The sequence below is a fragment of the Callospermophilus lateralis genome, unplaced genomic scaffold (genome assembly GCF_048772815.1).
Source record: "Callospermophilus lateralis isolate mCalLat2 unplaced genomic scaffold, mCalLat2.hap1 Scaffold_143, whole genome shotgun sequence".
NCBI classification, from domain to species: Eukaryota; Metazoa; Chordata; class Mammalia; order Rodentia; family Sciuridae; genus Callospermophilus; species Callospermophilus lateralis.
Window position 1 is genome coordinate 1,798,503 of NW_027512573.1, and position 144,179 is coordinate 1,942,681.

Sequence of the window (144,179 nt, forward strand, 5' to 3'; positions counted from 1 at the left end):
CAATATAATCTGCACATTTTATGTTTTCATGACATATCACATTTTTTTTAATTTTTAAAATATTTCTAGGCTATGTGGTTCACCTGGAAATATTTTTTCTAATTTACATTAAAATTGTGAATATTTATGGGGTTCCCTGTGACATTTCAGTATAAATGTATATTGTGTAATTTTCAAATCATGGTGAACTTTACTATCTCCTTAAGCATTTATCTTGGTGTGTGTCTATGTTATGAAAACATTAAAATACCTTATTTCTTGATTTTTATCAAACATATAATATGTTCTCATTATCTATGACCATCCTACAAAAATTGTAGGAAATTTCAAAAAAAAATCTGTGAATTGGTACCCTGCACAGTTCTAACCTGGGCTGTTTTTTTTCAAGGATCAACAGTAAAAGGAGGCTCACCAGCAATAAAGCCAGAAAAAGCCCTTGGGCCAAGTTTGTGCAAGCTAACCATGTTGCTCATCAGCACTAGATACTGTGGATCCTAGGAAATATCTCAGAAAATAGAGGCAATCCTGTATAGACCAAGAAATGAGTCAGCAGAACAGTTGTGTCTGGCAAACTCCTACTACAGTGGGGAAATCAGCTGCTCACACAGAGACTGGTCTCTTCCAAGCAAAGGGTTTGTGTATAATACACAAAACAACTTGGAGTGAGAAACTCACCATATTCCATTTCATAAATAGTAACTACATTCACCAAAGCATCCAAACAAGTATACAAAAATTAAAACAAATCTTTGCAAGACTTCTTATTCCTTCCACAAAACAAAAGCAGATTGTGATTATTATATAGGAACTAAAGGTATTAGAATTAATAAAAAAAAGATTTGAATAGATATTTGTTCTAGCACCATTTAAAAGCTGTCTTTATCAAAGAGTCCTTGTTTAAATGAAAATAATTACTTCTCATTTTAAAATAACAAACTCTTAAAACTTTAAGTGATATTTTTATAAAGCTTTTATGTTTCTTTTACAACACTGGTTTACTAACTATGATAAATGTCACAAAACGGCTTTTGACTTTCTACATTGAGACAAATACAATATTTTGTAGTAAATACATGATTTAAAAAGTAAAACAGAAATACCACATTTGGCAAGGCCTCAGCTTTGAGGGTAGGTCACGTTCTAGTCAGATTGCAGATGCAAAAAGAAAAAAAATTCTGATTTTTTTAATGTGGAAATGTTGAAGTTAGTTTCTCTATGATGAGATGTGAAAATATCAATAATGAGTTGAGTTAAAATATTAAGTCCTGAAATCAAAGTTCTTCACTACTTCTAAAATTCAAGTTCTCAATAAACTGTTTAATGGGTTTGCATTATTTTATAAGTATATAGGAATATATTCTATATAGAAAATTTAAAATACCCATCAAAACAAAAAAGTGAATAAAAGTCTTTGCTAATCATGTCACCCAGTGATAACCAATACAATTATTATGTATGTATGTATGCAGTTATCTTCTACTTCTATTATTGATGTTTTACATGTTTTGTTTTGGTTGTTTTCCAAGTTACATTTCGACATCATATTTAATAACTTGTATTTTGATTACATTAATGGCTTTCATTAAATTTTAATATGTATTATAAACACATCATTATTCATAAATCTGCTCTCCTTAGCAATAAGAATCTTAGAGTATTAAAATGATCAATCCTTTCAGCTTACATATTGTGATTGTATAAATTTATATTCATAGTTAACATTTACCTAGACTAGTTCTCATTGGCCAGTTTCATTGCTCATCACTCTATCTCAATTTGAGACAATCTTTCTTATTAATAAAGAAGATACTTTTAAAGTTTATTTGATAGAGATGAGTTAATAGATAACTTTTCTTACTCTTATCCGGAAATGTCCACAGTCATCTTTGTTCCTATAAAGTGTGTTATCAGCATTTACAATCAAAAGTGATCTTCTTTTTCAGCCTTTTGAGGATGTTGGCATGCTGTTTTCTGTCTTCTGTTCTTTAGAAATAACCAGAAGTCTAATTGTCACTTACTGTGGACTATGTTCATTTAGCTGGTCCACTCCTTTCATGTTGAGCCATTACTAGGTCCTATGCCACTTCTTTTCTCTGAATTACCCAGACGGATTTTTATTTGGAGTTGGAGCCTTGTTTTAGTCAGCTTTCTAGTCCCTGTGAACAAAAGACCTGATAATCACAACATAGAGAAGGAAAAATTTACTTGGGGCTCACAGTTTCAGAGATCTCAGTCCATGGTCAGTTGACTCCATAGCTCTGGACCCAAAGTGAGGCAGAACATCATGGTGGGAGGACATGGAGGAGGAAAGCAGCTCAGGACATGATCACCAGGAAGCAGGGACAAAATATAAACCCCGAAGGCACACCCCTAGTGGCCTCTCTCCTCCAGGCACTCCATGACTGCCTTGAGTTACTGTCCAGTTAGTTCTCATCAGTGGATTAATTAATTAATGATTACAGGGCTCTCATCATTTAATTATTTCATCTTCATACTTTCTTGCATTATCTCACACATCAGCTTTTGAGGAATCCCTGATATCTAAACCATAGCAAGATAAAAAGCAGCAGAAGTCCAATTTTCATTTCCTCAAGGAATAGTTCTGGAGTCTGGTAGAGTGACAGAAAACACCAGTGATCTGGAAGGAGCCAGGAGAATCTCAAGTTCAAGGGCAACCTCAGCAACCTAGAGAGACCCTGTCTCAAATAAAAATGCAACAGGACTGAAGAGGTAGCTCAGTGGTGAAGTTCCTCTGGGTCCCATCCTCAATACCAAAAGCAAAGGAAAGAATGAAAAGATACAAGTTTCTTGAGACATTGCCACTTGGTCATTTCAAGATTGAAGCAAAAGGAGGAGTCTCCTAAGGTGCTCTTGTATAGCATCATTTCCTGCAACAGGAAGTCCACTTACGAAGGTATATCCAGGTGCTCCCTTAGTCCAATTTTTATGTATTACATGCTTGGACTCCTACTCTTTCCCCTTGCAGTTCATATCTACTGCTTAACCAAGGGCCAGTAATGTTAGTGGCCTTGCTAGTTCTCCCTCCTAACTCCACCTCCACACAGACACCCCAGATTCTGATAGACAAAATAAAATAACAAGACTCACAGGAGAAGTCATAATCATAGCCTTACTTTGGCTTTGTGAGGTTATATGAAACCATCACTTAACCCTAAAATACCTTGAAGAATGTTTACTGTTGAATATAATGATCTTTATATGGTATTTATGATGTCCTTTTTTTTCCACAAGAAAATAATTTAATTTGCCCTGAGAAAATCAAATCAGGAAAAGAGAAAGAAAAACTTGTGTGAGTCATGTGAGGACACAGTACTTAAGCCAATCCAATTTTTTTCTTTTCTTCTTTTTTGGTCAGATGTCTTTGATTTTTAAGTGTTTTCATGGGCCAGTTTGCTGGAAAGGATAAGGAATGAGGCAAGTTGTGCATCATATCTCCCTGCTCATTTCTGCAAAAAATACTGACTTGACCAGATTCAATATGTCCCGATTGTTTGAATTTTACATAATCCACTGCTCCAAACCATTTAATATGTCCTCTCAGGTGGCTTTTGTTACATGATAAGTGAATCTGAGTGTAACAGTCCTAGTTAACACCTGCTTATAGCTTGCAGAGGTCCCTGGTACATGTCCAGTATAATTCACTTGTGAACTTTAGACAGAGTCTTGTACTTGAGAACTTTTACTGAGAGCGATTTCTGAGTGATTTTTCCCCCCATTGCTGTTAGATATAGATTCTTACCAAAAAGTGTCTTGTCTCTGCTGATTGGTGCAAGGCTTAGAAGCCCAACCTCTTCATTTCATGAAAACCTTATATATCTCTGGAGATCTGAATGAGGTGTTGTCCCAGCATTCTTTTTCCTTGAACTCTCCCTTACTTATGCATATTTATACATCTAGTTGACTCAGATTATTCTTCCTCTGAATTTTGAGGAATTTTCCTTAAACCAGGGCCTGTTTTAACAGAGATCTTTACTGTCCAGTTATTTAGGGGCTATTCGTCTGGTGATGCATCAAGGATATTGGGAAAAGTAATTTGTCTCTAAGTGAGGAGAAAGGGTTTGTTTATATAGCAACTTATTTTTTACCTTTTGAGAATGCCCTAGGTTTCAGTAACCTGCATGATTCTCTGAAATTTCTGACTCTGCTCAGTTTTAGACTCTAGCTGGATATATGGTCCAGACTCCGTCTTCCTGGTGACTGTGTTCTTGACTTCTTTGCCCTTCCCACTTTGAGAAGGCAGCTTTCATGGTACATCTATGTATTTCCCTTTGTTGCTCATAATGGCTAGTAAGCTCCAGTTTCATTTCAACAGGATGGTGATTTAAAAGAGTCAGATAGCAAAATGCAAATGGATATTGGCTCCCATTAAATGAGAAGACAAATCACTCTGGTTTGATTTTGAAATTGGAATGAGAGAACTCCTATGCTGGGAGGGTCTGTGATAGCATACAGCACTTCCTTGGCCTAGTACACTTCTTTATCTTCTCAGGGACAGCTAAAGCAACCAGCAAACCACTTAGTATGGTCGTGCCGTGAGTGCCGTTAACCTCTAGGAACCAACAAGATGAAGCACCGGGCATGTAGGAGATAATGGATAGAAGGCCTGATGCATAATTATTTACTCCTCACAAGCCAATTCCATCCTCATATTCACAGAGTTGGGGATTACAAAATGCTCATAATCAAGCCGTCAATATTAAACCTGGTATTATATTGAAAACAACAGACTTTCTCCTTCCATGTTAGAAAATTTCTAAAGACACTGTCCAAATAGGAAAAACACCATGCCATTAATGGGAAAAAGAAACCACTTATTTCTCCCTTTACTTGTTTTCTAGATATAATGAAGTATTTTCTGTGTAGCCAGTGAAAGACTGTTAGATCATGTTATTACACAGAAATTCTTAATCTATATTCTTTCACTAAACCATTATCTTTGCTTGGGCTCAATATAAGTTTAACCTTCACTTTCTTTCAAGTTATATCAGTAAATTTATTACTAAAATAATAAAGCATTCCACTTAATTATGTCTCTGAACCTACTTGAAATACAGCTCCATAAATGGTATGCATTTCTTGAATCCGGCAGAGAAAAAAGATCAACTCTAAAAAAAAAAAAAAAAAAAAACAGTTTTGCTGTCCAAACATGCTTATTGTTTAACACTGGTGGCAATTTTATGAGACTAATGTGATGCAATATTCTAGGCCTCTTGCAGCTTAATGAATTGACTGAAAACAAAAACCCAACACCAGATCTTTACTACTCCAGGTGCCCCGAAAGTATTTCAAGGCCAGATGTTTGTAAGTAATGTGATTTTGCAGTTATTATCTCTGGGTCTGGGGAGGAGGTAAATTCAGTTTAGTTCATTTTTGTTTTAACGTTCTTTTACTTTTCACTCTTCTCCACAGTTCAATATAGTTCACGCTTCTTAAGAAGTGGTAAAATAATATGTCATTAACTTAGAGTCTGGTCTTCTGCAGACTTTCTTTTTATATATTTGCCTTTGTTGTCTCAACTCAGAAGGTATTAAATTTAAAGACATATACTCTATTGGACAGTAAATAAGACAGACAAGTGGGAGAGCCCATTTAAACATCCATACTGTCAGGCCATTTCCCCACAAAGAAATAGTCAAGGGAGAAAGCAAGACATTTGTTGGGCATAACTAATTTGATTTTCACATGCAAAGTTGGGAGTCTGAGGTAGTTTTGCACTTTATTCTTCATGAGCAATGCATCATTCGTATCCTTTTATTTAACGTTTTTGTTCCTTATGATTCATTCCCAATTATTCTCTTATACACCAAATAGAATTTTGACTTCAGAATGCTTGGTGATTCCATTTCAAACATTATTTATCTTTTTATTGTGTGTCTACATTTCAGTACAGAATATTATTTAAAATGTAACATTTATTGAATTTGGGGGTATTTCAATGAAAAACTCCATAACGTGTACATATGCAAACAAAGTATTTTAATTAAAATTATTGGGGAATTTTTCAAAAGTATCTAAGAAATCCTAAAAATAAAGGCTTCATTTTTCAAATATTATTTAAACTTCTTTAGAGCCACAATTATACTAGAAGAGGCTGCTGACATTGGGTGTGGCTGCTTTACTTTGGCTTCTGCATCCGAAAGTGAACACGTGTGTATACAGAGATAGGAGAATTTTTCTCCTATCTGATGATCTCAGAGGACCAGAGGCAAGGCCTGCCCCTGCATTAAATGGGAAATCTGAGGCATGTGTGGTTTAGATAATGAATTTGGATTCCTGACTAACATTATCACTATGCTTCAATGATTTGATCTCCTTGATGTAGCCAACAAGGTGAATTTTGCTAGTTTCTGTAGTAAGCATATAAAAGGAAGCTATGTTCCCCCTCGTTTGAGTATCTTGAATATGAACTAGAAAACCATCATTAAACTTCTTGTAATGTTATCAGAATAATATGTCCCCTCCATATTCTTCATATAATTTACCCCTAAATTATGTCTTGCTTTTAAAAATTGTTTTGTTGGTTTAAATGATTAAAGTATCAGAGATGACTTAGGTCTTACAAGCAATTTTATTCTAAGAATTTTTTAGGTGCTCTGTATGAAACAGTTTTACTGAAATAAACCTTTAATAATAAGGAAATTTGTGCTCAACTCATGTTCTTCATAAATAATTTAGTTCCAAGGGTATAGAGATTTTTCTGATGTTATAGCTGTTCTGTGAAATAAAAATCTAAATATATTTATTAAACTACCACAGAAGAAAGTTGGAGGGAGTTTTATGACTACATATTGAAGGATTTCAACTATTCACATAAGGAAAAAAAACAAAGGAAGGAATCATTGATGTAGTAGCATATATTAATTCCATAAAAAATGTCAGATGATCATACCTTCAGGAGAGAGAAAAATATATAATATTTAAGTCATTTCCAAAATGTTAACGTCTTCATCATTTCACATGTGCTTTTTGCTTGAGAAACAAAATTGTTTCCTTATACTCAATGATGCATAAGCATTATGTCCTTAAATAGAAAGAAGCTTTGGCTTTGCTCTGATGTCCAGGGATAGTATCATTAAAGGATGTTTGGTTTTTGCTGAAGGATCTGAATAATGATTCTTTTAAGTTAGAATCAAGTGGAAGAATTCACAGCACAGAAGTGACCTTTGTATCAGCTGAGGCAATTGGTCCGAGCAGTGATGAGCATTCTCTAAACTCTTCATTTCTACTCATCACCCATCCTCGCTGCAGTAGCGTCATGAACAGGGTCAAGTATGAAATTGCACAGAGGCCTCTGAACGCTGGTACTTCTGCTCGCCCCTCTTCTCAGGATGCTCTTGGGAGAGCCCTTCTGCACTGACTCCTCATTCCCAAGCTAGGAAAGTTTCTCATCATGAGGCCCAGAAATGTCACTGTCCTCAATGCAGACCAGGATTTAGACATCCCAATTCTATGAAGTTTGCTCTCTGTCTGTTCGTCTGACACTTTGAGAGGGCTCATTTTTATCTATCCTAGCCTAGGACGCTCATGCACTTACCTCTAAACAAGGGGAAAAGCTCTTTTCCATTAAAAAAGCATATTTCTCTTTGAAGTTCAGCTCTAGTCAAACCATGCATATTTCAAAAAGCACATCAAAGCATCAGCTAGTATTGATATGCAACTGATAGCTTGATATTGAAGAGCCACTATGGATTAAAAATTCCAGATAACAAAGTGTGGACTTAATTACATGTGTACTTAAGCATTACAAATACATAAGGCATACATATGTATTTTTCCATATAACCTTTCTAATTGACAATAAATGTGAATAAATAGTGTAAGAATTTCTGACTACCTTCTCCCTGCAATGTCCTTTTAGCTCATCAGCTTCACTAATATGACTGACCATGTTATTATGCTAAACAGCAGTGTGTGTTGTTCCACAACTCAGCTTTAGACTTACACCCCTATGTAGCCAAGCAATTTGTTACCAGTAGGATGAATAAAGATCAAGACAATCAGAAAAACTAATTGATCAACTAAAACAAAGAGCTTGATGCTTTGTTTGTAGGACTAGACTTACACTACACAGTTTTTCTTTCAAACACACATTAGTGGATCATTCACTTCTTGCTATTGGCTTCAGTGGTAATGTACTTTTACAGTTACCATTTTAATTTTTAATGATTTTTGTCTCTTTATCTTTCTTTTGATGTGTGAATGTTTAAAGCTTTCAAGGCTCTATCCTGTGATATCAGCATATATATAGAGAGAGATATAGATATAGATATAGATATATAATATCTAATAATTATTATGTAATATAATACTACATACATATATATAATTTTATATATTATATATAATATATATATATATTATATATAATTTGTTATATGTATGTAACTTTCTCCTAAGTGTTAGCCATTCCCAAGGCTGTAATGGAATCTACATTTCAAGAAATTTCAAACCTGATCTGTAGGCTAGTTTTATCATTTGAACTTCAGACTCAGCTATTTAACTTTTTATTTGACATAACCACTTCAGTATCCAACAAAAACAGAAGGAAAATAAAGGAATTATATACACACAAATTCAAATTTACATATTTATCTTTAGGGGTTTCTCTCAAGTTTTTGGTCAACTGAATAAATAGAACCAGATTGTAACCAGTTGATTAATTTAGACAGTTCTCTCTCTTTGATCACCTCAATATTCCTCCACCAAGTTCTGTCAAACCAGCTCTACAGTTTGGCTCCTGTCTCATTTTCTACCACCACTAACTTGGTGCGAACCACCATCTCACTGGGAATATAGGAACACCCTTTTGCCTCCCTACTGCTACTCTTGCTTTCTTTCAATCCATTATCTACTGAACAGTGTTTTCAAAGATTCACACCTTCTCAATGTGCAATTCTTCCACAATTACTTAGAATAAGGACCTTCTGAGACCCCTGTTTGACCTGACCTCTGCTCACTGCTCTTCCCTTCTTCATAGTCTGCTGCTGTTTACTCCATTTCCATTCCTCACTTCCACCAAGAGCTTCCTTACCTCCAGCACTTTTCCTTACTCCCAAGCATGAGCCTGCACTGCGTTTCCAGATGCCCTTCACCTGAAAGCCTGAAACTACTCAACTCTCTCTCTAAGCTTAAAAATCACTTTGCAAAAGAGCATTTTTCAGATCAGCGTCTGTAAAGATGGATCTCCATGTTATTTAAAAAATAATTTTTCTTATCTATCTTTCTCTTTATCACTTTTATGCCTAAAAACTATCTATGTACTCTCTTATTAAAACTTCAACACCTAATCTTTTCCTCTCCTTTTAGCTGAATAGAGAGGGAAGACCTTTGTTCCCTAAAGACTTACACCCACTCATTGAGGAAGATAGCTTCCTGAGAGGGAAAGAAACCAGACTGGAAGACATTTTAAATAGTATGTATTATTCATAGGGGAACAAGGCAGAATCAATTCTTTTCAAGATTAACCACTGAAGAGCTTGAGCTTAATTGGAAGATTATAATCAAGTGACTAGGAGCCCTGCACCAGAGAAATGTTCTAGTCTAGCACATTGCAAAAGGAATGGCCTGGTATGATTTGAATCTCCAGACATACTATTTTTAGCTTCAAGAACCAAAATCTTTTATATTACCTTATTATGAAATCATTTTTGTTAAATAATATATGAAATGAAACAGAAAATAAATATATACTTTGAAAATCAAGAAAAGGAACAAAATTAGCACAAAATAGAAGAGGAAAAATATGAGTGGAATTAAGGGAAGTGAAAATATAAATTAAGCAATAGTAAAATTAGAACACTGGAATAAAATAATAAAATAAAAAAAGCATTCACAGAAGTGTCCAAGCAAAATTACAAACAGGAACAGAGCAGGGAAATTTAATCAAAAGTTTTATTTTTAATACTATTAAACAGAGCTAATCTTAATACAGAGTTCCTCAGCCTATGCACCATTAGCATGTTGACGTGAACAGTTCCTTAGTCTGGGGTGGCAAGGGTCAGGGTGCTCTCTATTGTAGGACATTTAGAGGCATCCCTGGGCTTTGTCTATTAGATGCCAGTATTGATTTTGCCTCCAAATGTTGCCAAGTGTCCTTCACAGAGAGGAATGTCACTCCTCACTTCACCCTCAGGTTGAGAACACATGACTTCATGTAAAGGGAAGAGGACTTGTCAAAAAAAAAAGTTTCATTTTTAAGTCATAGATAAGCACTGAAATTTTGAAATAGCTGCTAAATCAGTATCACTCTCTCTCTCTCTTTTTTTTTTTTTTTTTTTTTTTGCTCAGGAAAATGGAAATCTCTCCAGCATCTAATTGATTAATTATATCATGCAAATACTTTCAAGAAAACAAGGACAAAATAGGAAAAGTGAACTCAGAACCAGGGAGTAGAAGACTACATAAATGCAGATATAAAGGTCAAGCATAATTGTTAGAGTGCAGTTTCAAATTTTCCTCTGATCAATTTGGCAGCCAAAGTGGGAAGCCAGGTGACTACTTGCATAATTCTTTACCAACAGGTGAAGAGAGCCAGCAGTTCAAGGGCAGCAGAGGTTACTCTGCTCTTTGCTGCTACAGACAGCACAGACTTTGTAAGAAGACCAGGAAGGATGTGGAGGACAGAACCCACAGCACTTTTATGGCAAGAACACTTGTGATTTTGACAGAGTTGTTTTGATGTAGTGTTGGTCAATAAAAGTTCAGGGAACAATATTAAAACTCAGTCTCGTGAAGGCAGCTCTGTGGTCAATGAAGGTACTGAAGTCCAACCTGATCTAGGCCCCCAGCTCAGTGGCTGGCTGCGTAACCCAGATTTTTATAACTATCAATAATTTTAGAAAGTATTATTTCTTTCTCTCTGGCTTTTTATGAGAGCTCAAAATCAATTATTTTGAGATACTTGTGAGTGAAGGTTTACTACATAGATAAGATGCATAATTGAAAGGTTATCATTTTCTTCTTTGCTACCTGAATAGACAAGTCTTGACCTCCTGAACAAAAAGTCCTTTGCTGCCATCTGTGCCTATTATCTATCTGCCTGGACTTAGCCAAGGAAGTTGGATTTTTAATGAGTAGGAAAGGCGGGAAAAAAAGAAAAAAAAAAAAAAATATATATATATATATATATATATATATATATATATATATATATATATATATATATAATTGAGTAAACTTAACATTAAATTGAGACATGATTAATTCCCTTAGCCCCACATTACTCAAAGGAGCCTAGTATCGACAGACAACTTTTTACTGGCCCCCATTGCTATTCAATCTGAGACTTGATACCCAGGTGTGGGTTAAAAGATGATGAAAGTGAAGTGGGGGAAAACAACAACAACAACAACAAAAACTTCTTCTTGTCTCTTTCAGTAGAAATGTGAAGGAGAGAAGGAGGAAGAGTATGAGGGAAATGAAGAATTCTGCAGAAGCAGAAAAGTGCATCAGGTAAGAGGAAAAATCAGCAAAGTATTATTTGTGGCCACCCTGGATAGGAACAATGTCAATGTTAAGGTCTGGGTTTAGCTGGGCAAAGAGAAATTTTGAGGTGGAGTGTCTAGGACCTCTGAAGTGTCCCTGAGTAAATAGCTTCTGCACCACTCTGGCGAGATGAGTTTCCTCAGAGAAAAGTGGAGAACATAGTCATAATCAGCTGGGTCTAGATGAAGCCAATTCCACCTGCATAGGATAGCAAGGATCTAAATAAAGGAGCAAAGAACAAATAGCATGTTCTGTCCTCAAAGAGCACACAGACATGCAGCTAGCAGTGGGTAGGGGTCTTCATGGTGCATACTAGTGACATAGGAGGCATTGCACTGGAATCCTGGACTCTCTTCAACATGTTGGCTATTTGCATATCTGCTCTGTCCATTTTTTAAACTGGTGTCACAATCTCTGAGAATTTCTTACTTTTGTCTTGTAGATAATTTCAAACAAAAGAAAGTGTTGTGAAATACACCAGTTAAGATAGTGGAGAATTTTTTATTTCTATTACCTTTCTTTCAACCTTAAGAATTTGCAGCACCATTGTCTTTCTGATTTCATCAATATTTTACCTCAGGGGAAAGGCAACTTGACTTCTTCATGTCATCACTTAATTTCAGGTTGAAGATTATGCAAAAAATCTGAGACTATTCCTCCCAGAAAAGCACAGAGTGTATTTGTGCAGCGTGTCCACTTATGAAAAAGACCTCTGTCTCCACAATGCAGAAGTGTCCCATATCTGTAATGCAGGCATTAAAATACAAAGAAGATGTCACTGAATTCTGACTAAAAAAATTTAAATTCAAAAGTAATTTAAAATTAATTCTCTGAGATGATTGGCATATTTCTAACTATAGTCCCTAAAATTATTTTATGTGTATAACTTTCACCAATGTAATGAAAAAAGAGCTAATAAAATGTGGAAATACTCATTGTAACACATGACCCTGTAGTCAATCAATGAAATTTTATACTTTCATACATTTCTTTAAAAGTGCACTCACCAGTCTTAAAAACTGATTGTGCTACAAAATACGGGAGAATGACATATTTTTCTCACATATCAAAATAAAATATACATAAAGAACAATGCCCAAATCAAAATTCACAGATTGATAAAGCCATTAAATGAATATGTGCACAAATAGAGGAGCTAATGTACAGTGAACACAACCATGTAACTTATGGAGGAAAAAAAAACATCACCAAGATCACAGATGACCTCCTGTGTCCCTTTCCATACTGCCCCAAACATTATCCTTATTTCTGACATCCTCATTTCTGAAATTGACTCTTCAAACATTATGTAAATACACACTTGCAGGGGATTATGCTTTCTTGACTCTCTTCTTCTAATCAACAGTGTTAATATATTTTTTATATCCATTTTTGCTTTTGTTTACAAAAGCCTCTCATTGATTTCCATGATTGCATGGTATTCTGATATTTAAATATATCACAATATTTGATTTATTTGATTTTTGGTTTTTTTTTTTGGTGGATATTTGAGGACATTTCAATTTTGGGCAGTTTCTGACAATATTCATGGTGGATTTACCCAAATATTTACCCTTAAATATGATCTTACTTCATCTATGTGGAGCATGTCAGACAGTTTTGTTTGTTTGTTTGTTTATATGTCAGTACCTTACAACTGTTAGGTAGAGTCTGCTAGTGAAACAGTCTCAATTTTTGTTTGTTTGCAAAGGCCTTTATTTTATGCTATTAGTTAAATGCCTTGAATACTAACTGAAAATATAAAATGCCTTATTTTCCAACATTTTCTTTTCTTCCACAAGTATTATTCCTTGCATAGTTTTTATCAACAGGAGCAAAGAGCCAGCATCTCAAGGACAGCACATGTTCCCACCCCCTCTTTTCTGCTACAGAAACCACAGACTTTATAAGAAGACCACAAATGACACTGAGGATAGCACCCACAACACTCTTATGGCAAGAGTACTGTGATTGTATAGATTATTTTATTTTTATTCTGTATTTCTTCTGTTCTTTTGTGTTCATTCTCCTGGAATGGACTTCCTTCCTTCCTTCCTTCCTTCCTTCCTTCCTTCCTTCCTTCCTTCCTTCCTTCCTTCCTTCATTCCTTCTTTCTATTATTTTCAAGTCTGTTGCTAAATATTTAGACAATCATTTTCAAGTTTGAAAATTTCTAATTTTGTTTCATTTTGTGCATTCTTTGGCTCGATTTTCTCTTTGTTACTATTCTTGGATTAAAATTAAGCATATGTAGAACTTTCCGATGTGTCTCATATATTTCTTTCAATTTTCTCCTACATTTTTACACCATTTACATCTTTAAATTTCATCTTGAATTTGCATCTTTCAATTTAATTCTGAATATTTTCTTCTAAATTTCCCTTTAACTTGCTAATTTTCTCCTCAGCTACATCTAAACTGAGTTTTAAATTTTGTTATTGCATTTTTCTTAGTTCAAACATTTCCATATAAATTTTCCTTCTTAGTTCACTAATAAAAATTCTCCATTTCATTTTTATTTCATTTTGCATATTAATTAGAAATATAAATATGTGTATAAAATTCAATATCTAAATTGCCATCCATTTGCTTTTACTACTTTGTCCCATCTTGTTTTTATCTGAAGTTTGTCATAATACATGTCTGCATATATTCAGTTCATCAAGCAGTACATTTAAAAAATTATGAAACTGTTTAAAAATTATGTATTGTCATTTCACCCAAATATACTTACTTATTCAAATATATGGCATGTAGAATAGGGGCAATGCTTCTGGCTCTATCAGGAACTGAGTCAACTGGACAGTGAGCACCATCCTTTGTCAAGGGCTGTTTTGTATTTCACCTGCACAAAGGATGTAATTCTCTGGGATCTCTCCAAAAAGCTGGGGTATGTATCACAACTTTTTTCTTATGATAAGCTTTGAACTCTGTTTTGTTTTTGCTCCAATCTTTATGATTCCTCTGAAAACTGTGCTCAGGTTCTGAAACTTTCACAAACTTCCTCTGCTTTCAGAATTGTAATTGCCTTCAACCGGAAAATTTCAGAACAGAAAACACTGTTCACTTTATGGGCTTTATTAATCTTCTACAAATTGCCTTTACAAATGCTGACTTACTTATTACTAGCACTTTAGTGTGGAGCTATATATATGTGTATGTGAAGATATATCTCCAAACACTTTCTAACATCTTTAGTTGTTCTCAATGGAAGTGCCTGAGGTCATTGTCAATCTGGATATCCAGAAACAAAAGGTGGAACACAGTTTCCTTGAGATTTTAGCTATGGAAGACAAGATAAACATGTGCTTAATTGACATCTCGCTTCAAGCACAGGAAAAGCAAATATTTCAAGACTCAAAATGCCAAAATTATTATTATTTTGTTCCTAAACATGGCAGATATTTAATAAGAATACTCTACTCTTCTAATGATTTTATTTTTGTTTTTCTTATTTCTTTATTTTTTTGTCTAGTTCTAAACTTTCTGTTCCATTTTTTACTTATAACTCAAGACCTACATATCCAAAATAAATTGTTAATTTTTAAATGCAATAGTCCTTAGAATATAACCTATATATCTTTGCATTTGACAAAAGTTTTAATAAATTGATATTTTGTTCCTGCTATGCTCATATGTTGTGCCCCAAATGGACTCTGAACCAATTTTTCCTTATTTCTTTTAATATTCTTCACAGTAGAGCACAGAATTTATTATATATTATTAACACAACATATAAGTTTATAAGTAATTTTTTTTTATTTTTCCACTCCCAATTTATTCCTATAATACAAGACCAAAGTACATGCTCAATCAAAATGTTTTTCTCCAGTGATTTTCTACCTAGAATACTTTCCCATAATCAACCTAGGAATAACATTCACATGAATTTTTTACTCCCTTCAAATTTTTAGTTCATTTAAATTCTTATATCACTAACCCCTTTAATAAAAAGATAGTCAGTGGATTTTCTCCTGTGTCTACAGGTCAGAATGCATGCCTAATGATGAGAAAACATGATTTATAAGTAAGAAATCTAGAAATTGATTGAAACTAACTTTTACCAACAAAGACACCTTATTATCATAACAAACATAATAATGTGAAGTTTCTAAAATTCCTTCCCAAAATCTGATCACATTCCATAGGAATGAAAGCTAGTATTTATTATTTAATGTGTACTAATCACTATTCTTTTTAAATATATTTAATGTATTTATTTCTCTTAGCAATGGTTCAGACCATTACTACCTCAATTTCATAAATGAAGTAGTTGTAGTGCAGACAGTTTGATTTGTTCAGTTCACACAATTAGGAAGTGTAGAAGCCTAGATTTAGACTTAAGCAATTTGGCTCTAGAAATCACTGTCATGATCTATGACAGAGGACCCACTCTCTACTATCTTACTACGTAGTGAACCTTCGTCTATTAGCCAGGGTCCTAGTAATATAGATTAAAGGCAATTCCCAGACTGAACACTCTGAGTTGTCCTGTGGTGTGCTTTGTGCTCTTGCTTAGAGCCCTCACAGGATTAAATGTAGAAGTTAACAACAGATGGATTATCACATTAGTCCTAAAACCCAGGGCATCTTGAACACCAACAACCTCCATGTCATTTTAGAGCACCATACATAATCAATCCATGTGATATTGCTCTTTCCCAACCTCTTCATCTTTATTTTCATGTACATTATTGATTTCAGGGAAATTTTAACAGACTTGCATGTACCCCTGCAGTCATAGCAAGAGCCAATCACAGTCCTTTCCAGGGTGCTCAACATTAACTCAGTTGTATTCTACTTTCCCTAATTGCTCATCTCATTTTCTATTTTATTTCTCTTTTCTCCTCATGCCCAAACTCAAGATATGATATTTTTTCTTTTGTCTCCTCAGTTTTATTGGTGCATTTTGATTGCACAGAAAGGTTGGATATATTGTTACATGTTCTTATATGCACACAATATAATAATAAAATTTGGTGAATATCTTTTCCATTATTTCTTCTTTCCCTCTCTACCTCCTTTTTTCTGGTTCCTTTCTCTTCTTTACTGATTTCTTTTTCATTTTCATGAGAAGCCTCCCACCTTTCTTTCCTTTTTCTAGAAGACTATAAAGTTGTAATTTTAATATTTCATTTTAATAATAATGAAACAACTCAGCAAGTTGTCTTTGTTCCATTTTCATAACCTAAAACCAAAAACAGAATGAATAAATGATTAGAAATCGAGTTTTATATGTGGTCCATGAACTAGATCCAAGCTAAACAACTCACACATAGTTGTTGTGTCCATTTACATATATACAGACTATTTAAGAATATAGACCCTACAGTGACATCACTATATTCATTTGCCCTGTATGCTATAGGTTCCCTTGTAAAATAAGGTTAATCTTTTCTTAATCTTTTCAGAGAGAGTTAATGCATGAAAAATACTGGATCCTGTGTCTGACATGTAGAAAGAAGAGAATATGTTAGTTATTCTTACTATTCATGGAACACCTTCTTTATATTGTGGTGCCAGTGTTGAAAAAGCTTATACTTAAGGGATTAGTGTTAGGTACAGTAACTTCGTTAAGGGATAGAATAATTCAATGTTCACAATTTACAATACTTACTTAAAATATAATTTTGAAAGGACTATGTGTATTTTATACTATGAAAAATTATGTAATGCTAATTTTATGTCTACTTCACTTTATGTTCATATATATTTACTATTTATCTAAACATCTATTTGTCTTAGGATTCCTATAGTTAGTGAATAAGGATTTTACCTCTTTATTTTGAAAGAACCCAGGATAAAATTAGTCAGATAGCTAAAGGTAATAAGCTTAAATGTAGAGAACTTGTCCACCATGTGTGAGAGACTAGGGGGCCATGGTTTACCTTCTCTTTCTAACTCACTATGTGTACATTTTCCCTTTCCCCAACAAAGCCTCTTTCCTTATCTGTGTCTTGTGATGTTCCTAAACCAGAACACAGCTACACAGGTAATCTAGTTCCACATTCCAAAGGCAGAATTGTACTTCCTCTCATTCCCAGGGTTTTCCATAGGGCAAGAGAGAGAGTCAAGTGGTCAGTGGGGGTTCTCAGACTGTTTGAATGACAGCTCACTTGGGTCTGCTATGGATGGCAGCCATGTTTGCAGTTTCCCTGCTGGAGTTGGGGAGTGATCATCCCCACTGTGTAAGCTGAGTTCACACCCAGTGCCACTGTCCAGAGGGAAGGGAAGACTCTTGTCCTATCACAATCATGGCATGGCCAGCTCATTGTCCAGAAAATTCAGAGAATGCTTTTAGGATTGTTATCCAACAGTTGTGCTCACTAAGTGACAAATGTGATGTTTGGGAGCCTCTAAACATCCATCTAAGCTCTCCAAATGTTTTAAGTATGTTTCTTTATAGAACTAAATTTATCAACCTAAGGGGACAGTGAATCACTTAAGGTCTTATTTGAGGGTAATGAAATTAAAACTAGTCATCGTGAACTAGTTCTTAAGGAGTTTAAGAAAAATAACATGACTGACCGGGTGCAGTGAAACATACCTCTTATTCAAGCCACTGGGCAGGGTGAGGCAGGAAAAGCACAGGCTCAAGGCCAAGCCTCAGCAACTTAAAGAGACCCTGTTTCAAAATAAAAATAAAGGGTTGTAAATGTAGTTCAATGGTAGAGCACCCTTGGTTTCCATCCCCAGTATATCCCCCCAAATCATGACCATATAATGACAATAATAATGAAACATAGGTGTTATATATGATATATGAGGTGTTCTTCAAAAGCTCACATGTGAGAAAATGCAATAAAGTTCAGAGATAAAATGCTTGGGTTAGTGGAACTTCAACTTAATCAGTGTGTGAATCTCCTGACAGGGATTAACTGGGTGGCAACTGTGGACAGGTAAGGTGTGGCCAAAGGAGCTGTATCACTGGGGGTGCTTTGTTTTTTACATTTTGTCCCTGGTCTTCAGAGTTCTCTCTGATTCTTGGTCCCATGTCCTGGGCTGCTTTCCTCTGCCACACCTTTCCACCATGATGCTCTGACTGACCTCTGACACACAGCAATGTAGTCTGCATCTGTGGACTGAGACCATAAAACCAGGAGTGACAAATAAACTTTCCCTCCTCTATAATTGCTTTTACCAGGTCTTTTTATTGCAGCAACAACAACAAAAATGACTAAAACAATAGGAGAATACACATCATAAAAAGAAATGCTCAAGTACACTTTTACAGTACAGGAAAAAAAAAAATCCATGATACAAAATTTACGATTTTCAGCATTTTAAGTGTAAAGTTCATGAAATGAAATACATTTGCATTGCTGTGTAATCCCCACACTGTCTCCAGGATTAAAACTGACACATGTATCCATTAAACAATACATCTCTATTCCTCTTCTTCTAGCTTCTGACCACCATGGACAATCAGCCTCCTGTCATGGTGAATCTGATTTCTCTAGGTATCTAATGTAAGTAGAATCACACAGTATCTGTCCTTTGGCTTACTTCACATAATGTAAGGTCCTTCCATTTTGAAGTCTATGTCAGAATTTCATCCATTTTCAAGTCTGAATGATGGTCTGTGTATATCCACAACCACTGGGTTGTGTTATAATAAAAAATTTGTTTATCCCATCAGCACCAAGAATACATGGAGGCTCCTCTCTCCAGAGGTTGTACCTAAGGGTACTATAAATATGGCTGTGCAGGTGTCTGTTGAGTCCCTGCTCTCTTTTCCATCAATTATATATCCAGAAGGTCAATTGCTGGCTCATATGGCAATTCTATGCTACAAAATATTTATAAGTCAATTTGTACCAAATGATGCTTTATAAAATATTTTTAATGTCTCGGAGATTAGGTTAACATCACCTTAAAAATTTATATCAGGAACTGAAGACTTTTGTTCTTTAACTTGAAGCTGAGCAAAAGAACAAATTAATAATTTCTCTTCTCTTTCCTTTAATAGGGAATTCAGTGTTCCTCAGTTTTAACTGTGGAAAGCCTGCTAAATCTGTGGAATCTGAAGTTGAAATCAGGCTTTACCAAGGATTAGCTTCACAAGACCTTAGGCCATATGCTCCTAGGGAAAGTGAGTGTTCAGGGAAGAATACAGCTCAACACTTAAGGGATTTCAGTTATTCGGCTTTTCCTAGATTGTCGTTTCACTTCTTTTATATCCAGTGGAAGAAGCTGTCCACTCTACTTGGTTTTGTTCTCTGCCAATGGAAACTCTGTTTTCTCTTGCCTGTTGGTAAAAAGCAAATCCACACATATTCACAGTAGTGGCAATTTTGGTACATAGTACTATATACAATTTGAATATTTTCTATTTGATTTTGTTGACACTTTATATTTGAAATTGCTATTATTTTGAATAAGAGAAGCCTTAAAAGTCATGAAAAGACAATTTTCAAGGGAAATTCACTGGAAACCAGCATCAACATCATTATCTCTATCACCAACCTCATCCTCCACCTCTGATATCATTTATAGATGATCTGTTAACATACATTTTTTTTAAATCTTGAAAGAACTGACATCTTGACAGTTACTAGTTTAATGAATGAGTTATTTGACACTTAACCTCAGAGGTATTACAGATTTGTCTAACAAAGTTTTTGGCATCAAATTTAAATTTTCTTACTACCTTCATGTCATCTTTCTTCTGACTAAAAGGAAAATGAATAAAGAATTGCAGGTATTTAAGTAGAACAGTATTTAATGAGGTGATACGTGAAGGAGGTCATTTTTCTGAAACAGTGGGTGCCTTTGTCCTAATCCCATGCCCAAGATGCAATTTTGGCATACTCTAAAGTAGGGTTCATTTTTCTCATTTTTATCACTGCTTTATCTATCTTATAAAATGATCATTAACATTCAGATAATAAATGTGAAAGGTTTTTTGAGATTTGTAAAATGTAATAAAATATATAATTTGATTCATTTGAGCACTCTGTTGTTAAAAACACAGAACAACAGAGGCCATTCTATCAAAGGAACCAACCACAATGTTTAGAATAGAACCACATTTTTATTTTTCTGTGTAAATATCTTACCAAGAATATGGATAAATGAAAGATATTCTAGGCAATCCAAATGTAACCAAAGCAATTACTTTTAAAAATTTATCTAGGTACAAACAGAAATAAGAACTCATTTGCCTAGAAAAAATATTTCTAAGACTCAGAAAAGAAATATATATATTAGTAATAAAAGTGGTTATGTATTTTGAAAAAGTAAAACCTTGTATGAAATATAATGGATTTTATGAATGGTGGCATCTGGTTGTGGAAACAGACTTATTTTCCTTTTGGAGAAGCCCTAGATAAATGCAATGTGATAAATACAGACCTCAGCTGCATTTGGGGAGTTGTTAAAATTTCCATTTAGCATCAGTAAAAGGGGAGATCATGAGAATCTGTTTGGCATCAAAGAATATCTGTATATATTGTGATTCTACTTTGGAGATCAATTGTATGTGCTAATAATACATAAAACCATTTTTACCTGCTTTTTCAGTAGAAGAACTGAAACATGCGACTTATTGTGGTATGAGTATATAATGTGAAAAGTAACAATTAAATATTACAAAATCCACTGGACAACTTGTGAGGAAAGATCCCTGGCTGAAGATAACGGGAGCTCCTAGGTCTTTTTTTCATTTTTCTCATTGCTATCTTCACTGGCCTCACAACCTCCTATAAATCTTGAGCTTGACCTTCCAAATTTTTCATCTAGTAATCTTATTCAACATCTTTTAAGCAGAATGCAATGAGAAACGCATTCCAGGATTTAAAAAGAATCATAAGGATGAAAATAACAGGATTAAAATACATTACACTATCACTGTGGTCATTCTCTAAGGAAACCTGTGTATGTATTTTGTGTACGTGGGCATGTGTGTGTTTGTGTGTGAATGTCTATGCTTTTCCCAAGATGTGCTTGGCAGAAACAGTAAAGCAGAAAATAAGTGAGGATTGTCTATTTAAAAGTCCTGTGTGAGACTTCTTGAAGATGGCATTTGGTGAGCAGGATGAGGCCATAGCAAGAAAGGCTTTGGGTGACGGGCTGAGGAATGAGGGTATCATCTTTTAAGTCATCTGGATCATAGGATATTGCACAGGACCTGTGTGGCCTTGTTGATCTGAATCCCTCATTACATTGTCAGCTGTCTCTTATGAGAAGATTCCACTGAGATTATGAATGTTGCGCTTAGAGGGAATAGAGGCCTCAAACAGAGGCCTTGGTAAGAAATTATTGGGAGAATATAACTAGGAAGCACTATTTGTTATCCCTTTGGGGAAGAAAAGGCTGATCGCACTTTAGGGACCTCCTGACTCCCAGAATGCATTGTGATACCTGACATTTATTTCAACACTGAGGCCCAAGAAAAAAATATAATATTAAAAAAACAAATTTTAAAAAATAAACTACTCAGAAACAAAGACAGTGGCATTGCTTTCTTTCTTTCTCCATCTTTAAATTATTCCCCAAGATTTAAAATTTTAAAATCCCTACTAGCCTGCAATAAAGCCCAAATTGTGACTATAAAACTAAAAATATTCACAAAGTGCCCAGTTGAAAAGTCAGGCACTGAACTTCAGCATTTACATTTACTCTGTGAGATGTTCTGCAACTTAAATTTTATCTGGAGAGTTTCAATTTTTATTTCCTAGAATTCATTAAATTAAATGCTAGCATTTCTCAGGGTCATAGGAATGTGAAAAGCATGGTTCAATAGATTTAAAAAGTTAAGACAAACTTATTAGAATTTTTATATCTGAGACACTTTCCTCCTTGACAGAAGTTAAAAGGATAAGTTTCTTTCTCTCCAAATTTATATATTTTTAAAAAACAGATATATGTAATTTTGCATATTTATTGCATACCACATGACAATTTGAAGTATAAAGCAGTTAAATCTGGCCAGTCAGCAAGTGTTTTTCAGACCTATTTAGCAGCTATGTGAATTTAGCTTACAAACCTATTCCCTCATTGAAAAAAAAAAAAAAAAAAAAAAACAAAAACAGGGTATCTGTAAATGAGAGCCGAAGACATTTATAACTCCATAATTTTATTCTATAATTCAAAGGTATCTGCCAGTTATCAACATCCAACATTTTCACAGCATTCTATTTGGGCTGCATTTAGTTGTTTTAAATTTCTAAATTCTGCTCTTTTCATAAAGACAGTTCTTAAATACCTGCTTAGGTCAGAGCAGCTCTAGTGCTCTGTTTAGTCACTCATAATTCATCACACTCATCTGGATGTGCATTTAAGCTTTTCATGCTTAAACCCAAGTGTAGAATGTGGTATTTAACTTCTACATCCAAGTCTAGATTGTGCTTCCAACATCAGCCTCAAAATACAAGATAATATTTCCCTAGAACTGATAAAACGACAGCAAAAAAGTGCTAAAGTCTATGTGAATATGTGAGTTTCTGTGTGTGTGCACACACTTGCACACACTCACACTTTGCCATGTAATGACTCAGTTGGTTTCATAAGCAGTAGTCTGAGTGCAGATGGCAGTTGATGGGGAGTCTCTGATACTTGACGATGAATCAGAGCCTACATTTACCTCAGTACCAATGTTGAGGTCCCTGAATAATAAGTGTTTCCTAATTAGAGTCTCCTTTATTAAGCTGCTGGTTGTTTCCAACACAGGGAAATTATATGAAAGAATCACTGCCATTGGATGTCAGGAGGTCACATGTTTTTGTTTTGTTGGTCAGATGAGCTATTTTCATCTCTCAGAGCATTGAGATTTCCAGCATAGTGGTTGAGGGAAAATAAAGAGTGTTATTCATTTAGTCTTCCAAAGAAACAGAAAAGGATGTGGTTCTTAACTACTTAGAATTCTTGGAAGCCAAGAAGAACATAAAAATGATAACTCCACTAGAGTCCCATGAGGAAAGACTTCCAGGTTTGTCTAAAGGAATCAATAACTTAAAATAAATGGTGCATTTTATTAATCTGATTTCTTCAATATTCTCTTTGAATCTAATCCTATGTTTTTATCTGCTGCATTTCTCAAAACTTAATCTTCCTGTGTTAATCTGATTGTTTTAATAAAATAAACAACAAACTAGAAGAATTATTTCACAAAAGGAGTTTGAAATCGACAATGAGTTATCATCCAATGGCCTCCTCCCTATACTAAAAGCAAAGAGTTTGCTTAACTGTAAAGCAGGTGCAAGTTTCTTTGTTATGACACTTTATTTAACAAATTTTTATTAACATTTTATGAAATTATTAATGTTTTCTGGGCCATTTAATCTATCTACTGTACATCTAAGGACAGGCTAGATAAAATGGCAGAACTTACTTTCTTCTGAAATGAGATGGTCTCTTTCTCTGCAAACCATCCACTCTTTCTTCAAGGTACTCTGAAAGGCCTCTTCATAATGACCATGTGTCCATGAACATATATACCAAAGGAGCAAACAGAATAGGCTTAGGAAAAGGGAGATTCCTGGGAATATAGTTCAATGTGTATAACTGAGGCTCATCAAAGAAATACTAACTAATGGATTTAAGTAAAAGAAAAGAATCTTGGGCAATGGGCTCACTATTAGCCAGGGAGAAATATATTCACAATTAGGAAGTCTGTAATCACCTGCCTGTATTGATTGACAGAAATTATTTAATTACTTGAGAATAAAATGCATGTTGTAATATATTCCTTGGAGAGTAATAACATTATTCTTTTTGTTCTTTTAAACACTTGAGGAAAACTTATATTGCATAACTGTTAAATTTTTCAGAAAAATTAAATCTTTTTATGTAATTCACATTTGTTTTTGGATTAACTGATTACTTATTTAATATCACCTGGAACTCAAGTGCTGGTTAGAAATCCCAACAGAAAAATCTGGCAAGAAAAAGTTTCCAGTATTTGGATTTCTCTTTTTATGTAGGCTGATGAGGGTGACTTGGCACCTCATTAAGCAAATCAGTGCAAATTGATATACTTCAGCAAGTTAAAGAGGCGTATGAGGGCACAGTGGACAGTCTGGAATAAAGATATTCCTTCTGGCAGAAATGGCAACGTGAAAGCCCAGGAGTCCAACCCAACCTTGGCACAATGGCAACATTTCCTGGGAAGTCAAGGAAAGAAGGCAATGCTATGAGAACTTCCCAAGGAGGAAACAAGCAAGGTGCTGGTAGGAACGTTTGAGGTATGTGTTTGCTATCTTTTCACACAAGGTCCAACCAATTCTAAAGCCAAAAAAGGAAGTTAATGGAGAAACTAGACTAACTTGAAGACTACCATGTGCCACTGGTTAGTTAACAAAAAGTAAGAAATGGCAAAACGGGAGGAAAAAAAAAACACAGGAATGAATTCAGAGCAGAAACAGAATCTCTAATTTTCCAAAACATTATTAGTTGTTTCATAATGAAAGTTATCCATTCAGAGTTGATATTACTAACTGACCACTAAATACATGTGTAAAGTTACACACACACACACACACACACACACACACACACACACACACATGGCTGAGATAGGACTTGGTTTGTCATTTTTTGTTTAATTTTTTCCACCAGATCTTGATCCTTCACCAACTACTACAACATAGAAAATTAGTTAGAAAATCCTCTCTCTTTCTCTTACAATCTATTGGCATTAGTTTGTTCTGAATTCTGCAACAATCTCCACTATCAGTTTTAGAACATTCCCATCTTCTGAGAAACTCTCTAAGCAATAGTAGTCATTCCCCATCCAGAAAATTATCTCTGAACTTAGTTTAAATGCTGCTGAATCCTTGCTCTTTATCTTCCCTATTCCTAGACTCTGAGGTCTACAGTAGCATTTACTACAAAATGATTCAGAGGATCTTATTAAAGTTATAAACTTCCACCTCACTCCACTCCTCCAAGCCACACATCCTCATAGTATACACCACCATTTTAATTTTACATTTCAGGCCCTTAGGTATTGTGGCAAGAGCATCTGCTCAGAAATCTGATTGCCTAGATTTAAATTCCAAACCCACCACTCAACAGCTTAGTTAATTAAATTCTCTAACAATGAGTTTCAAACTAAAGGATGTAAATGCAAACAATACCTATCTGGTATATATCATGTCTGAGGCCTAAATCATGTCGTCAATGAAAACAGCAGTGTTTGCCTAAAGTTAATGAAAATATTTATGGTAAATTACTAATTATTTCGCCAGATTACCATCAACAAAATATATTAGTCCGCTTCTCTCATATGTTGCTTTTTTAAAAAAAAGTATAAGAGTAGCACATTTTAGAAGGGAAATAGGCAAAGCACAGAGTGTCTACAGTATTATTCCATAGAACTGTAACACTCAGCCAAAACAACTTCTTCCTTATAGGACATTTGACCAAGATTAGATCATCCTAATTTCTGCCTTACTGTTAAATGTCATAGTCTCCCGTTTATTTCAGCACTTTATAGCTAGGACTGTAATATTTCTAGCAACTATCAAAATGACTTCAAAGCATGTTTGCACAAGAATTCATTTTAATAAATATTTCTCAAATAGTATCCAATTTGTAAAAGTAGTATGATGATAAAATATTAGCATAAATAATCACAGATAATTTCTGTGATATGCATATTAAGAAATAAATATTACATATATGAGTCATAAAAACAAATTTCATTTTCATGATATAGAAACAAACCACAAATTATTGTAGAATAGAAATATTTCTGACAAACAGACAAAACCATCTGCTTCCCAGAAAAGGGAAAGGTTTGACATGGTTTTGATCAGAAGTATCATTAATGAAAGATTAATAAGCTGAAAGATTAATAACATCTCAAAGTGAAGAATTCCCTTTTATCTCCTTTTGCCTTCTTATCCTTTAATGTAGGTGTCAATGAGTATTGAAATGGACAAAAAGCCAGAAAAGGCATAAGAGAAAGGGGTGCATGAGTCTTGGTCCTTAAATATTCTGACTTGGTCTCCATGACCTTCCCCATTTGAATTCATCAAAAAATATTTAATCTGCAACAGAAATTTTCCATGGTTATTTCTGTGCAGAAAGTAAATATTCATAAAGTAAGAAATGTATTGCTTAGGCATTTTATGAGATGACCTGGGAAAAGTCAGAATTCTTCTGCATCATGATTTGTAGGAAAAGAAAACTGTTATCTTCAGAAACTTAACCACTCAGTAACAAAACCCATTTCTATTCTTTTTCTCTAACTACTTCCCACCTCCCTTCAGTTTTTAGAAGAAGCAGGTCCTCATCAGGAACTAAGGAGAGTTCTTTTTTTTCAATTCTCCCTAGTCTCCATGTTGATCAAATTTCTTAAGTTGAATGCCTGCTTAGGTTCTGGAAATCTGCCACATTTGCTCACAAGAAGCCTCCGCCCTGCTGGGTGAGCAGCCCTCAGAGACATTTGTAAGTTGGTGATGGCACCAACAAATTAAAGAACACGGTGATCATGATGGGTGTGACATGGTTTAATAGCAATTGTTTTTAACTCCTCTTTAAACAGAAAACCACTGTTAACATAAAACTGAACATTTCTGTTTCTTAGTATGGTCTTGTTGGATTATGGATCTTACTTCTCTGAGGTTGGTGTCTTGGTAGCCATGCATGGTCAAAGTCAAGGTCTCAGGGCTGCTTCTGATCTTCTTGACCCTGGGGTCCAGTCTTCCCTGGAGCATCATGTTTGTAGTCTTAAATTTGCCAGCCTGAGTTGTGAAAGAGCACTGTGAGACCCATTCTGCTCCTGATCTGAGTGCATTGACTTCTTGTCTCCCAGACTCCTGTTATAAGATCATTTTAACTCTTGCTGATAACCTAGGTCGTCATCTGCACAAAGGTGCAAGACACCTTTATTTGACCTCCTTGTGACCCAAAGATAAATTTTATATCTTCCAAGCCTCTAAGGTATTTTAATTGCATTATAGGCAATTGGGATTATTAGTCTTCTCGGTAATACTGTTGATTTCAGAGCAGCCCATTTTGTGCCATAATTTCTCAGTGGCTTTATCCTTTCTTCAGTGGGTGCCGACGACTTTGAATTCACTTGCTGTTTAACTAATGACTAGTTTTACCACGTTTAAATTAAGAGCACAGAGTGACTGATGTTGTGTCTTGCATTTATTTTAGTAGAATCACTTTTGGAGCACTTGCACCAGTTCTTATTTTGACTTTGCTTTTTCAGGTAGAGAAATGTTGGGAATAGGGACAATATAATGCAAAATCAAAGTTCGAGTGTGTTGCATCTGGGTTTGAGTGAATTCCTCTGATCTGTGACCTTGGGTAAGTATATACCTCACTGGATCTCAGTCTCTCTGCTTGTGAAATGGAGATAAATGAAGCTAATTCAAAAGGAAGCATTTGTGAGGATTACATGAGGAAAAAGGTGTGCTGTGCCTAAATAGTGGCTAATACCTGAAATGGGCACTGATAGTAGCAACTTTTATTTTAAATTTATTTTTTAATTAGGTATATAGGACAGCAGAGTGCATTTTGATTCATTGTACATAACTGCAGCACAATTTTTCATTTTTCTGATAGTACACAGTGTAGCATTGTACCATATGTGCAGTCATATATGAACCTAGGGTAATAATGTCAATCTCATTCTACCATCTTTCCTGCCCCCATATCTGCTCCCGACTCCTCCCTCCCCTTTCCCCATCAAAGTTCCTCCATTTTTCCCATGCTTCCACCACCAATATGGATCAGCATCCACTTATCAGAGAGAACATTTGGCCTTTAGTTTGGGGGGATTGGCTTGCTTTACTTAGCATGATATTCACCAACTCCATCCATTTACCTGCAAAATCCATAATTTTATTCTCTTTTAATGCTGAGTAATATTCCATTGTGTATATGTACCACAGTTTCTTTATCTATTCATGTATTGAAGGGCATCTAGGTTGTTTCCACAACCTGTATGTGAATTTTGCTGCTATAAACATTGATGTGACTGCATTATTATAGTATGCTGATTTTAAGTCCTTTGAGTATAGATGGATGAATAGGGTAGCTAGGTCAAATGGTGGTTCCATTCCAAGTTTTCTAAGCAATCTTCATAGTGCTTTCCAGATTGGTTGCACCAATTTTCAGTCCTACCAGCAATGTATGCAAATACTAGCCTAGGAAAGTTATGACCAATTAATTTGACTGTCTCTCCTATTCACCTCCCCCTCCCTTCCCCTCATTTTCCTTTGCTAGTCCAATCTTTTTCTATTATTCCCCTCTCCAATTTCCCTTGTTTTGGGTTAGCATCCACACATCAGAGAGAACATTTGGCCTAAGGTTTTTTGGGACTGGCTTATTTAGCATGATATTCTCCAGTTCCAACCATTACAGGCAAATACCATAATTTATTTCTTCTTTAGGGCTGATAGTCTTTTTTGTATACACACCACATTTTCTTTATCCATTCATCTGTTGAAGGACACCTAGTTGTTTCCATAGCTTGGCTATTGTGATTTGAGCTGTTATAAACATGGATGTGGCTGTTTCATTGTAAATATAACTGGTTTTCAGTCCTTTGGGTGTATGCCAAGGACTGGGACAACTAGGTCAAATGTTGCTTGCATTCCAAGTTTTCTAGGGAATCTCCATACTGCTTTCCATAGTGATTGCACCAACTTGCACTCCTACCAGCAATGTATGAGAGGATCTTTCTCCCTCTTCAACATTTATTGTTAGTTGTATTCTTTATAAATGCCATTCTGACTGGAGTGAGAGGGAATCTCAGTGTACTTTTAATTTGCATTTCTCTAATTGCTAGAGATATTGAATAGTTTTTTTCATGTAGTTTTTGACCATTCATACTTCTTCTTCTGTGAAGTGTGTGTTCTGTTCCTTTGTCCATTTATTGACTGGGTTATTCAATTTTCTGAGTTAAGTTTTTTGAGTTCTTTGTATATTCTGAATTTAATGCCTGAGGTTCTGGTGGCGAAGGTTTTCTCCCAATCTGTAGGATCTCTGTCCATGTTCTTGATTGTTTCCAGAAGGCATTCTTGTTGGCAGGGGAGGACCTAGCATGGGATATCAAAGCCCAAGCAGGATGAAGAAAGTATCTACACAGATAATAGACATGGTATAGATTTCAGAAACCAAGCTGGATAAGGGAGCTTTCCACATGGTGGCAAACCCCAGAAGGGGAGACTGATCCTTATGTGTTTAGGACTTCTATCCATAGGAATAACCTTGTTGGGGCTGTGGGAGGTCAGGCAGGCCAGGGTGGCCACAGATAAACTTTAAGAATCTTATCTGTGTCCTGGACTAGAATGTCCAGATGAATCCTATCTTGTAGGACACTGACTCTTTTTTTCATGTATGTTGCAAATTTAAGGTGTGGCTTAGCACAGGGTGTCAGGCCCTCAGCAAGGTGAGGAGAATGTCCATTTGGTGGGGTGTTGTTGGCTGGGCCCATGTGGGAATACTCAATTAGAGTGAGGATGTCTCTGGTTTAGGGAACAAGGGATTAGCTAGGGAGTAAGGGATATATCAGGAAGAAAAGAGTGTCTTAGGGAAGGATGGCACAAAAAAATAAGAAATTGGTAGCATCCAGAGTAAAATCAGTTAACAAAAAAGTGAAAAGTTAAAGATAATAAACACAAGTTTCTTTCTGTCACTGATTTGTGAAAGAAATGTGGAAATTGAGAAAATTAAAATAAACCTAAGGCATTGAATTAGAATTAGGCATATTACTGTGAATTTAGTGTTTCCAGTATATTTTGATATAAAAATAAATATAGAATAGAATGGAAAACAAATATAGAGTTGAGAGAGAGGGAAAGAAATGGAAGGAAGAAGATAGATATAAGAGAAAATAAAAGAGGTGGGGGTTATTAAAAGAAGGGATATCGTTTGGGGAGATGTGAATGATCCCACATGAAAGATTTAGTTTTTAGGCTGTTTTCATTTTGGCCTTTGGGAAAAGGAAAATCAGACTTGGCACTCAATTTAAGTTCATCCTCTTCTCCATGAGATTCCGTTTAATCCCAACTGGTAAGTATAGTCATATTTACTTTCCAGAGTGGGTTGTTCAGGTGGTGTGCGTAGTAAAGGGAAAGATAAGTGAAGAATAAAAGGTGGTCTCCTCTTTTATTAAGGCTTTCAGGAGATCTCAAGGTGACCAGAAGCAAAATGACTGAAAGTTCATGATGATGCTGATTGTGAGCAGCAGGGAAAGCAGAGAGCACAGAGGACACCTTCAGACTATTCATTCCCCACCATGCTAAAGGAAGGTGGCTCTGAACATGGGGAGGCTGTCATCTGAGATTTGTGTCAATGATCACCTTAGAATGTGGCACAAAAAAGCTGCCTGATCAGTCAAACCTGATGACATGAAGGCAATACGAGCAAGTGCTGCTCAGGTTGGTTGGCTAATACATTACACTTGCATGTGGCCACCCTCATGTTTCAATTTTGCTGGTGAATTTATAGAATGAATTTCTTAGGACAGACTTCTCTAATTGCTTGTTTCCTCTTTTTTCTTTTTTTCATATTTGAGTTCCTAGTTTTGTTACATTTGTTTATCTATTTTGACTATATTTTAATGGTATGATTCTTTTTCTGGTTGTCCAGAAGATTGGATCCCTGTGGCCCAGTGGTTTCACATGATTTGACTCTTAGGGGTATGTGTCTATTTATTACTTGGGCTCTCCTCTAGTTAGGGTGTAGAATAATTTGCTCTCAAGATGGAATCTCACTTGTAGTATGTTTTAAGGAAAATACCACATGGGAATTTTGAAAAAAGCCGAAGGTTTCCTCTCAAGATGGCTTTGGGAACAAATTATGCTGAAGTGAGTGTGCAAAATGAAGTCCTCCAGCACCAACTCAAATTCTCCTGCAGATAAAAATCATTTTCCAGTGGTCAAAGGATGAAGAGACAGTTAATAAGCAGGGCAGAGGTAATGTCAGTTTCTCTTTCTCTGAAGTGATCATGTCTGTGAAACCCAGGAACTTCTGAGGATTGTGCTGCCTGTAGAAAGGAATGAAAGTGTTGTAGAGTTGCAAAGTCGGATAAATAGATCCATAATACTTCCTTTACTATTATCATTTACAGATGATCAGAGTTTGAATTTTATTGTGTATCCTTGCAGATATAAATATATAAAAATGTGTACATATATTTCCAGAACTGAAAGAATATAATACTTGAGTTTTTCCTTCTCAAGATTGACAACATACCTGATTTTAAGAAAATTGTTTCTCTTTATTTGGCATTTTTATCTTAAAGGAATTTGTCCCCACCTGCCTACTCCCCTTTGGTGGTGGTCAATTTCAGGTTTTGTATATCCTAGGCAAAATTGCTGTAGCATGAAGCTATACCCTCAGTCCAGAAAATGATTTCTTACCATGGAACAGTGACTAAAAAGACTGACTTTATCTTAGCAATATGAAATTTGGTCAGAAAGTTTTATCTTCTATAGCATACTTGCAAGTTGGACACAATCTGAAATATTATTTAAATATGTAATGAAATATTAAGAACCATATTAAAATATCAATAAAAATTATGGTGAAAAAATGTTTTTGATCCAGTATAAAAGAACATAGTAAATCAGAAATCAATAAATATGTATGTTAATGAAATGGAAAAATGTTCATATATTTTGTACACACTTCAAAAATTGCTGAAGGGACATGTGCCAAACTTTGAAAACTACGGGGACTCTTGGAGATCAACTAACTGTATTTTCCACTGTGAGATGGACATAAAGTTTTGGGGACCAGAGACAGAATATTATGGTTTGCATATGAGATGTGTCCTGAAAAGCTTATGTGGCAGTTCAGGTATATTCAGAGATATATATGTTCAGAATCATAACCTAATCAGTGCATTAATGAATATATTTGATGGATTAATAATTATAATGAATTACTGGTTGGTAATCCATTATTACCAATATTAACAATAGTTATCCTCAATAGTAGAAATTTGTGTTTTGGGGTATCTCATAATGTTTTATAAGTAAATATCATTTATTTTTTCTTATTTTAATTTTCATATGATTTCAAATATTCATAGTATTAGTGATTGTGCTTTATGGAAGAAAATTGAAAAGTAGAAGAAGAGGATATTAGCTTTTTTGTCACTTTGACCAAAATACTTGATAAGAACAACTTAGAGGAGGAATCTTATTGTGGGATCAATATTTCTGAGGTTAATGTATGGTGAGTCAGCGCCATCACTGTGGCCCTGAGGTCAGGCAGCACATCATGGTTGTAGGGCATGTCAGAGGAGAGCTGATGGCAGCCAGGAGATCATGGAAGCTTCCACTGAGATTTCAAAGGAATACCTGAGTGTTCAGGCAAAGTGAAGCAGTGTTGGAATCCCCACAGGATTCCCTTGAGAGGGCATGCATGAAGCTGTGAATGGGAAGCTGAGGCTGGAATGGAGATCCCAGGGATTAAGATATGCCAGTAATGTGAAATGTCTGCTGAGGAAAGCTGGTGGCTGTAGACAGAGTCAGCCTAAGAAAGAGATCACATGGACTGCAACCAGCAAAGCCATTTAGTGAGTACTGCAGAAGCCCTTTGAAGATTACATCATACCACAATATTCCCCAGATGCTGCACATGGAGTTACAGAAATTAATATCTGCCTGACTGAGTTTTGGTTGTTTTGGATCCATTCCCTCCTTCTATGTCCTTATTCCTCCTTTATAGAATGGGAACATTTACTTTATGCCATTGCATATTGGGAATATGTAACTTACTTTTGATTTTTACAGAGGCTTACAACACAGAGTTTGTCTTGAGTATCAGAGGAGACTTTGAACTTGGTTTATTGGGAAATTTTGAAGTTTTGAAAACTATGGGGATTCTTAGAGATCAACTAAAGGTATTTTCCATCGTGAGATGGACATGACCTTTTGGGGACCAGGGACAGAATATTATAATTTGAATATGAGATGTGCCCTGAAAAGCTTATGTGACAATTCAGGAATATTCAGAGATAAAATAGTTAAGAGAATCATAACCTAATCAGTACACTAATTAATAGATTTGATGGATTAATAACAGATTAGAACAGATTACTGGTTGTAATCATGTGCGGTGTGGCTGAAGAAATTAGGTCACTGGGGCATGCCCTTAAATCATATATTTGTAGTTTCATGTTTTTAATGGGTGAATTATAATTCTACACAATAGTGGGATTAACTGTTCCATATTCATACATGTACATGATATGACAATATAATTTGATCAACATCATTCCTCAGTGGATTATATCTTTCCCCTGGCTCCTTGTTTGCTCGTTTTGCTTCCTGGCTATCTTGGGTTGAACAGTATTTCTTCACCACACCCTTCTTCTATGATGTTCTACCTCACCTCAGGCCTAGAGCAGTGGAGAAGACTGACCATGGACTGACACCTCTAAAATCATAAACCCAAATGAATATTTTCTACTCTAAGATATTTTTGTCAAATGTTTTGGTCACAAAAACATTTTTTTGGTGACAAAAAACCAAGTCATAGAGGAGGATTTGGAAATAAAGATAGAATTTCTTTCTAATGAATTAATTTGAATTATCCTTCAGATCTAAGGGAAAACATCATTCTTCATCTGAGTAATTTTGTTTTTTCCAAGCTTCTTCTTGCCTTGTTGATGATACTTTTCCTGCTGAAGGAAATCTTTTTGTCTGTCTCTGTTATCAGTAACTATGCCAACTGAGTCATTTATCAGTGCCTGCCTTTCATGAACAGAAACTATCCATTAGAATCTAACAGTTTAATATGATGCAGACATCTGAAAAATGCATATTCTTTGAGGCGGGATATAGAGTTCTTGAGTTTTCACTGGGAATTTTGCTTTTTCGCCAATAATGAAATTCATGTTCATTGAGAACATTTGAAGTGTAGATATATATGTATGGGTTGATGTTAGAGTGAAATATCAATGGATCATCAGTTCTATAATAGATTCTGTGTGAGGACACATCTATATTTACTTAATAACTTTTATAAGGCTAGTCTTATTTGACTTCACAGACATATTTTTTGGTGGTCAGGTGTACATGACGGATGTGGAAGGAAATATTCCAGAAAGCATTCCCAGTGAATTTCCCTCTAATAATTTCTGTCTGGTCCATTGTGAGATCTTAGGACAAATCAGTTTAACAAAAAGGCGGATTTATGCATATGCTGTATTTCAGAGTTTATCAAGTTTTCAAAAGTTGTAAAACTCAGCATTTATTAGGGTAGAGATTTGATTCATTAATTTGGTCACTTGATAAGTAACAATGGCCATGCATATTGTTTGCTGGTACTTTGTTAGAGAATCTAGAAATAGCCACAGTCAGTGGTCTCAAGATATTAAGAGAATAGTCAAAATAACTAGTGCTGTGCTGGCGTTTTAGCTCAGTGGTAGAGCACTCATCTTGCATATGTGAAGTCCTGGGTTTGATCTACAGCACCATATAAAAATAAATAAATAAAAAAGGTATTGTGTCCATCTACAACCAAAAAATATTAAAAAATAACCAGTGCTTACAAGATGAGATGGGAAGGGTTGTGCAGGTAAGAAGTGAGCACAGGAGGTTGAAATTGGTTTCCTGAACCTGAAGGAGGAGACACCTACATCTGTTAGCACTAAAATGACATAGATATATTGTTTTACAACATGGAAGATTTGGGGGCAATATAAACATGCCTGAGTAGGAACATATAGTGTGATGTGAAAAATGAAATGAAGTTGTAGGTTGCCCACATAAACAGAATTCAGATCATGAAAAATATTATATACTATCAAAAATTTTTTGAATTTTTTTTCTCTAAAGGTTATTTTATAAAATATCCTTTGCTACTTAATAAACAAGTCTAAAACAGTGAATTGAAGCAGCCATTTATTTAGCTCATGCATCTGTGGCTTGGTAATTTAGACTGGTCTCAGATGGGAGTTTCTTTGGTCCTAGCTGAACTCACTCATGCATATGATGTTAGAGACTGATAACAGGCAAGTTGGCTTGTGAAGAGCATGTCAACTGGAATGAAAGGGGCAATTTTACCACATTTTTGTCATTATTCATCAGGCCAGCCTGGTCTTGTTCATATGGCCACTTGCAGACTTTGAAAATGGAGGGTGAATGGAAACCAAGCACATTGAAGTTTCAATTTGGAACTAGCCTCATTGCTTTTGTACATTCTATTGGCCTTTAGGACTCCATTTGGCCAATGATGGAACTTTCATGTCTTCTTTCAGCTCCTCATCTTTTAGCTATTCCTGCAGATAGTCCTAATGTTTCCAAAGCAGTAGGATTAGGATTCTATTGACTGAGGGGTCATGGGGAAACTTTTTCTGTCAGGCTCTCTCCAATTGGGTAATTGGACATGTGTAGATTTTGTCCATAGAATGCAAGAAAGCAATGTAAAGAGCAATGACCTAATACTATCAGAAAAATGGTTTATATTCTGTTTTCCACCTTTCTTTCAAAAAAATTCAGCTGTTTGAAGACAAAAATTATAAAAAATTTATAAAAGAAATGATTCACACAAATTTGAAGTGTGTAAGAATCAATTCAACCATGGAAAGTAAAACTTCATGTGCCTAGAATTCAGTTGCTGACTGTAGTAAGATTCCCCAACCAGTATTTATGATTTCCAGGTAGAATACACTAAGTAGTGGAGTTTCCCGGTCATTGTAAGCTACAAGGGTACAATTTTATAGAATCTGACATTCTTTTTAAAATTTTTTTTGGTTCTAGATGGTCACAATATCTTTATATATTTATTTCTATGTGGTGCTGAGGATCAAACCTAGTGCCTCATACGTGTGAGGCAGGCGCTTTACCACTGAGCTACAGCCCAAGCCCAGAATCTAACATTCTAATATGGATATTGAATGTTGTCCCTGTGAAGCTCAATTTAGAAAAAGGATATATTGTTGTTGTATTTCTTCAGACTGTTCTCTCTGACTTTTCTGTGGAAGGCACTATTTTTCTCACGTCAATCAAACAATTTGATACAAATGAAGATGAATATATTATTGTGAATGTGAATTTTTTTTTACATTTAAATAGGGTGTTTTGAAAACACTTCTGAATTTCCAGAAAAATTGAGGAGATAATATTAGAAGAGTGTATTTTAACCATACCTTGTACACACAGTGCCCATTATTATTAATTTATTCCTAAGAAAGGCATTTTTTACAACAAATGAACCAATATTCATGATTTTTTTTCCCTTTGGTAGTAGGAATTGAATTCAGGGTTTCACACATGCTTGGCACGTCTCTATCACTAAACCACTTCCTTAGCCCAACATTCTTGATTTTCCCAACTTTTAACTCTTGTTCTTTTTCTATACTAGAATCTCTGCAGTCCCCCACATTTCATTTATTTGTCATATCTCTTTAGGTTCATTTTTGCTATGATATTTCTTCAGATCTTTCTTGTTAGATGACTCTGACAATTTAGGGGAATACCATTCTGTTATATTATTGGTTGTCTCTGAGTTAAAATAAGTTTTTCTAATGATTATAGGTGGATTTTTTTGAACAAGGTCACAGATATAAAATTCTATTCATCAGATTATTGCAAGGGTATGTATTATCAAAGTGAATGTTGACTACTGATGCTGAACTTTATCACTTGAGGTAGTGTTTATCAGGTTTCTCATTGTGAAGCTACTTTTCCCTCTCCTATTCCCACACTGTACAGTTCATAAGGAGATTGCTACATGCAGTTAATGTTTTATGACAGAGGAGTTATGCTCCCATTTATTAGGGTGGTGTATTATGTTAGTGCTCTCCAGAGGAACAGAAGAAATATGAACATGAATATTTATTTTAAGAACTTGACTCATGGAAATGTGGGGGCTTGATAAGTCCAAAATTTGATCTGGGTAACTTTTCTGCTGAAGACTCAGGAAGGAGTGGCAGATTGGGGCCAAAGTAAGTTTGCTAAGCTTTTAAAAGTTTATTATATTTTTCAGTGTTAAAATTTCCATTTTTTATATCTTCTGTTTTTTATTGAGTCTATTTTTTGTTTCTTATTTCTTTTTTTATTAAATTATTTATTCATCCAAATTTCTTATCCATGATTGCAGAATGCAATTCATTTTACATTACAAATATAGAGCACATTTTTTCAAGTCACTGATTGCACAGAAAGTATTTTCACACATGTCTTTATACATGTACTTAGGGTAATGGTGTCTAACTCATTCCACCATCATTCCTATCCCCCTTACCCCCTCCTACCTCTCCCTCCCCTTTTCCCTATCTAAAGTTCCTCCATTCCTCCCATGCTCCCCCCCCCATTGCCACTATGAGTCAGCATTCCTTTTGAAAGGCGAATGAGTCACCCAAGATGAAAATTCAACCAAGAAATTTTATTGGGGGGCTGCTGAAGGAGAAGAAAAGGAGAGGAATAGAGCAGCAGCCTTAGCCTGCAAGCTTCAGCTTAAGGGTTGCTTAGGTGACTTGGGTGGGTGCTGATTGGCAGGGTGACTCAGGAACAAGTGAGCAGACATGTGTCCTGTGGGGATAGGTCTAGAAAACTTTGACTTTGGTGCCCTTCTGCTTGGTGCCTTCTGTGAGGAGGGGGAGGGGTAAGGGATTACATGATGTTCTTCTCCAGAGACTGAAACTTAACTTCAGTGGGGAGAAACCCCATAGGGGAAATAAAACCAAAAGGCAAAATCTCCCACACACCCGATACCCTTGTTTCTTTTTTGGAGATGGTGTTTTTTTTGGGTACCTGAGATTGAACTTTGGGCTGCGAAACCCCTGAGCCACATTCTAGCCCTTTTTATTTTTTATTTTGGCACAGGGATTTTCCAAGTAACTTAGAGCTTTTCCTTTGTTTCAAGATTGTTTGTATCTTCTTGTTGAAGCATTTTTATCATGGCTGCTTTAAAATCTTTGTTGGATAATTGTAACACTTTTGTTATCTCTCCCCGCCCCCGTTGATTATCGTTTTTTTTTTTCCCTAAAATTGAGTACTTCCTGGTTCTTGTTATGACTAATTGTTTTGTGTTGAAACATATATGTTTTTATTTTGAGGTTTTGGAGTCTGGGTTTTATTTAAACATTATTTTTAGCTGTTTTTTTCTTCTGATACCAGTCCAGTAGGAGAAAGGGACACATTACTGCCTGGAGGCAGACTTAGCTTCTTGGCACCTGAGGAAAGGAGTCTCCTTATTATATCTGGGTGAATATGGGAGTTACAGCTTTCATGCTCTTTCCCTATGTCTTTTAATTTAATAATACACACAGTTTAAAAATAATTTTTTATATATTGCACTGATTTGCCCTTATGCCAATAAAGGAAAAGTCTGCAGCTATTGCCCAAAGAATTGGAAGTCTTTTAGTTCCAGTTGCTACTTTTTTTCTACTGATGGAAAATCTTGGAAAGAGAGTCAGGATAACTGCTCTAGAATGGAGGCTCATCTGATGGTGATCAACAGCAAGGAAGAGCAGGTACTTTCTAAGAGACAATGGAGTCATGAGCCTGTCTGACTTTTGTATATGTCTTTGCTAAGAAGGGATATTGATGCTATGGCAGAAGACTTTCCATAAGACAGATAGGAGAGGCTCCCTCAGCCTTCACATTCCACACCTTGTACTTCCTCAGTGTAACTAACCTACCCCCAAGGAAATTGTGGCATTCAACATGTAGGACCTGGGGGTTTAGTGAAAGGATGAAAATGTTTCTGCCTACAACAGCAGTTGGTTATTTCAATATATAACTGTTTTCTGAATGATCAACTGCATAACAGAAAGGAGAATTAACTTGGATAGGCAAAGTTAAATCAACAGACTCACAATCAGCAATCAGGAATGAAATTTTAAGAATCTGTGAAGTGCTGGTTTTTGTGGCGTATGCTTGTAATCCCAGGGGCTTGAGAGGCTAAGAAAGGAGGATCTCAAGTTCAAAGCAGTCCTCTGAAATGTAGAAAGTCCCTAAGCAATTTAGAAATACCCTATTCCTAATTGAAATATAAAATAGGTTGGGGATGTGGCTCAGTGCTTAAGCACTCCTGGCTTCAACTTCGGGTACCAAAAAAAAAAAAAAATCCATGATATAATGAAAGTAAAATGATTAAATTCGTAAGAATTTTCTCATGCACAACTTTGAAGAATGTTCTCTCAGTGAATAAAAGAAGGAAGTTGAATTTGAGATAATAATTCATTATGATTGTAAGTAAGAATCACTTTAGATTTAATAAAATTAAGGGTCACAGATGATGTTTTTGATCCTTTTGTGCTCAACCATCTGGTTATACCTGAACCATCTCCTTTTGTTTTCAATTTTGTATGACCATAAAGAATTTAGTTGAAAAATCACACTGTACCTTTAAAAATGAATAATTATTAGTTGTTAGTAAAATCTTTCAAAAGATATAAAGAAGATGGAAATGTTAACTATGACAATTTGATCATTATGCACTGTGTATATGTATCAAATTACTTGTTACTGATAGATTTTACAATTAAAATAAGAAGAAATAAATCCACCCAAATTTTAAGAATTATTTTTTTTGGTGAGTTATATTTACACATGAGAGTGGACTTCATTCTGTTTTATTAACACCAGTACATAGCATGATTTGGCAAATTAAAAAGAAAACCTCAGTTTAGCTAAGTATCTAAAGCCTATGATTTCTTTCATTTTTGTTTTCCTTTAGGATTTTCTCACTCAGAATATGGATAAAACTGCTGCTTATTTTGTGCAGCTATCAGATCGAGGGGGTCAAGGACACTGGCAATGGGTCGGTCAGACCCCATACAACCAAAGTGCCATGTGAGTACAGAATTAGATAAAGGAATCCTGGGTCCTGGATCATGCAGGAAGTTTAGAGTGTTCCAGCATTAGTTCTGAAACTAAAACAGCTCACTCTTGTCCTGTTGCACACACAGTTAATCAATTTTATTACCTCATGAAATTATCACAGAACCCTAGGAGGCACACATTATTTTTCCTATTATAGAACTGAGGAAATTGAGTTTGGAGAGTATAGATAGTTCAGCTAAGGTCACCCAACAATAGTCTTTAGAACCAGGTGGATTCTACTTTGCTTTTAAAAACACTATTTATTCTCTATGTTTAAAAATCATGGTTTTAAATATTACTGCATATTATTGTGATTTAATATTTCTCATAAAGCAAAAATCCTACATTTGGATAGTATTACAATATCTCATATTCATGTAATGTTCAAAGGCATTTAAATACATTAGTATACTCCCACCTTTGATCTTTACATCTTCTTTGTGAAATATATAGTGCTGTTACTCTGGTCCAATTTTTAGATGGGCAAACTGAGAATCTAAGAAATTATTTGACCTAGAAAACAGGAATAAGTAGAAGATTTAGAGATTTAACAAGTTCTTCAGACTTCAAAATCATCCCGTTAAAAAGGGAAAAAAGCCTATATTGATACATGGGACCATGGTGACTTCCCTTCATCATATAAGAAAGCCCCATGGATTGACAGTCTCCTAGCAACAGGGCCTATGTTTAGAGGAGAGCCTGTGGGTAACTTTTGGTCAAATGTTTAGTGCAATAAGGTATGAGAAAATATGAGTGATGAGGGCACAATTTTCTAGATAAATGCCAGAGGTGTTGGTGCAGGAAAAACTGCATGAGAATTGGGAGGGTTGGTCTGGGTATATCTGACCCTGACTTCCACAAAGTTCCACCCCAGCTTCTGACCCCATAACTAACTATAACCCTTTTAAAAGAAGTTTTGGAAGAATAACTTCATCCTTTTTCTCTGTTTCAGATTCTGGCATCCAGGTGAGCCAAGTCATAGTGAAGAGCATCGTGTTGTAGTAAATCATCATCCTACATCATTGCAATGGGGCTGGAATAATGCACTTTGTAAAAATCATGAACAATCAGATTGTGAAATGTTGAAGATCTACTTATGAATCAACACTTTTCACGGACATGTTTTTGGATTTGCATTCATTATTCTAGAGCTAGCTCATAAGTTCTTCTTTATGAAAGACATTCCATAGACTTTTAGGTATGTGGTCAACTATTCCACTTTTGAGGAAATGTTAGTGTTGCAAATGGAATTTATCAGTTTACTTCCTACAGAGCACCTAATAAAATAATTGTGGGGAACTTTTACTTTATGTACAATGAGTTTACTCCATATTTTTTCTGTACCACAATGATGGTACAGAATTTTCAAAAGATACATTTTACTCAATATGCCTTTGACTGTCTCAGTAAAGAGAGTAATTGAACAGGAGTGAAATATTTTATCCTGTGTCTAGCCAGTGCTGGAACTCTTCTCTTCACTCTACCTTGTGTTGTATGAGTGTGTTTCATGTCTTTTACTTATTTTTCTCTAGAGCATCTTTACATCAATGTATGTGAACAGGTTTTATTTTAGTTTTGTGCATAAAGAGTGATATAAAATCAGAAGACATCCTACTGAGCGCTAATCACTGAAAAGGATTGTAAGAAGTAATACAGTAGTTATGGTTATAAGCCATTAAGATTTTGGGTAGAATGTTCAGTTCTGGGAGAATACTTTTACTTTCACATGACTATCATTTTGTAGAAATGGTAATGCTGAAGCTGGCTAAATTCTTTGAGGGTGGAGATCTGCTGACAACTGACAATGCTTCAGAGCCCTTTGGATGTAAATTTTATTCAGGTTAATTAAATTCTGAAACATGGATCATGTTACAGTTTAGATATGAAGTGTCTCCCAAAAGCTCATGTGTGTGACAGTGAAAGAAAGGTTAGAGTTGAAATGATTGGGCTTTGAGAGCCTTCACCCAATCAGTGTATTAATCCACTGATAGGGACTAAATAAATGGTAACTGTGTACATGTATGGTGTGGCTGAAAGAGGAGAGTCACTGAGGGTATGCCTTTGAGGTTGGTATTTTGTTGTGGTGGTCAAGTTTTTTTTTTCTCTCTCTCTCTCTCTGTTTCCTGATGGGCATGTCCTGAGCCACTTTTCTCCTCTACACCTTTCTCCTCTGATGGTCAATTTCACTTCAGGCCCATAGCAATGGGAGCTGACCATCTATGGACTGAGACCTTTGAAAGCATGAGCCCCAGATGAAATTTTCCTCCTCTAAAATTGTTTTTTGTCAGGTTTTTTGGTCACAGTAGCAACAAAGCTGACTAAAACAGATTATTAGTCCTTTGATAAGTCCTGTGACAGTCATTCTGTAACCACGAGGGGAGCAATGGGAAGGACGTAGTTAATTAATTTCTTTCTGAGTCACAGAATCAATTTCCTTGTACAGGAAGGTCTCCACCCACATTTGTGATGGACTTGGTCATGCATTCCCTGCCAAATAAACTGCAGCTTTCTCTTGCAGCCAGCAGAGTTTTGGAAATAATTTCACATTTGCAAACAAATTTGGCTCCATGTCATCATGTTCTTGGTGTTTTGTTCTGCCTGGATTCTCACCAAGAGGTGAATCTATTAAGTTGGGTCACAAGTCATTGTTCAAGGACCTGGAAGAATTGTGATGCTGTGTATTGAGGGATGCTGCCACAGACCACCGTTCCAAGCTCTGGGTTCTTGCTGCTTATGCGGAAGGTGCAGAACAAAAGCTCGGTCTGTGGCAACTACTGATCCTGAGCTTCACTGAAGTGCTTCAGGCTGGCCTTGGGCAGCAACCTCCGGGATGTGCAATCATTTCTCCTGCTCACCTTCTGAACCCAGGCTCAGGGTTTACTGCTACAGTTGCTGCAGGAACTTGGCCTCCTGTAAGATGATTTCTGTTGCAAGGACAGTACCCTGCAGCAGCATTCCCATACCTCTTCCTGGAGTCTAGCATCTTTCTCCAAGAACAGGGTTAGAACTGAGTTTTGGGGTTCTTGGTTCTAGACTGGGCTGCTGTTGCCTACAGAAACCTCCACTGGAGAGAACCATCTCAGAGATGTTAGATCAGTGGCAGGACAGGTCATATTCAAAGGACACAGGTCCTGGAACCTTCAAACTTAGCAACTGTGCCTGTAGGATCTTCATTATGCCTCCATGTGTCTTGGTTTGTCTGGGTTTCACAACCTATTTTTTAAAATCAGTTATTGGATACTTCCAGTGATTTTTATCCTTTAATTCTAAATTTTCTTCAAAAATATCAATTTTAAGTAACACATTAATTTGGCATATTAATAGGATTCACTCTGATATTTTCTTAAACAATACAGCCAGCACTGATCATATCTACACACCCTCTTCCACCCCCTCTACCCCAGCAGAATTTCCAGTTGATAGTAATCACAATTTTATATTCAGGTAACCTTTTCACATTTTTTAATAGAAGAGAAAATAAGATACTTTGTTCTTGCCATGATTTCTTCCAGTTCCATTTTTTTTTTTTTTGCTGTAAATGACAGGATGTCTTTCTTTTTAATGAGTGAATAATACTCTATTGTGTATATATACCATATTTTCTTCATTCCATCTGTTGGTTAATGGGTACCCAGACTGATTCCATATCTTAGTTATGAATAGTGCATGCAGTCAGTGTACTGGCTCTTTTGTATGCTGACTTCATTTCCTTTAGATATATACCCAGGAGTAATGGTGATTGACCATATGATAGTTCCATGTTTAGTTTTTTGAGGAATCTCCATATTGTTTTTCATAGTGGCCATACCAATTAACATATCTACCATCAGTATATAAGAGTTCCCTTTTCTCTATGGTCTCACCAGCATTTGTTAATTTCTGTTGTTTTGATGGTAGTCATTTTAAATGGGTTGAGATTGTATCTCCTTTCAGTTTTGGTTTGCATTTCCCGGATGGCTAATAACATTGAGCATTTTAAAATACACTATTGGTCTTTTGCATTTTTTCTTTTGAGAAGTGTGTATTCAGATCATATACCCATTTTTATTTGGATGACTTGTTTTTGGTTGTTAAGTGTTCTTTTATTTTCTTCTATAGTTCGGATAACAACCATATGTGAGATTAATAGTTGGCAAAGATTTCCTCCCTTTGTGTAGTTCATCTCCTGTTGGTTTTTCCTTTGCTGTGTAGAAGCTTTTTAGTTTGATATAATCCAAGTGTCAGGGTTGCTTTTATTTCCATGCTTTTGGGAAATATCCAGCTTTTGGTACTACCTGGAAAATCATGGCCTGTATCCGTGTCTTGGAGAACAGCATTAGGGAAGGTTAATTGGAGAGGGGTAAGGAAGTCAAGAGCTCTTCAACTTGCTTGTTCTAAACAGAGCTGAGGAGAATGTTTTCTGTTCCTTCACAGTCAGATCACCTGATTATTGAGTTTATTTCTTCATCTCTAAGGGGAACTGGAAAAAACAGCAACATGTTATAACCACTTCCTCCATCTCCCCCTAATATTTATTTTATCTTAAAACAACCACAGGAGAAACTTTCTGGCTTTCTATCCTGTTTCTGAAAGTCTTTTCATCATGTGCCACAGCTATGACTATCCCATCACTACAAGTGCCCTGCTGAGTTCAAGTCCACTTTTTATGCAGGTCCAGTTATGAAGGTCTGTTTAATTAAATCATTGGCTATTGGTGATGGCACTTGGTTTCCAGTCCTTTTCCCTCCCTGGGTGCGACTGAATGTTTCAACTGTTCACTCACATGATTGGTTCCTCTAGCAAGCAGCTCCATTCTGGAACTATCTTGAGGACCATCAAGAGTCTCATAATTGGCATAAGGTCAACCATGTCTGAAAGGGACATGTTATGAATAAAAAAACTGTCTACTGTTATCTTTATTGTTCCAAACCTATTTTGGGAATTTGGGGAGAAAAACTCAAATATTATAAAAAAGATGCTTTTATTACCCTTAAGGTTGAGAAATGTTGTAAGGTGTTAGAAACTATGTGCCAAGAACTGAGGTTTGAAACAAATGTATATTTCTTTTTATAACCCAATATTCTGAGTTCAATGTAAATGTATCCATAATAGATTTCCATGTATTCAGACTGCTTCCTTGAAGTAAGTGGAGATTTTTTTGATGTTACTAAAAAAAAAATGTACATAATCTACATTCTACAACCTGCAGAATATTGAGGCAGGATCTCAAAGTCCTTGACTTGAAGACTGCTTCTGAGTTTAAACCATTTCAAGCTTCCCTTTACCTGAGGAGGGAGGATAAAAATTTTTATTGACCTTTGCCCAATATTGTCTTGACTGATATCTGTAATAATATTGAAGTCAAGTACTGTAGTCCTGCCAAGAGGAGCAGATTTATTTTCTAAGCAAATGACAAATCTTGGGAAACAAAGAAAATGTGTGGGTATAAAGCACCTTCAGTAGGTACCACTGGCCTTAGGGATATTTTGCTTGTCAACCCCTGAAAGGAACTTTAAGAGACCATGTAGCCTCTTATGCAATTTTACATGTAAAATATTTCATCATGTTATAGAAGCAAAGGTTTCAACTTTGGAACTTTGTAAATACTGACTCTTAAAATTATTATACCTCTTTTTAAATATATATCCCAGGGTCTATAAACCATAACAAAGTATTAACCCCCATGATCCATTAAAAGAAGAATAAGTGAAAATTCTGTCATTCTGGTTACCAGTAGTGCTATGGGTGATGAAGCCTTTTCCCTCTGGAACAAAAAGTGTTTTGTTTCATGGTTAGATGTTTTACACTCTTTTCCCCCTTGAACTAATATTTATGTCATACTTCTCTTATCCACTAAATACATACATAAGAACATGTTTAAAAATTTTCTTTCCTGTGGAGTGTTCAGCTTTATGGTTGTAAACATTCTTTTGGATTGGCTATTGTTACAAGTATGATCAGTATACAATATTGAACACATCATGAGTTTACTATAAATTTTGATAAAACATTACTAATAAAGTGAAATTCCATTTGAAATCTTAGCAAGGTGAATGGGAATTTTAAAAACTGCAATCTGATGTGTCCATCATTAAATCATATAATGGTTAGCATGAGGTAGTTTTCAACATCAATGATATTCCTAATTTTCAAATGATGATATAAACTGAAAAATTTTGGTCTCTTAAAATAGTTGATAGAAATGATATGAGGTTTGTTAGAAAGTCACCCAAGTTTTTGAAAATTTTAGATCTCTATTCATGATCATATAGTAAAATAATGTGAAAATCATTTGTAATGGTCTGCCAAATGAGAATTTGATTGTTATTGTGGTAGCTATTTGTTGATGCGACAAAAGTATCTTACAAGAACAAGTAAGAGGAGGAAAAGTTTATTTTGGGATCATGGTGTCAGGGTCTAAATTCATGGACTCCAATACTCTAAGCCTGAGATAAGTGAGAACATTATGGCAGAAGAGCATGGTGGAGGAGAGATCTCAGCTTGGGGAACCTGGGACAAGACATAATCACCAAGGGCATGCACCAGTGACCAACTTCCTGTAGCCACACTCTTATCTTACCCCCCAGCAGTCCATTCAAGTGAGTAGTATATCAAATGAATGAATCCACTGATGGGGTTACAGTTCTCATAGCCCAATCTTTCCATCTTTTAACATTGTTACATCAGCTAGCATGAGCATTGGGCATTCACTAGATATGAACAATAACAGACATTCTTTGATGTTGTTGAATAAAAACTGGGATAAGTTGCAAAAAGTTTGCTATTTCTCATTCAGTTGTTATTTGTTTTCTCAATTTCTAAGGAATATTTATACAACATTTTTTATAAGTATTATCAGATGATCATGAATTACATTTGTTGTGCTTTACATTTACAAAGCACCTTATCAGATCATTGTTTTCAGAACAGTTTGGCAAAATAAAACAACTAATGCCAAGATACATTGTTTACATATATTTTCATTCCCAATGGCTTTGAGTACATATTTTTTTGTTAATATTTGAGCTAGAAAATTAGCATAGTCATGTTAAGAAGATTGTACATCATGAACAAATTGTTTTCATACCTGGGATGTTAGGATGGTTTAACATATGCAAATTAATGAATGTAATTCTCCACATAAATATGTTTCATGACAAAAATCACATAGTCATCTAAATAGATGCAGAGAAACCCTGCAACAGAATTCAGGACCCATTCATGATACAATCACTGGAGAAAGTAGAAATAGAAGGAACTAGAGATAGAAGGAGTGTTTCCATTGGTGAATTATAACTTTACATAAAAGCAGAATTTCTTTTGATGTGTTCATATATGCATATAGCATAATTTGCTCAATTTTATTTATCTGTTCTTCCCCTTTCTCTCCCTTTCTCCCTTTCCTTGATTTGCTGCCTTTATTCTAGATCTCCCTTCTATTTTTGTGAGATCTTCATTCTAATTTTAAAATTCCTTTTTTTCTCTCCATCTTCCTTATATCAGAAAAACATTCAACTCTTGATTAAATGTGATTTATTTCACTTAGCATGATGCCCCCCAGTCCTACCCATTTACCAGCAAATGAGACAATTTCATTCTTTTATGGTTGAATATAGGAAGAGCAGAACAGTAGTGGAAAGTGAACAGGAGAAGGGAGGAGGAGAGGGAAAAGGGAAGCATTGGGAATTTATTGGAGCAAATTATGTGATGTGCATATCCACAAATGACACAATGAGCCCCACTACTACCCATAATAAAAATTTAATGAGAAAACTAACAGGAAAGGTGTGGTGGCACACACCTGTAACCTCAGTGACTCAGGAGGCTGAACAAGGAGGGTTACACAATTGAGGCCTTAAGAACAACTTAGACCCTGTATCGAATTAAAAAACAACACTTGCTCTTTTTTCTTTCCTCTCTCTTGTACTGTGCCTTCTGTGATGAGATGACATAGCACAAAGGCCCTCATCAGATGCCAACACCATACTACCCTAGAACTTCCCATCCTTCAGTTGTATGAGCCAAATAAACTGTTCTTTATAAATTCACAGTCTATGGTATTCTCTTATAGCAGCCAAACCTGAAGTAAGACATTAGGGCAGAGGTGACTTGCTGGACTGCTTTTTTTTTTTTTTTCTCGTTTAAGTACCCAAGAGTATGTATAATACTAATTTAATCTTTCTTTCTCAAAAGAATTTAATCTTTAATTTAATATTTCTTTCTTTTTTAATTTAGTATTTCTTTCTCAAAAGAATATGTCTCAAAATATTCTTTTGAGAAATAAAGATTAAATTAGTATTATACATACTCTTGTGTACTTAAACGTGCAGATGTATAGGCTGTGATGATTTTCACAGTGGTCTTGTCATCTGGGATTCATTTAAAAAATTATCATTTTATTCTGATTTTGAAAAACATAGGATTTTGAGGGCACACTTTTTTTTTTTTTAAAGAGGTGTAATATACATGTATTGTCTGCAGTAAAATAAGGGTCCATTATGATCTCATATTTTGCCCTGTTAATCTAGTGATAGTATTGTGTTATCAATTAAACAAAATAGTGCACTATAGATCTCCTATTGATGTTTTTGTTTGCTGTTCATTATTTTTTTTGTACTTAGGTATGTTCTGCCTCTGCACCTAGAGTTGGAAAGAAATGTCATTGGAGGACTCTGTGTGGCTGTTTTATCTGGCTGCATGATAGCTTGAGACCACTAGAGGGCATGCTCCCTCTAGCAACAATTGTAGGAACTATTGCTTAGACTTCCTGAAGAATGGAAGTGTTTAAAAGGAAAAAGAAATACTCTGTGTAGGCACTTTATCTATGGAGTCTGAGACTATACCTGTTTCCAAAGGTTTTGGAACAAAATTTGTTCCCTAATCCCACCATTATGTACAACTGTAATACACTAATAAAAATGTGGAAAAATTTAAAAAATTTGAAAACAAAATGAAAGCAAACAAACAAAAACAACCAAAAATCTCCTACAAACAACAAAAATGAAACCAAAAACCAACTGCCTCCTCATCCTATATTTTTTTGAGCAGGGGTTATTTGTTAGACACTAGCTAAATGCTTTGCATGAATTGTCTCATTTAATCTTCACACAACCCTCCAAAGGAGGTAATATGGTTTATGTGTCTTACAGTTGAGGAACACTGGTATAGGGAGGGTAAATAAAACTTCCTACTGTACCTAAAGTGCCACTATGTTAGTATAAAACATAATAACTAATGAACTGATTGTGTCTTACCTCTATGCCTTCATTACCAAAAGAGGGACTCTTCACTTCATCCTAATATTCTAGACATTCAGAAGCAATCATATGCTGCATTATTTCAGTGCCTTTGCACCCTCTGGTCTTTCTGCCTCAAATAACAACATGACTTCAGTACTCCTCATATGCTTTGTCAGTGTTGCAGAAAATCTCCTTTATGTGCTCCGGAATTTTTGCATAGGTCCTTCTTTTTCTACTATAGAACTTTTCCTGATAAGCTCAAGTGGAGAGTCTCTTCTCTTTTTTGCCACAACTGCACTGACCGTAGTGTGATATTGTGCCTCTCCTACTGTAGTGAAATGATTTATTCACATGCATGTCTAATAGACCTTATCTCTTTACAATAGGAATTGTATTTCTTTTCTCCTTTTTCACTCCCAATAATGTTTAGTACATGATAAAGACAAATAAACGGGAATGAGAGATAAAAGAAACATAAGAGTAACTGTTATTACAACCAAGTTTTAACAGTTAAATCTTATATTGGCAGACAATTGTGATAAGCTTCATTTATGGTATTAGAATATTGCAATATTTTGAGGGTATTGAGATATTTATATCTAATTTTAGTATTATGCATGTTTAAAACTATCTATAGAGGAGAACCATTTTTATGAACAACATCTGTTTTAGTCAGTTTTGTCACTGCTGTGACCAAGAGACCCAACAAGAACAGTGTTAAAGGAGCAAAGATTTATTCAGGGCTCATCATTTCAGAGGTCTCAGTCCATTAGACTCCCAGGTAAGCTGCACCTCTTGCCCCTGGACTGTGGTGAGGGGAAGGGGTTTTGGTAACTCCCTGCCAACTGTGATCCATCTACAAGGTCCTTCTATATGGATTATTGGGGACAACCCACTTCTGAGGCATTCCCTGTGTTTTATTTGTAATTGTAGATGGGGATTTAATTTCTTAGATATTTAATTTCTTCTATGTCTAGGTCTGGTCTCCACAAAACAGCTGTCCTTCCTAGCATCATTTTCTGCCAACAATTTATGTTGAATTGTGCAAAGTCCTCGATTGTCTTTGCTACTTCTAATCTTTTAAAACTGCTTTTTTTTTAATTGTTGTTCAGGAAGTAAGTATCTGTGCTTTTCTGCCTTTGTTCTTTCCCCTGGCCCTACCATAGTCAGCTTCTGGGTAAAGGAATTATTTTCTTATTTTTTGATCTAGTAAAATAATTCCAACTTGCCCAAGTATTAAATTGCTCAATGTTGAGTTTTCGAGTATTTGCTCTGCCACCCACCTCTCTGGTCAGTTGTTCTTTCCCTGCTTTGATTCCAGGCTGTAGAGGAGTGGATGATTGATGCCCTGGTCTGCTCTGCCATCTTGTTTCTCTTGTTTGTCTTAAATAATTTAACTTCACCAATGTTATTGTCATTTTTCCCCTCATTTGTGTTTGTGGATTTTCTGTTGGGAGTAAGATTTCTTTTGTTATGCTTTAAAAAAATTTTATTCATGAGTATGTTTTTAGAGGGAGTTTTCCTCCTGAGTAATCTCAATCTAGTTGAGATTACTCAGGAGGAATTTTCAGGGTTATTATCAGATGTAGACAGATTTTTAAATTAAATTGGTGGTTAGGAGTCTTTTCCCTATTATAGTCTTTTCCCTATTATAGACTGTGTTTTTACCCTCAACTTTTTATCATGAATAGTTTCAAACAGCAGTTGAATGAATGTATAATTAACTTCCACATAACCCCTATCTATATTTGAGAACTGTTAACATTTCAACCACTTACATAAATAGTATTTGATGCACCATCTGAGAGTATGTTTTGAATATAGAACCTTGCCCCCCCAATACTTCAGTACACATCTTTTAAAATTTTCATTTTCCTACAAAATTGAAAATCCTCTCTACTGGCTATTTGAAAATACTCAGTTCATTGCTGTGAACTGTGGTTTTTCCACTGTACTAAATGTCCCCTGTACCCATTAACTACCTGCTTTCCAAACCTCTATTTCAAACAGTCACTGGTAACTAGTGTATTATTTATGTCTATGAGACCAGTTTTAGCTACCAAGTGAGGGAGAGTATGCAGTATTTGTCTTTCTGCGCCTGACTTATTTTAGTGAATATTTTCCAGTTTCATTCATGTTGCTACACATGACCAAATATCATTTTTATATTAGTGAATAATAATCAATTATGAATATATGCTACATTTTCTTTATCCATTTATCTGTTGATGGACAACTTGTCTGATTTTATACTCTGGCTATTGTGAATAGTGCAGCAATAAATATAAGAGTGAATGTATCTCTTTTATGACAATTGTAGCTTTTCAAATATGTACCCAAAATGAGATAATTGAGTCATACGGTGAGTTTATTTTTAGTTTTTTGAGGAAATTTTTTAGTTTTTCCATAATGACTATACTAATTTATATTCCCACCAATAGTGTATAAGACTTAACATTTCCTATGCATTTTCACCAGGATTTTTTAGTTTTTGCTTCCATTGATAATAAGTATTTGAACTGGGATGAGATGATTTCTCATTCTGTTTTTTTTCAGTACTTTATTATTAACTAAGCTCCCCCTACCAGGAAAAAGAAAATAAAGCCTACAAAATATATCTTAAAATATTCTCTGACATTTATAAGCAATTGAGTATATTGTAGATCCTACTTGTAGGCTGCAGTACTCTTACCTACAATGCAGGCTCAAATAAATACTACTCATATAATGTTCATCATTGTGCATAAATCTGAGTTTGCAATGGTGGAATTTTGTCACTTTCAACATTTTCAGAGTTATAGCCACTAATGGTTGTCTTTGGGGCTTAATTTCAAGAGGATTTTTTTCAACAATGTCTTGAACTTCTTTTGCAATTCCATTATCCAATGTATTAAGTCTTAGTCAAGTTTTGTGGCTTCATTCAGGATTCTTTCCTGTCTTTCATTCAATTGAGACAGGAGGTCCAAGATCTTATACATCAGCTTCACACCTGAGCAAGCATCAGGAGACCAACTCTTGGTTTCTTGCCTCCTGGGATTGGTCTGGCTAGACATGTAGCAATCAAAATTCTCCTGACTGGATTCAAAGACTGAGCATCCAATTTCTCAATGAAATTTACCGCACAGCACAGATTGGTGAAATAGTATCTGTCCTCCCTGTCATCCGCCAGCTGGGATTGCAGAAGTGGGTGATGTACATGTAGAACTATAGGTGGGGTGGGTTTGCCCTTCAGCACAATTAGATAAGTTTGGGCAAGAAGCAGAAGAAGGCTCAAGTCATCCACAGAAGCAGCCTCAATGTTGGTGATCTTGATGGCATTGAAGATGTGCTTGCTACACCTGGTCTGGTAGGCCAACTTATCTTGGGCACAGGCTTAGAATCCATATCAATGATATCTGGTCCTCTTCTGAATGGTGTGGTCTTTATTTTTATCAGTGGTTTCTGAATAGAACACATATTTAGAGAGGCGAGTCATGATGTACTTTTCCATCTGATCCATTATCTTCTCAACTGTTTCTGGAGGCACTTTTTCACGAATCAGTAGTCTTTCCGCCACATTCTGGTAAAACTCCTTACTACACTCTGACTGCTCCTCAATGTTCAAATCCTTTTTGTAATGCATCCTTCCCAAAACATCTTGGTTGGCTTATAGATCTAGTTTTGTTTTGTGGAAGGTCTTGAGGATCTCTATTAGTGCCTTAGACACTGTTTCAATGCTGATTTGTCAGTTTATGGAAGGACTGGGAGCTTTTCCTTCCTGAGTTTCTGACCTTTTTGTTCCAACTCTGGAACAAGCATGAAGAATTTCTTCACTGTGGTCACCTTGTGGATCTTTCCACTGGTTTTCTTTTCTTCAAATTTGGAAAATGTGATGAAGGCTGCCCCCGGCTGCTCTGACTGCTGCTGCCAAAGCCTCTTCCGCCTCCTGCTGAAGTCCTTCAGCCAGCTCCCAGTCCTTCTGGATCTGCTTCTCCTGGGCTCTGTGGCACCCCTCTCTCCAGCACTGGGAGCAGAAGCCCTGCCAGGCAGGGTTGCCATAATAGCCACAACCCTTCTTGCACAGGAGCTCCAACTGGTCTATGTGTATTCCTAGGTGCTCAGACTTAAGATTCATCTTCTTCCTGCTTGGTGACCCCTGGAGTCAGCACCACCTCCCCTGGTGCAGCTCCAGGAGGTGTCTCACTGTGGTTTTGATTTGCATTTTGCTGATGGTTAGTGACACTGAAATGTTTTCCTGTACATGTGGGTAATTTGCATTTTTTATTTGAAGAAATGTGTGTTCAAATTGCCCATTTTTACTTGGACAATTTGTATTTTTATTGTTGTGTTTTTGGAATTCTTATACATTCTTGTAGTAATTCCTGTCAGAGAATTAGTTGAAAAATATTTTCTCCTCTTCTGTAGGTTGTATCTTTACTCTGTTGTTTCCTGTGCTGTTTCCTTGACATAATGTTATGTTTTTACTTGCTGTCAGTGCTTTTGGGGTGTTATCCAAAAAATCTTTTCTTCTATGATGTATTGAATTTTCCCCCCATGCGTTTTCCCTATAGTTTTATACTTTTAGGTGTTAAATTTAGGTCTTTAATACATTTTGAATTGAGTTTTGTACTTGGGGAGATGTGGTGGTCTAATGAAATCCTCTATTTTTGGTATTTCAAAAATGAAGGAAGATAACTATATCTCCACTTTAAACAAAAAAATCACAAAGTGTCAATAACATTTTTTTGTGTTCCTTTTTCCAAATTTTCCCTACCTAGTACATGTGTCTTTTATAATGTAGTTGCCTTCTCAATTGTTGTTAGAACACTTAATTTAGCCAGAGAGCATGGGTTGTGTGTACATGTGCTTGTATGCTTAATTAAAGATGTGCTAATTAGCATACCATTGGGAAACTATTTATAGCACTGAAAAGTGAGCAAAATTTGCAGCACATGACCTTTATTTACAAAAAGCTCATGAAGGAACCTGTAGCAAAAAAGTCAACTTGAAAGGTACAACATAACTTTTTAGGAACTTCCATGCCTCCCTCATGAGAGGTCACATAACATATATGACAGGCACACAATACTAAATCCATAAAATATTAGTGAAGATTATTTTTCTTAAAATCACAAGGACATATGAATAGAATTTCTAGTATTTTATCTTTCTGCCCTAGTGGTTCCTCTTTTCTTTAACAACCAGGGCATCTGTGCTCAATTTTAAAGTTCACTAAGAGATCTGTTGACTATATAATTTAGAGGGTTTGGACACAGATTGCATCTCCATTCCTAAGTGTTTATATCCTTCTCTGAGAAAGGATTAAGCTTTGATGCTATTTGCATGTTTCCCTATGTGTAGAGTGTATTTTTTCTGCCCTTTCACAGGTTTGTCCAGGTGACATCCACTGGCTAATGGATCAGAATGAATACAATATGCACTTGATCCAAATTGAGGGTGCTGCTGCACAGTTCAACTTGCAAGGAACCACTCAATGATTGTGGAGACCTTCTCAATCCTCTTGTACCCTGGTACTGTGCTATGGGACCCTGCATGTGTTGACATTCTCCTTACCATGCCTCCTGCCTGGGTTCCAGAATGAGAAAACATTCAGAAAGGATCCAAGTCAAGTTATAGTCAGTTTAGGATCTACATTCTAAGCCCACATGTAATGTGTGTGGGAAATAAATGTTATAAACCACTCAGCTTTAGGGGTTGTTTCTGATACAATGTAACCTATTTGCAATGTGACTTATTCTAGGGAGAGAGACATAAGTTTAGAAACATATTTTCTTAAATAAGTTGGATGAGAAAGCCTTTTAGAATCAGTTATTATTATGAGAGGAGGGTTTGTATATGCACAACTGTCTAAATGCATGTACTTTGTGAAGTCCAAAAATTAATTGCAGAGAACATAAAACTTCTTTGTGCACTGCAGTACCCTTTTGCTACTAAAATTTTTATTCCTAAATTAAGCACTAGATAGCTTAGTAGGTGTTTGCTTCAGCCTCCTGAGCTGCGAGGATTATAGGTGTGTGCCACTGAGCCCAGCTGTGAGTTAAGTTTTTTGAGTTCTTTGTATATCCTGAATTTAATGCCTTATCTGATGTACTGGTGATGAAGATTTTCTCCCAATCTGTAGAATATCTGTACACATTCTTTTTTTAAAAAAAAATATATATATATATATATTTTTTAATTGTAGGTGGACAAATACCTTTATTTTATTTATGTGGTGCTGAGGATCAAACCCAGGGCCTCACACATGCAAGAAAAGCACTCTACTGCTAAGGCCTAACCCCAGCCCCTCTGTACACATTCTTGTTTGTTTCAGGAAGGAATTCTTGCTGGTAGTTGCGGAACTGGTATGAGATTTCAAAGCCCAAGCAGAATAAAGAAAATACCTACACAGAAGACAGACATGGTGTGGGTTTCATAATCTGAGCTGAATAAGAGAGCTCTTCACATGTTGGCAAACCCCAAAAGGGAAATTTATCCTTACATGGTAAGGATTTCTATCCATGGGAGTAACCTTGTGTGGGCTGTGAGAGCTCAGGCAGGCCAGGGTAGCTACAGATAAGCTTTAAGAATCTGATCTGATTGGCAGCCATTATGAAGTCAAACAACACCAAGTGCTGGCGAGGATGTGGGGAAAAGGGTACACTTGTTCATTGTTGGTGGGACTGCAAATTCATGCAGCCAATCTGGAAAGCAGTATGGAGATTTCTTGGAAAGCTGGGAATGGAACCACCATTTGACCCAGCTATTCCCCTTCTTGGTCTATTCCCTAAAGACCTAAAAAGAGCATGCTACAGGGACACTGCTACATCGATGTTCATAGCAGCACAATTCACAATAGCAAGACTGTGGAACCAACCTAGATGCCCTTCAATAGACGAATGGATAAAAAAAAAATGTAGCATTTATACACAATGGAATATTACTCTGCATTAAAAAATGACAAAATCATAGAATTTGGAGGGAAATGGATGGCATTAGAGCAGATTATGCTAAGTGAAGCCAGCCAATCCCTAAAAAACAAATGCCAAATGTCTTCTTTGATATAAGGAGAGTAACTAAGAACAGAGTAGGGACGAAGAGCATGGGAAGAAGATTAACATTAAACAGGGATGAGAGGTGGGAGGGAAAGGGAGGGAGAAGGGAAATTGTATGGAAATGGAAGGAGACCCTCAGGGTTATACAAAATTACATAAAAGAGGAAGCGAGGGTAAAGGGAAAAATAATACAAGGGGGAGATATGAACTGCAGTAGAGGGGGTAGAGAGAGAAGAGAGGAGGGGAGGGGGCATAGTAAAGGATAGGAAAGGCAGCAGAATACAACAGACCCTAGTATGGCAATATATAAATCAATGGAAGTGTAACTGATGTGATTCTGCAATCTGTATATGGGGTAAAAATGGGAGTTCATAACCCACTTGAATCAAAGTGTGAAATGTGATATATCAAGAACTATGTAATGTTTTGAATAACCAACAATAAAAAAAGAGAACCTGATCTGATTCATCCTTAAAGAAAAGTAGAGCAGTAATACACCATGTTCCTTAAATACTCCTCTGTATTCCCAAGAAACCAGCCAAATTAAGAGTACAATATGAATGGTCTTGGACTAGAATGTTCAGGTGAATACTATCTTGTAGGACACTGACTCTCTTTCATATGTGCTGTAAATTTGAGACTTAGCACAGAATCAGAACTTCAGCAAAGTGAGCAGAATGTTCATTTTGTGGGGTATGGTTGGCTGGCCCTGTGTGGGAACATCAAAAAGAGCTAAGAGGGCTTTAGGCTAGGGGACAGAAGATTACTTTAAGGAGTAAGAAATATATTAGGAAGAACAGTGTCTTAGGGAATCATGGCACAAGATGAGAGATTGGTAACATCCAGAGTATAATCAAATGAGTTAACAAATAAGTAAAAAGTTAAAGATAATGAACACAGATTTCTTTATGTCACTGGAATGTGGAAGAAATGTGGAAATTAAGAAAATGAAAATGAAATCTGAGGCATTGAATTAGAATTAGGGGTATTACTGTGAATTTAGTGATTTCAGTATATTTTGATATAAAATAAATATGGAAACCAGTGGAAACAAATATAGAGGTGAGAGAGAGGGAAAGATATGGAAAGAAATATAAGAGAAAAAAGTTATAAGAGAAAAAGAGTTAGGTAGGGTTATTGAAAAAAGGGAAGTCATTTGGGAGAACTGAGGCAAAGAACCTGGGCATGAGTTGGTTGAGAGGAGCTCTCTGGAATGATCCCACATGAATGTTTTAGTTTTTGGACTGTTTTCATTTGGGCCTTTGTAAAAATAAATCAGTTTTGGCACTCAGTTTAAGTTCATCCTCTTCTACACGTGATTCCATTTAATTTTCCCAAGTGGTAAGTATAGTCATATGTACCTTCCAGAGCATGTTGTTAAGGTAATGTCGGGGGTAAAAGGAGACATAAGTGAAGAATAAAAGGTGGCATCCTCTTTTATTAAGGATTTCAAGAGATCTCAAGGTGACCAGTAGCAAAATGAACGAAGCTTCATGATGGTGCTGATTGTGAACAGCAGGGAAAGCAGAGAGCACAGAGGACACCTTTAGAATTTTCATTCCCCACCACGCTAAAGGAAGGTGGCTCTGAACACGGGGAGATTGTCATCTGAGATTTGTGTCGATGATCACTTTAGAATGTGGCACAAATAAGCTGCTTGAGCAGTCAAAGACATGAAGGCAATACAAGCAAGTGTTGCTCAGTTTGGTTGGCTAATAATTTACATTTGCATGTGGAAGAACAAATTTCAGTTTTCCTGGTGAGTTTACGGAATGAAGTTCTTAGGAAAGACTTCTCTAATTGCCTGGTTCCTCTTTTCCTTTTCTTCCTATTTTTTTTTTGAGTTCCCACTTTTATACACTATCTATATCTACTGTTTGGAGCATGTAATTCTTATTCTGGTTGTCCTGAGGATGAGACCTCAGTGATTTCACTGTCAGGTATGTATCTATTTATTACATCTAGTTAAGTGGTAGAGTAATTTGCTCTCAGGCTGGAATCTCATTTGTAATATGTTTTAAGGAAAAGATGGCATGAAATTTCTGAAAAAAGCAGAATGCTTCTTCTCAAGATGGCTTTGGGAACAAATTATGCTGAAGTGAATTTGAAAAATGAGCTGACGTCCCCAGGCACCAACTCAAATTTTCCTGCAGGTAAAAGATCATTTTCCAGTGGTCAATATTAATTATGAGGTGAAGGTTGATGAGACAGTTGATAAACAGGGCAGAGGTAATTATTGTTGCTGTTTCTCTGAAATGATCATGTTGGGGACACCCAGGAGTCTCTGAGGATTGTGCTGCCTGTAGATTGGAATGAAGATGTTTTAGAGCTGCAAAGTGGGGAAAAAATCCATAATACTTTCTTTACTATTATCATTTACAGAAAATTAGATTTTGAATTTTATTGTATATCATTCTATATAGGAATATATAAAAATGTGTGTACCTGTATTTCCAGAACTGAAAGAATATAATACTGAGTTTTTCCTCCTCACCATTGACAATATACATAATTAAAAAATTGTTCCTATTTAGTGCTTTTATCTTAATGGAAAGTGACTCTAAGACTCCCACATCTTTGGTAGTGATCATTTTCAGGCAAAATTGCTGTAGCATGAAGCTATCCCCTCTGTTGAGATAAGGGTTTCTGACCATGAAATAGTGACTTGAAAGGCTGATTTTATATTAAAAACATGAAATTTGGCCATAAAGATTTATCTTTTATAGCATACTTATAAGTTGGACCCAGTATTATTTAAATATATAATGAAATAATGAGCAACCATAACAAAAATATTAATAAAGAGATTATGTTGAAAAGTATTTATGATACAGTATAAAAGAAAGTAGTGAATCAGAAATCAGTAAATGTGTATGTCAATCAAATGAAAAAATGTTCATATATGTTGTACACACTTCAAAAATTGCTGAAAAGACATGTGCCAAAATATTAACAATAGTTAATCTCAATGGTAGAAATCTGTGCTTTGGGTATTTTATAAAGTTTTTTAAAAATAATAAACATAATTGACTTTTTCTTATTTCAATTTTCATATTATTTCAAATATTCACAGTAGTAATTGTTGTGTTTTATGGGAGAAAATTAAAGAGTAGAAGAGGAAGATGTTAGCTTTTTGTAACTGTGACCAAAATACCTGATAAGAACAACTTAAAGGAAAAAGCTTTATTTGGGATCAACATTTCAGAGGTCAGTCTATGGTGAGTCAGCTTCATTACTGTGGCCTTGAGGTGAGGCAGAACATCATGGTGGAAGGGCATGGCAGAGTAGAGCTGTTCAGCTGATGGCAGCCAGAGGATTATGGAAAGTTGTACTGAGATTACAAAGGAAGGCCTTAGTGTTCAGACAAAGTGAAGCCATGTTGGAATCCCCACAGGATTCTCTTGAGAGGGCATGGCATGAAGTTGTGAAGGGGAAGCAGAATCTGGAATGGAGATCCCAGGGATTAAGATATGCCAGTAATGTGGAATGTCTGCTGAGGAAAGCTGTTGGCTGTAGATGGAGTCAGCCTAAGAAAGAAACCATGTGGATGACAACCAGCAAGGTCATTTAGGTGGGGATGCAGAAGCTCTCTGAAGATTATGTCTCACCACAATGTTACCAAGATGCTGGACATGGAGTTTCAGAAACTAATATCTGCCTGAGTTTTGGTTCCATCCTTTCCTTCTATATCCTTATTCCTCCTTTTTGGAATGGGAACATTTACTTTATGCTATTGTATATTGGAAGTATGCAACTTGTAAGATCAGGCATCAGTGATCAAAAGGAGGCAGATTAAAAGCAGCTGAATAAGACTTTATTGAGATTTATTTCTGGGAAAGACCCTCCAGTCCAACAGAGTGGGTCCAGGAGAATCGTGCCCAGGCTTAGATAGATTAGAATTTTATTGGGCATAGGGCAGGAAGGGAGGGCTTGGAACAGAAAAGGGAGGTTTTTAGAGTCCCTTGTCCTCCTGGGGTTAGTCAGGGGATCTTGGTGAGGTCCATGTCCTTCCAGGATTGGTCAGGAAATCCCGCTGATTGACAGGTGGTTATGAGGCACCATCACTAGTTGTCTGTCAGCACCCGATTGTTTGTTTTTTCATGTGCATAGTTTGCTTGGTGCTTTGTTTTCTTAACCACCTCAAACCGACCTAATGTTCCAGCCTTTTTGATGATATAGTGTGCTGAATTCCATTTGGATACTTCCTGCTTCCTAGGGGTACTGGGGGGAAAGTGATGGCTTGAGTGTTGGTTTGGTAGGGAGGCTACTATGGGGTGAAGGAGTATCTGGTTGTAGGTCACTCTGTCAATTTCACCCATGTGATTTCAAGTGAACCTGAGTAGGCAGGGAGCAATAATTAATAGAAGTTTAATTATTAATATAGTAGTGAGAATGGGAGTCAGCCTTATATTGAGGGTTGAGTATAGCTGCCTGGCCAAGGGTCATTTGATTGTTGCTTTATAAGCTTTTCACTCAAATGATGGAGGGTGTTGACATTCTTTTTGACCAATCCAGTTTCATTGATATAGTAACACCATTCTTCCTTCAGGAATAGACAGGTTCCTCCTTTTTTTGCTGTCAGGAGATCTAGGGCTTCATGATTGTATAGTAAAACTTGGGCAATCGATGTTATTTGCCTTTTCAGGAAAGTGAGTGAGGAGATCGATGCCTCTAACTCTTCCCAAAGTTGTTGTTCAAGCTTCTGAGAAGTTGCTGCATAACCAAGTCCTCCTGCCCCCAGTCTGGAGGCAGCAAGTGAGGAGGCCAGGGAGAGTCCAACTTCCATTGGTAGAAAGGCTGCTTGTCTTGCTCTGGAAAGGGAAGTGGTAACAAGCCATGCTAATTCAGCTTCACTGTACAGAGTTAATTGAGGAACCAAGGTGGAAGGAACACAAAGAGCGAAGGGCATGCTGATGCTTAGATTTTTTGTTAGGGTACCGTTGCACCAGAAAAAGATCTCCATCAGAATAAAGGTTGGGGAAGAGATTCAAATGATCTGGTCACAGGGTACTGAACCAGAGGAAGTGTAGTAGTAAGAGAAATTCCCTGATGAGTTATGATAAAGGGTGTACATCCTGAAAGGCTGCAGAAGGGGATTCTTGGGGTTTGGTTGAGGTATTGAGAGGAAGATCAATGGGAATCACAGTTAAAGGAGTATGAACCAAACATGTGCAGAGGAAACAGTCTGAAATGTTATTAAATTTGCATAAATTGAGAAGCTGAAGGCCCTGATGTACTAGGGCCATCCATGAAAAAGGGTCATCCTTAGATGACCGCAACTGTGTCCATCCATCTTTCTCTTGCTCCTGGATGGTTATGTGAATTTGAGGGGACACTTGTACATAAGTTCTCCAGATTCTGATAGAGGCTGAGGGGAGCTTGGTAAAACCCCAAGAATAAAATTTACCATGAACCCAAGATACTCATTTAATTTCCCATGGGTCCCAAATAGTTAATTTGGTGTGTGCTCATTTTTAATAACAAGGCTTATCTAGAAAGTGTGTCTTGCATGAATTATAAGGGCATCCACCATAAGTGTTAGGCTAGCACTTACAAGATTTCTCAGTTTGGTCTGATATGAAATATAGCATTATGTGGGATGAGGTGGCTTGGTTGAATCCAGTAATGATAAGAGTGACCTGTGGTTGCAGCCAGTGGAAAGGCAATCACCTTGACTCATAAACTGAGAGTGGGTGGTGCCATCCTGCTGCCATGTCGCTTGGATGTAGAAGCACCATCTGTGCGTTGGGATAGGAACTTGAGAGAGATTAATGATTAGTAAAAGAAGAAGAGGGTTGATGAGAAACCTTGAGTTTGGTGGGCCTCAGCATGGTGGAAGTCCAGGACTGGACATTTGGAACAGGTGTCTTTTTAAGGTGGGAGGCATCGTACCAGGGCTAGTGTCCCAAAAGCTTGGCTTTATTGGCATAGTAAGCATGAATGTATGGGGTTTTGTCTAGCAAGATTCCAATGATTAAGGATTCAGTTCCCAGTGTAAGATTGTGTCATCTGGTCAAAGAGGGTCCAATTTGGTTTGTGGTTGTGCTGGGATTGAGGCAGTGGATGGTGCAGGAAGACACAGGTCTGCACGTTCCCTTAGGAGATTGTGTAGAAGTGTGAGATATGGCAGGTAGAACACAAGGGGATGAAGAGTTATTGAAAAGCATTGATTGATTAAGAAAGGGTTACCATAGAGTATCGCAAAGGGGTTAAATCCTGAGGGGGCTCTAGGGGCTGCCTGAATTTGGGTGAGGTCTAATGGCAGGAAATTGGGCCAGGAAAGCCTGAGTTCAATAGCAAGGTTAGTGAGATGATCCTTGAGAATGCCATTAACTTTCTCAACCTTACCTGAAGATTGGGGATGGTAGGGGATGTGGAGCCTCCAATTGATGTTGAGGCCTTTGGAGACTAGTTGAACAACCTGAGAAGTGAAGGATGGACAATTTTCTGACTGGATGGAGGTGAGAAGTCTGAACCTGGGAATGATCTACTTGATGAGGATGGAGGTGGTAATATCAGCAGTTTCCCTGGAGGTAGGGAAGGTTTCTATCCAAAATGAAAAAGTATCAACCAAAGTAAGTAGGGAGAGAAGCTTTTTGTGCCTAAGTATGTGAGTGAAGTCAATTTGTTAGTCTTCGCCTCGCTGGTGACCCCTCATCTGATATGTGGGGAGTTTAGGTTTGATGCTCCCTTGTGGGGATACTGTACAGCAGACAGAACAAGTGGAGTGGACCTGCTAGAGAGTAGTTCTCATTCCTGGGGAGTAAAAGAGGGGTTGTAAAAACTGGAAAAGGGATTTGGGGCCAATTTGAAGAGAGTTATGAATGTCCATCAATAAACTGTAAGCTTCTTGCTTAGGGAGGGCAATTTGATCCCCCAGAAAGATCTGGCCATCCTACACAAAATGGCCACCTTGGATTATTAGGTCCTGCCATTCTTGTGGGAAATAGTTAAGTTTAATTGTGGTGGATAGAAATAGGATAGGGGCTGCTGAGGATTTTTCCATTTGTTCTTGTGCTATGGAGTCTGCTTTGTTGTTTCCTGTAGCTATAGAGTCAGAGGAATTTTGATGTACTCTTCAGTGTATGAGGGCCACTCATGATGGCAGTTGTAGTGCCTCTAAGAGTTTGGAAATCAGAGAGGCATTGACCACTGGTGATCCCTTTGTGGTCAAGAATCAACATTCCTTCCAAATAGCCAAATATGAATGAGCAATTACTAAAGCATATTTGGAGTCCATGTATATGTTAACCTGTTGTCTTTGGATAGAGTGAGAGCTCTGAAAAGTGCAAAAAGTTCAGCCTTCTGGGAGGTGGTCCCTTCAGAGGCAGCCATCTTCTAGAACTAAGGCAGTGATGACTACTGCGTGTGCATTTTTACATCGTCTGTAGCTACCCATTACAGAACTTCCATCCACAAAAATGGTTAAGTCAGTTGAGGGGAGTGGGTAATCAAAGAAGTCCTCATGGGGTGATCGCAGGTCCTCCAGCACCTTAGGACAGGAATGGTTAGCATTTAAAGAGGGTGGGGATGGTGGGAGGAGAGTGGCAGGATTGACGGAAGATGAAGAACAGAGGGTAATGGTGGAGTTTTCTATAAAAAGAAGATGGAATTCTTGAATTCATGAAGGGCTCAGAAGGGGAAGAGATTTTGATTTAAGAGGTCCTGAAGTCAATGGGTGGGGAATACAGTTATTGGTTGGAACATGTTAAGTTTTATTGGTTTCTTAGTTATTTCTGCTGCTGCTGCTCATGCTCAGAGTCATGGTAGCCATCAACAAACCATAGAGTCAAGCTGCTTGGACAGGTATGCCACCGGCTTATAGGAGGGTCCAGTTGATTGAGTGAGGAGGCCTGTGGTGACACCCTGTCTTTCATCCATAAAGAGGTGAAAAGGATGATTAAGGTTAATAAGAGATAAAGGGGGAGAAGATGTGAGAGCATCCCTGAGCTTGTAAAGGGAGTTGGCTACTAGGTTAGGGGAGGTGAGAGGCTCATCAGGAGGTGTTCTTAGCTGCCTGGTATAAGAGCTTGACATGATGTGCAAAGTTGAGGACCCAATGCCTGAAAAAGCCAGCATGACCCAGGAAGAAGAGGATGTAGTCTGCTGTTTTAGGTGGCTGTAGGTCACGGAGAGCTTGAATTCCGTCTGTTTTCAGGCTTCTAGAGGTTGGAGTGAGGAGTATACCTAAATAGGTCACTGAAGAGTAGGCTGGGCTTTGGCTGGAGAGACCTGATATCCTCAGGACCCCAGGAAATTGAGGAGCTGAGCAGTGTGAGTTTGAGAAGTCTTGAGGGATGAACTGCATAAGAGAAGGTCATCCACATATTGTCAGAGAGTGCCATCCTCCAAGTCACAAGCAGTTAGATCCTGTGCCAAGGTTTTCCCAAAGAGGTTGGGACTGTTCCTGAAGCCTGGGGTAGAACTGTCCATGTCAGCCATTGAGACATAAAGGATGTAAGGTCTTCCCATGTGAAAGCAAAGAGGTAATAAGAGTCAGGATGAGAGGCACTGTAAAGAAGGTGTCTTTAAGATCAAGGACAGTAAAGTGAGAAAGAAGAGTGTAAGGGTTGGGAACCACTGGGTAGATGGGAATAACTGCCTCATTAATTAGGCAGTGGACCTGGACTAAGTGATAGACTCCTGAGGGTTTTTGTACTGGCAATATGGGAGTATTGCAGGGGGAGTAAGTAGGGATGAGGATTCCCTGGGCAAGTAGCCAGTCTATGATGGGTTTAAGCCTCTCCCTGTGGGTTTTGGAGATTGGAAACTTGGGATGCAGAGGAAATTTAGTTTGAGATTTCAGTTGGATATGGACTTGCTTGCGGTGGGAAGCTATGACCAGCTTGGATGTGTCCCAGATCAACTAGGTCAGGGGGCAATGACACGCTAGGTACAGTCAGATTATTTGAGAGAGTAAGAATTAGAGGTAGAAGAAGATGGATGGTAGTATTCTTGGGTTATTATTGCAAGGTGGCTCCTAATAATTGGGGAACATCTCTGCTTAGGAGAGGAACTGGACAGGATGAAATGACCATAAAATAGTGTGTGTAAGAGTGTCCCTCCAGGGCACAGGCTAGCTTAGCAGTTTCATTTGGTAGGGAGGGTTTTCCATCAATCCCCATAACTGAGACCTGGGGAGGAAACAGAGGCCCAGAGTGGGCAAGTAAGACAGAATATGTAGCCTCCATGTGCACAGGGAAGGTTATAAACTTACTGGCTATCTGGAGTGTTACCCTGGGCTTTGTGAGGGTAATGGGTGTCTTCTAGTCTGGGATTCTTTAGACTTCTACAAACCCCAGTATCAAAGAGATGGGACCTCCTGGCTGGTCATACCCTGGTGTGGAGGCACACATGAAGGGCCAGCCATGGGGCAGTCACTCTTCCAATCTCCTGTTGCTTACAGGTGGGGCACAGCCTGGAGAGGGGGCCATGTGTTTGGACATTGGCAGGCCCAGTGACTTTGCATCCACATTTGAAGCAAGTCCCTGGTGGAAAGCAAAGCTGGTTCCCCCATGAAGCTTTTGCTGGAGTCATAGGCCTCAGGGCTGCTGCCAAGGCCTGGGTTTGGAGTGTCACCTTTTTGTGCAATTGAGCCTGCCTGGCTAGTTCAGGTGATTCCTCCCGGGTATTATCCCGGGTATTATAGACTTTAAAGGCCATTTTCACCAGATCTCAGATAAGGGTCTTAGAGCCCTCCTTAGCTCCTTTGAGCTTTTTTTTTTAATATCAGGGGCTGATTGAGTAATGAAATGGGTTACTAACACTGTAGCCCTGGAGGGAGACTCACGATCTAGCTTAGAAGATTTGGTGAGGGCCTCTGTAAGGGGGTTGAGAAATAAGGCTGGATTCTCATCTGGATCCTGCATGATTTCTCTTAGCTTATCAAAGTTAGCCACCTTATTGGAAACTGTCTGCATTCCTGTTGTAAGATATTGGACCATGTGAGTGCAGTGATGATGATCTTGTAGGATATCTTGGTAGTCCCAGTTGGGTTTGGTTTGGGAAATGTCTGTTTCACCTGAGTGGGGAGTTATATGTGTTAGATGCATTTGATCAGCATGATCATGTGCAGACTGCTGGATGCGGGTTCACCCATTCTCCTTAAGGGTTGAGGAGAGAACAACATAGATGTCATGCCAGGTAAGATTGTAAGCCTGAGAGCAGTATCAAAATTCTTTAATACAAGTAGAAGAGTCAGCAGAGAAGGATCCAAGGTGCATTTCAATCTGGTAAAGATCCTGAAGTGATAAACTATACTACAGAGCAGTAGTAACAAAAACAGCATGGTACTGGCATCAAAACAGCCTGGTAGACCAATGGTACAGAATAGAGGACACAGAAACTAACCCCCAAAATTACAACTACCTTATATTAGACAAAGGTGCCAAAAGCATGCACTGAAGAAAGGATAGCATCTTCAACAAATGTTGCTGGGAAAACTGGAAATCCATATGCAACAAAATGAAATTAAATCCCCATCTCTCACCATGCACAAAAGTTAACTGAACATGGATTAAGGATTTAGGAATTAAACCAGAGACTCTGCATCTAATGGAAGAAAAAGTAGGCCCAATCTCCATTACATGGGGCTAGGCCCCAATTTCCTTAATCAGATGCCTATAGCGCAAGAATTAAAACCAAGAATCAACAAGTGGAAGGAATTCAAACTAAAAAGTTTTTTTTTTTTTATTTTCTCAGTAAAAGAAATAATATGTGAGGTAAATAGGGAGCCTACATCCTGGGAACAAATTTTTACCCCTCACACATCAGATAGAGCTCTAATCTCTAGGGTATATTAAGAGTTCAACAAGTTAAGCACCAAAATATCAAATCCTCCAATCAATAAATGGGCCAAGGACCTGAACAAACATTTCTCAGAAGAGGATATAAAATCAATCAACAAATATATAAAAAAATGCTCATCATCTCTAGCAATCAGAGAAATGCAAATTAAAAGTACTCTAAGATACCATCTCACTCCAGTAAGAATGGCAGCCATTATGAAGACAAACAACAAGTGCTGGTGAGGATGTGGGAGAAAAAAGGTACACTCATACACTGCTGGTAGGACTGCAAATTGGTGCAGCCAATTTGGAAAGCAGTATGGAGATTTCTTGGAAAGCTGGGAATGGAACCACTATTTGACCCAGCTATTCTCTTCTCAGACTATACCCAAAGAACCTAAAAATAGCATACTACAGGGACACAGCCACATCAATGTTTATAGAAGCACAATTCACAATAGCTAAACTGTGGAGGCAACCTAGATGTCCTTCAGTGGATGAATGGATAAAAAAATGTGGCATTTATACACAATGGAATATTACTCAGCACGAAAAAAAGAATAAGATCATGCCATTTGCAGGGAAATGGATGGCATTAGAGCAGATTATGCTAAGTGAAGTTAGCCAATCCCCCAAAAAACAAATGCCTAATGTCTTTTCTGATATAACGGGGGTGACTCAAAATGGGGTAGGCAGGGAGAGCATGGGAGATTACCACTATATAGGGAATAGGGGTGGGAGGGAAAGGGAGGGAGAAGGGGAATATCATGGATGGTGAAAGGAGACCCTCATCATTATACAAAGTACATGTATGAAGATGTGAATTTGGTGTCAGCATACCTTATATACATAGATATGATACATTGTGGTATAAAGGTGAATTAAGAATTGTAATGCAAAAAAGAAAGCTCATGTAAAATGGTATAATTAGGTGTGAACATACTTTATATACAGAGTTATGAAAAATTGTGCTGTGAATGGATAATTATGACTGTAATGCATTCCACTATTGTCATGTATGTAAGAAATAAAAATAAATTAAAAAAGAAAAGATTCTGAAGTGAGAATGGGACACGTACTCGTCAATGCTTTGATGACAGTCACTTCCTGAGAGGACAAAGGAGTTTTGGGTTAGCTGGTAAGAGGGCTTGGTGGGACCATGTGGGCACTGACAGGAGAAGAGAGGAGTGAGTGGGTGAAGAGATCCATTGAGGGGGGAGAGGGAAAGGTTGTATCAGTAGAAGAGGGAGCAGAGGAATTTTGACTGTAGGAGAGAAGGAGAGAGAGGAGGGGGAGAGGAATGGGGGGGGAGGGTTCTGGAGCAGGGGAGGAGGAGCTGTGGTAGCTGGAGGAGGGGAGGGTTCCACTATGAGAGAGGAGGTGGGCGAGCATTGACCTGCGTAGGGATCGGGAAGACGGGAATGTGGGGCTGAGAGCAATTCCAGTGGATCTGTGAATGAGGAAGGAGATGGAGAAGAACAACAGGAAAGGGGTTTGGGATTTTCCCAAAGGAGTTTTGGGGTTTTCCCAAAGGAGTTTCCCAAAGGAGTTTTGGGGTCTAAGGAGGACTCGGTGTTTTCTCTGACCTTCTGGCACCCACGGGCGTGGGTGGGAGCAAAAAAGGACATCCCAAATTCTTATTGTACTCACCTGAGTTACAGATAAGGGTTGGGTGGGAGTTGAAGTGTTCCTGCAACCCATGGGGGGCCAAAATGGATCAGAATGACTCACACAAGGACTGGAAACATCTCCACAGTTCCCAGGGCTTTCAGCAGAACAGGTAGGGGTCTGTGGCATGTGTGTGACTTACAGCTAGACCCCCCCTCACCCAGGACTGAGAGGGGCTGGAAGGTCAGGAGAAATGAGGGAATTTACCCCATTTATGTTGGCCTGGATGAAAGGAGAGGAAAAATAGAGCAGCTTAGAAATTTCCTGGTTCATTTGAAGGAGAGGGTGGACCTCAACCCCTATGGGTTGAGAAGGCCTCTCCCTATGGGGAGGGCTGAAAAGCCCTCCCAGGTTTTGGCACCAGATGTGAGTTCAGGCAACAGTGACCAAAAGGAGGCAGATTAAAAGCAGCTGAACAAGGTTTTATTGAGATTTGCTCCTGGGAGACACCCTCCAGTCCAACAGAGTGGGTCCAGGAGAACAGTGCCCAGGCTCAGCCAGATTGGAATTTTATTGGGCTTAGGGCAAGAAGGGAGGGCTTGGAACAGGAAAGGGAGATTTTTAGTGTCCCTTGTTCTCCTAGGATTGGTCATGAGATATTGCTGAGATACATGTCCTTCCAGGATTGCTCAGGAGACCCCACTGATTGACAGGTGGTTATGAGGCACCATCATTGCTTCTCTGTGGGCACATGATTGTTTGTTCTTTCTTGCACTTGGGTTGTCCAGTGCTCTGTTCCATTAGCCACCCCAAACCAGCTTAACATAACTTACTTTGGATTCTTACAGAGGCTCACAACACAATTTGTCTTGAGTCTCAGAGGAGGCTTTGGACTTGGTCTATTGGGAAATGCAGGAACTTTGAAAACTATGGAGACTTTTGGAGATGGACTAAATGGTTTTTCCATTGTGAGACAGACATGAAGGTTTGGGGACCAGGGGCAGAATGTTATGAATATGAGATGTGCCCTGAAAAGCTTATGTGGCAATTCAGGAACAGTTGTAGATAAAATAGTTATGAGAACCATAAACAAATCAGTGGATTAATTAACATATTGATGGATTAATAATTAGAACGAATTACTGTTTGGTAATCAGGTGTGATGTGACTGAAGTAATTTGGTCACTGGGGCATTCCCTTTAATTAAACACTTTTTATTTACATATTTTAATGGGTGCATTATAATTATATACACTAGTGTGATTCACTGTTACATATTCATACATGTACATGATATGACAATATAATTTGATCAACATCATTCCTCAGTGGATTATATTTTTTCTCTGGCTCCTTGCTTGATCTTTCTGCTTCCTGGCTGTCTTGAGCTGAACACATTCCTCCACTACACCCTTCTTCCATGATGTTCTGCTCTTCTCAGGCCCAGAGCAATGGAGAAGATTGACCATGGACTGAAACCATGAACCCAAAATAACTTCTGAGGCCATGAACCCAAAGTAACCTTTTTCTACTCTAAGTTGTTCTCTTCAGATATTTTGGTCACATTGAGAAAAAGCCATCTTGTAGAGGAGGAAGTGGAAATAAAAATAGAATTCATTACTGATGAATCTAATTTGTTTTTTCCTTCAGATACCAGGGAAAACACCATTCCTCACCAGAGTCATTTTGTTTTTTCCAAGCTTCTTCTTGCCTTGTTGCTGATGCTTTTCCTGCTGAAGGAAATTTTACTGTCTGCCTCTTTTACAAGTAAGTATGCCAACTGAGTCAGTTAGCAGTGCCTGCCTTTCATGAATAGAAGCCATTCATTAGAAACTGACATTTCACAATGATCCAGGCATTTGAAAAATAAATTTTGTATTGGTGAGGGGACGTGGGTTAGAGTTTCTGAGAATTTATTAAGAATTTTTGCTTTTGCAAAAATCATGGAGTTTAATGTTCACTAAGAGAATTTGAGGAGTAGATTTGTGTGTATGGGTTGATGTTACAGAATAAAATCTATGGGTCATCAGTTTTATATTAGATTCTTTGTGAGGACACATCTATATTTCCTTAATAGCATTTATAGGCTAGTGTTATTTGACTTCACAGACACACACAGACACACACAGACACACACACACACACACACACACACACACACACACACATATATATATATATATATATATATATATATATATATATATATATATATATATTTTTTTTTTTTTGGATGAGCAGGTAGACATCAAGGGGATGGAAGAAATGTTCCAGGAAGAGTTCCCCAGGGAATTTCATTCTAATAATTTCTGTCTGTCCCATTCTGAAATCTCAGGAATATATGGATTTATGCATATGTTATATTTCAAAGTTTATCAAGCTCTCTAAAGTCATAAAACTTAGCATATATTTAGGTAGATATTTGATTTATTAATTTGGACATTTGGTAAGTTACAATGGCCATACATATTGTTTGCTAGGCACCATGTTAGAGAATCCAGAAATAGCCACAGCCACTGGTCTCAAGATATTAATAGAATAGTCAAAATAATCAGGACTTACAACATGAGATGGGAAGTATTGGGCAGGTAAGAAGTGAGCACAGGAAGTTGAGATAGGTTTCCTGAAGGAGGAGACATCTACCCCTGTTACTACCAAATGACATAAATATATTATATGTGTGTCATTATAACATGGAAAAATTTTGAGGAAATATAAACATGCCTGACTCGGAAAATATAGTGTGATGTGAAAAACTTTGAAATGAAGTTGTAGGTGGCAGACTGAATTAAGATCATGAAGAAGGTCATATACTATTATAAAAAAATTGATTTTTTCCCTAAAGGTTATATGATAAGATATCCTATGCTACTTAATAAACAAGCCTAAAACAGTGAATTGAAATAGCTATTTATTTAGCTCATGAATATGTGGCTTGGCAATTTAGACTGGTCTCAGTTGGGAGTTTCCTTTGGTCTTTGCTGAACTCACTCATGCATATGATGTTGGGGACCAATCACAGGCAACTTGAATTCTGAAGCAGACCATGTGAGCTGGAAAGAAAGGAGCAACTTTACCATATTTCTCTTATTATTCATCAGGCTAGCCTGGGTTGGTTCTACAGAATGAAATCTATGGAACCTCAGTACTATTAGATTATGTGTGAGAACACATCTGTATTTTCTTAATAGCATTTATATGGCTAGTCTTATTTGACTTCACAGACACTGATATTTTGGATGAGCCACATTCAGACTTCCATGATAGAGGGTGAAAAGAAACAAGGCGTGTTAAAGTTTGAATTTGGAACTAACCTGGTAGCTTTTGCACATTCTATTGGCCAAATGGAGTCTTAAAGGCAGTTCATATTCTATTGGTGAAGAAAGAGACCCTACTTCTTGATTGCAAAGGGGTGTAAATATAAGAAGGGTGGAACAGAGGCCAGTTTTGCAGTGTGTCAGTGATGTGGAGTCATTGCAGAATTTTGGGCAGGATTTGACATAATCAAATTTGACTTAAGGAGGCATGCTTTTACTGAGGTGTGGAAATGGATTTAGGAGGACAAAGGTGAAGGTAAGAGAAGCGTTATTTTTTAGAAAGTGGACAGAAGTAGACAGCATTGTGTTAAGTGAGATAAACCAGACTGAGAATGTCATTGGTTGTGTGTCTTGTGTCATATATGATAATTTGGGAACAAAAAGAGGAAAAGGGGTCAGATCTCATGAAAATTGAGGGAAAAGTAGTAGAATAGAGGCAGGGGACTAGGGTGAGAGAAGAAGGAAGGGATTGGGGACATACTGGGGAATGAAAATGACCAAACAATGTTATGTGCATGTATGACTATGTAACAGTGCGTCCTTTCATTATGTATAATTATAGTGTACCAAATAGATGCTAATTCATCCTCCCATTGGAAAACATTGAGAGCCTCATTTAAGGATACTGTTAGTGAAGAAAGAGAAGACAGGTAACTTTGAAGAGTAAACAGATATATTCAAGGAGGCCAAGACTTGATGAGTATTGGGGATTAAAAGACCCAGAGAAGTTAAGTGTGAATATAATATTCTGACTTTGTAAACTCAGCAGTGAAGAAGTTGTTTAAAGACGTGGGCAGTATAGTATGAATAGTGGGTTTATTTTTGAGAGATGATTATTTACATTTTGGGCACAATGTGTTTACCCACAATGTACATGTCCAGTAGGAGGCATATTTGTCTGGATTTCAGGAGAGAGGTCTAGAATTTTGGAAGTCATTTACATAATGATAGCAAGTTCAAGCATGGGGGTATATGGTATCAATCCAGAGGAGGACTTTAAACTAGAAATGGGGATTAGGATAGAACTCTTGGAAATACTACATTTTTAAACATGGTGATTGTAGGAAGAGAACTCATGGAAGAGGATAAGAAGCAGCAGTAAGGAAGGTGAGGCAGGAACAGGAGAGAGCACTGTGTCAAGAGCTAAGGAGGAAGCCCTGGGTGAATGATTGCAAGAAAGCCATTAGAAATGACTAATAAATGGTCCTAGCAAATTACTGATGATCCATTTTATGCATGGTTTAATGAAATGATGGAAGCCAAAACCAAAATCAAGTGGATCAAGGAACAAATAGGAGGTTAAAGGGAAAGAGGAAATTTAATTTCTAGCAGTAGTGTTGATTAACCCAGGGCCTTGCATATTAACCCAGGGCCTTGCATATTCTAGGCAAGTGCTGTGATACTGAGATACCACAGCAGTCCAGAAAATTCAATTTCTAGAGGTGGGGGTGAGTTCTAAATTGGGAGAGACACACAAAAGAGATGAAGAATGATGTCCTCAATCTTTGGGCTTTTGAAATTTTTTTTCTGATCTTTAAGATCAACCAGGGTTAAAATTAGCAAATTCTCCTTTTCCCCAAAGTCCCAGGTTGTGTACTTTCTTAAATATCTTCCACTCTCATCCCACAAAATTTAGCCTTGGTTTGCATCTTGGGTTAACTCTGGAAGGAGACAATGGATAACATCCTTCAGATCCCATTATGATGGAACTTTCATATCTTCTTTCAACTCCTCATCTTTTAGCAATTCCTGGAGATACCTAATATTTCCAAAGCAGTAGGATTAGGATTCCATTGACTGAGGGGTTATGGGAAAACTTTTTCTGTCAGGCTTTGTCCAATTGGGTAATTGGAAATGTGTAGATTTTGTCCATAGAATGCAAGAAAGCAATGTAAAGAGCAATGACCTAATGCTACCAGAAAAATGATTGGTTTATGTTGTATTTTCCAGCTTTCTTTCAAAAAAATTCTCAGCTGCTTGAAGACAAAAATTATAAAAGATTTATCAAAGAAACGATTCATACAAATCTGGAGTGTGTAAGAATAAATTTAACCATGGAAGGTAAAACTTCATGTGCCTAGAATTAAGTTGCTGACTGTAGTATGTAAGATTCCCCAAATCAGTATTTATGATTTCCAGGTAGAACGCACTAAGAACTGGAGTCTCAGTGTCATTTCTAATCTACAAGTGTACAATTTCATAGAATCTATCATTCTTTTTTTTTTAGAGAGAGAGTGAGGGAGAGAGAGAGAGAGAGAGAGAGAGAGAGAATTTTAATTTTTTTTTTTTTTTTTTTTTTAGTTTTTGGCAGACACAACATCTTTGTTTGTGTGCTGAGGATCGAACCCGGGCCACACACATGCCAGACGGGTGCACTACTACTTGAATCACTCCAGCCCCTATCATTCTTGTTAAGGTCTGTAAACAAGTCAGATTGGCACCTGTTATTTTGCCAGAGAAATGTTAAAGTCTGTAAACAAGTCTGGATGGCGCCTGGCCAAATGCCAGAGGGAGTGGTTTGTAAAGTAACAAAAGCGAGCCATTAAGTGTGGAGAATCCTTATTGGTTGACTGCTGTATCTATTTTATGCTAATTAGATAAGCTGTGAAAAATGTTTAAATACCGCTCTTATTCTACAATAAACGGCTCCAATTCCTGCTGCATCAACGTAAACAAGTCATTCGTCACCCTCCCCCCCTGGCAGATGGTGGCCCGTTACGGGGAGCCCCGGGACACTCGGGGGTAAGTGACGAAAAAAGCTGCCCGTCCATACATAGGACAGGAGCAATTTGCTCGTCCCTAGGCAGATAGGGCGAGAGGAAAAATGGCCATTTCGAGAAAATGGAGGAGATTGATGCAGTATGTTTATGTCTTGTTTTGTCTTGAAATGTTGTATTGTCTTTGTGATGAAAATATGGAAGGGGTGAGAAGTAAATTGATAAGGGAAAACGGCACCCCAGTGGAACCAAGAATAGTTAGGGCATGTGTTGATAAAAGCCCAGAAACTCTAGTCAGAAAGAAAAAGGAAGTTCAGAAGAAGAAGGATTATCAGGAAAAAAGTTGCAGCAAAAGGCTATTACTGAATACTTTTCGATACCGGAGGGTGCATGAATCGGTGCAATGGCGGCTGCCACGTGCAGGAGCCGGTCACAAGGAGGCAAGGAATTTCCAAGCGGCGGCAGTTGCGGGCTCTTCCCCGCCCCCCTGCCCGGGGGAGCGGATGGCCACTGAGCCCAAATGTAGACCTGACCTGGAGGCACAGTCTGGAAGGCTTTTGTTCCCTGTGCCCTGAAGCAGTTTGAGTCTGGGACTCTCCCCAGGGCCATCTGGGGCTGCCCAGAATGCTAAAAAAACTTGAGATAATGTACTAAATTGTTCAGAAGGTTGTTTTCTTAGTGAAATGCTACAGGATTTTCTTTAGCCATCCGGAGTTCCTGCCTTCGTCCCAGTGCTGGTGAAAACAAAGGTGAAAGAATTTACAGTGTTGCTGAGAACTGGAGGAAACTTCGGCTGAGAACCTGAGGAAACTTTGGAGCTGTTGCTGTTTCTGCTGCTACAACTTAAGCTAGCTGCCTGCAGAACTTACCTGGACTATGATTTACCTGGACTGTGAGTTAATCTATTGAGACACTGCTTAACCTGGACTGAGACAACAAACTGTAATCTACAACAAATTGTAACTCAATATCTTTGCTAATGGTGTCATTGCTGGTATAATCTTTCCAAGGGCTTCTTGCATGGAGCCATCAATTGGCTTGGTATTGTAACATTTTGTATCCTCCCTTTCTGTTTCTAGCAGGTTATTTATGATGTTTGTGTAAAAAACACTATGGTCCTTATTTAAATTAAACAAAAGGGGGAAATGTTAAGGTCTGTAAACAAGTCAGATTGGCACCTGTTATTTTGCCAGAGAAATGTTAAAGTCTGTAAACAAGTCTGGATGGCGCCTGGCCAAATGCTAGAGGGAGTGGTTTGTAAAGTAACAAAAGCGAGCCATTAAGTGTGGAGAATCCTTATTGGTTGACTGCTGTATCTATTTTATGCTAATTAGATAAGCTGTGTAAAATGTTTAAATACTGCTCTTATTCTACAATAAACGGCTCCTATTCCTGCTGCATCAACGTACCCAAGTTATTCGTCACCCCCCAGTTATTTTGCTGCAGCCGGACTGCGGCAATTCTTTTTTTAAAAATCCATCAATAGTTTTTTTTATTGGTTGTTCACATCATTACAAAGCTCATGACATATCATCTTTCATACTTTTGATTCAAGTGGGTTATGAACTCCCATTTTTACCCCAAATACAAGTTGCAGAATCACATCGGTTACACATCCACATTTTTACATAATACCATATTAATGACTGTTGTATTCTGCTACCTTTCCTAACCCCTACTATCCCCCCTCCTCTTCCCTCTCATCTTCCCTCTCTACCCCATCTGCTGTTGCTTAATTCTCTCCCTTGTTTTTTTCCCCCTTTCCCCTCACAAACTCTTATATGTAATTTTGTGTAACAATAAGGGTCTCCTTCCATTTCCATACAGTTTCCCTTTTCTCTCCCTTTCTCTCCCCCCACTCATCTCTGTTTAATGTTAATCGTTTCCTCATGCTCTTCTTCCCTGTTCTGTTCTTAGTTGCTCTCTTTATATCAGAGAAGACATTTGGCATTTGTTTTTTAAGGATTGGCTAGCTTCACTTATCATTATCTGTTCTAATGCCATCCATTTCCCTGCAAAATCCATAATTTTGTCGTTTTTTAGTGCTGCATAATACTCCATTGTGTATAAATGCCACATTATTTTTTATCCATTCATCTATTGAAGGGCATCTAGTTTGATTCCTGAGTCTAGCTATTGTGAATTGTGCTGCTATGATCATTGATGTGGCAGTATCCCTATAGTATGCTCTTTTAAGGTCCTCAGGGAATAGACCGAGAAGGGCGATAGCTGGGACAAATGGTGGTTCCATTCCCAGCTTTCCCAGGAATCTCCATACTGCTTTCTATATTGGCTGCACCAATTTGCAGTCCCACCAGCAATGTACAAGTGTACACTTTTCCCCACATCCTCGCCAGCACTTATTGTTGTTTGACTTCATAATGGCTGCTAATCTTACTGGAGTGAGATGGTACCTTAGGGTGGTTTTGATTTGCATTTCTCTGACTGCTAGAGATGGTGAGCATTTTTTCATGTACTTATTGATTGATTGTATGTCCTCCTTTGAGAAGTGTCTGTTCAGGTCTTTGGCCCATTTGTTGATTGGGTTATTTGTTATCTTATTGTTTAATTTTTTGAGTTCTTTGTATATTCTGGATATTAGGGCTCTATCTGAAGTTTGAGGAGTAAAAACTTGTTCCCAGGATGTAGGTTCCCTATTTACCTCTCTTATTGTTTCTCTTGCTGAGAAAAAACTTTTTAGTTTAAGTAAGTCAAATTTGTTAATTCTTGTAATTAACTCTTGGGCTATGGGCATCCTATTAAGGAATTTGGAGCCCGACCCCACAAGATGTAGATCGGAGCCAACTTTTTCTTCTATCAGGCGCAGAGTCTCTGATTTCATATCAAGCTCTTTGATCCATTTTGAATTAACTTTTGTGCATGTCGAGAGAAAGGGATTCAGCTTCATTTTGTTGCATATGGATTTCCAGTTTTCCCAGCACCATTTGTTGAAGATGCTATCCTTTCTCCATTGCATGCTTTTAGCTTCTTTATCAAATATAAGAAAGTTGTAATTTTGTGGATTGGTCTCTGTGTCCTCTATTCTGTACCATTGGTCCATCTGCCTGTTTTGGTACCAGTACCATGCTGTTTTTATTACTATTGCTCTGTAGTAGAGTTTGAAATCTGGTATCACTATACCTCCCAATTCACACTTCCTGCTTAGAATTGCTTTTGCTATTCTGGGTCTTTTGTTTTTCCCATATGAATTTCATGATAGCATTAGCTTTATCTATTTCTACAAGAAATGCCGTTGGGATTTTGATTGGCATTGCGTTGAACCGGTAGAGAACTTTGGGTAATATCGCCATTTTGATGATGTTGGTTCTGCCTATCCATGAACAGGGTACATTTTTCCATCTTCTAAGATCTTCCTCTATCTCTCTCTTTAGGGTTCTGTAGTTTTCATTGTATAAATCTTTCACCTCTTTTGTTAGGTTGATTCCCAATTATTTTATTTTATTTTATTTTTTTTTGAGGATATTGTAAAAATGGGGTGGTTTTCCTCATTTCCGTTTCAGAAGTTTTGTTGCTGATATACAGGAATGCCTTTGATTTATGCGTGTTGATTTTATATTCTGCCACTTTGCTGAATTCATTTATTAGTTCTAGTAGTTTCTTTGTAGACCCTTTTGGGTCTTCTAGGTATAGGATCATGTCGTCCGCAAGTAGTGATATTTTAAGTTCTTCTTTTCCTACATGGCTGCCCCCAGGAAGCAGCACTTTCAGTATCTCTACATTAATGGGATCAGAAAGACCCATTAATACACCTAGATTCCACCTACTGAGGATCTTCTAGCAAAATTCCGCTGAAAGGAGACCTGCCGGGAATTAGTAAGTTTATTAGAGGTGACAGTTTGTCCCAGACAAGTGAATCTTGGCCATGCGGCCACCGCCTGCCTGGCTCTGCAAGCAGCCCCGGGCGGCCCTGCGCTGCGGCCCTGTGCTGCGAGAAGGGTCCCCATCCCAGAGACGGCCCCCACCCTCCCGGTTCTGCTATGGGCCCTGCTCGCGCTGCGAACAGCTCCCCTGCCCGCCCGACTCTGCAAACCCCACCCACCCGGCAAATGGACCCACGCCCACTAGGCTCTTGGCAATAGCACAGAGGTCCAGTCCCCTGGCAGCCGCCTGCCCGGCTCTGCAAGCGGCTTCCAGCGGCCGGGCATGGGGAGAAGGGTCCGCTCCTGGCCTGGCAGATGTCCCCCAGCCTCCCAGCTCTGCTAACGGCCCCGCCCGCACAGTGAATGGCCCCCCGCCCGCTCGGCTCTAGCCCTATCATTCTTTTTAAAAATCTTTTTTTTTTTTTAATTTATAGATGGACACAATATCTTTATTTATTTATTTCTGTGTGGTGTTGAGGATCAAACCTAGTGGCTCACATGTGTGAGGCAATCACTGTACAACTGAGCTACAGCCCGAGCCCAGAATCTAACATTCTTATATGGATATTGAATGTTGTCCATGTGAAGCTCAATTTGAAAAAAGGATATATTGTTACTGTATTTCTTCAGACTGTTCTTCTTTCTGAGGTTTCTGCAAGGCTAGTGTTTTTCTCATGTCAGTCAAACAATTTGATAAAATGAAGATGAATATATTATGTTGAATGTGATTTTTTTTTACCTTTAAATACAGGGTTTTTAAAAAAAAATTTAAAATTTATTTTTTTAATATACATGACAATAGTGGAATGCATTACACTCATTATTACTCATTTATAGCACAATTAAAAACATTTTTAAATTGACAGAAAAGTTGGGCAGATAATATTAAAAGATTGTATTTTAACCCTACCTTGCACATACAGTGCCCATTATTATTATCCTATTCCTAAGTAAGGACATTTGTTACAACAAATGAACCAATATTCATGAATTTTTTCCGTTTGGTAGTAGAAATTGAAATCAGGTTTTTACACATACTAGGCACGTCTCTATCACTAAGCCACTTCCTTAGCCCAACATTCTTTTTTATTTTTAATTTTTATTTATTTATTTATTTTTAGTCATACATGACATCAGAATGTATTTTGACATATAATACATACATGGAATGTACATACATCAATCATATTGTCTATTCTATTCTGGTGCCCTCCTATCCTCCCTACTCCTCCCCTCCTCTCCCATCCTTTCTCTCTATCCAATCTAATGTGACACACTTTTTTTTCTTTTTCTCCTCACAACATCATATATGTATTATGTATAACAATGAGGGTCTCCTTCCATCTTCTGTGCAACTCCCCTTCTCCTTCTTTTTACCTCCCATCTCTCTTCCCTATTTAGTGGTAGTCTTCATCTCATGCTCTTCCTCCCTATCCCATTTTGAGTTACCCCACCTTATATCAGAGAAGACATCCAGCATTTGTTTTTTTTAGGGATTCGCTAGCTTCACTTAGCATAATCTGCTCTAATGCCATCCATTTGCCTGCAAATGCCATGATTTTATTATTTTTTAGTGCTGAGTAATATTCCATTGTGTATAAATGCCACATTTTAAAAATCTATTCATCTATTGAAGGGCATCTAGGTTGGTTCCACATTCTAGCTATTGTGAATTGTGCTTCTATAAACATTGATGTGGCTGTGTACCTGTAGTATGCTCTTCTTAGGTCTTTTGGGTATAGTCCGAGAAGGGGAATAGCTGGGTCAAATGGTGGTTCCATTCCCAGCTTTCCAAGGAATCTCCAAACTGCTTTCCAAATTGGCTGCACCAATTTGCAGTCCCACCAGCAGTGTATGAGTGTACCTATCCCCCACCCCCGCATCCTCACGAGCACTTATTGTTGTTTGACTTCATAATGGCTGCCATTCTTATTGGAGTGAGATGGTATCTTAGAGTAGTTTTAATTTGCATTTCTCTAATTGCTAGAGATGGTGAGCATTTTTTCATGTATTTGTTGATTGATTGTATATCCTCTTCTGAGAAGTTTCTGTTCAAGTCCTTGGCCCATTTGTTGATTGGATGATTTGATTTTTTGTTGTTTAACTTTTTGAGTTCTTTGTATACTCTAGAGATTAGAGCTCTATCTGATGTTTGAGGGGTAAAAATTTGTTCCCAGGATGTAGGCTCCCTATTCACCTCACATATTATTTCTCTTGCTGAGAAAAAACTTTTTAGTTTGAATTCATCCCATTTCTTGATTCTTGGTTTTAACTCTTGTGCTATAGGTGTCTTATTAAGAAATTTGGGGCCTTCCCCACGTGATGATTAGGACCAACTTTATCTTCTATTAGATGCAGAGTCTATGGTCTGATTCCTAGCTCCTTGATCCATTTTGAGTTGACTTTTGTACATGGTGAGAGAAAGGAATTCAATTTCATTTTGTTGAATATGGAATTCCAGTTCTCCCAGCACCGTTTGTTGAAGATGCTTTCCTTTCTCCATTGCATGGTTTTAGCACCTTTGTCTAATATAAGGTAGTTGTAATTTTGTGGATTTGTCTCTCCCAACATTCTTGATTTTCTCAATTTTTAACATTTATTTTTTTCTATACTAGAATCCCTGCCATCCCTCATATTCCATTTTTTTTTGTCATATCTCTTTAGTTTCCTCTTTGCTCTGATATTTCTTCAGATCTTTCTTGTTTCATTACTCTGAAAACTTAGGGGAAGACCATTCTATATATTATTGGTTGTCCGTGTATCTGAAGTTTTTCTAGTGCTTATAGGGTGATTATTTGTTTTGGGGAGGAAGTCACAGATAAAAAATGCTATTCATCACATTAGTTCCAGGTATATATTATCAAAGTGAATGTTGATTATTGTTGCTGAACTTGATCACCTGAGGTATTGTTTGTCAGGTGTCTCATTGTGAAGCTACTTTTTCCTCTCCTATTCCCTAACTGTACAGTTCATAAGGAGGTTGCTACGTGCAGCTAATGTTTTATGATGGAGGAGTCATGCTCCCATTTTTAGGGTGGTGTATTATGTTAGCGCTCTCCAGAGGAACAGAAGCCATATGAATATGGATATTTATTTTAAGAACTTGACTCATGGAAATGTGGGGGCTTGATAAGTCCAAAATTTGATCTGGGTAACATTCATGCTGAAGACTCAGGAAGGAGTGTCAGATGGAGGCCAAAGGAAGTCTGCTAAGCTTTTGAAAGGTTATTATATTTTTCAGTGATAAAATTTTCATTTTTTATATCTTCTGTTTTTTTTGTTGAGTCTACTTTTTTGTTTCATGTTTTTATTAGATTATTTATTCATCCTAATTTGTTATACATAATGGCAGAATGCAATTCATTTCATATTACACATATAGAGCACAATTTTTCAAGTCACTGATTGCACATGAAGTATTTTCACATCATTTGTGTCTTATACATGTACTTAGGGTAATGTTGTCTAACTCATTCCACCATCCTTCCTACTCCCTTGCTTCCTCCCTTCCCCTCCCTCCCATTGCTCTAAAGTTCCCCCATTACTTCCAGGCTCACCCCATCCTCCTTGCCATTATGAGTCAGCATTCCTTTGTTTCTTTTTTGGGATGATGGTTTACTTTGTGTACTGGAGATTGAACTTTGGGCTTCCAAACCCCTGAGCCACATTCCAGCCCTTTTTATTTTTTTATTTTGACACAGGGATTTTCTAAGTTACTTAGGGCTTTTCCTTTGTTTCAAGATTGTTTGAATCTTTTTGTTGAAGCATTTTTATCATGGTTGCTTTAAAATCTTTGTTAGATAATTCTAACATTTTTGTTATCTGGGGTTCTTTTTTGGAGGCTATTTTCATTTTTTTATTAAAATTGAGAACTTACTGGTCCTTGGTATGATTAATTATTTTGTGATTAAATTTGGATATTTTTATTTTGATATTATGGAGTCTAGGTTTTATGTAAATATTATATTTTAGCTGTTCTTTTTCCTGATACCAATCCACCAGGAGAAAGGGGCCCTGACATATTATCTCTTGATTAAGGCAACTTGGCTCCTTGGCAACTGAGGAAAGGGGTCTCCTTGCTATATCTGGGTGAATATGAGAATTGCAGTTTTCATGCTGTTTCCCTAGGTTTGTAAATTATATACACACACTCTAAAAATACATTTTCATATAACGTACCTATTTGTCTTTCTTGTCTATTAAGGAAAAGTCGGGAGCTGTTGCCCAAAGAATTGGAAGTCATTTAGTTCCAGTTGCTACTTTATTTCTACTGATGCAAAATCTTGGAATGCGAGTCAGGAGAACTGCTCTCAAATGGAGGCTCACCTGGTGGTGATCAACAGCAAGGAAGAGCAGGTACTTTCTAAGAAACAGTGGAGTCATGAGCCTGTCTGACTTTTGTACATGTCTTTGCTAAGAAGGGATATTGATGCTGTGGCAGAAGACTTTCTGTAAGACAGACAGGAGAAGCTCCCTCAGCCTTCCCATTACACACCTTGTACCTTCTTCAGTGTAAGTAACTCCCTCAAGGAAATTGTGGCATTCAACATTTAGGACCTGGGGATTTAGTGAAAGGATGAAAATGTTTCTGCCTACAACAGCAGTTGGTTATTTCAATATACAACTGTTTTCTCAATTATCAACTGCTAAACAGAAAAAAGAATTAACTTGAATGGGCAAAGTTGAATCATAAGGGGTTTCACAATCAGCAATCAGGAATTAAATTTTAAGAATTTGTGAAATGCTGGTGTTGTAGTGCATGCTTGTAATCCCAGGGGCTTGGGAGGCTGAGACAGGAGGATCTCAAGTTCAAAGCAATCCTTTGCAATGTAGCAAGGAACTAAGCAATTTAGCAAGACTCTGTCCCTAATTGAAATTTAAAAAAAGGGTAGGGGGTGTTGCTCAGTGGTTATGCACCCCTGGGTTCAATTTCTGTTACAAAAAAAATTCATGATGTTATGAAAGGGAAATGATTCAATTTGTAACAATTTTCTTATGCAAAACTTTGAAGAATATTCTCTCAGTGAAGAAAAGAAAGAATTTGAATTTGAGATCGAAATTCATTATAATTGTAGATAGGAATTGCTTCCATATTTAATAAAATTAAGGCTCACAGATGATGTCTTTGATCCTTGTGTGCTCAAATACGTGCAGTTTTGAGGTCCCCATCTGATTATTCCTGAACCATCTCCTTTTTGTTTTCATTTCTGCATGATCACAAAGAGTTCAATTGTAAAATCACAATGTACCTTTAAATATGTATAATGATTAGTTGTGAGTAAAATCTTTGAAAAATATCAATAAGATGGAAATGTTAACCATGCCAATTTGATCATTATGCTCTGTGTATGTGTCAAAATATCATGTTATCTGATAGATTTTACAATTAAATAATAAAGAAGAAATAAAGCATCACAAATTTTTTAAAAATGTTTTTATTGGTGAATTATATTTATACATGAGAATGGACTTCATTCTGTTATATTAATACCAGTATATAGCATAATTTGGCAAATAAAAAATACAACTTGGTTCAAGTTGAGTATCTAAAGCATATGACTTCTTTTCTTTTTCTTCCTTTAGGATTTCCTCCCTCAGAATATGGACAAAACTGCTGCTTCTTTTGTGGGGCTATCAGATCCAGAGGGTCAAGGACACTGGCAATGGATTGATCAGACCCCATACAACAAAAGTGCCACATGAGTACAGAATTAGATAAAGGAATCCTGGGTCCTGGGTCATACAGGAAGTTTAGAGTGTTCCAGCATCAGTTCTGAAACTAAAACAGCTCACTCTTGTCCTGTTGCACACACAGTTAATCAATTTTATTACCTCATGAAATTATCACAGAACCCTAGGAGGCACACATTATTTTTCCTATTATAGAACTGAGGAAATTGAGTTTGGAGAGTATAGATAGTTCAGCTAAGGTCACCCAACAACAATCTTTAGAACTGGTGGATTCTACTTTGCTTTTAAAAACTCTATTTATTCTCTTTAATAAAAATTCATGTTTTTAAAGATCATTATGGATTATTGTGATTTATATTTCTCATAAAGCAAAACCCCTAAATTTGGATACTGTTACAATATCTCATATTTATGTAATCTTTAAAGGCATTTAAATACATTAGTATACTTCCACTTTTGATCCTTATATCTTCGTTGTGTAATACATAGTGCTGTTACTCTGGTCCAGCTTTTAGATGGGCAAACTGAGAATTTAAGAAATTAAATTATTTGACCTAGAAAATGGAAATAAGTAGAAGATCTAGAGATTTAACTATTTCTTCAGACTTCAAAATCATCCCATTAAAAAGGGGAAAAAAGCCCCTATTTTGAATCATGGGATGAAGGGTGACTTCCCTTCATCATATAAGAAAGCCCCATGGATTGACAGTCTCCTGGCAACAGGGCCTATGTTTAGAGGAGAGCCCGTGGGTAACTTTTGGTCAAATGCTTAGTGCAATAAGGTATGAGAAAATATGAGTGATGAGGGCACAATTTTCAAGATAAATGCCAGAGGTGTTGGTGGAGGAAAAACTGCATGAGAATTGGGAAGGGTTGGTCTGGGCATATCTGACCCTGACTTCCACAAAGTTCTACCCCAGCCTCTGACCCCATAACTGACTCTAACCCCTTTAAAAGCAGTCTTGGTAGAATAACTTCATCCTTTTTCTCTGTTTCAGATTCTGGCATCCAGGTGAGCCAAGTCATAGTGAAGAACGTTGTGTTTTAGTAAATCATCGTCCTACATCAGCGCAATGGGGCTGGAATGACATACCTTGTAAAGATCATCACCAATCAGTTTGTGAAATGATGAAGATCTACTTATGAATCAACACTTTTCATGGACATGTTTTTGGATTGCATTCATTATTCTAGAGTTAGTTCATAAATTCTTCTTTATAAAAGACATTCCAAAGACTTTTAGGTATGTGGTCAACTATTCCACTTTTGAGGAAATGTTAGTGTTGCATATGGAATTTATCAGTTTACTTCCTACAGAGCACCTAATACAATAATTGTGGAGGATTTTACTTAATGTACAATGAATTTACTCCATATTATTTCTGTACCATAATAATGGTGCAGAATTTTCAAAAGATACATTTTACTCAAAATGCCCTTGACTGCCTCAGTAAAGAGAGTAATTAAACAGAAATGAAATATTTAGTACTGTGTCTAGCCAGTGCTTGAACTCTTCTCTTCACTCTACCTTGTGTTGTCTGAGTGTGTTTCGGTGTCTTTTACTTATTTTTCTCTAGAGCATCTTTACATTAATGTGTGTGAACAGGTTTTATGTGAGTTTTGTGTTTAAAGAGTGATACAGAATCAGAAACCATCCTACTGATCACTAAACACTGCAAAGGATTGTAAGAAGTAATACAATAGTTATGGTTTTAAGCCACTAAGGTTTTGGGTAGAATGTTCAGTACTGGGCAGAATACATTTACTTTCAGGAGATTATCATTTTGTAGAAATGATTATGTTGAATGAAGCTGGCTGATTTCTCTGAGGGTGGAGATCTGCTGACAACTAACAACCCTCTAGAGCCCTTTGGATGTAAATTTTATTCAGATGATTTTAATAATGAAACATGGATTATGTTACAGTTTAGATATGAGGTGTCTCCCAAAAGCTCATGTGTGTGACAATGAAAGAAAGTTTAGAGTTGAAATGATTGGGCTATGAGAGCCTTCACCCAATCAGGGCATTAATCCCCTGATAGGGACTAAATAAATGGTAACTGAAGGCAGGTAGGGTGTGGTTGAAGAGGTGAGTCACTGAGGGTGTACCTTTGAGGTGGGTGTTTTGTTGTGGTGGGAGGATTATGCCGCAGTCCGGCTGCAGCAAAATATCCGGGGGGTGATGAATAACTTGTGTACGTTGATGCAGCAGGAATGAGAGCCGTTTATTGTAGGACAACCGAGGTATTTATACATTTTGCACAGCTTATCTTAATTAGCATAAACTAGATACAGCAGTCAACCAATAAGGAATCTCCACACTTAATGGCTTGCTTTTGTTACTTCACAAACCACTCCCTCTGGCATTTGGCCAGGCGCCATCCAGACTTGTTTACAGACTTTAACATTTCTCTGGCAAAATAACAGGTGCCAATCTGACTTGTTTACAGACCTTAACATTTCCCCCTTTTGTTTAATTTAAATAAGGACCATAGTGTCTTTTACAGAAACACCATAAATAACCTGCTAGAAACAGAAAGGGAGGATACAAAATGTTATAATTCCAAGCTAATTGATGGCTCCATGCAAGAAGCCCTTGGAAAAATTATACCAACAATGACACCATTAGCAAAGATACCGAGTTACAATTTGTTGTAGATTACAGTTTGTTATCTCAGTCCAGGTAAAACAGTGTCTCAATAGATTAACTCACAGTCCAGGTAAATCACAGTCCAGGTAAGTTCTGTAGGCAGCTAGCTTAAGTTGTAGCAGCAGAAAGAGCAACAGCTCTGAAGTCTCGTCGGGTTCTCAGTCGACGTTTCCTCCGGTTCTCAGCAACACTGTAAATTATTTCACCTTTGTTTTCACCGGCACTTGGACGAAGGCAGGAACTCCAGATGGCTAAAGAAAATCCTGTAGCATTTCATTAAGAAAACAACCTTCTGAACAATTTAGTACATTATCTCAAGGTTTTTTACATTTGAAATAAGCCTTAATAGTACTCATTACTCATCAGCCTCCAGGTGTGGGAGACCCATTGTAGTTACTGGCCTTGGAAATGATCAAACTTCAGGAATGCCAGTAGCGTCTTCTGCCAGCTGTAGCATCCCAGGCAACCCCAGATGGCCCTGGGGAGAGTCCCAGACTCAAACTGCTTCCAGGCACAGGTTTGGATTTTGGCTCTCACAGTGGGATCCACTCCCCAGGGCAGGGGAGCGGGGAAGAGCCCGAAACTGCCGCTTGGAAAATTCTTGCTGCGCCATGATCGGCTTGGGCAGGTGGTAGCCGCCTTGTAGATTCATGCACCCTCCAGTATCGAAAAATATTCAGTAATAGCCTTTTGCTGTAACTTTTTTCCTGATAATACTTCTTCTTCTAAACTTTCTTTTTTTTTTTTTTTCTGACTAGAGTTTCTGGACTTTTATCAACACATGCCCTAATTATTCTTGGTTCCACTGGGGTGCTGTTTTCCCTTATCAATTTACTTCTCACCCCTTCCATATTTTCATCACAAAGACAATACAACATTTCGAGACAAAACAAGACACAAACATACTGCATCAATCTTCTCCATTTTCTCGAAATGGCCATTTTTCCTCTCGCCCTATCGGCCTAGGGACGAGCAGATTGCTCCCGTCCTATCTATGGACGGGAAGCTTTTTTCGTCACTTACCCCCGAGTGTCCCGGGGCTCCCCGTATGGGCCACCATCTGCCACAGTCCGGCTGCAGCAAAATATCCAGGGGGTGACGAATAACTTGTGTACGTTGATGCAGCAGGAATGAGAGCCGTTTATTGTAGGACAACCGAGGTATTTATACATTTTGCACAGCTTATCTTAATTAGCATAAACTAGATACAGCAGTCAACCAATAAGGAATCTCCACACTTAATGGCTTGCTTTTGTTACTTCACAAACCACTCCCTCTGGCATTTGGCCAGGCGCCATCCAGACTTGTTTACAGACTGTAACATTTCTCTGGAAAAATAACAGGTGCCAATCTGACTTGTTTACAGACCTTAACAGGATTATGTTTTTTTCTCTGTCTCTGCTTCCTGATGGGCATGTCCTGAGCCACTCTTATCCTCTACACCTTTCTGCTCTGATGGTCTATTTCACTTCAGGCCCAGAGCAATGGGAACTGGCCATCTATGGACTGAGACCTTTGAAAACATGAGCCCCAGATGAACTTTTTCTCTTCAAAAATACTTTTTTCATGTATTTTGGTCACAGTAGCAAAAAAGGTGACTAAAACATATTAGTAGTCCTTTCTTTTCCTACATGGAAATCATCAGTAGTGCACACTTTTTGGGGATGAGCTCAATGATTCAAGGACAGAAGAAATAATGCAGCACAGTTCAGCTGTATTAAAGATTGTTCAGTGTAAAGTTTTAATGAAATATTGTGTAATAAAATTTTGGATGAAATGCTTTGGAGCAGTTAAAAATGCTGTAAATGGAATTTTAAAAATGAGAAACCTGCTTTGAGGATTGTGGCTCATGTTTGCTGTCTATTCATCCCTTCTCCCTCAAAAACAATATTTCAATATTGTTTAAAGTCACATTTTCCTTCTTGAAGCTCCTGTGACTTGGATGCTGTGAGTGAATATGGATTAATTCAAGTCAACAACACAAACATAATAGTGGTTGGTTTAGGAATAGCATGAATTGTTAGTCCTGCTAAGAAACTGCTTCTTCCTCTTCTCAGAGGAATCAAGGAGTGAATCTCCCTCTCCTAATGAACATTAAAGGTCCTGTTTACAACTGACAGTTTTGTAACAATGAAGGGAACTAGCTTTCAAATGATAGCAACACTATGGATGGCAGAATAGAGCCATGAGAAAAACTTGGTTATTTAAGTTCTTTGTGTTAGGTCGGTGGTGGCAACTTGGTGGACACTTAGAACAAAGCAGCCTGTGTGGGAAAAGAACATCAATCAGGTGCCATAGGAAATGCCTGTCAATCAGCCAGTCTCCTGACTAATGCCTGTCAATCAGCAGGACCCTCTGGCTAATCCTGGAGTTCAGCCAACTCCCCTGACCAACTCCAATGGAGTAAGGGACCTAAAAACAACTTTTCCTGTCCCAAGTCCTTCCCTTCCTGCTGTAAGCCCCATAAAAGTCCAGTCCTGTTGAGCTTCCACATGGTTTCTCCTCAGACCCTTCTCCTGTCTCCTCTGTGGGTCTAATCAAGTTCTGTCTGGGAGTGATATCTCAATAAAGCCTTATTCAGTGGCCCTTTTAAATCTGCCTCCTTTGGTCGCTGCCCATCTAGCCTGATCTGACATTTTGTGGGTCACTGAATTGACTATTTTCACAGCATAGCCTACTGTGAAGTTTTCTTGTGAAGACTAATCAATTTGTAATTACTTGTCAGATTAAGTCCTGATAGATTTAAGAAAATATATTACTTTTATTGACTAGATTTTATTGAGCTATAGTTTACATAAATAAAAGGCTCACACTTTCCGAGTATAGTTCCATGATTTTGTCAAGTGCATGCGAACCTGTAACCACCATGATTATCTACAATAAAGATTTCTATTATTGCCCAATGTTCCCTGTCCTAACTGTATGAATGCAGTGTTCTGATTCCTGCTTTTCAAATTCCATATTAAAAAGATAACAAAGTTTGCTTTTTATTTTTACTTTCTTTATCTCAATATGTTTGTGAAATTCTCCTAAGTTTTTTGTATTTTTTCATTGGTAGATTAAAATTTTTTTTATGGAATTGTGTTTCATTGTAACATGATCTGTAACAAGATCTGTTTATCTAATTTGTTGTTGGGCAAGCTTTGAATTATTTCTATATCTTATCTGTTGTGAATAAAACTTCTTCTTTTACATGCCTTTTTGTGTAACTCTGCATTTATTTTTCTTAGAAATGTGCGCGGGGATGGAATGTATTTACACCAGAGTATTATAGAGAATAGTATTACTGCCCTAAAATTTCTCTGTGTTTCATTTATTATCTTTTTCTTCCTGACAACTCCTGGAATTTACTGATTTTTATGTTTTTGTCTTTTACAGATTGTCATGAGTTGGGACTTACACAGATTTTTCCAATGTCTTCTTACCATTAGTAATGTGCATTTAAGATTCCTCCATTTTATTTTATGGCCTGTTGACATTTCTTTTTATTGCAGAAAATATTCTACCACAGTTTATTTATCCATTGAAGTACATGTTGATTGCTTCTTATGTTTGACACTTAGGAATGAAGTTTTTATTTGGCCTCTTGTGTGGGTTTTTGTGTGAAAGTGTTTTCAATTCATTTGTGTTAACACCTAGGAACGCTCTTGTTGACTTGGGTGTTAAGACTAAGTACTGTCTTACAAAGTGGCTATCATTTTGCATTTAACCAGCCAGGAATCAAAGTGTTCCTATTGTTACATTTTCTTGCCAGCATTTGGAATTGACAGTGTTGGTGAATGTTGTCCATTAATATGTGGGGTGTGTTGTCTAATTTTTAAAATGTTTTCCTCCCTATCAATTAAACAATGTAAACTCCTTGATTGTAGTGACTTTTATTTGTTCACTGTTGAGTCCTCAGAGACAATACAGTATGTGGCCCCAAGTTGTCACTCAATAAGTATTGATTGAAAGAGAAAATGAATGTCTCTGCAGGAGTGGTAAAGAGTTGTCCATCTCTGTCTGGGTAAATTTCACACAGAGTAACATGTTAGAAAATTTATCAAGTTTGGAAATTTAAGCTAAATCCTACATTCTAGCTTTTGTCAATAATGAAGTTCAGACATCCACTGCCTGCTCCTCCGCCTCCGCAGCGTCACGGTGCCAGCCAGCCAACTCTGGCCATGGACCGCCCGCAGAGCGACAGCTTGCTCCAGGATCTGACTGAGGCCTTGAAGGAGGCCACCAAGGAGGTGCACGCTCAGGCAGAGAATGCCGAGTTCATGAGGAACTTCCAGAGGGGCCAGGTGACCTGAAAGGGCTTCAAGCTGGTGATGGCATCCCTGTACCATGTCTACGTGGCCCTGGAGGAGGAGATGGAGCGCAGCAAGGACAACCCCGTCTTTGCCCCACTCTACTTCCCCGGGGAGCTGCACCACAGGGCCGCGCTGGAGCAGGACATGGCCTTATGGTACGGGTTGAGCCGGCAGGAGGCAGTCCCCTACACGCAGCCACATGCTGCTAGGTGGACCGGCCCCAGCAGGTGGGGCGCAGGGAGCTGGAGCTGCTGGTGGCCCACACCTATACCCGCTACCTGGGCAACCTGTCTGGGGGCCAGGTCCTCAAGAAGATCACACAGAAGGCCCTGGACCTGCCAGCTCTGGAGAGGGCCTGGCCTTCTTCACCTTCCCCAACATCGACAGCGCCACCAGGTTCAAGCAGCTCTACCGCTCCCGCATGAACACTGTGGAGATGACCCCCGAGGTCAGGCAGAGGGTCACCAAAGAGGCCAAGACCGCGTTCCTGCTCAACACTCAGCTGTTTGAGGAGTTGCAGGAGCTGTTGAACCAGGACCCCGAGGGCCAGTACCCCTCATAGGCAGCAGGCCTTTGCCACCGTGCCAGCAGCCGGCTGCAAGGTGAGGGCTTCCTGGGCTCCCATTGAAAGGGACGAACTGCTGGGGTCCTTCCCTAGCGGGATCCAGGGAGTCCTGAAATTGGCTTCTGCGAAAAGGGTGAGACAGGAGTCTTCAGTTTATAAATTTCTAGGATGTGATCTTTAGTTATCAATTATTAGGGTACAGAATTATTAATAAAATGCATCACTAATTAAAAAAAATTAAGTCCAAGTGTGATGTCTGTCATATGCATACATCTATTTGGTTAGGGAAAAGGGAAGAGAGGGGTATTATTTATTGGCTCCCTAAAGCCACAATCACAAGTTCCATAAAAGATGAAATAAGTAGAAATTTTTATTTAAAAAAATTTAAACTAGACTTATGTTAAACTGATACATACATCACCAAATTGTGCATATTATGGGTTACTATGTAAGGTTTCAATATATGTATGCATACTACAGTGTCAAGTTAAACGTACCTGCCTCTTCAAACACTTATCAGTTCTTTATGTAAAAAACTGTCAAAATCCTTTTTTAAAAAAATTAAAACAATTGTTTTTTAGTTGTAGATGGACTCAATACCTTTATTTTATTTATTGTTATGTGGAACTGAGGATTGAACCCTGTGCATCACACATGGTAGGCAAGAGCTCGACTACTGAGCCACAACCCCAGACCTCAAAAATTTTTTTCAAGCTTATTTTTATTGATGCGTTGTAATCTAGGGCACAAAGCAGTGTCTGCTTTCCAGATCAGAACTGTGCTGCAGATGTTAGTAGAGGGGCAGCCTGACAAGTAAAGATGCTGCAGACTTCCCAGCAGAAACCTGAGAACACTATATGTATACATTCCCCTATTCAGTATCCCAGATTCGTGAGGTAAAATGTTTCTATAACAAGTCCTATGAAAATTGTTTTTCGTAAGTAGCATTACCCAATCTGTCCTAAAGGAGCACGCATCAGTGACAGATAGTGGGAATTTACTTCATTGTAATACTAAAGTCTCCATGCGGGAAAACCCGAAGGCTCATTTCCATAACATGGAAAGTATAAAGTAGCATGTTGTCAGACTTCCTTGTTCAGGAACATCCCCACCCAGGTTTGTGATGATGTCTTCTCTCCACCAGGTCATGCCTTCCCTGCCAAATAAACTGCAGCTTGCTCTGGCAGCCAGCAGGGCTTTGGGAGTGATTCCGCATTTGCAAACAAATTGGTTTCATATCATCACTGTTCTTGGTATTATGTTCTGCCTGGATTCTCACCAAGAGGTGGATCCATTAAGTTGGGTCACACTGTCATTGTTCAAAGAACTAGAAGAATTGTGATGTGTGTAGAGGGGAGCTGTCACAGCCCATCATCCCTAAGCTCTGGGTTCTTGCTGCTTGTGGGGAAGGTGCAGAACACAAAAGCTGGGCAGGTGGCATCTACAGATCCTCAGCTTCACCAAAGTGTTTCAGGCTAGCCTTGTGCCACAACCTGGGGGATGTGCAACCATTTCTCCTGCTCACCTTCTGAACCCAGGCCCAGGGTTTACTGCTGCAGCTGCTACAGGACCTTGGGCACCTGCAAGATGGTTTCTGTTGCAAGGACAGTACCCTGCAGCAGTATTCCCATACCTCTTCCTGGAGACCAGCCTCTTTCTCCAAGAACAGGGCCAGAACTGAGCTTTTGGGTTCTGGTTCTACTTTGGGCCATTGTTGCCCACACAACCCTCCATTCAGGGAACTGTCTCTGGAAGGACAGATCATTGGCAGGACTGGTCATTTTCAAAGGGCACAGGTCCTGGAACCTTCAAACTTAGCAACTGTGTTTGAAGGATCTTCATTATGCCTCCATGTGCTCTGGTTTGTCCAGGTTTCACAGCCTAATTTTTAAAAAGTCAGTTATTGAATATTCACAGTTATTTTATCCTTTAATTCTAAATTTTCTTCAAAAATATCAGTTTTAATCAACAAATTAATTAGGCATATTAATAGGATTCACTGAGATATTTTCTTAACCCATTTTCATATCCATACCTCCTCTTCCACTCCCTCCATCCCAGCAGACTTCCCAGTTGCTAGTAATCACAATTTTACATTCAGGTAAACTTTTCACATATTTTGTTTTAATTGGAGAGAAAAGAAGATACTTTCTATGTCTGTTTTTGTTGTTGTTGTTGTTGTTGCCATGATTTTCTCCAGCTCCATTTTATTTCTTTTTTTTTTTTTTTTGGAAAATGACAGGAATTTTTTCTTTTTAATGAGTGAATAATACTCTATTGTGTATATATACTATATTTTCTTCATTCCATCTATTGGTTAATGGATACCTAGATTGATTCCATGTGTTAGTTAAGAATAGTGCATGCCCTCAGTGTAACTGACTCTTTTTTAAGCTGACTTCATTTCCTTTGGATATGTACCCAGGAGTTATGTTGATTGATCATGTGATAATTCCATGTTTAGTTTTTTGAGGAACCTCTATATTGTTTTTCATAGTGGGCATATCAACTTACGTTTCTATCATCAGCATATAAGACTTTCCTTTCTTTATGGTCTCACCACAATTTGTTAATTATTGTTGTTTTGATAATAGTCATTGTAAATGGGGTGAGCTTTTATCTCCTTTCAGTTTTGGTTTGCATTTCCCTGATGGCTAATGACATTGAGCAAAATAAAATACATTTATTGGTTATTTGCATATTTCTTTTGAGAAGTGTGTATTCAGATTTTATACCCATTTTTATTTGCATGACTTGTTTTTGTTGTTAAGTGTTCTTTTATCATCTTTTATAGTTCAGATAACAAGCATGTATAAGATTCATAGTGGCAAAGATTTCCTCCCTTTGTGTAGGTCATCTCCTCACTCTGTTGATTTTTCCTTTGCTGTGTAGAAGCTTTTTAGTTTGATATAATCCAAGTGTCAGTGTTGCTTTTGATTCCCATGCTTTTGGGAAATATCCAACTTTTGATCCTACCTGGAAAATCATTGCCTGTTCCCATGTCTTGGAGAACAACATTAAGGAAGGTTAAATTGGAGAAGGGTAAGGAAGTTAAGAGCTCTTTAGCTTGCTTGTCCTAAAGAGAGCTGAGAATGTTTTCTCTTCCTTCACAGTCAGATGACCTGATCATTGAATTTATTTCTTCATCTTTAAGGGGAATTGGAAAAAATGGCAACATTTTATACCCACTTCTTCCATCTCCCCCTGTGATTTATTTTATCTCAATGCAACCATGGGAAAAACTTTGGGTTTCTATCCTGTTTCTCAAACTTTGTTTCATCATATGCTACAGCTATGACTATCCTATCACTAACAGTGCCCTGCTGAGTTCAAATCCACTTTTTATGGAGGTCCAGTTATGGAGATCTGTTTAATTAAATCATTGGCTATTGATGATGGCACTTGGTTCCTCTAGCAAGCAGCTCCAATTCTGGAAATATCTTGAGGACCATCAAGAGTCACATAATTGGCATAAGGTCAGGCATGGCTGAAAGGAGCATGTGATGAATAAAAAAACTCTCTACTATTATCTTTATTTTTCCAAACCTATTTTGGGAATTTGGGGGAGGAAAACCCAAATATTATAAAAAAAAGATGCTTTTAATACCCTTATGACTGAGAAAATTTTAAGGTGTTAGAAACTCTGTGCCAAGCACTGAGGTTTGAGACAAATGTATATTTCTTTTTATAACCCAATATTGTGAGTTCAATGTCCATATATCCATAATAGATTTCCATGTATTCAGACTGCTTCCTTAAGTAAGTGGAGATGTTTTTGGTGTTACTAAAGGAAAAAATGTACATAATCTACATTCTACAATCTGCAAAATATTGAGGCAGGATCTCAAAGTTCTTGACTTGAAGTCTGCTTCTGAATTTAAACCATTTCAGGCTTCCCTTTCCCTGAGGAGGGAGTATTAAAAATTTTTATTGACCTTTGCCTAATATCATCTTGACTGATACCTGTAACAATATTAACATCAAGTGCTGTAGTACTGCCAAGAGGAGCAGAATTTCTATTTTCTAAGCAAAGGACAAATCTTGTGAAACAAAGAAAATGTATGGATATAAAGCACCTCCAGTAGGTACCACTGGCCTTAGGGATATTTTGCTTGTCAACCCCTGAAAGGAACTTTAAAAGACCATGTAGCCTCTTATGCAATTTTATATGTAAAATATTTCTTCATGTTATAGAAGCAAAGATTTCAACTTTGGAACTTTGTAAATACTGACCTTTAAAATTATTATACCTCTTTTTATTTATTTATTTATTTATTTATTTTTATGGTTATCTTTTATTAGATAAAGTTGCCAAAAAAATACATTGGAGAAAAGATAGCCTCTTTAACAAATGGTGCTGGGAAAACTGGAAATCCATTGCAACAAAATGAAATTAAATCCCTATTTCTCACCATGCACAAAACTCAATTCAAAATGGATCAAGAGCCTAGGAATAAAATCAGAAACCCTGTGTCTAGCAGAAGAAAAAGTAGGCCCAAATCTCCATCATATTGGATTAGGCCCCTACTTCCTTAATAAGACTCCTATAGTGTAAGACTTGAATCTCCATTTCTGAGATACCCATATTACTAATTATCAATCCTGTTGGTTCTACTTTCTCAATAACTCTTAACCTCAACCACATCTTGCTGTTTCCCCTGGCACTGATCTGGTTAGTGCTACCAAGATGTGTCACCTAGATTACTACACAGTCTCACAATAAGTCTGTCTGATCTTTCTCAGTTCCCATTCATTCAATACACTAATGTGAAAATTTCTAGGTCTTAGTTTCCCAGAGTGGCCATAATAAATTACCACAAATTGGGTATCTGAAAATAATAGAAATGTGTTATTTCACAATTCTGAAGGCAAGAAATCCAAAAATCAGGATGTTGTTAGGCCATGCTCACTCTGTAAACTCTAGGGTAGTATCTGTCTCCTGCCTCACTCCTAGTGGAAGGCTTAAATCAGTTTTATTATCACCTGAAATAGCTCACTTCTTTTGGTAATGGGAAAATTAGAAATTTACTCTCTTAGCAATATTCACTATATTCATTATGCTGTGTGATAGATCTCAACAAACATCAAATTTGTTTCTCCTATCTAGCTGAGACTTTATTTCATTTGACTATCATCTTCCCATTATCCCCACATCTATCCTTTGCAACCACAATTCTACCCTCTCCTTTATGAGTTCAGTTGGTTTAGATTCCACATAATAAGTGTGAACATGTGATTACTTGTATTTCTGTATTTGACCTATGCCTTTTAGCACAGTGTTCTCCAGATCCATGTATGTTTTCACAAAGGATACAATTTCATTCATTTTAAAGACTGAATAGTTTTCCATTATGTATCAAAGCCACATTTTCTTTATCCATCTGTTTTTTTTATTGTTGGTTGTTCAAAACATTACATAGTTCTTGATATATTATATTTCACACTTTGATTCAAGTGGGTTATGAACTCCCGTTTTTACCCCCTATACAAATTGCAGAATCACATCAGTTACACTTCCATTGATTTATATATTGCCATACTAGTGTCTGTTGTATTCTGCTGCCTTTCCTGTCCTTTACTATTCCCCCTCCCCTCCCCTCCTCTCCCCTCTTCTCTCTCTACCCCCTCTACTTCAGTTCATATCTCCCCCATGTATTATTTTTCCCTTTCCCCTCGCTTCCTCTTGTATGTAATTTTGTATAACCCTGAGGGTCTCCTTCCATTTCCATGCAATTTCCCTTCTCCCTCCCTTTCCTTCCCACCTCTCATCCCTGTTTAATGTTAATCTTCTTCCCATGCTCTTCGTCCCTACTCTGTTCTTAGTTACTCTCCTTATATCAAAGAAGACATTTGGCATTTGTTTTTTAGGGATTGGCTGGCTTCACTTAGCATAATCTGCTCTAATGCCATCCATTCCCCTCCAAATTCTATGATTTTGTCATTTTTTAATGCAGAGTAATACTCCATTGTGTAGAAAGGCCACATTTTTTTTATCCATTCGTCTATTGAAGGGCATCTAGGTTGGTTCCACAGTCTTGCTATTGTGAATTGTGCTGCTATGAACATCGAGGAAGCAATGTCCCTGTAGCATGCTCTTTTTAGGTCTTTAGGGAATAGACCGAGAAGGGGAATAGCTGGGTCAAATGGTGGTTCCATTCCCAGCTTTCCAAGAAATCTCCATACTGCTTTCCAGATTGGCTGCATGAATTTGCAGTCCCACCAACAATGAACAAGTGTACCCTTTACCCCACATCCTCGCCAGCACTTGTTGTTGTTTGACTTCATAATGGCTGCCAATCTTACTGGAGTGAGATTGTATCTTAGGGGGGTTTTGATTTGCATTTCTCTGACTGCTAGAGATGGTGAGCATTTTTTCATGTACTTGTTGATTGATTGTATGTCCTCCTCTGAGAAGTGTCTGTTCAGGTCTTTGGCCCATTTGTTGATTGGGTTATTTGTTATCTTGTTGTCTAATTTTTTGAGTTCTTTGAATACTCTGGATATTAGGGCTCTATCTAAAGTGTGAGAAATAAAGATTTGTTCCCAGGATATAGGCTCCGTATTTACCTCTCTTATTGTTTCTTTTGCTGAGAAAAACCTTTTTAATTTGAGTAAGTCCCATTTGTTGATTCTAGTTATTAACTCTTGTGCTATGGGTGTCCTATTGAAGAATTTGGAGCCCGACCCCACAGTATGTAGATCGTAGCCAACTTTTTCTTCTATCAGACGCCATGTCTCTGATTTGATATTAAGCTCCTTGATCCATTTTGAGTTAACTTTTGTGCATGGCGAGAGAAAGGGATTCAGTTTCATTTTGTTGCATATGGATTTCCAGTTTTCCCAGCACCATTTGTTGAAGATGCTATCCTTCCTCCATTGCATGCTTTTAGCCCCTTTATCAAATATAAGATAGTTGTAGCTTTGTGGATTGATTTCTGTGTCCTCTATTCTGTACCATTGGTCCACTCGCCTGTTTTGGTACCAGTACCATGCTGTTTTTGTTACTATTGCTCTTTAGTATAGTTTGAAGTCTGGTATCGCTATACCACCTGATTCACCCTTCCTGCTTAGCATTGTTTTTGCTATTCTGGGTCTTTTATTTTTCCATATGAATTTCATGATTGCTTTCTCTATTTCTATAAGAAATGCCATTGGGATTTTGATTGGCATTGCATTAAACCTATAGAGAACTTTTGGTAATATCGCCATTTTGATGATGTTAGTTCTGCCTATCCATGAACAGGGTGTATTTTTCCATCTTCTAAGCTCTTCTTCTATTTCTCTCTTTAGGGTTCTGTAGTTTTCATTGTATACGTCTTTCACCTCTTTTGTTATGTTGATTCCTAAGTATTTTATTTTTTGGGGGGATATTGTGCATGGAGTAGTTGTCCTCATTTCCATTTCAGAGGATTTGTCGCTGATATACAGGAATGCCTTTGATTTATACTTTTGATTTTATATCCTGCCACTTTGCTGAATTCATTTATTAGCTCTAATAGTTTCTTTGTAGACCCTTTTGTGTCTTCTAGGTATAGAATCATGTCATCTGCAAATAGTGATAATTTAAGTTCTTCTTTTCCTATTTTTATGCCTTTAATTTCTTTCGTCTGTCTAATTTCTCTGGCCAGTGTTTCGAGAACTATGTTGAACAGAAGTGGTGGAGAGGGCATCCCTGTCTCGTTCCAGATTTTAGAGGGAATGCTTTCAATTTTTCTCCTTTCAGAATGATGCTAGCCTGAGGCTTAGCATAGATTGCTTTTACAATGTTGAGGTAAGTTCCTGTTATCCCTAGTTTTTCTAGCGTTTTGAACATAAAGGGATGCTGTTCTTTGTCAAATGCTTTTTCTGCATCTATCGAGATGATCATATGGTTCTTATTTTTAAGTCTATTGATGTGGTGAATTACATTTATTGATTTTCGTATATTGAACCAGCCTTACTTCCCAGGGATGAATCCTACTTGATCATGGTGCACAATTTTTTTGATATGTTTTTGAATCTGATTCGCCAGAATTTTATTGAGGATTTTTGCATCTAGGTTCATTAGAGATATTGGTCTGTAGTTTTCTTTCTTTGAAGTGTCTTTGTCTGGTTTAGGAATCAGGGTGATGTTGGCCTCGTAGAATGAATTTGGAAGTTCTCCCTCTTTTTCTATTTCCTGAAATAGCTTGAAAAGTATTGGTATTAGTTCCTCTTTAATGGTTTTGTAAAACTCTGCTGTATACCCACCCGGTCCTGGGATTTTCTTAGTTGGCAGTCTTTTGATGGTTTCTTCTATTTCCTCAATTGATATTGGTCTGTTTAGGTTGTCCTCCTGCCTCAATCTGGGCAGGTCATATGACTTAAGAAATTTATCAATGCCTTCACTATCTTCTATTTTATTGGAGTATAAGGATTCAAAATAGTTTCTGATTATCTTCTATATTTCTGAAGTGTCTGTTGTGATATTGCCTTTTTCATCCCGTATGCTAGTAGTTTGATTTCTCTCTCCTCTTCGTTAGCATGGCTAAGGGTCTATCAATTTTATTTATTTTTTCAAAGAACCGACTTTTAGTTTTGTCAATCTTTTCAATTGTTTCTTTTGTTTTGATTTCATTAATTTCAGCTCTGATTTTAATTATTTCTTGCCTTCTACTTCTTTTGCTGTTGTTTTGCTCTTCTTTTTCTAGGATTTTGAGATGAAGTATGAGATCATTTATTTGATTTTTTTTTCTTTTTTTAAGGAATGAACTCCAAGCAATGAATTTTCCTCTTAGAACTGCTTTCAATGTGTCCCATAGATTTCGATATGTTGTTTCTGTGTTTTCATTTATCTCTAAGAATTTTTTAATTTCCTCCTTGATGTCTTCTATAACCCATTGATCATTTAGTAACCTATTGTTCATTCTCCAAGTGATGCATGTTTTTTCCTTCCTTCTTTTATCGTTGATTTTCAGTTTCATTCCATTATGATCAGATAAGATGCATGGTATTATCTCTACTCCTTTATATTGTCTAAGAGTTGCCCTGTGACATAATATATGATCTATTTTTGAGAAGGATCCATGTGCTGTTGAGAAAAAAGTGTAACTGCTTGATGTTGGGTGGTATATTCTATATATATATCAATTAAGTCTAGGTTATTAATTGTGTTATTGAGTTCTATTGTTTCCTTATTCAACTTTTGTTTGGAAGATCTGTCCAATGGTGAGAGAGGTGTGTTGAAGTCTCCCATGATTATTGTATGGTGGTCCATTAGACTCTTAAACTTGAGAAGAGTTTGCTTGATGAACATAGCTGCACCATTGTTTGGGGCATATATATTTATGATTGTTATGTCTTGTTGGTATATGGTTCCCTTGAGCAGTATGTAGGGTCCCTCTTTATCCCTTTTGATTAACTTTGGCTTGAAATCTATTTTATTTGATATGAGTATGGACACTCCTGCTGTTTCCGAAGTCCATATGAGTGATATGATTTTTCCCAACCTTTCACCTTCAGTCTATGTATGCCTTTTCCTATCTCCTGTAGGCAGCATATTGTTGGGTCTTGTTTTGTGATCCATTCTACTAGCCTGTGTCTCTTGATTGGTGAGTTTAAGCCATTAACATTTAGGGTTATTATTGAGATATAGGTTGTTCTTCCAGCCATATTTGTTTATTTATGTTACTAAACATGGTTTGTTTTCCTTTTTGATTATTTTCCCCCCCTTTACTGTCCTACCTCCCACTGTTGGTTTTCATTGTTATTTTCCATTTCCCCTTCCTCTAATGTTTTGCTGAGGATGTTTTGAAGACATGGTTTTCTAGCTGCAAATTCTTTTAACTTTTGTTTATCATGGAAGGTTTTAATTTCATCTTCCATCCTGAAGCTTAATTTCGCTGGATACATGATTCTTGGTTGGAACCCATTTTCTTTCAGTGTTTGAAATATGTTATTCCAGGATCTTCTAGCTTTCAGAGTCTGTGTTGAAAGATCAGCTGTTATCCTGATTGGTTTACCGCTAAATGTAATCTGCTTCTTTTCTCTTGTAGCTTTTAAAATTCTCTCCTTATTCTGTATGTTGGGCATCTTCATTATAATGTGTGTAGGTGTGGATCTCTTATGATTTTGCACATTCGGCGTCCTGTAGGCTTCTAGGATTTGGGATTCTGTCTCATTCTTCAAGTCTGGGAAGTTTTCTCATATTATTTCATTGAATAGGTTGCTCATTCCTTTGGTTTGGACCTCTATACCTCCCTGTATCCCAATGATTCTTATGTTTGGTCTCTTTATATTATCCCATATTTCTTGGATGTTCTGCTCATGGTTTCTTAACAGTCTTGCTGAGTTGTCTATGTTCTTTTGAAGTTGAAATACTTTGTCTTCATTGTCTGATGTTCTATCTTCTAAGTGTTCTACACTGCTGGTAGTATTCTCAATTGAGTTTTTAAGTTGGTTTATTGCTTCCTGCATTTCTAGGATTTCTGTTTGTTTGTTTTTTATATAACCTCTATCTCCCTGTATAGTTGATCTTTTGCTTCTTGGATTTGTTTATGTAATACATTGTCGAAGTGGTCGAAGTGATCTTTCATTGTCTGATTTTGCTGTCTAATGTCTTCCTTGAGACTCCAGATCATCTGCAGCATGTATATCCTGAATTCTTTATCTGACATTCCATCTGCTGCAGCTATTACCTCTTCTAAAGTTGAGTTTACCTGCATTGCTTGTGGTCCTTTCTTTCCTTGTCTTTTCATATTGCTCGTGTTTCTTTCTGCTTGGTGAAACTGTTGTGTTTTTGAAATTTCCCCCCTATATATTATATTGCTCTTGTATAGTTGAAAAGTCTCCCTTGTAGGGGCAGGCAGCGGCTCTGCTCCTCCTCCAATTGGGGTGATCTGTCTACCACGCTGGCAGGCCACTGGGACTGTTCTGCCGGTTGGTGGCAGGTCTGCCTACCTTGGAGGCGTGGGCAGCGGCTCTGCTCTGCCCCTCCTCCAATTGGTGTGATGTGTCTACCACGTCCGTGAACCCCTGGGCCTGTTCTGCCGGTCAGTCGCAGATCTGCCTCCCTTGCAGGCACGGGAGGCGGCTCTGCTCTGCCCCTGCTCCAATTGGGGTGTCGTGACTACCATGCCTGCGGGTCGCTGGACCTGTTCCGGGCGTGGGAGTTGTCTCTGCTCTGCCCCTTCTCCAATTGGGGTGATGTGATACCACGCCGACAGGCCGCTGGGCCTGTTCCGCCAGTCTGTCACAGGCCTGCCTAGCTTGCAGGTGCGGGTGGCGGCTCTGCTCTGCCCCTACTCCAATTGGGGTGTCATGACTACCACGCTGGCAGGTCGCTTGGCCTGTTCTGGGCGCAGGCTGCGGCTCTGCTCTGTCCCTACTCCAAATGGGGTGACGTGTCTACCACGCCGGCAGGCCGCTGGGCCTGTTCCGCCAGTCTGTCACAGGCCTGCCTACCTTGTGGGCGCGGGTGGAGGATATGCTCTGCCCCTACTCCAATTGGGGTGTCGTGACTTACACGCCAGCAGGTCACTGGACCTGTTCGGGGCTCGGGCAGCAGCTCTGTTCGGCCCCCACTGTAGCCAGGGCGGCGCGACACCATGCCGGTGAGTTGCTGGGCCTGTTCTGGGCTCCGGTGGCGGCTCTGCTCTGCCCCTCTGGCCTCCACAGTATTCAGCAGGACCCGGACCGAGAAGCAGTTTCCGCGGGTTCTTTATCCCTGGGCTAGAGCAGTTCCGGGAGCCAGAATTCGGCCTCTCCGGGCTTGGTGCATGCTCCGACAGGAGCAGGCTCCAAGAAGCAGTTTCCAAGGGTTCTATATCCCTGGGTCAGAGCAGCTCTGGGAGCCGTAACTTGGCCGCCCCGGGCTTGGTGCGTGTTCTGATAGGAGCAGGCTCCAAGAAGCAGTTTCCGTGGGTTATTTAGGACTAAGTCTGAGCAATTTGTCTGCGAGTCGCAGACAATTGTCAGCCTGAAATTACCTGTTCTATAGCTGAAAGAGCTGCAATCAGTCGAAAACAAGGATGGTGACATCAGCTCTCCAAGACGGTGGCCGCTGGCTTCCTCCGTGGTCTACCAGTGTGGAGAACTGAACTGGACCGTTTCCTTCCCCCGTCTCAAACCCAGAATTCAGATCCGAGCTCAGCAAATGCATAGCTGGCAGGAGCCTGCAGAATCAGCAGCGCTGTATCTCTGCGCCGCCAGCCCGTCGTTTCCCAGCGCATGCTGAAGACTCCAGCCGCGGGGCGATCTGCCGAACAAGCAGTGTGACCCTCCGTACGGACAGATTGCTCGCGCTTGAGCCCCCGAAGCTGATCCTCATGCGATGAAAATCCTTCCACTAGGTTTTGGAGCACCCCAATTTTGCTGGAAATTCCTAACAAGATAGCTTTTAGCCGTTCTAACTCGTCATTTTCCCTCACAGTGACGCGGTACACGGAGTTGATGCACTCCCTTCGCAGCCATTTTCTTCCTTCCCCTCTTTTTAAATTTATATCCCAGGGTCTATAAACCATAACAAAGTATTAACCCCCATGACCCATTAAAAGAAGAATAAGTGAAAATTCTGTTATTCTGGTTACCTCTAGTGCTGTGGGTGATGAAGGCTTTTCCCTCTGAAACAAAAAGTGTTTTGTTTCATGGTTAGATATTTTACAGTCTTTCCCCCCTTGAACTAATATTTATGTCACACTTCTCTTATCCACAAAATACATACGTAAGTACATGTTTAAAATTTCCTTTCCTGTGGGGTGTTCAGCTTTACGGTTGTAAACATTCTTTTGGATTGGCTATTGTTACAAGTATGATCAGTATACAATATTGAACACATCATGAGTTTACTATAAATTTTGATAAAACATTACTAATAAAGTGAAATTCCATTTGAAATCTTAGCAAGATGAATGGGAATTTTAAAAACTGCAATCTAATGTATGTTAGCATGAGGTAGTTTTCAACATCAATGATATTCCTAATTTTCAAATGATGATACAAACTGAAAAATTTTGGTCTCTTAAAATAGTAGATAGAAATGATATGAGGTTTGTTAGAAAGTCACCCAAGTTTTTGAAAATTTTAGTTCTCTATTCATGATCATATAGTAAACTATTGTGAAAATCATTTGTAATGGTTTGCCAAATAAGAATTTGATTATGTTATTGTGGTAGCTATTTGTTGATATTACAAAATATCTTACAAGAACAAGTAAGAGGAGGAAAAGTTTATTTTGGGGTCATGGTGTCAGGGTCTAAATTCATGGACTCCAATACTCTAAGCCTGAGATGAGTGAGAACATTATGGCAGAAGAGCATGGTGGAGGAGAGATCTCAGCTTGGGGAACCTGGGACAAGACATAATCCCCAAGGGCATACACCAGTGACCAGCTTCCTCTAGGCACACTCTTATCTTATCCCCCCAGCAGTCCATTCAAGTGAGTAGTATATCAAATGAATGAATCCACTGATGGGGTTACAGTTCTCATAGCCCAATCTTTCCATCTTTTAACATTGTTACATCAGCTAGCATGAGCATTGGGCATTCACTAGATCTGAACAATAACAGACATTCTTTGATGTTGTTGAATAAAAACTGGGATAAGTTGCAAAAGGTTTGCTATTTCTCATTCAGTTGTTGTCTGTTTTCTCAATTTCTAAGGAATATTTATACAACATTTTTCATAAGTCTTATCAGATGATCATGAATTACATTTGCTATGCTTTACATTTTCAAAGCACTTTATCAGGTCGTTGTTCTCAGAACAGTTTGGGAAAATAAAACAACTAATATACATTCTTTACATATGTTTTTATTTCTAACGGGTTTTAATACATATTTTTTGTTAACATTTGATCTAGAAAGTTTGTATAGTCATGTTAAGAAGATTGCACATCATGAACAAAATGTTTTCATACCTGGGATGTTAGGATGGTTTAACAGATGCAAATTAATGCATGTAATTCTCCACATAAGTAGGTTTTATGACAAAAATCACATAGTTATCTAAATAGATGCAGAGAAATCCTTCAACAGAATTCAGGATCCATTCATGATAAAAACACTGGAGAAAGTAGAGGTAGAAGGAACTAGAGATAGAAGGAATTTCTCCATTGGTGAATTATAGCTTTACATAAAAACAGATTTTTTTTGATATGTTCATACACGCATATAGCATAATTTGGTCAATTTTATTTTCCTGTTCTTCACCTTTCTCTCCATTCCTTCCCCATCCTTGATTCTCTACCTTTATTCTAGATCTCTTCTATTTTAAATTTTAAAATTTATTCCAATTTTAAAATTCCTTTTTTTTTCTCCATCTTCCTTATATCAGAAAAACATTCAACTCTTGACTAAATGTGATCCATTTCATGTAGCATGATTCCCCCCAAGTCCTACCCATTTACCAGCAAATAAGACAGTTCATCTTTTATGGCTGAATATAGGAAGAGCAGAACAGTAGTGGAAAGTGAACAGGGGAAGGGAGGAGGAGAGGAAAAAGGGAAGCATTGGGAATGTATTGGAGCAAATTATGTAATGTGCATATCTACAGATAACACGATGGAACCACACTACTATTCATAAGAAAAATTTAATGGAAGAACTAATAGGCCAGGTGTGGTAGCACACACCTATAACCTCAGTGACTCAGGAGGATGAAGCAGGTGGGTTACACATTTGATGCCTTAAGCAACTTAGACCCTGTATCGAATTAAAAAACAAAACTTGCTCTCTTGCCTTTCCTCTCTCTTGCACTTTGCCTTCTGTGCTGAGATGACAAAGCACAAAGGCCCTCATCAGATGCAAACACCATACCCCTGGACTTCCCATGCTTCAGTATCATGAGCCAAATAAACTGCTCTTCATAAATTCACAGTCTGTGGTATTTATTCCCTTATAGCAGCCAAACCTGAAGCAAGACATTAGGGCAGAGGTGACCTTTTTTCCTAGTCATGATGGAGATTCTGAGGAAAGTGCATTTGATAGAAGTGTATTCTAACTTTCAGACTTTTTGTTTTGGGGAAAATGTGGACAATCACTTTTCTAGGTAAATTCCCTTTATTGTATTTGACTTCTCCCTTCACTGTCAGAATGTGAGCTTGTAATATGTCTCACTTGCACTATTCTCTGTAGTCTGCTTTCCTGTAGCTCTCTTCAAGTTAACTTACGTGTTGCCAGCACAATAATGTTTCTGAAAGAAAGCTCTGCTCATGTTTCTTTCTTCCTTACTCTTCCCCATATTATTCTTTGCTTGCAGATTGAAGTCCAATGTATTGTCTATCCTCAACTTTTTGGTTTTCCTTTCAGTTGCAATATGTTCCAGTAAAGTGGCGTGCCAGTCATTCTTCAAACACCAGAAATACTGAATGCTGGCTAGAATTCCCTCCACCTAAAACATCTTCCCTTCTCACCTGCCTTTCAAAATGCTTCCTATTGTATAAGGCTAGCTCAAAGACTACTCCATGAAGATCCACTTATCCTTCCCATTTGAAAGGTGCCCTCCATCATTTTGTTTAGAACAACGTTGAAATTCTCCTTCCAAATTTGTTGGCTCTTTGAACACAATAAACATGTTTTTTATTTACTTGTGTTACTTCCCATACAACGTTGTAGCTGGGAGATGTTCACACAGTACTTATTGAGTTAGTGATATCTGTGCAGAAGGACTATAAATCATTAAGTTGAATGTTTGTTTTCCTTCTTTTACTCATTCTCTTGTCAGTTCTCCTAGTGATATTACTCCACTGTTTTTTATATGCTTTTGTGCCGCAGTCTGGCTGGGCACAAATCACGAGCCACTCACAGCTTTGTAGATTCAAACAGTAATTCTTTATTCCTGAACTCACACCAGCCCTCTACAAACACGTTCTGAGGCAAACACGTTCTCTGCCAAGTTCCACGTTCTGGGGGAAAATTCCAAAATACTCTCTGAATCCCGGGAGAACTCAACTCCAGGAGCGGGCATGCCTGAGGCAGCAGGATACGCCCTATTACCAGCAGGGTACACCTTAAACCTGGAACCACCCTAAATCCAAGGAGAGCCCTAAACCCTGATCCGCCCTAAACCTGGATCCGCCCTGGTCCTTGAGCAAGGTCACCTTACATGCAATGTCACTGCAGATGACCTGGGCAAGTCCATTTCCACGAGTCCTTCCTCTAAGCAACATGGGGAACGCTGGCAAGGAAATTGTCATACCTACTTGGCTAATGGCTCTCAGCATCTCCCCCCTTCTGATTAATTAAACAACAAGCAATGTGGCTTAAGGACTGTGCCTAGTAGGTTGTCCAATTCAACATATGGTTCTTACCCGTCGTGGGAAAAACTGACCTCTAGGCGTCAGCCTCCTGTCTTAGGTTGATACCACTGCAACTGGATCATACCCATCACTGACTACCGGTCCAGCATACAGCCATACTTGTGGATAGGTCTATGCACCAGTGTGGGGGGGGTGAGGTTCTTTGCCTCACCTCTGTTGGCCCCAAAATTTGGCCTTGGTGCCAGTGAGGTGGTGAGGTTCTTTGCCTCACCTCTGTTGGCCCCCTAGTTTTAGACCATCACTAGCAGAAGGGAGGAGGATACAGAAATGCCACGACACCAAGCCAATTGACAGCTCCTTTGGAAAAATTGCATCACTGGTGACACCATCAGCAAAGATATGCCAGCATTACCACAATTAACATGGGGTGCGCTGGCAAAGAAATAAAAATTGCATCACTGCTGACATTATCAGAAAAGATATGCCAGCACTACCACAATTCGCTGCACCAAAGATAGTTACATAGTCCAGGCAAGTTCTGCAAGCAATTCAAAGCGGAGGAATCTATCAATATGTCCATTTTCTCCCAAAATCTGTTTCCTCCCAAAGTAAGTTGACTCCTTGATTGAGCATTACTTGTTGAGTTATATTCATTGATGCATCAGTTTATACAGTTTACTGTGATAGCTATCATAGAAGCTGTAGTTTGGTTTTATCTTTGTCTTCACCGGCACTGGGATGAAGATAGGAATTCTGTCAATGATGCTAAAGAGACATTATCCTGAAAAGAATTATTAAATATAATGAAAAGGAAAGGTGAAAGTAAACAAACAGATCTGTTAACCTCCTTTAAAAACAATCCTTAAAAGCTGTTTACCTAATTTAAATTAGTAAACAAACAGATCTGTTAACCACCTTTAGAAACAATCCTTAACAGCTGTTTACCTAATTTAAATTAAGCCATTTAAATCATGTGAATAAAAAAAAATAATTCGGATCCATTTTTTCATGAGCGCTCCGCATATATGATATATGGACATATGCACACACAGACATATAACACAAAACACAAATGTACACACAAAAGTACAACACATAAGACAATAATAAAGGCCTTGTAGCTTTACCTCTGTGAAATCTCCATTGCAATATTTAAAAACTCCACAGTCAAAAAATAAAACTGAACAGAAAAAAATTAACCTAGGTTTGTATGAGCTCAAAAAATAAAATAGAACTTTATATGTGGGAAAAATGCAATAATAAAATAGATATTGAAAAAAGGCATCCTGGTTAATCACTGTCACAGATGTAAGAATAGCCAAGCTGGAGCTCTGGATATCAGCTGTTATGGATTTGAGTCAGATCATCTTCTTGGTCTGTAGAAATTGCTTTCATTAGTCTCTCTGGAATCCAAATCGGCTGCTGTTCTCCCTGTGGAAAAACACAGACAGAACCCCGATTCCAGACAATCACTGGGTCAGGACCTTTCCATTGTCCTGTTAGAATATCTTTCCAAAGTACTTTAGGCTTATGTACATTTTTTGGATACATATGCCTTTCTGCAGCACTAAGTCCTGATGAATCCAAATTTAAAAAGTTTAGAGTAAAAAGCGTTATTTTAAGTTTATCTTTGGGGGATATATACCCCTTTCCAATTCCCTCTTTTTGCTTTAATAAGTATGTTTTAATAGTTTGATGAGCTCTTTCAACTATGCCTTGTCCCTGTGGATTGTATGGGATTCCTGTTATATGAGTAATACCAAATGATGAACAAAATTGTTTAAAAGAGGTAGAAGTATAACCAGGACCATTATCTGTTTTTAACTGTTTAGGAACGCCCACAGTGGCAAAATTTTGTAAGCAATGAGCTATAACATCTTTAGTTTTTTCCCCAGTATGAAGGGAGCCCATCAAAAATCCGGAAGAAGTATCAACTGTAACATGTAAATATTTTAATTTTCCAAATTCTGGCAAGTGTGTGACGTCCATCTGCCAAATATGGTTAGGTATCAGTCCTCTAGGATTGAATCCAAGATTAACTTGTGGTAAAAAGGTCACACAATTTTGACATTGTTTTATTATATGTCTGGCTTGTTCCTTAGTTATTTTAAAATGCTTTTGTAAAGTATTAGCATTAACATGGAATCTTTTATGAAAATTTGTAGCTTCTTCTAGTGTAGAGAAAATAGGTATGTCATGTGTAGTTTTATCTGCTAAATCATTGCCCAAACTAAGGGCTCCAGGCAATCCTGTATGTGCCCTGATATGTCCTATAAAGAATGGATCTTTTCTGTCCCAGATTAGACTTTGTATAGCAGAAAACAAAGAGAAAACAGTGGAGGTGCAGACAAAGGGCCAGCCATGGGGCAGTCACTCTTCCAATGTCCTGTCTGCTTACAGGTGGGACACAGTCTGGAGAGGGGATCATGGGTTTGGGCATTGGCGAGCCCAGTGACCTTTACATCCTCATTTGCAGCAAGCTCTTGGTGGAGAGGAATGCTGGTTTCCCTGTGAAGCTTTTGCTGGAGCCCTAGTCCTCAGGGCAGCTGCCAAGGCCTGGGTTTAGAGTGTTATTTTTTTGTGCAATCGAGCCAGTCTGGCTAGTTCAGCTGATTCCTCCCGGGTATTATAGATTTTAAAGGCCATTTCACCAGATCTCAGATAAGGGTCTGAAGGCCCTCCTCAGCTCAGTTTAGCTTTTTTCTAATATCAGGGGCTGATCGAGTAATGAAATGGGTTGCTAACACTGTAGCCCCAGTGGGAGACTCAGGATCCAGCTTAGTATATTTGGTGAGGGGCTTGAGAAATAAGGCTGGATTCTCTTCTGGATCCTGCATGATTTCTCTTTGCTTATCAAAGTTAAACACCGTATTGGAAACTGCCTGCATGCCTGCTGTAAGATATTGAACCATGTGAGTGCAGTGACGGTGACCTTTTAGGATATCTTGGTAGTTCCAGTTGTGTTTGGTTTGGGAAATGGCTGCTTCACCTGAGAGGAGAGTTACACGTATTAGATGAATTTGATTAGCATGATCTCGTACAGACTGCTGGATGCGGGTCCTGCATAAGGGTGGAGGAGAGAATGACATAGACGCCATGCCAGGTAAGATTGTAAGCCTGAGAGTGGTATCAAAATTCCTTAATATAAGTAGAAGAGTCAGCAGAGAAGGATCCAATGCGCTTTTCAATCTTTTAAAGATCCTGAAGTGGTAAACTATACTACAGAGCAATAGTAACAAAACAGCATGGTACTTGCATCAAAACAGGCTGGTAGACCAATGGTACAGAATAGAGGGCACAAAGACTAACCCACAAAGTTATAACTACCTTATATTAGACAAAGGTGCCAAAGGCATGCACTGGAGAAAGGATAGCATTCTCAACAAATGGTTCTGGGAAAATGGAAATCCATATGCAACAAAATGAAATTGGATTTTCCTACCTCTCACCTTGCACAAAAGTTAACTCAAAATGGATCAAGGATCTAGGAATTAAACCAGAGACTCTGCATCTAATAGAAGAAAAAGTAGCTTCTAAACTCCATCACATGGGGCTGGGCCCCAACTTCCTTAATACGGTGCCTATAGCACACAAATTAAAACCAAGAATCAACAAATTGAATGGATTCAAACTAAAAAAATGTTTTCTCAGCAAAAGAAATAATGCATGAGGTGAATAGGGAGCCTGCATCCTGCAAATAAATTTTTACCCCTCACACATCAGATTGAACTCTAATCTCTAGGGTATATAAAGAGCTCAACAAGATAAGCATCAAAAAATCAAATAACCCAATCAATAAATGGGCCAAGGACCTGAACAGACACTTCGCAGAAGAGGATACAAAATCAATCAAGAAATATACGAAAAAATGCTCATCATCTCTAGCAATCAGAGAAATGCAAATTAAAACTACTCTAAGATACCATCTCACTCCAATAAGAATGGCAGACAAACAACAACAAGTGCTGTTGAGGGTGCTGGGGTGGAAAAAGGTACACTCATACACTGCTGGTGGGACTGCAAATTGGTGCAGCCAATTTGGAAAGCAGTATGGAAACTCCTTGGAAAGCTGGGAATGGAACCACCATTTGACCCAGCTATTCCTCTTCTCAGACTATACCCAAAGGACCTAAAAACAGCATATTACAGGAACAGAGCCACATCAATGTTTATAGCAGAACAATTAACAATAGCTAAACTGTGGAGCCAACCAAGATGTCCTTCAGTGGATGAATGGATAAAAAAATGTGGCATTTATACCCAATGGAATATTACTCAGCACTAAAAAAGAATAAGATCATGGCATTTGCAGAGAAATGGATGGCAGTAGAGCAGATTATGCTAAGTGAAGTTAGCCAATACCAGAAAAACAAATGCCGAATGTCTTCTCTGAGATAAGGGGAGGGTGACTCAAAATGGGGTAAGGAGGGTGAGAGAGCATGGGAGGAAGATTACCTCTAGATAGGGAATAGGAGTCGGAGGGAAAAAATGGAGAAGGGGAATAGCATGGATGGTGGAAGGAGACCCTCATCATTATACAAAATACAGGTATGAAGATGTGAATTTGGTGTCAACATACCTTATATACAAACAGAGATATGATTAATTGTGTTATAAAAGTGTATTAAGAATTGTAATGCAAAAAGAAATAAGAGAGCTCATGTAAAATGGCATAATTTGGCGTGAACATACTTTATGTACAGAGTTATGAAAAATTGTGCTTTGAATGGATAATTATGACTGTAATGCATTCCACTATTGTCATGTATGTAAGAAATAAAAATAAATTAAAAAAAAAGATTCTGAAGTGAGAATGGGACACGTACTCGGAAAATTCTTTGGTGCCAGCCACTTCCCTGAGAGGACAAAGGAGTTTTGGGTTAGCTGGTAAGAGGGCCTGGTGGGACCATGTGTGGGCACTGACAGGAGAAGAGAGGAGTGAGTGGGTGGAGAGATCCATTGAGGGGGGAGAGGGAAGGGTTGTATCAGTAGAAGAGGGGGCAGAGGAATCATGACTGTAGGAGAGAAGGAGAGAGAGGAGGGGGAGAGGAATGGAGGGGGAGGGTTCTGGAGCAGGGGAGGAGGAGCTGTGGTAGCTGGAGGAGGGGAGGGTTCCACTATGAGAGAGGAGGTGGGAGAGCATTGACCTGCGTAGGGATGGGGAAGACGGGAAGGTGGGGTTGAGAGCAATTCCAGTGGATCTGAGAATGAGGAAGGAGATGGGGAAGAACAACAAGAAAGGGGTTTGGGATTTTCCCTAGCAAGGAAGACTTGAGCAGTAGAACTGGTAGAGCAGAGAGTAGGATGGGAGCAAATCTCAAAAACCCTGAACTAAGGGACTTCCCTGTCTGTTGACAGAAATTGACCAAATCAGTGAGGATTTGAAAATCAAAAGTTCCTTCTGGGGCAATTTTGACCCATGGTCTAACTCACATTGGGCCAGGCGACAGTGGAGTGAAAGACCAGGTGCTTACAGCACAGGTCTGGAGTGAGTCCTAATTTGGCAAAATTGGAATATAGACCACCCAAAGGAGTTTTGGGGTCTAAGGAGGACTCGGTGTTTTCTCTGACCTTCTGGCACCCACGCGGGTGGGTGGGAGCAAAAAAGGACATCCCAAATTCTTATTGTACTCACTTGAGTTACAGATAAGGGTTGGGTGGGAGTTGAAGTGTTCCTGCAACCCATGGGGGGCCCAAATGGATCAGAATGACTCACAGAAGGACTGGAAACATCTCCACAGTTCCCAGGGCTTTCAGCAGAACAGGTAGGGGTCTGTGGCATGTGTGTGACTTACAGATAGACCCCCCAAGACTGAGAGGGGCTGGAAGGCCAGGAGAAATGAGGGAATTTACTCCACTCCTGTTGGCCTAGATGAAAGGACAGGAAATAAAGAGCAGCTTAGAAACATTCCTGGTTCATTTGAAGTAGAGGTGGAACTCAACCCCTATGGGTTGAGAAGGCCTCTCCCTATGGGGAGGGCTGAAAAGCCCTCTCAGGTTTTGGCACCAGATGTGAGGTCAGGCACCAGTGATCAAAAGGAGGCAGATTAAAAGCAGCTGAACAAGGTTTTATTGAGATTTGCTCCTGGGAGACACCCTCCAGTCCAACAGAGCAGGTCCAGGAGAAGAGTGCCCAGGCTCAGCTGGATTGGAATTTTATTGGGCTTAGGGCAAGAAGGGAGGGCTTGGAACAGGAAAGGGAGGGTTGTAGTGTCCCTTGTTCTCCTGGGGTTGGTCAGGGGATCTTGCTGAGATCCATGTCCTTCCAGGATTGGTCAGGAGATCCCACTGATTGACAGGTGGTTATGAGGCACCATCATTGTTTACCTTCAGCACCTGATTGTTTGTTCTTTCTTGCACTTGGGTTGACTAGTGCTCTGTTCCCTTAGGCACCTCAAACCACTCACAACACAGAGTTTGATGGTTAATAATTAGAATGAATTACTGTTTGGTAATCAGGTGTGGTGTGGCTGAAGTAATTTGGTCACTGGGGCATGCCCTTTAATTATGCACTTTTTATTTACATATTATAATGGGTGCATTATAATTATATACACTAGTGGGATTCACTGTTCCATATTCATACCTGTACATGATATGACAATATAATTTGATCAACATCATTCCTCAGTAGATTATTTTTTTTTCTCTGGCTCCTTGCTTGATCTTTCTGCTTCCTGGCTGTCTTGAGCTAAACACATTCCTCCACTACACCCTTCTTCCATGATGTTCTTCCTCACCTCAGGCCCAGAGCAATGGAGAAGACTGACCTTGGACTGAAGCCATGAACCCAAAATAACTTCTGAAGCCATGAACCCAATGTAACCTTTTTCTACTCTAAGTTGTTCTTTTCAGATATTTTGGTCACAGTGAGAAAAAGCCAACTCAGAGAGGAGGAACTGGAAATAAAAATAGAATTCATTACAGATGAATCTAATTTGTTTTATTCTTCAGATCTCAGGGAAAACACCATTCCTCACCAGAGTAATTTTGGTTTTTCCAAGCTTCTTCTTGCCTTGTTGCTGATACTTTTCCTGCTGAAGGAAATCTTACTGTCTGCCTCTTTTACAAGTAAGTATGCCAACTGAGTCAGTTAGCAGTGCCTCCTTTTTATGAATAGAAGCCATTAATTAGATGGGCTGGCATGTAGCTCAGTAGCAAAGCATCTGCCTTGCATTCACAAAGCCCTGGGTTTGACCCCCCAGTTCCAAAAAAGACAACAAAACAACAACAACAACAACAACAACAACAACAACAAAACAACCCACCAAAAAAAGATTTAAAAAAAGAGAGAAGCTAATCATTAGAAACTCACATTTCACAATAATCCAGGCATTTGAAAAATAAATTTTCAATTGGGGGCATGGACATGGGTTAGAGTTCCTGAGAATTCATTGGGAATTTTGCTTTTGCAAAAATCATGGAATTTACTTTGTTCACTGAGAGAATTTGAAGAGTAGATAAGTGTGTATGGGTGGTGTTACAGAATAAAATCTATGGGTCATCAGTTCTATATTAGATTCTGTGTGACGACACATCTATATTTCCTTAATAGCACTTATAAGGCTTGTAGTCTTATTTGACTTCACAGACAATGATATTTTTGGATAAGCAGGTGGACATTAAGGGGATGGAAGAAATGTTCCAGGAAGTGTTCCCCAGGGAATTTCATGTTAATCATTTCTGTATTTCTTGTTGTGAGATCTCTGGAAATGTCAATTTTAACAAATAGGTGGATTTATGTGTATGTTGTATTTCAGAGTTTATCAAGCTTTCAAAAGTCATAAAACTTAGCATATACTAGAGTAGATAGTTGATTTATTAATTTGGTCATTTGATAAGTAACGATGGCCATACATATTGTTTGCTAGGCACCGTGTTAGAGAAACCAGAAATAGCCACAGCCACTGGTCTCAAGATATTAATAGAATAGTCAAAATAACCAGTATTTACAACCTGAGATGGGAAGTATTGTACAGGTAAGAAGTGAGCACAGGAAGTTGAGATAGGTTTCCTGAAGGAGGATACATCTACCCCTGTTACTACCAAATGACATAGATACATTATATCTATGTTATTACAACATGGAAAAAAATGGGAGAGATATAAACATGCCTGACTAGAAACATATAGCGCTATGTGAAAAACTTTGAAATGAAGTTGTAGGTGGCAGACTGAAATAGAATTCAGATCCTGAAGAAGGTCATACACTATTATAAAAAAATTTTGATTTTTCCCTAAAGGTTGTATGATAAGATATCCTTTGCTACTTAATAAAGAAGCCTAAAACAGTGAATTGAAACAGCTATTTATTTATCTCATGCATGTGTGGTTTGGCAATTTAGACTGGTCTCAGTTGGGAGTTTCCTTTGGTCCTAGCTGAACTGATTCATGCATATGATATTGGGACCAATCACAGGCATCTTGGCTTCTGAAGAAGAGCATGTGAGCTGGAATGAAAGAAGCAATTTTACCATATTTCTCTCAATATTCATCAGGCTAGTCTGGGTTGGTGCTACAGAATGAAATCTATGGATCATCAGTTCTATATTAGATTCTGTCTCAGAACACATCTGTGTTTCCTTAATAGCATTTATAAGGCTAGTCTTATTTAACTTCACAGACACTGATATTTTTAGATGAACTGCTTACAGACTTCCATTTTAGAGGGTGAAAGGAAACAAGGCACATCAAAGTTTCCATTTGGAATTATCCTGGTTGCCTCATTCTATTGGTGAAATGGAGTCTTAAAGGCAGCTCATATGCTATTAGTGAAGAAATACACCCTACTTCTTGATTGGAGGAGCTACAAAGTCACATTGCAAAGGTGTGTAAATACAAGAAGGGTGGAACAATGAGGCCAGTTTTGCAGTGTGTCAGTCATGTGGAGCCATTGCAGAATTTTGGGCAGGGATTTGACATAGTCAAATTTGACTTAAAGAGGCATGCTTTTACTGAGATGTGAAGATGGATTTAGGAGGACAAAGGTGAAGGTAAGGAGAGGCATTATTTTCTAAAAAATGGACAGAAGTAGACAACATTGTGTTAAGTGAGATAAACCAGACTGAGAAAGTCATTGGTTGAGTGTTTTCTGTCATATATGATAATTTAGGAGCAAAAAGAGAAAAAAGGGTCAGGTCTCATGAAAATTGAGGGAAAGATAGTAGAGTAGAGGCAGGCGACCAGGGTAACAGAAGAGGGAAAGGATTGGGGAGGTACTGGGAAATGAAATTGACCAAATAATGTTATGTGCATTTATGACTATGTAACAGTGCATCCTATAATTATGTATAACGCACCAAAGATGCTAATTCATCTTCCCATTGGAAAACATTGAGAGCCTCATTTAAGGATAGTGTTAGTGAAGAAAGAGAAGACAGGTAGCTGTCTTTTTGAAGGGTAAAGAAGTTATGATCATGGAGGCCAAGGCTTGATGAATATTGGAGATTAAAGGACCCAGAGATGTTAAGTGTGAATATAATTTTCTGACCTTGTAAACTCAGCAATGAAGAAGTTGTTAAAAGGCATAGGCAGTGTAGGATGAAAAGTGGGTTTGTTTTGAGAGATGATTATTTACATTTTGGGCATAATGTGTTAACACAGAATGTACATGTCCAGTGGGAGGCATATTTGCCTGGATTTTAGGAGAGATCTGGAATTTTGGAAGTCATTTATAAAATTATAACAAGTCCTACATGGGAATATATGCTATCACTCCAGAAGAGGACTTTAAACAAGAAGTTAGGATTAGGAAAGAAATCTTGGACATGCTACATTTTTTTAAAGGTGAGTGGAGGATGAGAGCTGAAGGAAGAAGATAAGAAGCAGCAGTAATAAAGGTAAGGCAGGAACAGGAAAAAACAGTGTACTAGGAGCTAAGGTGGAAGACCTGGGTTAAAGATTGCAAGAGGCCATTAGAAAATGACTAATAAGTGGTCCTAGAAAATTACTGATGATCCATTTCAAGGATGATTTTAATGAAATGATGGATACCAATCCTGAATGAAGTGGGTCAAGAAATAAATAGGAGGTTAGAGGGAAAGATGAGATTTAATTTCTTGCAGTAGTGTTTATTAACCCAGGGCCTCATATATTCTAGGCAAGTACTGTGAAACTGAGATACTACTGCAGCCTAGAAAATCCAATTTCTAGAGGTGGGGGTGAGTGAGTTCTAAATTGGTGATACATACAAAAGAGATGAAGAACAATGTCCTCTGATCAATCTTTAAGATCACCTAGAATTGGTTAAAATTAGCAAATTCTTTCTTCCCCCAAAGTCCTAGGTTGTGTATTTCCTTAAATAACTTCCACTCCCATCCCACAAAATTTAGCCTTTGTTTGAATCTTGGGTTACCTCTGGAAGGAGACTATGGATAACATCCTTCAGATCCCATTATGATGGAACTTTCATATCTTCTTCCAATTCCTCCTCTTTCAGCTATTCCTAGAGGTATCTAATATTTCCAAAATAGTAGGATTAGGATTCCATTGACTGGGGGGTCATGGGAAAACTTTTTCTATGAGGCTCTGTCCAATTGGGTAATTGGACATGTGTAGATTTTGTCCATAGAATGCAAGAAAGCAATGTAAAGAACAATGACCTAATGCTACCAAAATATGAGTGGTTTTATTCTATTTTTCAGCTTTCTTTCAAAAAAATTTTCAGCTGCTTGAAGACAAAAATTATAAAAGATTTATCAAAGAAATGATTCACACAAATTTGAAGTGTGTAAGAATCAATTCAACCATGGAAGTTAAAATTTCATGTGCCTAGAATTCAGTTGCTGACTGTAGTATGTAAGTGTCACAAATCAGTCTTTATGATTTCCAGGTAGAACACACTAAGAAGTGGAGTCTCTTGGTCATTCTAAGCTACAGGTGTAGAATCATAGAATCTAACATTCTTTATTTATTATTCATTTATTTATTTCTATGTGGTGCTGATGATCAAACCCAGTGCCTCACATATATGAGGCAGGTGCTGTACCACTGAGCTATAGCCCCAGCCCAGAATCTCACATTCTTATATGGATATTTAAAGTTGTTCATGTGTAGCTGGATTTGGAAAAAGGATATGTTGTTACTGTATTTCTTCAGACTGTTCTTCTTTCTGAGGTTTCTACAAGGCTAGTGTTTTTCTCACATCTCAAAAAATTTGATTAAAATGAAGATGAATATATTATTGTGAATGTGAATTTTTTTACCTTTAAATAGGGTGTTTAAAAACATTTTTAAATTGACAGAAAAATTGAGCTTATAATATTAAAGATTGTATTTTAAGCTTACCTTTCACACACAGTGCCCATTATTATTAAGCTATTCCTAAGTAAGGGCATTTTTTACAACAAATGAACCAATATTCATGATTTTCTTCCCTTTGATAGTAAGAATTGAAATCAGGTTTTCACACATGCTAGGCACATCTCTATCATGAGCCACTTCCTTAGCCCAACATTCTTGATTTTCCCAATTTTTAACTCATTCTTTTTCTATAGTATAATCCTGTGCAGTCCTCCACATTCCATCTGTTTATCATATCTCTTTAGTTTCCTCTTTGCTATGATATTTCTTCAGATCTTTATTGTTAGATGACTCTGGCAATTTAGGGGAATACCATTCTATATATTATTGGTTGTCCGTGTATCTGAAGTTTTTCTAGTGCTTATAGGGAGATTATTTGTTTTGGGGAGGAAGTCACAGATAAAAAATGCTATTCATCACATTAGTTCCAGGTATATATTATCAAAGTGAATATTGACTACTGATGCTGAACTTGATCACTGAAGTGGTATTTGTCAGGTTTCTCATTGTGAAGCTACTTTTCCCTCTCCTATTTCCACACTGTACAGTTCATAAGGAGATTGCTACATGCAGCTAATGTTTTATGATGGAGGAGTTATGCTCCCATTTTTAGGGTGGTGTATTATCTTAGTGCTCTCCAGAGGAACAGAAAACATATGAATATGAATATTTATTTTAAGAACTTGACTCATGGAAATGTGGGGGCTTGATAAGTCCAAAATTTGATCTGGGTAACTTTTCTGCTGAAGACTCAGGAAGGAGTGGCAGATGGAGGCCAAAGCATGTCTGCTTAGCTTTTAAAAGTTTATTATATTTTTCAGTGATAAAATTTCCATTTTTTACATCTTCTGTTTTTTTGTTGAGTCTACTTTTTTGTGTTTTTCTTTTTTTTAATCAAATTATTTTTTCATCCTAGTTTGTTATACATGATGGCAGAATGTAATTCATTTCATATTACACAGAGAGAGCACAATTTTTCAAGTCACTAATTCCATATAAAGTATTTTCTCACCATTCTTGTCTTCATACATGTATTTAGTGTAGTGATGTCTAACTCATCCACCATCATTCCTACCCCACTGCCCCCTTCCTTCCCCTCCCTCCCCTTTGCCCTATCTAAAGTTCCTTCATTATTCCCATGCTCTCCCCGACCCACTCATTTCCATTATGAGTCAGCATTCCTTTGCTTCTTTTGGGGGGAAGGTGGTTTGTGTTGGGTACTGGAGATTGAATCTTGGCTGCCACACCCCTGAGCCACATTGCAGCTCCCCCCCATCTTTTATTTTTTTTAAGTTTGACACAGGGCTTCTCTAAGTTACTTAGGGCTTTTCCTTTGTTTCAAGATTGTTTGTATCTTCTTGTTGAAGCATTTTTATCATGGTTGCTTTAAAACTTTGTCAGATAATTGTAACATTTTTGTGTCTTGTTTTTTTTTTTTTTTTTGCAACTACTGATTATCACGTTTTTTACTAAAATTGAGAACTTCCTGGTCCTTGGTATGATTAATTTTTTTGTTGTTGTTGTTGAAACCTGGCTATTTCTATTTTGAGGTTTTGGGGTTTAGGTTTTTTTTAAACATTAATATTTTAGCTGCTTTTTTTCCCTGATACCAGTTCAGCAGATGAAGAGGTCTTGACACATTATTGCCTGCTTGAGGCAACTTGGCTCCTTGGCACGTGAGAAAAGTGGGCTCCTCCTTATATCTGAGTGAACATGGGAGCTGCTACTTTCATGCTGTTTCCCTTAGTCTGTAAATTTAATAATACAAGCATTTAAAAATACACTTTCATATAACACACATATTTGCCCTTCTTGCCTACAAAGGAAAAATCTGGAGCTGTTGCCCACAGAATTGGAAGTCATTTAGTTCCAGTTGCTACTTTTTTTCTACTGATGCAAAATCTTGGAAGGAGAGTCAGGAGAACTGCTCTAGAATTGCAGCCCATCTGGTGGTGATCAACAGGAAGGAAGAGCAGGTACTTTCTAAGAGACAATGGAGTCATGAGGCTGTCTGACTTTTGTACATGTCTTTGCTAAGAAGGAATATTGATGCTGTGGTAGAACACTTTCCATAAGACAGATAGGAGAGTCTCCCTCAGACTTCTCATTCCACACCTTGTACCTTCTTTAGTGTAACTAACCTACCCCCAGGGATATTGTGGCATTCAACACTTAAGACCTGGGGGTTTAGTGGAAGGATGAAAATATTTCTCCCTATAATAGAAGTTGGTTATTTCAATATATAACTGTTTTCTTTATGATCAACTGCTTAACAGAAAGGAGAATTAAATTCAATGGATAAAGTTAAATCAAGAGACTCATAATCAGCAATCAGGAATGAAATTTTAAGAATTTGTGAATTGCTCGTTGTCGTGGTACATGTTTGTAATCCCATAGGCTTGGGAGGCTGAGGCAAGAGGATCTCAAGTTCAAAGCAATCCTCCACAATGTAGCTTGCTAAGCAATTTAGCAAGACCCTGACCCTAATTGAAATATAGAAAATTGTGCTTGAGGACTGGGGTTCTGGCTCAATGGTAGAGTGCTCGCTTAGCATGTATGAGGCCCTGGGTTCAATCCTGAGAACCATATAAAAATAAAATAAAGATATTATGTCCATCTGAAACCAAAAAATAAATATTAAAAGAAAAAATAAATGGTAGGGGTGTGTCTCATTCGTTAAGCACTCCTGGGTTCAATTTTGGGTATCAAAAGGAAAAAAAAATCCATGATATAATGAAAGTAAATTGATTAAATTCTTAAGAATTTTCTTTTTCTTTTTTTTTTTTTGGTATTTGCATCTTTCTTTTAATTTATTTTATTTTATTTTATTTTTTTCATCTTTCATACATTTGATTCAAGTGAGTTATGCACTTCCATTTTTACCCCAAATACAAATTGCAGAATCACATCAGTTACACATTCACAATGTTTACATAATGCCATATTAGTGACTGTTGTATTCTGCTGCCTTTCTTATCCTCTACTATCCCCCCTCCCCTCCCCTCCCATCTTCCCTCTCTACCTCATCTGTTGTTGTTCAGTTCGCTCCCTTCCCCCCCCTTTCCCCTCACAACCTCATATATGTGATTTCGTATAACAATGAGGGTTTCCTTCCGTTTCCATGCAATTTCCCTTCTCTCTCCCTTTCCCTCCCATCAATCATCTCAGTTTAATGTTAATCTTTTCCTCATGCTCTTTCCCCCTGTTCAGTTTTTAGTTGCTCTCCTTAAATCAAAGAAGACATTTGGCATTTGTTTTTTAAGGATTGGCGAGCTTCACTTAGCATAATCTGCTCTAATGCCATCCATTTCCCTTCAAAATCCATGATTTTGTCATTTTTTAGTGCTGCATAATACTCCATTGTGTATAGATGCCACATTTTTTTTATCCATTCATCTATTGAAGGGCATCTAGGTTGGTTCCACAGTCTAACTATTGTGAATTGTGCTGCTATGATCATTGATGTGGCAGTATCCCTATAGTATGCTCTTTTAAGGTCCTCAGGGAATAGTCCAAGGAGGGCGATAGCTGGGTCAAATGGTGGTTCCATTCCCAGCTTTCCCGGGAATAAGAATTTTCTCATGTGCAACTTTGAAGAATATTTCTCAGTGAAGAAAAGAGGGAAGTTGAATTTGAGATGATAATTCATTATGATTGTAGGTAAGAATTGCTTTCATATTTAATAAAATTAAGATAAAATAAAATCACATATGATGTCTTTGATCCTGTTGTTCTCAAAGATCTGCAGTTCTCAGGTCCCCATCTGGTTATTCCTGAACAATCTCCTTTTGTTTTCATTTCTGTATGACCATAAAGAGTTCAGTTGAAAAATCACACTGTACCTTTAAATAAGTATAATTATTAGTTGTGAGTAAAATCTTTAAAAATATCTAAAGAAGATGGAAATGATAACTCTACCAATTTTATCATTATATACTGTGTATATGTATCAAATTATCATGTTACCTGATAGATTTTAAAATTCAAACAAGAAAGAAGAAATAAATCACCAAAATTCTGCAAAACATATTTTTATTGGTGAATTATATTTACACATGATAGTGGACTTCATTCTGTTACATTAATACTAGTACATAGCATGATTTGGCAAATTAAAAAAAAAACCCTCAGTTCAAGCTGAGTATCTAAAGGCTATGACTTCTTTTCTTTTTCTTTTCCTTTAGGATTTCCTCACTCAGAATTTGGATAAAAATGCTGCTTATTTTGTGGGGCTATCAGACCCAGAGGGTAAAGGACAGTGGCAATGAGTTGATCAGACCCTATACAACCAAAGTGCCACGTGAGTACAGAATTAGATAAAGGAATCCTGGGTCCTGGGTCATACAGGAAGTTTAGAGTGTTCCAGCATCAGTTCTGAAACTAAAACACCTCAGCTCACTCTTGTCCTGTTGCACACACAGTTAATCAATTTTATTACCTCATGAAATTATTACAGAACATACATTATTTTTCCTATTATAGAACTGAGGAAATTGAGTTTGGAGTGTATAGATAGTTCAGCTAATGTCACCCAACAATAGTATTTCGAACCAGGTGGATTCTACTTTGCTTTTAAAAACTCTATTTATTCTCTATGTTTAAAAATCATGGTTCCATTACCAGCTTTCCCAGGAATCTCCATACTGCTTTCCATATTGGCTGCACCAATTTGCAGTCCCACCAGCAATGTACAAGTGTACCCTTTTCCCCACATCCTCGCCAGCACTTGTTGTTGTTTGACTTCATAATGGCTGCCAACCTTACTGGAGTGAGATGGTATCTTAGGGTGGTTTTGATTTGCATTTCTCTGACTGCAAGAGATGGTGAGCATTTTTTCAAGTACTTGTTGATTGATTGTATGTCCTCCTCTGAGAAGTGTCTGTTCAGGTCCTTGGCCCATTTGTTGATAGGGTTATTTGTTATCTTATTCTTTAATTTTTTGAGTTCTTTGTATATTCTGGATATTAGGGCTCTATCTGAAGTGTGAGGAGTAAAAACTTGTTCCCAGGATGTATTTTTTCCTATTTACCTCTCTTATTGTTTCTCTTGCTGAGAAAACACTTTTTAGTTTAAGTAAGTCCCATTTGTTTATTCTTGTATTTAACTCTTGGGCTATGGGCGTCCTATTAAGGAATTTGGAGCCCTACCCCACAATATGTAGATCGGAGCCAACTTTTTCTTCTATCAGGCGCAGAGTCTCTGATTTGATATCAAGTCCTTTGATCCATTTTGAATTAACTTTTGTACATGGCAAGAGAAAGGGGTTCAGCTTCATTTTGTTGCATATGGATTTCCAGTTTTCCCAGCACCATTTGTTGAAGATGTTATCCTTTCTCCATTGCATGCTTTTAGCTCCTTTATCAAATATAAGATAGTTGTAGCTTTGTGGATTAGTCTCTGTGTCCTCTATTCTGTACCATTGGTCCACTCGCCTGTTTTGGTACCAGTACCATGCTGTTTTTGTTTCAATTGCTCTGTAATATAGTTTGAAATATGGTATCGCTATGCCGCCTGATTCACACTTCCTGCTTAGAATTGCTTTTGCTATTCTGGGTCTTTTATTTTTCCATATGAATTTCATGATTGCTTTCTCTATTTCTACCAGAAATGTCGTTGGGATTTTGATTGGCATTGCATTAAATCTATAGAGAACTTTTGGTAATATCGCCATTTTGATGATGTTAGTTCTACCTATCCATGAACAGGGTATACTTTTCCATCTTCTAAGATCTTCTTCTATTTCTCTCTTTAGGGTTCTGTAGTTTTCATTTTATAAGTCTTTCACCTCTTTTGTTAGGTTGATTCCCAAGTATTTTATTTTTTTTTTTTTGATGATATTGTGAATGGAGTGTTTTTCCTCATTTCCGATTCAGAAGTTTTGTCGCTGATATACAGAAATGCCTTTGATTTATGCATGTTGATTTTATATCCTGCCACTTTGATGAATTCATTTATTAGTTCTAGTAGTTTTTTTGTAGACCCTTTTGGGTCTTCTAGGTATAGAATCATGTCATCCACAAACAGTGATAATTTAAGTTATTCTTTTCCATTTTTTATGCCTTTAATTTCTTTCATCTGTCGAATTGCTCTGGCCAGTGTTTCGAGAACTATATTGAATAGAAGTGGTGATAGAGGGCATCCCTGTCTTGTTCCAGATTTTAGAGGGAATGCCTTCAATTTTTCTCCATTCAGAATGATGCCTGCCTGAGGCTTAGCATAGATAGCTTTTACAATGTCGAGGAAAGTTCCTGTTATCCCTAGTTTTTCTAATGTTTTGAACATAAAGGGATGCTGTACTTTGTCAAATGCTTTTTCCGTGTCTATCGAGATGATCATATAGTTCTTATCTTTAAGTCTATTTATGTGGTGAATAACATTTATTGATTTCTGTATATTGAACCATCCTTGCATCCCAGGGATGAATCCTACTTGATCATGGTGCACAATTTTTTTGATGTGCTTTTGTATCCGATTCACCAGAATTTTATTGAGGATTTGTGCATCTAGGTTCATCAGAGATATTGGTCTGTAGTTTTCTTTCTTTGAGGTGTCTTTGTCTGGTTTCAGAATCAGGGTGATGTTGGCCTCATAGAATGAATTTGGCAAAGCTCCCTCTTTTTCTGTTTCCTGAAATAACTTGAAAAGCATTGGTATTAATTCTTCTTTAAAGGTTTTGTAAAACTCCCTGTATACCCATCTGGTCCTGGGCTTTTCTTGGTTGGTAGTCTTTTGATTGCTTCTTCAATCTCATCCATTGATATTGATCTGTTCAAATTGTGTGTATCCTCCTGACTCAGTCTGGGCAAATCATAGGATTTAAGAAATTTATCAGTGTCTTCACTCTCTTCTATTTTATTGGAATATAGGTTTTCAAAATAATTTCTAATTGTCTTCTATATTTCTGTAGCATCTGTTGTGATCTTGCTTTTTTCATCCCGTATGTTAGTAATTTGAGATCTCTCTCTTCTTCTCTTCGTTAGCATGGCTAAGGGTCTGTCCATCTTATTTATTTTTTCGAAGAAACAACTTTTAGTTTTGTCAATTTTTTCAATAGTTTCTTTTGTTTCAATTTCATTGATTTCCGCTCTGATTTTAATTATTTCTTGCCTTCTGCTACATTTGCTGTTGTTTTGCTCTTCCTTTTCTAGGGCTTTGAGATGAAGTGTGAGCTCATTTATTTGTTGGTTTTTCCTTTTTTTGAGGAATGACCTCCAGGCGATGAATTTCCCTCTTAAAACTGCTTTCATTGTGTCCCATAGATTCCTATATGTTGTATCTGTATTTTCATTTATCTCTATTAAGGTAAGTAAAACAAGTCAGATTGGCACCTGTTGTTTTGCCAGAGAAATGTTAGAGTCTGTAAACAAGTCTGGATGGCGCCTGGCAAAATGCCAGAGGGAGTGGTTTGTAAAGTAACAAAAGCGAGCCATTAAGTGTGGAGATTCCTGATTGGTTGACTGCTGTATCTAGTTTATGCTAATTAAGATAAGCTGTGTAAAATGTATAAATACCTCTGTTATCCTACAATAAATGGCTTCCATTCCTGCTGCATCAACGTACACAAGTTATTCGTCACCCCCTGGTTATTTTGCCCAGCCAGCCGGGCTGCGGCATATCTCTAAGAATTTTTTGATTTCCTCCTTTATGTCTTCTGTAACCCATTGATCATTCAGTAACATATTGTTCATTTTCCATGTGATGTAGGGTTTGTCCTTCCTTCTTTTATCATTGATTTCCAGTTTCATTCCAATATGATCAGATAAAATACCTGGTATTATCTCCACCCCTTTATATTTACTGAGGGTTGCCCTATGGCATAATATATGGTCTATTTTTGAGAAGGATCCATGTGCTGCTGAGAAAAAGGTATATCCACTTGCTGATGGTTGATATATTCTATATATGTCAGTTAAGTCTAGGTCATTGATTGTGATATTGAGCTCTATAGTCTCTTTATTCAACTTTTTTTGGAGGATTTGTCCAATGGTGAGAGAGGTGTGTTGAAGTCACCCATAATTATTGTGTTGTGGTCTATTTGATTCTTGAACTTGAGGAGAATTTGTTTTATGAACATTGCAGCACAATTATTTGGTACATAAATATTGATAATTGTTATGTCTTGTTGGTGAATGGTCCCTTTTAACAGTATATAATGTCCTTCCTTATCCCTTTTGATTAACTTAGTCTTGAAGTTGATTTTATTCGATATGAGGATGGCCACCGCTGCTTGCTTCCGAGGACCATGTGAGTGGTATATTTTTTCCCACCCTTTCACCTTCAGCCTGTGTATGTCTTTTCCAATCAGATGTGTCTCCTGGAGGCAACATATTGTTGGATTTGTTTTTTTAATCCATGTTACCAGCCTATGTTGCTTTATTGGTGAGTTTAAGCCATTGACGTTTAGACTTACTATTGATATATGGTTTGTACTGCCAGCCAAGTTTAATTAATTATTTATTTTTTTAAAATTTAGTTTGTTTCTCCATGATTAGCTTTCCCCGCTGTCCTCTGTCGTTACCGAGGCTCTTCCCACTGATGGTTTTGGTTGTTGTTTTTCATTTCTTCCTCGTGTACTGTTTTGCTCAAGATGCTTTGCAATGCTGGTTTTCTGGCTGCAAATTCTTTTAGCTTTTGTTTATCATGAAAGATTTTTATTTCGTTATCGTACCTGAAGCTTAATTTTGCTGGATACAAAATTCTTGGTTGGCATCCATTGTCTTTCAGTGTTTGAAATATGTTATTCCAGGATCTTCTCGCTTTCAGCGTCTGTGATGAAAAATCTGTTGTTAACCTTATTGGTTTACCCCTGAGTGTAATCTGCCTCCTTTCTCTTGTAGCTTTTAATCTTTTCTCTTTGTTCTGTACATTGGCTATCTTCATAACAATGTGTCTTGGCGTTGGTCTACTGTGATTTTGTGTGCTCGGTGTTCTGTATGCATCTACAATTTGTATATCTGTTTCCTTTTTTATTTTTGGAAAGTTTTCTGTTATTATTTCATTCAGAAGGTTATTCATTTCCTTGGTTCAATTCTCTGTACCTTCCTCTATCCCGATGACTCATATGTTTGGTTTTTTAATGTTATCCCATATCTCTTGGATGTTTTTCTCATGATTTTCTACCAGCCTTTCTGAGTTGGCTAGACTCTTTTCAAGATGATATATTTTGTCTTCATTTTCTGACGTTCTGGCTTCTACCTGCTCCACTCTGTTAGTAATACTCTCAATTGAGTTTCTAATTTGGTTTATCGTTTCCTTCATTTCTAGAATTGTTGTTTGATTTTTTTTAATAATCTCTATCTCCTGATAAAGATGCTTTACTTCTTCTTTTATCTGTTTATGTAATTCATTTTCAATGTGTTCTTTCACTGTTTGAATTTGCTGTCTCATATCCTCTTTAAGGTTCCATTCCATCTGTCTAAGGTGTTCCTTGAGTTCTTTATATGACAATTTTTCTGGTGACTCTAGGTCCTCCTGAATATTTAGGCTGTCCTTCATTGTTTGTACTCCCTTTCTTCCTTGCTTTTTTATGCTGCTTATATTACTTCTTGTTCTGTTTGATTGCTGAGTTACTGTTGACTCTTATAAATTTATTTGATGCTTGGGAGGAAAGATATTAGAAGGGAAGGGAAGAAGTCACTAAAGAGAATGAGGGTAGGCAAGTAGAACTCAAGAAAGGGGAAATAAAAAAATTGTAAAGAGATGAAAAGACAAAAAAAATAGAAAATAGGGGAAGAAAGAAATTTTTTAAAAAGATAATAATTATAATAAAAAATGAAAGTTAAAATTTAAAAAAAATAATAATAAAAATTTAAAAAGGTTAAAAAAATTAAAAACATAAAAAAAAGAACAGCTACCACAAAAAAGAAAATGAAAATGAAAGAAAAGAGAAAAAAAAAACCCAAATTAAAAAAAATAACAACAACAATAATAATAATAGCAATAATAAATGCAGTCATAGAGTTCGATTTACTTCTCTTCCAGTAGGTGGAGCTGTGCCCACTGGGTCAAGCTTCTCCTCTCAATAGGTGGGAACCAGTCACTGTGCAGCAGCTCTTCCTCCCAGACTGGGCGGGTCTCCAATCCTGAGTGTCTAGGGCCTCCTCTTGTGTTTCCTCGAGCCAGGCCCCACTCACCTGTGATGCTCACCACAATACTGGCTACACGCCAGGTCTGCTGCTCCTGGGAGCCCTGTTTTCATTAGAGCCTGGGCACACTCTCCGTGTTTGCCTCCCTCAGATCCTAAGTTTGTAGAGCTTGGGGCTGAGAACCCCCAGTGAATTTGCTTACCTTCTGGTAGCCACGCCCCTGGTATCTGGTGCAAGAGACCTCAGTTGTCAGCCCTGGTGGTAGTGGTAGATGGGAGTCCCGCACCACCACAACTCCCTTGCCGCAGGGACTCCGGCGCCACTCCGGATTCCCTCGGTCTGGCTATCGCGCTCACAGGAGAGCTGGGAGGGGCACTTAAGTTTTTCCCGCTGTTCTATAGCTGAAAGAGCTGCGATCAGTCAAGAACAGAGATGATGACGTCAGCTCTCCAAGATGGTGGCCGCTGGCTTCCTCTGTGGTCTGACCGATGTGGAGAACCGAATTGGATGGCTTCCTTCCCCATCTCAAGCCCAGAATTCAGCTCTGAGTATAGTATTTGCACAGCTGGCGGGAGCCTGCAGAATTCGTAGCGCTGTATCTTTGCGTTGTCATCTCGTCGTTTCCCAGCAAGCACCACGGACTCTGGCTGCGGGGCGCTTTGCTGAATAAGCAGCTTGACCTTCCGTGCGGACAAATCTCTCGCGTTTGAGCCCCAGCAGCTGGTCCTTATGCGATGGAAATCCTTCCTCTAGGTTTTGGAGCACCCCAATTTTGCTGGAAATTCCTAACAAGCTAGCTTTTAGCCTTTCTACCTTGTCATTTTCCTGCTCTGTGACGCTGTACACGGGGGTGCTGCACTCCCTTCGCCGCCATCTTCCCCCCCTTCTTGAATTTTCCAAAGGTACATTTTACTCAAAATGCCTTTGCCTGTCTCAGTAAAGAGAGTAATTGAACAGGAGTGAAATATTTTATCCTGTGTCTAGCCAGTGCTGGAACTCTTCTCTTCACTCTACCTTGTGTTGTATGAGTGTGTTTTTTACTTATTTTTCTCTAGAGCATCTTTACATCAATGTGTGTGAACAGGTTTTTTGTGAGGTTTGTGTTTAAAGTGCAATATATAATTAGAAACCATCCTACTGAGTGCTAATCACTGAAAAGTATTGTAAGAAGTAATTCAATATTTATGGTTTTAAGCCACTAAGGTTTTGGGTAGAATTTTCAGTACTGGGGAGAATCCTTTCGCGTGAGTATCATTTTGTTGAAATTTTAATGTTGAAGCTGGCTGATTTTTCTGAAGGTGGAGATCTGCTGTCAACTGACAACCCTCTAGAACCCTTTGGATGTGCATTTTATTCAGATGATTTTAATTCTGAAACATCAATTATGTTTTACTTTAGGAATGAGGTAAATCCCAAAAGCTCATGTGTGTGACAGTGAAAGAAATGTTAGAGTTGAAATAATTGGGATGTGGGAGCCTTAACCTAATCAGTGCATTAATCCCCTGATAGGGACTAAGTAAATGGTAACTGTAGGCATGTAGGGTGTGGCTGAAATAGGTGTCATAGAGGGTGCGCCTTTAAGGTTGGTATTTTGTTGTGGTGGGAGGAGTTTTGTTTTTCTTTTTCTCTCTGCTTCCTTGTGGGCATGTCCTGAGCCACTTTCCTCCTCTACACCTTTCTCCTCTGATGGTCTATTTCACTTCAGGCCTAGATCAATGGGAGCTGGCCATCTATGGACTGAGACCTTTGAAAGCATGAGCTCCAGATGAACTTTGCCTCCTCTAAAAATAGATTTTTGTCATGTATTTTGGTCACAGTAGCAAAATAGCTGACTAAAACCGATCAATATTTTTTTCTTTGCCTACATGGACATCATCGGTTGTACACACTTGGTGGAGATCAGGTTGATGATTCAAGGACAAAAGAAATAATGAGGCAGAGTTCAGCTGTATTAAAGCAATTGTTCAGTGTAAAGGTTTGATGAAATATTGTGTAATAAAATTTTGGATGAGATGCTTTGGAGCAGTTAAAAACGTTATAAATGGAATTTTTAAAATGAGGAACCAGCTTTAAAGATTGTGGTTCATGTTTGATGTCTATGCATCTTTTCTTATTCAAAAACTATATTTCAATATTGTTTAAAGTCACACTTTCCTTCTTGAAGCTCCTGTGACCTGGGATGCTGTGAGTGAATATGGATAAATCCAAGTCAACATCATACTAGTGGTTGGTTTAGGAATAGCATGAATTGTTAGTTCTGCTAAGAAATTGCTTCTTCCTTTTCTCAGAGGAATCAGGGAGTGAATCTCCCTTTTCTAATGAACATGAAAGGTCCTGTTCACAACTGACAGTCATTATGTAACCATGACGGGAAGTAGCCTTCAAATGATAAAAACACCATTGATGGCAGAGTAGAGCCATGGAAGGACCTGGTTATTTAAGTTCTTTGTGGGTAACTGAATCAACTATTTTCACAGCATAGCCTACAGTGAATTTTTCTTGTGAAGACTAATAAATTTCTAAATATTTTTCAGATTGAATCCTGATGGATTGAAGAAAATATATTAGTTTTAGTGACTAGTTTTTAATGAGCTATAGTTTACATAAATAAAAGGCACACACTTTCTGAGTATAGTTTCATGATTTGTAAAGTGCATGCAAACCTATAACCACCATGATTATCTACAATAAAGATTTCTAGTATTGCTCAATGTTCCCTGTCCTAACCATATGAATGCAGTGTTCTGATTCTTGCTTTTCAAATTCCATATTAGACAGATAGTAAAGTTTGCCTTTTCTTTTTACTTTCTTTATCTCAATATGTTTGTAGGATTCTCCTAAGTTTTTTGTATTGTTTCACTGGTAGATTCAATTTTTTATGGAATTGTGTTTCATTGTAACAAGATTTGCTGTTGGGTAAGCTTTGAATTATTTCAATATCTTGTCTATTCTGAATAAAGCTTCTTCTTTTACATGACTTCTTGTGTAACTATGCGTTTATTTTTCTTAGAAATGTGCATAGGAATGGAAAGTATTCACACCACAGTATAATAGAGAATAGTATTACTCCCCTAAAATTTCTCTGTGGTTCAATACTATCCTTTTCTTCTTGACAACTCCTGCAATTTACTGTTTTTTTATGCTTTTGTCTTTTACAGATTGTCATAAGTTTGATCCTACACAGATATTCCCAATGTCTCTTACCATTAGTAATGTGCATTTAAGATCCCCCCATTTATTTTATGGCATGTTGACATTTCTTTTTATTGCAGAAAATATTATACCACAGTTTATTCATCCATTGAAGTACCTATTGATTCCTTCTAATGTTTGACACTTATAAATGAAGTTTTTATTTGGCTTCTTGTGTGGGTTTTTATGTGTACATGTTTTCAATTCATTTGTGTTAACACCTAGGAACACTCTTGTTGACTTGGGTGTTAAGACTATACTGAGAACTGTCTGCCTTCCAAAGTGGCTATCATTTTCCATTTGACCAGCCATGAATCAAAGTGTTCCTATTGTTACATTTTCTTGCCAGCATTTGGAATTGACAGTGTTGTGGATCTTGTCTATTAATATGTGTGCTGTAGTGTCTAATTTTTAAACTGTTTTCCTCCCTATCAATTACAATGTAAACTCCTTGAGTGCAGTGACTTTGTTTTATTCACTGTTGAGTCCTCAGACGTAACATAGTATCTAGCCACAAGTCATCACTCAATAAGTATTGATTGAAATAGAAAATGAATGTGTCTGCAGGAGTGGCAAAAAGTTGTCCATCACTGTCTGGGTAAATTTTATACAGGGTAAAATGTTTGAAAATTTATCAGGTTTGGAAATTTAAGCCCAATCCTACATTCTAGCTTTTGTCAATACTGAAGTCCATGTGTGATCTCTGTCATATGCATACATCTATTTGTTTAGGGATAAGGGAAGAGAGGGGTATTATTTATTGGCTCCCTAAAGCCACAATCACAAGTTCCACAAAAGGTTAAATAAGTAGAAATTTTCTGTTTCTTAATTGATTTTAAAATAATAAATGACAGCAGAATGCATTACAATCCTTATTACATGTATGTCAACAATTTTTCCTATCTCTGGTTATATATAAAGTATGTTGACACCAATTCATGTCTTCATACATGTACTTTGGATGATGATGTCTATCACATTCCACCATCAGAAATCTTCATTTTAAAAATTTAAGTTCAGTGTATGTTTAACTGATACATAAATCATTAAATTGTGCATATTATAGGGTACTATGTAATGTTTCAACATATGTATGCATAGTGTAGAGTTGAAATCAAGTTAAACATATATGTCTCCTCAAACATTTATCAATTCTTCTTGTAAAAACAGTCAAAATCCTTTTTTAAATAAAAAAATATTTTTTTAGTTGTAGATGGACACAATACCTTTATCTTATTTACTGTTATGTTGTTCTGAGGATTGAACCCTGTGGCCTCACACATGGTAGGCAAGAGCTCTATCACTGAGCCAAAACCTCAGCCTTTGATAATTTTTTTCTAACATATTTGTATTGATGCATTATAATTGAGGGCACAGAGTAGTGTCTGCTTTCCAGATCAGAGCTGTGCTACAGATGTTAGCAGAGGGGCAGCCTGACAAGTGGAGATGCTCCTGACTTCCCAGCAGAAACCTGAGAACACTATATGTATACATTCCCCTATTCAGTCTCCCAGATTCATGAGGTAAAGCTGTTTTTAGAACAAATCTTCTAAAAATTATTTTTCAGAAGTAACATTACCCAATCTGTCCTAAAGTAGTATGCATTAGTAGGACTTTACTTCATTGTAATACTAAGATCTCCATGCAGGGCAAAACTGAAGTTTCATTTCCATAACATGGAAAGTATAAAGAAACATGCTGTCAGACTTCCTTGTGCAGGAAAGTCCCCACTAACCTTTGTGATGATGTCTTCTCTGTACCAGGTGATGCATTCCCTGCCAAATAAACTGCAGCTTGCTCTGGCAGCCAGCAGGTCTTTGGGAGCAATTCCCCATTTGCAAACAAATTTGGCTCCTATCATCACTGTTCTTATTGTATGTTTGGCCTGGATTCTCACCTAGAGGTGGATCCATTAATTTGGGTCACACAGTCAATCTTCAAGGAAGTAGAAGAATTGTGATGCTTTTTGTAGAGGAGTTCTGTCACAGCCCACCATTACTAAGCTCTAGGTTCTTGCCACTTATGGGGAAGGTGCAGAATGTCAAAGCTGGTCAGGTGGAAACCTCAGATCCTCAGATTCACTGAAGGGCTTCAGGCTGGCCTTGTGTAGTAACCTCAGTGATGTGCTTTCATTTCTCCTGCTCACCTCCTGAACCCAGGCCCAGGGTTTACTGCTGCTGCAGTTGCTGCAGGAACTTGGCCACCTGCAAGATGGTTTCTATTGCAAGGACAGTACCCTGCAGCAGCATTCCCATACCTCTTCCTGGAGACCAGCCTTTTTCTCTAAGAACAGGGTCAGAACTGATCTTTGGCGCTCTGGCTCTACATGGGGCTACTGTTGCCCTCAGAACTCTCCACTAGAGAACCATCTCAGAAAGGTCAGATCATTGGCAGGACTGCTCATATTCAAATGGCGCAGGTCCTGAACCTTCAAACTTAGCAACAGTGTCTGCAAGATCTTCATTATGCCTCCATGGGTCTTGGTCTGTCCGAGTTTCACAGCCCAATTTTTTTTTTTAAATCAGGTATTGAATACTTCCAGTTATTTTATCCTTTAATTTTAAATTTTCTTCAGAAATATCAATTTTAATGACTGCATTAATTAGGCATATTAATAGAGTTCACTGTGATATTTTTTTAAACCCATACAGCCTGCACTGATCATATTCATACTTCCTCTTCCATCCCCTCAACCCCAGCCGACTTCCCAATTGCTAGTAATCACAATTTTACATTCAGGATAACCTTTTGACATACTTTTTTTTTTTAAATAGAAGAGAAAATAAGATACTTTCTTCCTTTGTCTGGTGTATTTTGCTTGCCATGATTTTCTCTAGTTCCATTTTTTTTTTGCTGCAAATGACAGGACATCTTTATTTTATTAAATATTATTTTAAAATTATAGTTGGACACAATATCTTTATTTTATTTTTATGTGGTGTTGAGGATTGAACCCAGTGCCTCACGCATGCTAGGCGAGCACTCTACCACTGAGCCACAACTTCTGCCCGAATGTTTTTCTTTTTAATGAGTGAATAATATTACACTGTGTATGTATACCATATGTTCTATATTCCATCTGTTGGTTAATGGGTACCTAGACTGATTCCATGTCTTAGTTATGAATAGTACATGCAGTCAGTGTAACTGACTCTTTGTATGCTAACTTCATATCCTTTGGATATATACCCAGGTATAATGTTGATTGATCATATGATAGTTCCATGTTTAGTTTTCTGAGGAATCTCCATATTGTTTTTCATAGTGGCCATACAATTTTACATTTCTACCATCAGTATATAAGAGTTCCCTTTTCTCTATGGCCTCATCAGAATTTGTTAATTTTTGTTGTTTTGATAATAGTCATTCTAAATGGGGTGAGAATGTATCTCCTTTCAGTTTTGGTTTGCATTTTCCTGATGGCTAATGACATTGAGCATTTTAAGATACATTTATTGGTAATTTGCATTTTTTCTTTTGAGAAACGTATATTATATTCAGACAATATACCCATTTTTATTGATTACTTGTTTTTTTTTTGTTAAGTGTTCTTTTATTTTCTTCTATAGCTCAGATAACAACCATCTGTGAGATTAATAGTGGGCAAGATTTTCTCCCTTTGTGTAGGTCATCTCCTCACTCTGTTGATTTTTCCTTTGCTGTGTAGAAGCTTTTTAGTTTGATATAATCCAAGTGTCAGGGTTGCTTTTGATTCCCATGCTTTTGGGAAATATCCAGCTTTTGGTCCTACCTGGAAAATCATTGCCTGTACCCGTGTCTTGGAGAACAGTATTAGGGAAGGTTAAATTGGGGAAGGGTAAGGAAGTCAACAGCTCCTCAACTTGCTTGTCCTAAATAGAGCTGAGCAGAATGTTTTCTCTTCCTTCACAGTCCAGTGACCTGATGATTGAGTTTATTTCTTCATCTCTAAGGGAACTGGAAAAAAGGCAACATTTTAAAACCACTTTCTCCAACTCCCCTCATGATTTATTTTATCTCAAAGCAACCACAGGATAAAGTTTCTGGGTTTCTATCCTGTTTCCCAAAGTCTGTTTCATCACGTGCCACAGCTATGACTATCCCATCACTACAAGTGCCCTGCTGAGTTCAACTCCACTTTTTATGCAGGTCCAGTTATGGAGGTCTGTTTAATTAAATCATTGGCTATTGGTGATGGCACTTGGTTTCCAGTCCTTTTCCCTCCCTGGGTGGAACTGAATGTTTCAACTGTTCACTCACAAGATTGGTTCCTCTAGCAAGCAGCTCCCATTCTGGAACTATCTTGAGGACCATCAAGAGTCACATAATTGGTATAAGGTCAGATATGGCTGAAAGGAGCATGTAATGAATAAAAAAAACTGTCTACTATTATCTTTATTATTCCAAAACTATTTTGGGAATTTGGCGGAGGAAAACCCAAATATTATAAAAAGATGCTTTTATTACCCTTATGGCTGAGAAAGTTTTAAGGTGTTCGAAACCCTGTGCCAAAAACTGAGGATGAAAACAAATGGATATTTCTTTTTATAACAAAATATTGTGAGTTCAATGTCCATATGTCCATAATAGATTTCCATGTATTCATACTGCTTCTTTAAGTATGTGGAGATGTTTTTGATGTTACTAAAGAAGAAAAAATCCATATAATCTTCATTCTACAATCTGCAAATTATTGAGGAAGGATCTCAAAGTCCTTGAGTAGTGACATGAAGTCTGCCTCTGAATTTAAACCATTTCAGGCTTTCCTTTACCTGAGGAAGAAGGATAAAAATTTTTTTATTGACCTTTGCCCAATATTAGTCTTGACTGATACCTGTGACAATATTGAGCTCAAGTACTGTAGTCCTACCAAGAGGAGCAGAATTTTTATTCTCTAAGCAAATGACAAATCTTGTGAAACAAAGAAAATGTGTGGGTAGAGTTAAAGCACCTTCAGGAGGTACTCTGCCTGGACCAGTGGCCTTACTAATGTTTTGCTTGTCCATCCCTAAAAAGAACTTTAAAAGACCATGTAGCCTCTTTTTCAATATTACATAGAAAATATTTTTTCATGTCATAGAAGCAAAGGTTTCCACTTGTGGAGCTTCGTAAATACTGACACTTAAAATGATTACATCTCTTTTAAAAATACATCTCCCAGTGTCTTGAAACCATAACAAAATGTTAACCCCCCATGATCCATTAAAAGAAGAATAAGGTAAATTCTGTTATTCTGGTTACCACTAGTTCTGTGAGTGATAAAGACTTTTCCTTCCAGGAAAAAGTGTTTTATTTAGTGGTTAGATGTTTTACATTCTTTTCCCTCTTGGATAAATATTTATGTCACACTTCTCTTATCCACTAAATACATACATAAGTACATGTTTAAAAATTTTCTTTCCTGTGGGGTGTTAGGCTTTAAGGTTGTAAAAATTCTTTTGGATTGCCTTATTGTTACCAGTATGATCAGTATACAATATTGAACACATCATGAGTTTACTATAAATTTTGATAAAATATTACTAAAAATGAACTTCCAGTTGAAATCTTATCAAGGTGAATGGGGATTTAAAAACTGCAATCTGGTGTATCCATAATCAACTCATATTATTGTTAGCATGAGGTAGTTTTCAACATCAATGAAATTCCTAATTTTCAACTTGATGACACAAACTGATAAATTTTGGTTCTTAAATTAGTTGGTAGAAATGATATGAGATTTGTTAGCAAGTCATCCTAGGTTTTGAAAATTTTAGTTCTCTATTCATGATCATATGGCAAACTATTATGAAAATTATTTGTAATGGTTTGCTGAATGAGAATTTGATTATGTTATTGTGTTAACTATTTGTGATGTGATCAAAGTGTGCTACAAGAACAAGTAAGAGGAGAAAACGTTCATTTTGGGGTCATGGTGTCAGAGGTATAAATTCATGGATTCCAATGCTCTGAGCCTGAGATGAGTGAAAACATTATGGCAGAAGGGCATGGTGGAGGAAAGATCTCAGCTTGGGGAACCTGAGACAAGATATAATCCCCAAGGCCATGCACCAATGACCAACTTCCTCTAGCTACACTTTTATCTGCCTAGTTATCCCCCAGAAGTTCATTCAAGTGATTAGTATATCAAATGAATTAATCAGCTGTTGGGGTTACAGTTCTCATAGCCTGATCTTTCCACCTTTGAACATTGTTACATAAGCCAACATGAGCACTGGGCATTCACTGTATCTGAACAATAATAGACATTCTTCTATGTTGTTGAATAAAGAATAAAAACTGGGATAATTTTCAAAAGGTTTGCTATTTCTCATTTAGTTCTTATTTGTTTACTCAATTTCTATGGAATATTTACACACATTTTTCATAAGTATTACTAGATGATCATGAATTACATTTGCTATGCTTTACATTTTCAAAGCACTTCATCAGGTTAATAGTCTCAGAACAATTTGGAAAAATAAAACAACTAATGCCAATATACAGTTTTTACATATTTTTATATTTCTCCCTGCTTTGAATATATATATATATTTTAACATTTAAGCTAGAAAGTTAGCATAGTCATGTTAAGAAGATTGTACATCATGGACAAATTGTTTTCATCCCAGGGATGTTAGGATGGTTTAACAGATGCAAATTAATGAATGTAATTCTCCACATAAATAGGTTTTATGACAAAAATTATATAGTCATCTAAATAGATGAGAAGAAATCCTTCAACAGAATTTAGCACCCATTCATGATAAAAGCACTGGAGAAAGTAGAGATAGAAGGAACTAGAGATAGAAGGATTGTTTCCATTGGTGAATTATAACTTTACATAAAAGCAGAATTTCTTTTGATATGTTCATATGTGCAAAACATAATTTGGTCAATTTTATTTCCCGATTCTTCCCCTTTTTCCTCTATCCTTGATTCTCTGCCTTTATTCTAGATCTCCCTTCTATTTTTCTGAGATCTTCCATTCCACTTTTAAAATTCCCATTTTTTCTCTCCATCTTCCTTATATCTGAAAAACATTCAACTTTTGACTAAATCTGATTCATTTCATGTAGCATGATGCCCCCCAGTCCTACCCATTTACCAGCAAATGAGACAGTTTCATTCTTTTATGGCAGAATATAGGAAGAACGGAACAGTAGTGGAAAGTGAACAGGTGAAGGGATGAGGAGAGGAAAAAGGGAAGCATTGGGAATGTATTGGAGCAAATTACGTGATGTCCATATCCACAGATGACACAATGAGCCCCAGTACTACCCATAATAAAAATTTAATGAAAGAACTAATAGGTGATATGTGGTGGTACACACCTGTAACCTCAGTGACTCAGGAGGCTGAAGCACGTGGGTTACACATTTGAAGTTCTAAGGAACTTAATTAGACCCTGTATCAAAATGAAAAACGGCACTTGCTTGCCTGGACTCTCTCTCATCCAGTTAGGAGGTCCACAGAACAGGGTAGAGGAGAGTGTGCCTGCAGAATCACTAATCAAGACCTCCGGAAGCCAAGCAGGAAGCAGGTCTGATTTTATTGCACAGTTACCAGGTATATATACTCAGGCGTAGCTATGCAGATTACTGGCAGTCACTAATGCAATGTCTGCTAAGTGTCCTTGCAGCTACCAATCAAAGAGTGGGCCAAGGAGTAAGTGCAGGGGCTGCAACACATGGCCTTATGCTCAGGGGTGTGCCAACAGGGGTGCTTACAGGGGTAAGTGGCCTGCAGCTCACAGACCTAGCAGGATGGGAGTGACCTGAAACTCAGAAGCCCTTAAGGTATGCCATGTATGCAGCACTCCATGCACTTGTCCCCACACCTGCTGTCTTGCCTTTCTCCTCTCTTGCACTTTGCCTTGTGTGATGAGATGACATAGCACAAAGGCCTCATCAGATGCCAACACCATATTCTTGGACATCCCATTCTCCAGTACCATGAGCCAAATATACTGCACTTCATTAATTCCCAGTGTGTGGTATTCCCTTATAGCAGCCAAACCTGTAGTAACACATTAGGTTAGAGGTGACTTCCCAGACTGTGTTCTTTCTTGTCATGATGGAGATTCTGACAAAAGTGCTTTTGGTAGAAGTGTATTCTAACTCTCAGACTTTTTGTTTTGGGGAAAATTTGGATGATTACTTTTCTAAGTAAATTCCCTCAGTTGTATTTTATGTCTCCCTTCACTGTCAAAATGTGAGTGTGTAATGTCTCGCTTGCACTATTCTATGTAGTCTGCTTTTTCATGGCTCTCTTCTTTTGAATTCAACTTATGCGTTGCCAGCACAATAATGTTTCTGAAAGAAAACTCTGCTCGTGTTTCTTTCTTCCTTACTCTTCCCTATATTATTCTTTGTTTGAAGTTTGAAGTCCAATGTAGTCAATTGAAGTCAAGTTTCTGGTTTTCCTTTCAGTTGCAATATGTTCCAGTAAACTAGCATGCCAGTCATTCTTCAAACACCAGAAATGTTGAGTGCTGGCTAAAATTATCTCCACCTATAACATCTTCCCTTACCTGCCTGTCAAAATCCTTCCTATTGTATAAGGCAAGCTCAAATACTACTCCAAGAAACATCTGAAAGGTGCCCTCCATCATTTTGTTTCGAACAATGTTGAAATTCTCCTTCCAAATTTGATAGGTTTTTGAATACAATAACCAAGTTTTTTGTTTTCTTGCATTACTTTCCGTACATCTTTCTTGTTGGCAGATGTTCACAAAATACTTGTTGAATCAGTGATATCTGTGCAGAGGGAATATAAGTCATCAATGTTTTTCTTCATTCTTTAACTCATTTTCTTGTCAGTTGCTCCTAGTGATATTACTTGACTATTTCTTATATGCTTTTGTCATTATGCAGAAAATCTCATTTCATTGCTCCTGAGTCCATCAAGATGTGCAGGCCAGGTAAGCAGTGAGAAAGACAGAATTTAGTTTGACACATAGACTATTATAGGGCCTGGGTAAGAAGCATTAGGTATAATGTCATACACTGGTGGTAAATTTAACATTTTTAAAGTCTCTCTCATGTGATCTATTATTGGCTTACACTGTATCATACTCTGTTCATGATTCTTTTTCTTTCATAAACTTCTAACAACCATATCTTTTATTGTTTCTTAATTGTGCCTGAAGAAAATATATAGGTTTGTGAATCTACAACTCATAGCCAGTAACTCCCCATCAATCACATATTCTCTTCAGAAAGAAAGATTAAATTAGTATTATATATACTCATGGATTCTTAAATTTGGGATGTATATGCTTGTGATGACTTTCACAGTGGTTTTGTGGTCTGTGATTTCTTTCAAAAATTATTATTTTTTTGAAAAAACATTATAATTTTATTCCTATTTTTAAGAACATAGGATTTGGAGGGAGTACACTTTTTTTTTTTTAAAGTGTACTGCAGTAAAATAAGTGTCCATTGTGATCTCATATTTTGCCCTGTTAATCTAGTGATAGTATCATGTTATCAATTAAACAAATAGTGCACTATAGACCCACAATTGATTTTTTTGTATGCTGTTCATTATTTTCTTTGTTCTTAGTTGTGTTTTGCCTCCACACCTAAAGTTGGAAAGAAATGTCATTGGAGCACTCTGTGTGGCTATTGCATCTGGCAGAATGAGTGTTTGGGACCACTAGAGGGCAGGCTCCTTCTAGCAACAACTGTAGGAATTATTGCTTAGATTTCCTGAAAAACAACAGTGTTTAAAAGGAAAAAAGAAAGACTACAGACACTTTATCTGTGGAGTCTGAGACTGTACCTGTTTCAAAATTTTTTGGAACAAAATTTGTTCGCTAATCCCACCATTATGTATAAGTGTAATACACATTAAAGAAAAATGTGAAAAATTTTAAAAATTTGAAAAAAATTGAACAAAACAAAAACAAAAACAAAAAATCTCCTACAAACAACAACAAAAAGAAAACAAAAACATACTGCCTCCTCATCCTATATTTCTTTTGATCAGGAGTTATTTGTTAAACACTAGGTAAATGCTTTTTATGAATTGTCTCATTTAATGTTCTCACAACCCTCCAAGGGAGGTAATATAGTTTTATGTGTCTTACAGTTGAGGAACACAGACTTAGGGAGAGTAAATAAAGCTTCCCATTTTACCTAAAGTGTCACTATTAGTATAAAAGATAATAACTAATGAACTGATTGTGGCCTACCTCTGTGCCTTCATTCCCAAAAGAGGGACTCTCTATGTTCATCCTAATATTCCAGACATTCAGATGCAATCATATGCTGCATTATTTCAGGGCCTTTGCACCCTCTTGTCTTTCTGCCTCAAATAACTACATTAACTTCGTGACTTCAGCATTCCTCATGTGCTTTGTCAGTGTTGCAGAAAATCTCATTTCTCTGCTCCAGAATTTTGCATAGGTCCTTCTTCTACTATAGAACTTTTCCTGATAAGCTCAAGTGGAAACAGTCTCTTCCTTATCTCTCTCTCTCTTTTTTTTTTTTTTGCCACAACTGCATTGACTGTAGTGTGATATTGTGCCTCTCTCACTGTACTGAAATTATTTGTTCACATGCATATCTAAGAGGTCTTATCCTTTTACAATAAGAATTGTATTTCTTTCCTGTTTTTGGCTCCCAATAATGTTTATTATATGATAAAAACAAATAAAAAGGAATGAGAGATAAAAGAAACCTAGTTTTATTTTATAATAAAATATTACAACCAAGTTTTAACAGTTAAAGCTTATATTGGGAGACAATTGTGATAAGCTTCTCTTATGGTATTAGAATACTGCAATATTTTGAAGGCAATGAGATATTTATATCTAATTTTAGTATTATGCATGTTTAAAAAAATTTATGGAGAACCATTTTTATGGACAACATCTATTTTAGTCAGTTTTGTCACTGCTTTGACCAAGAGACCCAACGTGAACAGTGTTAAAGAAGGAAAGGTTTATTCAGGGCTCATAATTTCAGACGTCTGAGTTCATTTGACTCCCAGGTAAGCTGCACCTCTTGCCCCTGGACTGTGGTGAGGGGAAGGGATTTTGGTAACCTCCTGCCAACTGTGATCCATCTACAAGGTCCTTCTCTATGGATTATTGGGACAACCACTTCTGAGGCATTCCCTGTGTTTTCATTTGTAATTGTAGATGGGGAGAAGCTCTACAGATTTAAAATCTTCTAAGTCTAGGTGTGGTCTCCACAAAACAGCTGTCCTTCCCAGCACCTCTTTCTGTCAACAATTTAAGTTGAATTGTGCAATGTCCTTCATTGTCTTTGCTACTTCTAACCTTTTTAAACTCTATTTGCTTTTTTTGGTAACTGTGTTAAGGAAGCGATTTTCCCTGCCTTTGTTCTTTCCCCTGGCCCTGCCATAGTCAGCTCTGGGTAAAGAAAGTATTTCCTTATTTT

At 37.6% G+C, this 144,179-nt stretch overlaps 1 protein-coding gene and 2 pseudogenes across 1 annotated transcript; 2 read left to right on the forward strand and 1 right to left on the reverse strand.

The window, feature by feature from the left end:
* Window positions 1–45,165: 45,165 nt before the first annotated feature.
* LOC143387898 (rab5 GDP/GTP exchange factor-like) lies at window positions 45,166–53,588 on the reverse strand (annotated as a pseudogene).
* Window positions 53,589–69,017: 15,429 nt separating this feature from the next.
* LOC143387883 (C-type lectin domain family 4 member A-like) lies at window positions 69,018–85,655 on the forward strand. Its single transcript, XM_077108116.1, has 6 exons — window positions 69,018–69,075; window positions 70,554–70,670; window positions 74,171–74,281; window positions 83,023–83,174; window positions 84,402–84,517; window positions 85,508–85,655. The coding sequence occupies exons 1-6, from the start codon at window positions 69,018–69,020 to the stop codon at window positions 85,653–85,655; spliced, it is 702 nt and encodes a 233-aa protein (XP_076964231.1).
* A 5,666-nt stretch (window positions 85,656–91,321) lies between these two features.
* Window positions 91,322–92,081, forward strand: LOC143387881 (heme oxygenase 1 pseudogene; annotated as a pseudogene).
* The last annotated feature ends 52,098 nt before the right edge of the window (window positions 92,082–144,179 follow it).

What these genes read in the sequence shown, in the direction of transcription:
- LOC143387883 (XM_077108116.1), top strand. Translation starts at nt 69,018, where the DNA reads ATGACTCACACAAGGACTGGAAACATCTCCACAGTTCCCAGGGCTTTC. An exon ending in TCAACAGCAAGGAAGAGCAG is followed by an intron (nt 83,175 to 84,401) that starts GTACTTTCTAAG and finishes TTCTTCCTTTAG; the next exon opens with GATTTCCTCCCTCAGAATAT. An exon ending in CCATACAACAAAAGTGCCAC is followed by an intron (nt 84,518 to 85,507) that starts ATGAGTACAGAA and finishes TCTCTGTTTCAG; the next exon opens with ATTCTGGCATCCAGGTGAGC.